At 43.5% G+C, this 144,179-nt stretch overlaps 4 protein-coding genes and 1 non-coding gene across 11 annotated transcripts; 1 reads left to right on the forward strand and 4 right to left on the reverse strand.

Moving 5' to 3' along the window:
* The first annotated feature begins 14,594 nt into the window (after positions 1-14,594).
* cep295 (centrosomal protein 295) lies at positions 14,595-36,939 on the forward strand. 2 transcript variants are annotated; one of them, XM_034239516.1, is made up of 26 exons: positions 14,595-15,164; positions 15,861-16,061; positions 16,299-16,423; positions 16,515-16,608; positions 16,799-16,915; positions 17,003-17,143; positions 17,488-17,671; positions 18,010-18,168; positions 18,332-18,547; positions 19,005-19,102; positions 20,027-20,227; positions 20,393-20,469; positions 20,728-22,492; positions 22,700-23,021; positions 23,127-23,327; positions 23,434-23,531; positions 26,000-26,096; positions 26,862-27,086; positions 27,182-27,330; positions 31,824-32,283; positions 33,924-34,103; positions 34,326-34,732; positions 35,302-35,451; positions 35,529-35,589; positions 35,783-36,107; positions 36,843-36,939. In XM_034239516.1, exons 1-25 carry the CDS (start codon positions 15,066-15,068, stop codon positions 35,911-35,913), a joined length of 5,958 nt encoding a protein of 1,985 aa, XP_034095407.1. In that variant the 5' UTR covers positions 14,595-15,065; the 3' UTR covers positions 35,914-36,107; positions 36,843-36,939. The 2 variants fall into 2 exon arrangements, with proteins under 2 accessions (XP_034095407.1, XP_034095416.1); XM_034239525.1 differs by having other exon boundaries at positions 16,802-16,915.
* Positions 36,940-38,879: 1,940 nt separating this feature from the next.
* On the reverse strand, positions 38,880-72,619 carry ech1 (enoyl CoA hydratase 1, peroxisomal). Its single transcript, XM_034239560.1, is given in 11 exon segments — positions 38,880-39,683; positions 39,801-39,951; positions 40,461-40,532; positions 60,457-60,527; positions 61,049-61,115; positions 61,607-61,632; positions 61,634-61,654; positions 61,760-61,884; positions 61,967-62,055; positions 70,074-70,236; positions 72,239-72,619. Coding segments are annotated over 11 exon segments (927 nt in total). The 5' UTR covers positions 72,276-72,619; the 3' UTR covers positions 38,880-39,578.
* Positions 71,442-71,627, reverse strand: LOC117562015. The gene has a single exon (XR_004571476.1). It is a non-coding gene; the product is annotated as a U2 spliceosomal RNA (small nuclear RNA).
* A 1,692-nt stretch (positions 72,620-74,311) lies between the features above and the next one.
* Positions 74,312-91,840, reverse strand: LOC117561893 (heterogeneous nuclear ribonucleoprotein L-like). 2 transcript variants are annotated; one of them, XM_034239546.1, is made up of 14 exons: positions 91,591-91,840; positions 90,178-90,293; positions 89,682-89,919; positions 89,154-89,239; positions 88,746-88,842; positions 87,842-87,914; positions 84,589-84,621; positions 82,761-82,832; positions 82,363-82,613; positions 81,092-81,213; positions 75,621-75,822; positions 75,354-75,411; positions 75,029-75,139; positions 74,312-74,857 (listed from the first exon to the last, which is right to left on the reverse strand). In XM_034239546.1, the coding sequence occupies exons 1-14, from the start codon at positions 91,666-91,668 to the stop codon at positions 74,802-74,804; spliced, it is 1,593 nt and encodes a 530-aa protein (XP_034095437.1). In that variant the 5' UTR covers positions 91,669-91,840; the 3' UTR covers positions 74,312-74,801. The 2 variants fall into 2 exon arrangements, with proteins under 2 accessions (XP_034095437.1, XP_034095430.1); XM_034239539.1 differs by having other exon boundaries at positions 74,312-74,860.
* A 1,319-nt stretch (positions 91,841-93,159) lies between these two features.
* srsf7a (serine and arginine rich splicing factor 7a) lies at positions 93,160-110,574 on the reverse strand. 5 transcript variants are annotated; one of them, XR_004571461.1, is made up of 9 exons: positions 110,322-110,563; positions 101,683-101,919; positions 101,310-101,486; positions 99,238-99,324; positions 98,639-98,680; positions 98,452-98,496; positions 98,022-98,222; positions 96,628-97,112; positions 93,160-93,977 (listed from the first exon to the last, which is right to left on the reverse strand). XR_004571461.1 is itself a non-coding variant. In XM_034239632.1 (8 exons), the coding sequence occupies exons 2-8, from the start codon at positions 101,904-101,906 to the stop codon at positions 93,926-93,928; spliced, it is 828 nt and encodes a 275-aa protein (XP_034095523.1). In that variant the 5' UTR covers positions 101,907-101,919; positions 110,322-110,559; the 3' UTR covers positions 93,160-93,925. The 5 variants fall into 5 exon arrangements, 4 of the variants coding, with proteins under 4 accessions (XP_034095523.1, XP_034095545.1, XP_034095534.1 ...); XM_034239632.1 differs by lacking the exon at positions 96,628-97,112 and having other exon boundaries at positions 110,322-110,559; XM_034239617.1 differs by lacking the exon at positions 93,160-93,977 and having other exon boundaries at positions 96,215-97,112.
* Between the last annotated feature and the right edge of the window lie 33,605 nt (positions 110,575-144,179).

Consider the following 144,179-nt stretch of genomic DNA (forward strand, 5'->3'; position numbering starts at 1 on the left):
GCGGCCCCCGGAAGGGGAGGGACCGGAACAACAGGTCTTAAATCCGTGACAGGGGACGAGGCCGGGGGGCGGCCCCGTCGCGGAGGTCGAGCCAGCACCACAGGCTGGTCCAAGTCCAGGTGAGCAGCCTTCACCCCGGTCCACCGAGACATGCTCGGCCTTGCCACCCAGGTCGACCACCAGGTGCTTGTCCCCGTGCTCCAAGACCCGGAAAGGCCCATCATAAGGGGGCTGCAGGGGGCCTCTGTGCGCATCGTGCCGGATGAACACGTGCTCCGCCGAGCGGAGCTCTGCGGGAACCTGGGACACCTGAGTACCGTGCTGAGTAGTAGGGATCGGAGCAAAGGCCTCAGCGGCGTCACGCAGGAAAGCCCGCTGGGCCGACGCCGACCAGGGAGCCGATGCATTTGGGAGGAAATCCCCCGGAACTCTCAGCGGCTGACCGTAGACCATCTCCGCTGTAGAACACTGCAGATCTTCCTTAGGTGCGGTCCTCAGGCCCAGCATCACCCAGGGCAGCTTGTCGACCCAGTTACCGTCCGTAAGGCCGGCCTTGAGGGCCGCCTTCATGGAGCGATGAAAGCGCTCGCAGAGGCCGTTAGCCTGAGGGTGGTAAGCGGTAGTCCTGTGCAGCTTAACCCCCCAAACCGCCTGCCACAGCGTTCCAGAGCTCGGACGTGAACTGAGAGCCCCTGTCTGAGGAAAGTCTGACGGGGTGCCAAAACGACACACCCACGTTGCAATGAAGGCCCGGGCAACGTATGCGGCTGATGTCGAAACGAGCGGAACCGCCTCCGGCCAACGGGTCGTTCTGTCCACCATGGTGAGGAGGTAGGAAAACCCCTGAGAGGAAGGCAACGGACCAACCAGGTCAATGTTGACGTGATCAAACCTCCTCTCAGGCACCAGGAAACGCTCCAACGGGGCCTTCGTGTGGCGGTGCACCTTAGCGCGTTGACAAGCCACGCACTCCCTGGCCCAAGTCCTCACGTCCCTTTTCAGTCCTTGCCAAACAAACTTCGCCGCTACCAAACGCACCGAAGGTTTAACGCCGGGGTGTGACAGGCCGTGCACAGCCTCGAACACAGGACGCCTCCAGCTGGCAGGGACGACAGGCCGCGCCAGGCCCGTAGAGACGTCACACAGGAGAGTAATGCCCGCGTCGCCGAACACCACGTCCTCCAAGCGCAGCCCCGCGCTCTCCACCTTCAGGGCCTGGACGCCGGGATCTGTGACCTGGTCTGCCGCCATGCGAGTATAGTCCAGGCCCAACTGGACGGCACCGATGACGACCCTGGAGAGGCAATCAGCAACCAGGTTCGACTTGCCAGCCACGTGCTTAATGTCCGTAGTGAACTCCGATATGTAGGACAGCTGCCGCTGCTGACGTGCCGACCAAGGCTCCGCCACTTTTGACATGGCGAAGGTGAGCGGCTTGTGGTCAACAAACGCCGTAAACTCACGGCCTTCCAGCATGAAACGGAAGTGCCGCACGGCCAAATAAAGTCAGAGGAGCTCCCGGTCAAAGGCGCTGTATTTGCGTTCTCTAGGCGTCAGCTGGCGGCTGAAAAAGGCGAGCGGCTGCCAAGCGCCCTCCACCCACTGCTCGTGCACTGCGCCGACCGCGTAGTCTGACGCGTCCGTGGTGTTGGAGATGGGAGCCGTAGATGATGGGTGTGCCAGCAAAGCCGCCTGAGCCAACGCGGTCTTGACCTCAGCAAAAGCGCCGTCCGCCTCTGCTGTCCAGTCGATCTCCTGGACGGGGGTCTTGCTTTTGAACGCTTCATACAGCGGCCGCATGATGTGTGCGGCCCGGGCGATGAAATGGTGGTAGAAAGTCACCATCCCCAGAAACTCACGGAGCGACCGGGCTGTGAGCGGGCGAGGAAACGTCGCAACAGCCTCCACCTTCGCTGGCAGAGGTGTCGCACCGCCCTTGGTGACGCGGTGCCCCAGGAAATCGATGTCCGACACCCCGAACTGGCACTTTGCAGGATTGATGATTAATCCGTGTTCGTTGAGCCGTGTGAAAAGGGCTCGGAGGTGGGACAGGTGCTCCTGCACTGAAGCGCTGGCGACGAGTATGTTGTCGAGGTAAACAAACACAAACGGCAGGTCCCGCAGCACCGAATCCATCAGGCGCTGGAACATCTGAGCGGCATTCTTGAGTCCAAAAGGCATCCGCAGGAACTCAAAAAGTCCAAAAGGCGTTATCACTGCTGTCTTGGGAATGTCCAGGGGGTGCATGGGCACCTGGTGGTATCCAGGTGGTATTAAGTGTAATTTGGCATGCTTTTATTTTGAAGGCGAGTTTACGCTGTTGACAGTTGTTGTTGCTATGGAAACAAGAAACGTTTCACAGCGTGCGGAACTTGTCATAAAGTCCGCGATAATAAAGCCCACCCATTTAGAGGGAAGATATGATTGGTCAATTGTACAGTCATTTGACATTACTCTCTCGTTCAATTACTATAGCGGGGCCCTCTATGAATTCATAGCTGGACGTCCAATCAGCTCCTGTCTTCACAGACTCGCAGAGAGGAGCTTCTTTCATTTAACCCTTCACATTCAAACAGAAACTGAATAGGCCAACACACTCTCACTCCCTAAGCGTCCAGGAGCGACGTTTGGTCAGTGTCCGTGGCGTCCAGTTGTGACGCTCCTAGGCTCCTTCAGCGTCATAAAGGGACGCAAATAGCTTTCAACTGATTGCAATGTATTCCCATCTGCGGCGGGATTTGACGCTCATGGAAGCACGCATTCGTTTGTGTCGGCTGCCCTTAAAGGCAATGTGAGCGTCCATTCCCATTGGATAACGGAGAATTGTACACCCGGAAGTAAGTATTCCTCTTACTGTCGATTGATTTTACAGTGATATCTGCACTACTCATCGACTAAAAAACAACAGATTATCCTTGTTAATTACACAACATTGATTGGTATAAATTGTGTGCAATGCTTTTGTATTTTTCCCCTTCGATTCGAAGAAACAAATATTTTTCGGAGTAAAGGATGGCAGAAGACACTACACTACCCAGAATCCCCAGCTATCGTTTGGACTACACCATGTGCTCTGTTTGACAAACCACGTTTTTTTTCACCATTCATTCCAATGGCTGGCGTCTATGTCACGTGATCTTCAAATTTCTCCCTGCAGAAAAGAAAACATGGCCGAACTTCGTTTTATTCTCGGTGTAAAATGCCTATTTTAAAGTTAGTTTGGCCATTAAAATGCGTTTTGATGTCATTTGATGCGAGAAATATGAGTTGTTATTTCAGATTATGTGTGCAGTGGATGTACATGATCTTTAGTTTTCTAGTTATTACGAAGATTACTTCAGGAAATCGCGACGTTTTCATTGTTACCAAGGTGGTTGCTAGGGACGCTGCTATCGATATTATTTCTGTTATGTTGTGTAACTGTTTAATGGTGTTATCTTTATTGCTACCCCCTTCCCCGTCAATGTATAGTGTTGGTCCACAGCGCAAACATATTAGTTTAACAAAATCCGCATCTAAAGATAGCCTACGTTATTTCCCCCTGTGCAATTGCAGTCTCACATCTCACAGCACATCGTCATTAACAAATACCGGAAACAGACCGAAAACATTTAAAAAAAATAAAATAATACTTTATTCCGAGTGTGCTTGCTTTTCTCTTTGAAAGTCATCACATAACAGCATTGTAATACACGGTTCGGCTGCATTAAATATTACATATCTGCCGTAGTTCTGTATTTATAGAGCCCTGATGAGAAGACTTCTAGACAAACATGAGGAACTGAAAACGTGACGTGGATCATAAATATATCAGCCATTAAACAACATCTTACATTTCTTTTCACACAATACGTCTCCTTGCAGTATCAACACTAATTCGGCTGACTTTTATATTTGATCCAATTGGTAGATAGGCTGTATTTACACCATAAAGGTGCACAGCTGATATAAAGGGACACCTAGTGGTTAAAACATGTTATTGAATTTCATTATTTTTATTATTAGATATTAATAGGATCCCTATAAAGTATATTCATTACTCGTTATTCTCTACTAATAGTTAATTAAAGACTGTATATAATGACTATTATGCACATCCCTTTTCAAGATTTCAACTATGGTGTAGTTCTGCATTGAATGAAAAACTTGGGTCGCAGGTTCCTCAATAGTGCATTACAAGACAACTATCAATATTTGTGCATACCTCCAGCAATGTTAACTATGTTGAAGCACTTATTTTAACTGATATTATACATATGTATTATACTCTTATAAGATGTATGTAGATATTTCATCTCCGACCTTGTCAGGTATTGAACAATCAATAAATAAAGAACACAGAATTGTTAAATATAAAACACAGAATTTGTGTGATTATACTAAATGATTTACAAATAAACACCACTGCATATTTACAACTGTTACACATGCTGATGTAACGCAAATGTTACAACTTGGGATCAATAAAGTATATCTTATCTTAAGCTGATCGATGGCTTCTGCCATATTTGCAAAATTTGCCTCTGAACCTTGACAAGTGCATGTTTCAGGCTTATCAATTAATGTAATATAATGTTATCAATTAACAACAGGGGTCACAAACATAAGACCAGCTGTTAAATAAAGCTCTTCTGACCTTAGCTGGCATGTGTGTATGCTGCCCATTATGGGCTCAAGCAATTTTCACCCATTTATTAATTATATGTTTTAAATTTGAGTGTTTCCTATCCCCTAAATGTACACAGTTTAATACGGGCAACTTCTTATTATGGGAAATACGAAAACGTCTTTTAAAACTACAACTCCCAGTAGAGACGTGCCATAGATAGAGAACATGTTGCGAAACAGAATAGCCAGCATGTGTAGTTCTGGGGACGGGGTGGGGGAGGGGGGGACGCGGTGGACCCGTTCAAATCCAGTTTTGGACAGTCTGCCTTGGTTCCATCCCATTTCAAGTGCTGTTCGAGAATCGGCGTAACCCTCGGAGCACACTCTCCAATCACAGAGCTTGAGGACTATCACGAGGTTTGTCAAACAGAGCACATGGTGTAGTCCAGGCATCCTCAAACTACGGACTCCGGTCCGGATCCGGACCGAACCACCACTGTCTCGGACTCTGAGCAAATTATACTTTTCATATGTATGATCTCTCTGTATTATATGTGAGACATCGCCACAACGCATTCGCAACGAGTCAAAATTCTCCGCTATGTCCACTGCAAACAGCGCTCTGCATGTCTGACTGTTCCACTGTGTTCCACCTGTGTGTGTCAACGCTTTGGTCCAATCACATTCAGCATCCAGTCAGCGTTTTTTCCCCCCAAACAATCTGCGAATCAGAGGCACAGTAGGGCGGGTCTTCGCGGACTGCGGGTGGGAAAAATGTGTGTGTCTCTTTCAACCTGTCTAAGTCAGAGCGAGAATTAAAACAAAAACAAAAAAAATTCAGAGCGAGAGTTAACAGCTCATCTAGTTCCATCTGTACTGTAGCTAGTAGCCTAGTTTCACCTACCGGGGTGGCAACTGACACCCTAAAAATAGGCCTTGCCACCCCAGCTGCCACCCCAGTTGGCAGCTTTGTTTTGAAAGAAAAGTTGTGGCTCATCGGACATTTATGAGAGAAAGTCTCTAATGTCCGAGTGCAAGTGAATGCAGCACAAGATGCACGTCATGTAACCCCTCCCCCGGTCCTGGCGCGAGCGTGGACATACGATTTGGCGGCGATTTCATTTTTAACTGGACGGCGCAAAACGAGAAGCATTCGGACCCAAGCACTGAAGGAATGAGGTATTTGCGGTCTACAATGACAGAGAAGAGACTGTCAGTTTGACTGTACTCAGCATTGAATCAAAACGCACTAAAGCTGTTGATCTTAATACGTTTGTGAGGCGTTTTGCTGAACAAGATGGTAATCGCCGCATTCAGCTGTAATAGACATGTCAACTTGATGCTCTGCTCACGGATGAGCATACACAACTATTAAGATGATGACCTTACGTGTGTAAATATATTGTTTTCTTTGAGGGGGTCTGCCCCCAAAAAACTGTTTTAAGTCCTGAGAAAGTCAAATAAGACGGTGTTTAAAACTACACTGCCCAGCCAAAAAAAAGTAACCACTTTGATTTAACTAGGCCAGTAGGTAAGGACTTTCCACTGGATAATAACTGCAGTATAAAAGAATGCATGACTGAAGTGATGCAGACCATGTTGAAGGCAAACAAAAAGAGGAAATAACAGGTCAAATCAAGCAAATCCCCTCTCAGATTGCACAGCAACCAGAAGAACATAAATACTGGCTGGTGATTTGATTCATCAGCTTTGTGATGGAATAAAAAATGCACAGTGCATTTCCTTAGCTGTGGGTGAGTCCACTGACACCACTGACAATGCTCAGTTGCTGGTGTTTGTGAGTTTTTATGATGAGGCAAAGGGGGAGTTTGTTGATGATGTGTTGGGCCTGACGAACCTCAGTGGACACACAAGGGGGAATACATTTATAAAGCAATAATGGGAATGCTGAATGAAAGAGGGTGCAGCTGCCTTTATTCCTAACTGTGCAGCTCTTACACTGCGACTCTGAGGGGTCAAGCACAGAAACAATAACAATGAAAACTGCTGCATACAGATTATTTTTGTTTTTGCAACCTCGTGTTAAGAATCTTGTTGCAATTGTTTAAAAGTTTGAATGACCGTAATAAACGGACCTTTGTCTTATTGAAACATTTATTTTGGACCTTTAAGATTTGTATTTGAGTACCCCTGGTGTAGTCCAAACGATAGCTGGGGATTCTGGGTAGTGTAGTGTCTTCTGCCATCCTTTACTCCGAAAATATATTTGTTTCTCCGAATCGAAGGGGAAAAATACAAAAGCATTGCACACAATTTAAACCAATCAATGTTGTGTAATTAACAAGGATACTCTGGTGTTTTTTAGTCGATGAGTAGTGCACACATCACTGTAAAATCAATCGACAGTAAGAGGAATACTTACTTCCGGGTGTACAATTCTCCGTTATCCAATGGGAATGGACGCTCACATTGCCTTTAAGGGCAGCCGACACAAACGAATGCCGTGCTTCCATGAGCGTCAAATCCCGCCGCAGATGGGAATACATTGCAATCAGTTGAAAGCTATTTGCGTCCCTTTATGACGCTGAAGGAGCCTAGGAGCGTCACAACTGGACGCCACGGACAATGACCAAACGTCGCTCATGGACGCTTAGGGAGTGAGAGTGTGTTGAATAGGCAGATTCAAAGGATTTATTTCTTTGGAAATGTTATTTTAAATACAATTTAATCAAGTTATTTTTGGTAAAACTATTGACAAATATTACTAAAAACATATTTAAAAAATATATATAAAGAAAAATATAATTTGTTTTAATGTTTTTAAATATTATTTTGTAGAATATCTTAGGCCCTCAGAGACAGGCTCGCCACTGGTAAAAATCTCTCATACACACATGTGAAAGGCTCTCACAGACACACACAACAGCGTTGCAGTCGGGAAGAAAAGCAATGTGGAGCGAGAGAGAGCGAGAGAGCAAGAGAGAGAGCACACCTTTATCTATTTAATAAAGTTGTAAAAAATAAAGTAAGAAATCATTCCAATGTGTACTATAGGACAGTAAAAAGTTTAAAAGGGGAGGGATTAGTCAAATATGCATAAATAAAAAGAAAGAATGCTAACTAGGTAACATAAGATAAGAATACACCAGTTTAAATTACTTGTTGTGATCATATTCTAAAGATGTTTGGATTATTGAAAAGTATACAGCTCCCTTTCATCTGAGTGTTGAGAGCTGTATCCATCAATTCATGTTGGGCTCAAAGTAGGGCTGCTCGATTATGGCAAAAATCATAATCTCGATTATTTGGGTCAATAATTGATATCACGATTATTAAAAACGATTAACCATTTACTTTGAAAAACATCAATTTATTGAAGAAAATAATTTGAAAAGTATGTTTTTAACAGTTGATTACCCTGAACTTTAAGTATAATTCAACTGAAAAACCTATTTAAAAAAAAATAAAATCGTTTTATTTCGATTATGTTGTTTTCATAATACGATTAATTGAGCAGCCCAAGCTCAAAGTGCACCAGATTGATGCATTTAACTTCAACATTTAAAAAAAATCTTCCTGGGGGTGCATGCCCCCGGACCCAGAGGATGTGACGTTCACCACCAAAGCAGGTTAAAATAATTAAAACACTGAAAACGGGTCCCACAGACCCAAACAGCACTCAAAGGTTAAAGGTAGCATATAATAATGTTAAAATGTGCTAAATATATACACTGCAAAAAAACAAAAAAGAGGAGTAAAAGTAGCTCACGACTTGTTTTATTTTTTGAAATAAAAAGGTTGGAGACCCCTGTTATATAACGATACATTTGACAATTTTAAGCTTGGCCTACCATTTTATTGGAGCGATGAGGAACAGGTGGGGCTTGAAAAGGCCCACCTGTTCAAAGTGGGGAATGACAGAAAAAGTTTGAGAACCACTGGCCTAGTCAATGCTTTAGGGATGATTTGTTCAAATCTGTGCTTCAGTTAAAATTAAGCTTATTCATTGCATTTCATTTGTTCTTCCAAAGTTACAGTAAAATAAAAAGGACCCTGACTCGGACAATACACAATCCAACATGTTCAACAGAAGAGAATCAGTTATATTGTTTGTACACATAGTACTTTACATATATATATATATCTGTTTGTTTAAGGTGTCCAGGTGATGCAGACAGGCTGGATCAGGGAGTGAGAGACAGAACTGGACTCCTCACAGCAGTGAACTTCAGCACAGGTACAAAGACTCTTTTTTTCATACTGTACAAAGAATCAAGAAAGATATTGGTTTAAATGAATGAAGTATTGACTTGAATACACTGATATACATTCCATTAAACAATACTAAATACTAGATCACCTACACATCAGTTAAGTTGAGGGTTTTTTCCATGCAAAAAGTTACATTTAGATGTTAACAAGCAATATGACTATGTCAGCTTTCTAATTTAATGTATTGAAGGCAAAGCTATTTAACACATAGTGAGAACTGCTACTATTTATCTCTCAATATTGTCTGTAAAAAACGTGGTAAAAGTTATTCTTTCAGTGAGACAACAGAGCAAGCTTCTACAGTTGCACTACGTTTTGATAACAGTTCAATATTATTTTGATAATAACATATATTTCAATGTTGATGAGCTTCATACTGTTCATTCATAATCTGATTGTCTTTGTAGCTCATTGTTGAAATAAAAAAAAAAACATTACAATTACAAAATAATTACATCTACAGCCCCTAAACACACAAACACACCGCTTTCATAAATAACACACTTGTTCTGCAATAATATGTTTTATGTTTCCTGTCATTTTTGTTAGGAAAGGACATGCCTGAAAGACACGACATGTTCTCCTTCTCTGAAGGTCAAGAAGAACATCCAAGAGGAACATTAAAAGCTGATGTTATGAGATTTGAAGACCAGTACAGGACATTCACTAAGAAACTACTTTTATTGTGAAAACACAGTCAGCTGATCGAATGCAGCTATTTCCACATCTACACTCCATCAGCTGATTATTTCTATTTGCCTCACTTTATGAGCTTCACATCACTTGTGCCTTGTACCGCAGAGTTTGCAACGTCACAAATAAATGGGGCCAATCTTCAGTCAGATGTGAATGTGTAATCTAACACTTTCAGTAAGAATAATGGACGAAAGGAGTGCAAATACAATTTATTGAAATGTGAACCAAAAGTTAATCAAACATGTTTTAAATAAAAAGCACATATGGACAGAAGGTGTAAACCTATTTAATGTATAAGTAAACACATTTAGTCAAATAAAGTGACAGACTAGGCCTGTGCAGTTGGTATCAGCTTTGCCCAGCATGGGCTCATCCATCAGGCCTGGTCCTCCTCGCAGAGGAAAGACCCTCAGTCCTCTCCAAACCAACAGACAGGACGTCCATCACACAGAGGTTTCTCCCTGAAGTCTCTGCAGCTCTCTGGACACCACGCTGTCTCAATCCGTCCGCACTGAATATGAGAGGGGGAAAATGAAAATAATAAATGCTTTAGACAATAAGAAACATAAAGTTGAGTTGCTCAGTTTTTTTAGATTGTCAATACTATTACTGTATAACTAATATCTCAGGTTAAGAGGCACATTCAAATAAAGATTGGTCTTTAAATACATTTTGTCTTTTGAATTGTTTGTCTAAAGTCAAGGATCTAGAACTGGTACTTAGTTTTAATGATGGTTATTATGCTGTTTGGAGGAGGCCTCACAGGTAAGAGCACTAACTAGCTACCATCACATGTACCTTAGCTTGACTTAAATGTATTAAACGTATAGTTAAGTGATATCAAAATATAAATAACTAATGTCATGCAAACATATTAATATTTGCTTGATTCCAGTGTTGAATTTAGCACAATTGCATACAAACGTTAAGGGGTTTTAAGATTCTGAAGTATTATGCTAAAAACTCAATAACTTAGATTATTATTTATAGTTTTGCTGAATAGTTTCATGTCCGCTTACCTTAGAAACGTAAAATGCGACGGCAGCGTGCAGACGGGGAGCATGTTAGCTTAGCTTGGTAGCTTCAGCTAGCTCTGGAACTTCCAACTCGATGGCAGCAGCTCCCGCCTCGGCTCCGCCTCTTTGCCCTTCTTTGGAGCAGGCGGGAGTTGAACTCTGACGTCACTGTCGAGCCGTTAGTGGCCGACTCCGCCTACTAAGGGCTTCTCGGCAACTCTGCAGAATTCTATGGGTGACGTCACGGACCCTACGTCCATTTATATATACAGTCTATGGTCTATTCTGTATAGGGATGTAATACTGTTATTGTACCACTGTGAGGCACTGTAGTATTACGTGCTACGTAATGACCAGTCTTGCGTCATGTAAATGAGGGTGTGCCTCTGATGCCTGACGCTCTGCCTCTGATGCCTGTCGCCCTGCCTCTGATGCCTGACGCTCTGCCTCTGATGCCTGTCGCCCTGCCTCTGATGCCTGTCGCCCTGCCTCTGATGCCTGACGCTCTGCCTCTGATGCCTGACGCTCTGCCTCTGATGCCTGACGCTCTGCCTCTGATGCCTGACGCTCTGCTTCTGTTGCCTGATGTTCTGCTGCCACTTGTGTTGCCTGATGGGTCACTCCCTGTGCTGCTTTCGACTGGACTGTGTTCTGCCTACTTAGCAGAAACATATACAGTGCTTATCATAAATGAGTACACCCCCTTTGAAAATAACACAAGAACAATTTGATCAACAATATCAACAATTATTATCTGATTAGTATCAAAGTCACAAGTATAGACAATATTGTACAGCCCATTATTCATTCTATTTGTAGCCTATGTATGTTTTCATGTTGTAAATAAATATATAGGCTTTGTGATATTTGATTTCGTACATATAGTCTAGTAGTCTATGTTGATACTGAATGAAATAGCTATAATATGCTTCAAAATGAATTGGTATAAATAAATATGTAACTCTGTCACAGTGACTTATTTGTTGCCATTTTTACACTGATAGGAAATTCCACCACCTACCTGTGCATCTTTCAGCTCCCGAAGTTTGTGTAGTATGTGTTGTGACCAAAATGTTTGCATCACATTAATGGCACCACTGATGAAGTCCTCATCTCTTTGTACTCTGAATATCAGGCAGGTCTGAGGAGTCCAAGTGATGAAGTCTGCATACATCCGTTTGGTAACAAACATCTGCATTTGGACCTGTCAAATGCAATGCAATCAAATGCAATGCAATCATCATAACACTAATATGTACATTATAGACAGTATGCCATCTGTGGATAATTATCTTGGATAATTGCACAAAATGCTGCAGACTTATTAGAGGTGTGCAGGTATATGCAGGTGAAATATTGAAATACCTGAGTGAAATATGCATGACTTCTCTTTAAGCTTGTCAGACTTTCCAGATGTCCTCTTTTGTCCTCAAGCCACTGTTGATACCCAGTAGAGGTGTCTTGCCCCCACCTGTAAGGACACTTAGCCTCTATAACACCCTCACCACAGCAGTCACAGGAAACATAGCCATCACATGAAACCCCCAGGTATAGCATAGTTTGGCAGATGCGGAAGCCAGCCTTTGCGGCTTCTCTGTCACCCTCCAGGATGGCTTGACATCACATCGGAACAGGTAGGTATCCGATGAAGGTAGTTTATGATGGAGCACAACTCCAACAAAGCCACTTGTAAAAAAGTTGTGTGCCTCCAGGGACCGATAGTTCTTTAGGCGTGTGTGTGTAAATCCCTGCGTGATAACGTACCGAGTCGTCAATAACCAATATGTATGCAGCTCATGATGGCTATTGTGCAATAACAACCATTGTGTGATGAACAAATTCACTAAAACGTGCTAATTTCCTTGTTAGACATATAAATTATGTGAGGTTTAATTCATCAGTTAACGTGATTTTGCCTCTTACCGGGTGATTCAAGCAGGTAGCAGAAGATATCAGGGAATGAAACTTCAGGCCATTCAGTGATTGATTGATTGATTGAAAAGTTTATTAACAGCTTGTATATTGGGTACAGTACAGTACAGCTCAAAACATACAATTGTTAAGGGGATGCAGACCAGAGAAAGACTTTCGTCTTGTTTACATCAGGGTCCCCCATTTCCAATTCATCATGTCATTTAAGACATATTTGACATACAGATGGCTTATTTACAATTTACATACAGGTGGTTTTTTACATACAGATTGCTTATTTACAATTTTCATTTTAGATTTCGTTTCTAATACATCCTAACCGGACATTTAAGACATACCAAGTCTACAGATATACAGTTAGTAACAGAGTCTAAATGCGAGTATATACATAGATGGGGGGGGGGGGGGGAGGGGGAAGCTGTCCATTGAACGACAGGTTGAGATTTGTACCATTACCGGGGCCAGTTTTGCAATGCTCTCCCCCGAAGGTGCTCTTTAAGAGAGGTTTTGAAGGTAAGTATAGTTTTACTTTCCTTTACAGTTGTGGAAAGAGCGTTCCACCTTGATGTGGCATAATTGCGAAACGTGTATTCCCCCCTTTTTTGTGCCAAATCTGGGTTTCACATGATTTGTGGAGCTCCCTCTGGTGTTATGATCATGGTATTCCTTGACCTTTGGGAAGAATTTTGACATGTACATGGGTACCATAGAGGTGCAGTCGGATCATTCGTCCACTCTTTAATAAGATATGGACAAGAATCCGATCCTATTAAATACAAAATGTTAAGGTATCTATCCCTGGAAATGGGCTGCAATTAATCAATGTATGACATGTTTGTTTAACATTTCAAATCCGCGCGCTTACAGTGCTCCGGGCGAGGGGGAAAGGATTGTTTCCCCCCTCGAAATGCCCCGCCCCCAACTGTGACGCGACGCCGACTGTATGTATGCACGTGTACACTGTCTATGTTTGTTCTCTTCTAAATTAGCTCGGCTGAGCGAAGGAATCACCTGTGAAGCAGAGGAATAAATCATGCTCAAGGGCTAAACAGTTCATCATCTCCGTCTCCAATATTTCTCTCCGAGTGCAGCGTAAGAAGAAGCTGCCATCCTAAACCTCAAAAGGGATATATCCAGTCTCTGATTGTGTTATTATGAGAGTGCTCTCATACTTGTTTGATTCTGAAATTGTATATATTTATATAAATATATGTGTGTGTGTGTGTGTCCGCATCTGTAGCCTGTTATTGTCTCATTATACCGCACTGTGAATGAATCAAAGTAAATATATAAGTGGTCATGAACACATCTGTCCATCAGACAGAGGGCTGCTGTGCCTCATGTCATCATTAATGGACGTCTCTTTAAAATGACCGCTCAGAGGAGAGGAGTTCTCATTGCTCTAACCGCCTGCTGCTTCCACTCCTCTCTCATCGGTTCCCCTCCTCAGTCCTCCGCTCGCATCTCCTGTGGGCGGGACTAAGTATCGAGAATAGGAGTCGAGGAGGGAACATTTAAGAATTGAGAAACCTCTATAGACTGGGCTTAGGAACCTTCCTAACGGAGTGAAATGACCCGTAAGTCCTTCAGTGGCAGCCATGATAAGTGCCGTTCGAATTCTCTAAATTTACGATATTTCCATAGTTCATACAATCATACGTATTGGGATCATTTGTATTAATGTGGACCGGAGGGAGAGGGTGACGAGCATAAGTTTCACTTTCCTTTTTTATTTCAATTCCAACTTTGGTCATGAAGAATATGTTTCTCTGTTGTCCACGTTCATAAAGCATAAAGCAACAGCATCAGAGCACGGTGCAGAGTCTCTAGATGAGTTTACAGTAGTCCCTCGTTCTTATTAAACATCCATGTTGTAGTCCGCTGTATAGAAAACTGTAGTTTCTATAGTTTCCCCACAGCAGCAGACGCACATTCATGACGTCCGCTGGAGCATCATAAACACGTCGGATAGTGAAAGTGCAGTCGATTCTCTAAAGTACCAAAGTCTCTTCTCCTAAGTCCTTTTGAATTCTCCTATCCACTATCCCTTAACCCCGTGACGTTTCACTCAGAGGTCAAGGAATAGGAGAAAGGGTTAGACATTAGGAGCTGATGTTTGGATTATCCGACCGCAACCGGAGCCTCGTTGAGCTGCGAGTGTGGCTACAGACGGAGTTCACTCCGTCACGGAGGGGTAGGGTCGAGGGAGTGGTTTGGGATCGGGCCTTAGTGTCAGGAACCTTGACGTATTTTGATCAGCACGGAACGGGTAAAGCGGGCAGTTTAAACTACCGGATGTGACGTTGTTTAGGACAATAACTCCCTTTTTAAGGTTGGCATGGCTTTCTGGTGATAAACAAAAAGTACGACATGGATTTGGTCTCCTGTCGGAGCTTCTTGGGTATTTTCATAAATAATTCAAATGTTTCAACCAGTCCTTAAACGCCTGTCTAATAAATCATGCTGTTAGTTGATGCCTTCAACAACATGCTAACTAGCCAATAACAACTCCCAGGGCTAACGGAGTTGCTAACAGTTTTTAGCTTTCTGGGAAATGTCTCTTAGTACATTTTGAAGAAGATGAAGAGGAAAGTGGCTAAACTGAGACTGAGCCCTAACGAAGAGGCTCGGATAATACGAGAGGAGCATGAGAGGAGGAGGAAGCTGCGGATTCAGCAGGTAAGGCGGTGATGTGGAAGGATTCTCAGACACCGATCAATGCACAAAGACATCTGAAAACACTGAGCATAGGTGGATAAAGATCAACTCAAGCTTTTAACTGCTTTGCACAGAAATAATTATTAAATTAAGAAAGTGTATATGCATTGTTGGTGAGTAACTAATTGCTTTACATGTAATTTAACTAGTAAAGTTTGAGCATATTTTCATTCATATATGCATCGTAAATCAGGAGGTTATTCACTTTTTTTTGTGCCTATAGCATGCAATTAACTACTAAAACTTCAGGCAAAAAAGTAACGAATGATTGTATTTAGATTACATTTTGAATTAACAAAAGACTGCAGTAACGAGTAGTCTGGAAATTCTATTCCATAAAGGAAGTCTGACCTGGTATATTAAGGGTTCAGCTCAGGATCAGTGTTACAGTCACTACTGTACTTGTTACTTTTTGGCATAGTTTGCAGTTTTTATTTTCAGTCCAATGGCAATCCACGGTAATCAACTCCAAATGTGTGTGAAAATTAACCCAATAATGGACTTTGATCCATGGCTTCATAGTAAATTCACCTTTTTAGTATTGTACTCTCCTAAATGTCAGTTACAAACATTCAAAAATCTGAGGGACAGGTGATAAATGAAATGGTTCTTTAACCTCAGAGTTGGTATGTATTTATATTTTGCATTGACCTCCAGGTGCGGGAGCAGCAGCGGTATATCTCGCTACAGATCTGCAGAGAGGTGGAGCGCAGGCGGCAGTGTGAGCTGGAGCAGCTGGAGAAGGACCTGAGGGAGGACTGGGAGCGGCAGCAGAGGGACAAACTTCACACCCTGCAGACATTATACCAGGAGAGCCTCCAGCTGCTCGGCCAGGGACACATGAGTGCAAAAGAAAATGTAAGATTACAAGAAGCTTTACCCGGCTGTCTTCATTAGCTAGAGTTTCTGTTCCATGAATTGAACACAATACACCCTTTGAAGCTGTCCCTGACCTCTGTTTACTTTGTTGACTCTGAACCTAAGATTAACTCCAAGACGAGGAACAGCTGAAACCAAAATGTGAACAAGACCATCACATAAAGATTAATACATTTTCCAAATCATTTAATATTTCTGTGGTCAATTTATTTGAAGGAACCCGACTTGGAAGCCATAGCTCAGAGGGAGGAGGAAAATAACGTCAAAGCAGAGGAGCGTTACCGGGAAGCCATGAAGGAGCTCAAAACACAGAGGCTTAAAGACCATGAGGGGCAAAGCCGGTGAGCAGCAGAAACAATTGCTCCAAAAACATTATCATGCATTTGATCAAAATGAACTTAACAACAAGTCTATGCATATGTTTGTCTGTAGATCGACCATGGCCAGGAAGAAGGCACTACAGACAGAAAAGGAAAGATCAGCAAAAGTGGCCAGTCTCCCTAAGCCCCCCCCACACCCAATTCAGGTGATTCTCCCCACCACTTATATGAGTTACACTGTTTTCCTGTTGGCCTGATAAGCCACCTGGATTTGCAAGCTGACCTTTATCATTTACAGAAGTGATCAGCCTTTCAACTTTTACAAAATAAAAGTCATACCTTTCAAGTTTCACAGGTTTGTAATGTAGTCATGGTAACATTGTCTTTTTGTTCAAGCAGAGCATTGATTTCAAGAAGCCACATGTAGTGAAGAAATCTGATGTGAGTGCTTTCGCAGCCACGCATTATCATATGCCTGACAGCACAGTGGACAGAGAGGCAGACACAGAGCAGGTAAGATCTCTGATTATTGTATTTACATAACCCCCGCTTTGGTTCTCTCCTCCTGTTGGGATGTCTAACCTGTACTTGTGTCATCAGCCCAGTGCCCATGAGGGAGCTGAGCTGGAGGTGAGGAGGCTGCAGGATTTAAAGAAGGAGGAAATGAGGAGGCGAGAGGAGCAGTTGGAGAAGGCTCGTCTTAGAGGGAAGCAGGCGCTGAGGAGGGAACATCTGGAGCAGGTTAACTCACATCTTACTTTGTTAGAAGATATACACACCAACATTGTTCACATGTATCTGACAGATGATATGCTCCAAAGCTACTTGCCATCACTGTGGTGAAAACACTGTTGACTGATAGCAGGACAACAGCATTAGCCATAGTAGACAGATTGACCTCTTATGTAAAGATTATATATCACTTTTTTTACCTGCTTTGCCACTTTTGCTTGTAACCCGGTACATGTCCCCACTGCAGGACTTATTAAGGTATTCTCATTCTGAATAATTTACAGATTTGTGTCATAGAAACACAAATGATTATGGCCTTTTATGTCTAATCTGTTTTTGGTGACAACCCTTAGGATCGAGAGCGCTTGCTTGTTGAACTGGAGCACATGCAGCAGACAGACCTGCTCAGGAGGAGGCAGCAGGTTTTCCAGATGCCTGCTCAGATCTTCCAGCCTCTCTATAAGAGACAGGAGACAGCAGAGGACTACCAGAGGGAGATGGAGTTTGCCTTTGAGGACATGTACACAGGAGAGAGGAGTAAGTAAAACTCACCAAAAGCTTTATTGATAGTCTTTCCACTGCTCAAATAATCCCACACTCTCGTATGAGAGCTTGAGAAGTTAGACAAAGAAGGTAACATATAAAAAAGAGGAAACCATGTAACATTTATACTGGTTAACAACACGGCTTTCCGTGACATGAAACACACCTAGAAAAGGAACAAATAAAAGGTAAATTGCATATTTCTCAAGGTTGTGGACCATTTGTGGCTCTGCTTGAATCCATGCACCCAATTTCTAAGTAGCCAGAACATGTGGCTTAACTATTAACATTTTATTGGAGCTCCCTTAAAGATTGACTGTGTCTGATGGCAGGGGTTAAAGGAGACCTGGTGGTGCAGCTGGTTCCAGAGCCTCTGCCGGCTCTGTCCACAGGGAGCCAGGACCAGGAGCTGGACGTCACGCAGGATGAAATCCCCCCACAAGGAGCAGGAACCACACAATATGACCCCGAGCAGGAAACATCCGTTCAAGGTAAAGAGAGGCAGCAGATACAACCTAAACTCACAGGTTTTAAGGGTTTCAGCAAGGTTTGTAAAGTTTTTGGGATATACACAGAATCAATACACACATCACGTGATGTCCTTGATACTCATCTTTACCAAGCCGAAACTTCACTCATGTTTTTTGGTTGCAGTGGAGCCCTCCAAGCCTGCTCCTAGACAGGCGTTAAGGAAGCTCTTGGATCGTATCAGGAACCAGAGGAACCATTGGACTGAGCAGAACTCTGTTCCTGCAGCCGAACCACCGACCTCCATCACAGATCAGATCCCAGAGCGGGACACCACCATCGACACAGGCTCTCTGAGCAGCGAGGAGACACACAGCCTGGAGCCTGCCCCCTCCCCACCAGGTAGCTCACACTCTTCACACTATAATACAATCATTGTGATAGAAGTTTGATATTTGAGAATATTGAGATTGTTTTTTCACCCTGTTTTTATATTATTCTTCTGTTTTTACACCAAATATCATATTATGCTTGTAGTCGGAATACCTAATCCAAATATACTTTGCACTCAAACTTTGCAACAAGAAAATACTTGTGATTTTAGCCCAGACTCCCCATATTATCAAAAGCTATGACACACCTTTGTGCATCAGGAACTACAACACTATCCGACCTTACAAAGTGAAGCCATTTTAATACCGTTTATTTATTCTTCAACATTTCAATTATCTATGTACAACTCTAATCTTGGTCATTTTGTTTTTCTTCTCAGTAAATGACCCCCCTTCTCTTCAACTGCCATATAAGGATAAACTTAGTAACAGTTCATTTCATGTTCTCCTCTATTTTATTCAACCAGAGTTGAAGACAACGGAGCCGCCAGCTGCAGCAGAAACTCAACTTCCAGATGGACTTGCCAACAGAATAAAACAGTTTGAAGAAGAACGAAAGAAAAGGGTATGTGTCTCTTCCCATTTATGTGATACTGAGCGGGAACTCTTTTCCTACACTATACATAAATAGGAGCAGATCAGCTGACAGCTTGAAATGCTTGTGCTCCAAATCCCATTGTGAAACGTATTATTGCAAACACTGGAAGGTCAGATTCTCAATGGAAACAAGCAGTTTGCTTTTAAGCTTACTAAAATGGTGAATCTCTGTGGTTTAGTCTGTCATTGTCTGTGGGTTTGTTTCATCACTTGAAATGACAACAAAGAAGTTCATTATAAGAAGCAGTAGGTTGATAAGTGAGAGGTTTCTTTATGTCACACTCTTTGTCAAAGGTCCTTCTGTATTCACTGTTCCACAGTTTTTTAAAGTCGGCTTCATTTGTTATCCCAGAGGCTTGATGCATTTTCCTGATAGGTCAGAATGCCTTTATCCAGGTGTTCCTTGTTACTCAATCAGCCCAGCTCCTAAAGCAGCAGTGTGGCAGGCACCATTCCTCGTGCATGACTTTTGGTTCTGCTTTGAACATGTTGTCTTTTTCAATAACTTCAGACCACGGCTTGGTTACCTGTTTTTAAGCTAGTACACTGAAGAAAAACAACAAAGTAATCCAAATAAAGTTGCACATAAATAGGACACAGACAGGAGCCTCAATCTGGGCTGCCTGGGAATTCCTGTGGAGAAGGATGATCTTCTTAATTCTACATTTCATACAAGGAAGTACCTGCTCGCCGTGGTGCAGGACGTACAGATTTTATTTTGTGGGCTCTCTCCTTTCAGTCAAACTGCCTGTCAAGTACCATATCTGTTTATTTAACCTCTACTTAACATTAGATATTCAGTCAGTAATTAGGGGCTCAGTTGAACATGTTGGTTTGTGATCTACCCTACATGTAACATGATTGCTGTTTTTAAACTTGTTTTTCTGTTCAGGATGAGGAGCTCGAGAGAGAGAAGCAGCAGCAGGTGGTTTTGCTCCAGGAGCTTGAAGAGCAGAAAGCCAAATTGGAGCAGATGCTGCTTGAGGCTCAGCAGGAGAGAGAAGAGCTGAAGGCTGCTGTGACCCAGGAGGCTCCTATCAACCAACCAGAAGTACCCGTCCATGAGCAGGAAGCCCCCTCTGTCCCTCCTGAGGTAGGCCTTTGAGCATTAAAGCTATCCCTGGTTAACCTGTTCTCATTTTTTCTCTGAACTACTAATATTCCTGTCAGATCTGTTTTATCCTTTAAGATATCTTATGTGAAGTACGGTCAGAAAAATAACTTCAGTGATGGCTGCTTCTTCACCACTCTTTGACAGCTGGTGCCTCCTGCAGGTGAAGATGAGCACGCCAGAAGGATCAGAGAGTACCAACAGCGACTGCTGCAGCAAAACAGGTGTGTTTTTAAATCCTGACTATAAACTACATTTATTCATTTAGCCAGTCACTTTTACCACTTTTCCTTGCGATTATGTTTAAAAGTAAATCTCATCAGCTGACAAAGAAATAAACCTTTTGAGTGCTACTTTTACCTATATTTATGAAGTTTTAGAGGATTTTATTTAGTTTGGAGGGTATTGTATGCTCTAATTTTAAAGCTCCTTGATGCACCGAGATTGGGCTCTATAAATAAAGCTGACGGTCTTTATTTCAGCCTTCACCAGAGGTCAGTGGAAGTGGCCCGTCAGCGCCTAGAGGAATACCAGCGAGCTCTACGGATTCGCTACAACATGATCCCCACATCTTTACTGCCTGCTGCAGTGCCTCCAGGCCTCTTTCCCCCCCCTCTGCACGGTGTTCAGTCTGTGCATCCTCCAGCTCCTCTGCAGCTCCCTACACCTCCGGCCTCGCAGGCATACATCCACGCCAAAGCACAAACACCTGTGGAAGTTCCCACAAGAGAGTCGGACATGTTAGCTTCACATTCACAACCTCCTAGCTCAAATATAAGCTCTGCCTCCAAGTTGATGCCAGATGAAGTTGAATATATTTCAAGCAATCCCAGGAACCAGAAGTTCACTGCCTGGCTGACAGACAACATCATGGAGAGAGTCACAGGGCATCTCACAGAGAGAGTGAGAGCAACACGTCACTCAGCCAGCATCACACTGCAGCCAACCTCTGATCCAATCCAAGGCAGTAGCTCCATCATCACCTCTGGTGCACCTCTGGCTCCAGTTCCAGAAACTGTTAGGCCTGTGACCCTGCCACATTGTTCCCTACGGACCGGGTCCCTCAGCTCCACAGAGGACGACAGGATGGAGAGGCAGAGACGAGAGCTGCAGGACGTCCAGAGACGAGAGCTGCAGGACGTCCAGAGACGAGAGCTGCAGGACGTCCAGAGACGGGAGCTGCAGGAGGTCCAGAGACGAGAGCTGCAGGAGGTCCAGAGACGAGAGCTGCAGGACGTCCAGAGACCAGAGCTGCAGGACGTCCAGAGACGAGAGCTGCAGGACGTCCAGAGACGAGAGCTGCAGGACGTCCAGAGACCAGAGCTGCAGGACGTCCAGAGACGAGAGCTGCAGGACGTCCAGAGACGAGAGCTGCAGGATGTCCAGAGACGAGAGCTGCAGGACGTCCAGAGACGGGAGCTGCAGGACGTCCAGAGACGAGAGCTGCAGGAGGTCCAGAGACGAGAGCTGCAGGAGGTCCAGAGACCAGAGCTGCAGGACGTCCAGAGACGAGAGCTGCAGGACGTCCAGAGAAGAGAGCTGCAGGACGTCCAGAGAAGAGAGCTGCAGGACGTCCAGAGACCAGAGCTGCAGGACGTCCAGAGACCAGAGCTGCAGGACGTCCAGAGACCAGAGCTGCAGGACGTCCAGAGACGAGAGCTGCAGGAGGTCCAGAGACGAGAGCTGCAGGACGTCCAGAGACGAGAGCTGCAGGAGCTCCAGAGACGAGAGCTGCAGGACGTCCAGAGACGGGAGCTGCAGGACGTCCAGAGACGGGAGCTGCAGGACGTCCAGAGACGAGAGCTGCAGGAGCTCCAGAGACGAGAGCTGCAGGAGGTCCAGAGACGAGAGCTGCAGGAGGTCCAGAGACGAGAGCTGCAGGAGCTCCAGAGACGAGAGCTGCAGGAGCTCCAGAGACGAGAGCTGCAGGAGCTCCAGAGACGAGAGCTGCAGGAGGTCCAGAGACCAGAGCTGCAGGAGGTTCAGAGACCAGAGCTGCAGGACGTCCAGAGACCAGAGCTGCAGGACGTCCAGAGACCAGAGCTGCAGGAGGTCCAGAGACGAGAGCTGCAGGACGTCCAGAGACGGGAGCTGCAGGACGTCCAGAGACGGCTGCTGGAGCAGAGGGAGGGGGTGGCCCTGCAGCAGAGGCAGCAGGAGGAGGAGAGGCGACAACAGGAAGTGGAGATGGAGCAGATGAGGCGGCAAAAGGAGACGTTGCAGGCTCTCATTCAAACTGAAGAACAAGTAAGTGGCGGGACTATCACTGCTGTTATGGTTTTGCAAAAGTACAGCAGACAAATCATTTAGTTTATACACAAATACAAATTACAACAGTGCTTGTTTCTGAGTGATGAGGTGAAATTAACTGACCTAAAGTGTATTTGATTTAAGCTCAATGAGTGTGTGCTTATTTGGGAGAGCAACTGTCCTGATGCCTTGTCTCGCCCACAGCCACTCCCAGAGGCTGCCAGAGGAGTTTTGGATTCAGAGAGCATCAGGCAGACCCGTCTCAAGTTACTTGCCTCCCTGCTGAGAGCTATAGAGGAGACTAACGGAGGAACTTTATCCCACCTTGAAGACCCTCTCATGGCTCAGAGTGATGCTCCTGCTGCCCCAGCATCTGCTCCCCCCCCAGGACTCCTCCCTCCTCCTCGAGCAGCAAAGCCCCCCGTGACCCGTGTCAGGCTGAGCATCATGGAGATGATGACTGAACAACATGAGCTTAGTGCTATTCAAGAAGTGGAGACGTCAGTCAACACCAGCCAATCAAAAGGTCAGCTCAACAGCAGGAAGTGACACCTGGTTCCTCACATGCCAACAACGTTTAACCACCTATGGAGAGTGATACCGATTGATTGGATTGTTGATGTTTCCCCAGGTCCTGAGAGTAGTGTACCAGCTCCTTCACACTCTCTGCGCTGGGATCTACAGGAGGACTATGAAGCGTCGGTGGTCTCTGACAGCAGTGGGCAGCAGACTGCCAGCAGCCCTGAAACAAACTCATCAACATCCAGCCATATCCTCTGGAGAGAGAGGCTGCTGGTGGGAGCAGGAACATCTCCAGAATCCTCAGAGTCTGGTATGTAGACGGTAAATAAATAGTGATGATACATAATGCCGATGAGAAGAACATAAAAGGGCCTAAATTAATATCTGTCCTCTTGGTTGCAACTCTCGTTTTCCAGATTCTATCCTGAGGATCATCTCCCCTCCTTCCTCTGACTCTGGGAGAGGAGCCGACTTCTCTGGTCCTGGAATCACAAGCTGCAGGTCCCCCACAGAGGTAACCAGGCACTGCACACAACTCAGTTCAGACTCTGTCCTCCTCTTAGAATAAGTCATCCCCCTAGTGGCAAACCTTGACAAAAGACTGAGGAAGTGACATTACATTACATTACATTACATTGCATTTAGCTGACGCTTTTATCCAAAGCGACTTACAATAAGTACATTCGACCAGGAAGACACAACCTTGAAGAAAACAGAATCATATAAGTGACGAAGGAAGAAAGCGTTTTTGCCAATATAGTGCTGGGGGGAAACGATTATTTTGAAAACGATTAATCGGGCGATTATTTGATCGATTAGTCGACTAATCTAACGATTATTTTTCTGTTATTCAATTCATAAAAAACGTAATGTAAAACATTTTTTTTTCACGATACTGTGTCTCAGGGGATCTTAATATTTAAGAACCTATTAATGTGTTATACCAGATTAACGGAAATAATCTCAGCTAATTGACGATACAAACCATGTTTACCAAAACAAAACACAAGTCTCATAAGAAGCATCTGAATGACCCCTGAGCGAAAAATGCTAACGGACATTGGCACAGAACTCAAGATAAAAGTACCCTTATTACTTATCGTAGCTGCACATACAATATATCCGATTAAAGCTGAGACTCCACAGATTATGTAGGTATATAGTATCATCACTGAGTGATCCGGACTCGCGACAGCGGAAGCAAATACAGTCATCACAACACGTACCTTCACAGAGCTTCTCGGGAGATCGTCTCACAACCAAAGCTGTCAATCTGATCAAAAGACGTGTTCAATGGCATTAAAATGAGAAAAAAACGCGGCTGAATCGGTTAATCCATAGGTTTTTAACGTCTATGTATAAAAAAATGATTGAATTTATAATCCATAATTCCATTTTCTGTAAAAATCGGAGAGCAAATGCTAGCTGCTAATGGTAGCCACCACAGCTAGCTGCTGCTTCTGCTAGGCTATGCAGCAGTCTCAGTGAGATATAAATATATAAATATCTTTGCGTTTTGGACTAACTTTAAAATATTCCCATGCTTTTGAAGACCTAGGGCGAGATGTTTTCGTTTGGGGGCTTCGTGCGCAATCCTGTGAGGAGGAGGTGGTAGCCGTTTCAGTCTCCATTGTGTTTGAAGTGCGATTGCGAACTGCTTGTTGCTTTGGGTGACCCACGTGTGTGTAGCGACGCGTCGACGCGGAAATATGTCGTCGACGATATTTTGAAGTCGTCGACGCGTCGCTACAGCACTACCAATATACACTGAAAGCGCAGCTGCCTCTTGTGCTTGTAAACACTTATTAGACACTTTTATAGACAGTATTAATAATAGTGTGTCTACTGACAATTTACAAATTCTAAAAACATATTAATTTAATTCCATAGTTATAGTGTTTTTTCTGCATTTGAAATACTCACACACGAGTTTCACACCTTGTGGATCAATGATGACATGTGGCCAAACCTGACTGCCTGGCTCTTCTTTTAGTGAATGTGTATGAAGATGGCAAGTCTCTCGGACACATGTGTGTGTCTGTATGTGTCCTTATTCTGAGCAATGATGTGAAATCTTTGCAACCTAAAGTGTATTTTTAAGAATACATTTAATGATGGTTTCTACACTTGAACTGAGCTCAGTGAGTCTGTGTGCATGTATGTGTCTTTCACTAAATATAGGTTAAAGTAACTTTGTTCATTACATTTTGTACAGTGCCGAACATTTGAATGCAAAAACCTTATATTAGAATCTGTTTCTAAACAAGTGGAATCATTGTTAATAACTTTAGTTTAGCTGCTTATGGAACAAAATGAATCAGGCCCTTTTGCATAATGAGGAGGCACATTTTACTGATCTGAATACTTCTAACACAGGCTAGAATATAAACATTGTGTGTGTGTGTGTGCGTGTGTGTGTTTTCTGAGTGATGATGTGAAATAACACAACCAGAATTGTATTTAATAAAAAATGCATCTATGATGGTTTCTACACTTGAACTGAGCTCAGTGTGTTTATATGTGTGTGTCTTCCACCAAATACAAATTCAATTAATTTCACGACGTACAGTGCTGAAAATTCAAACGCAAAAGCCCAACATATGTCTTCAAATAATTGGAAGATTTAAAGTAGGCCTACTAAAGTTTAGCTGCTTATTGAAAAAACCCACTAAACAGGATTGTCTTTGCATAATGAGTAGGTACAATTGATTTCAGTTAATAATCTGAATACTTTGAACACTCACTAGAATATATACAAATCGAGCAAAGAACTCTTCACTTATACGTGTGCATATATGAATGTGTTGTTCTGTTTCTGAGCGATGATGTAAAATGACCCAACCAGAGTTGTATTGAATGAAATGCGTTCATGAGGGTTTCTACACTTGAACTGAGCTCAGTGAGTCTGTGTGCTGTGTTTCATTCAATCCCTTGTTGATCACTTTAACATATTCATGTTGGGTGCCTTTATGATTGTGTCAGTCTGCAAATAGGCCTCCTGATTCTGACTGCCTCTCCTCCACCACAATCTCCACGGGCAGCTACATCTCCACCGATCCGGAGCAGAACATAAGTACTGGTGAGGGTCTTTTGTCATGTTTTAATGATTTTTTTTTTTACCTCTTTGCCAAATCTAATTGGAAAAGATGAAGAATTGAAATGGCCTTACCAGAAAGATCTGTTTCGCTCTTCATTATTCACCAGAGAATCTGATTGGGTCAGTCCAAATATGAAGCAATATAATAAGTGTATGAGCTGCAAAGCTCCAGATGATGAGTATGTACACACACCAGGTGGCTCACTGAATGCAATATCTTTCATGTATAAAGTAGGAAATATGCTAAACCACAGACCGTGTGACCTTATCCCAACTCTTTAACCCTTGCATGCAAACTAGGAATAGGGGTTTTATGAGAACCAAAAGCGCAATCTTAAATGTACAAGCTCTAGTGTGATTTGCAGAGAGACACAAATGTCTGTCTTTTTAAAAAGTGCTTCCAGCGAATGTCAGAGATGATTGAAGCTGAATGGCTGTGGACTTCGACAAGTTAGCTTCCCTCTGAAATGCGGTGTGGCATATGATTTTGGTTTGTAATGTTTCGGAATAATACGTGAACTATCTCAATTCCATATGTTTGAAATGATATATAATGTGTACAGCTGGAACCCTGTTCGCAAGCTTCCTAAGGCGTATTGGGGTGTTGCATTTCACATCTCTCCATTATGGCTCATGATTATACCTGTCATTCTAGTTTAACTTGTGAAATGAATGATGTTGTGTTTTATAACTTTTTATGAGGCGTAAATCTGTTCTCCTTCTTTTCCTCTCCCACTTCTTCATTAGATGAATGCCCGCTGCTCAGACGGTGTGTAGAACCGGAGCATGGAGCAGATTCGCTCCATGTGTTCTCTCCACCCGGTCAGAGCGTCTGCTTTAAGGACCGCTCCCCTGCAGACCGTCCTGCCCTTTCTGTAGGCTCTCTCTTTAATGACAGCAGCATCCAGCACATCATAGACAAATACACACAGGAGCTGAACATCTCCCTCAGCACTGCTGGCAGAACCACAGGTACTGTAAACGACACCCTTTTGAACAGTCCAAAAATGTCAAATCAGAAGACTGCAGCATGTTAATAGTCTTTTGTCGTCTTTGTTGGTCTTCAGACAGTGAAGGCTCATATGTGGAGGAATCTGGCTCTTCAGTCTCCCAGCTGTCTTTGCTTGGAGTCCCGGAGAGGAGAGGGGGGAGTGAGAGCTCCACCTCCCCTCAGTCTCTTCCCTCAGATTGGGCAGCAGCACAGAGGAGGGGCCTGGTCAGTGACTCACATTCTTACAGTAGACTAGAGAGGACAGACCAAACTCTGGCTCTAGAGGGCTTTTTGTGTTTGTTTTTTTGTGACCTAAAGGCCACCGTACTTCTCTGAGTTGCTTGGACAGTGAGGGGTGATCTGAGGGGGATTCCTTTTCATGATTTAGCCGCTCTACACAGTTACATCTTTTACTTTTTTTACATTCATTGTGTTTTTATCAAAATACTTTTGTATTTTTACTTAAAGGTCTCCTATTATACTGTTTTTCATTCATATATCACAGGTCTCAGATATATCCAAAACCTGTCTCTGATTGGCTGAAACACCAAACGGATCATTGCAGCATCCCATAATCCCCTCTGTTTCAGCCCTGTTTCCAAAGTGCTGATTCTCTGTCTGTTACTTTAGATGAAAATAAGGAGCCCCTCCCCACGCCCCTCTGAGAGACATTTGGTTACAAAGAACTCAATGGTGCTCTAGGAGGAGATCCAGGTGAAAAGGGGGGGGGGGTTACCTTGGTTGCTGATTGGCTAATGGTTACACAAGACAACACATCGTTATGACATCATCAAGTGGCCAAAATCTGATCAGCTCATTTTCAGACAGGTTTTTATAGAAATGGATCAAAAAGAGAGAGAATCTTTGTTCCTGAAACTTTCAGAGTCTCTTTCCACAGAGGGGACACATGTTGATGTAGAAGAGACATGAAGAAGAGGGGACACATGTTGATGTAGAAGAGACATGAAGAAGAGGGGACACATGTTGATGTAGAAGAGACATGAAGAAGAGGGGACACATGTTGATGTAGAAGAGACATGAAGAAGAGGGGACACATGTTGATGAAGAAGAGACATGAAGAAGAGGGACACATGTTGATGTAGAAGATACATGAAGAAGAGGGGACACATGTTGATGTAGAAGAGACATGAAGAAGAGGGGACACATGTTGATGAAGAAGAGACATGAAGAAGAGGGGACACATGTTGATGTAGAAGAGACATGAAGAAGAGGGGACACATGTTGATGTAGAAGAGACATGAAGAAGAGGGGACACATGTTGATGTAGAAGAGACATGAAGAAGAGGGGACACATGTTGATGTAGAAGAGACATGAAGAAGAGGGACACATGTTGATGTAGAAGATACATGAAGAAGAGGGGACACATGTTGATGTAGAAGAGACATGAAGAAGAGGGGACACATGTTGATGAAGAAGAGACATGAAGAAGAGGGGACACATGTTGATGTAGAAGAGACATGAAGAAGAGGGGACACATGTTGATGTAGAAGAGACATGAAGAAGAGGGGACACATGTTGATGTAGAAGAGACATGAAGAAGAGGGGACACATGTTGATGTAGAAGAGACATGAAGAAGAGGGGACACATGTTGATGAAGAAGAGACATGAAGAAGAGGGACACATGTTGATGTAGAAGATACATGAAGAAGAGGGGACACATGTTGATGTAGAAGAGACATGAAGAAGAGGGGACACATGTTGATGAAGAAGAGACATGAAGAAGAGGGGACACATGTTGATGTAGAAGAGACATGAAGAAGAGGGGACACATGTTGATGTAGAAGAGACATGAAGAAGAGGGGACACATGTTGATGTAGAAGAGACATGAAGAAGAGGGGACACATGTTGATGTAGAAGAGACATGAAGAAGAGGGGACACATGTTGATGTAGAAGAGACATGAAGAAGAGGGACACATGTTGATGTAGAAGATACATGAAGAAGAGGGGACACATGTTGATGTAGAAGAGACATGAAGAAGAGGGGACACATGTTGATGAAGAAGAGACATGAAGAAGAGGGGACACATGTTGATGTAGAAGAGACATGAAGAAGAGGGGACACATGTTGATGTAGAAGAGACATGAAGAAGAGGGGACACATGTTGATGTAGAAGAGACATGAAGAAGAGGGGACACATGTTGATGTAGAAGATACATGAAGAAGAGGGGACACATGTTGATGTAGAAGAGACATGAAGAAGAGGGGACACATGTTGATGTAGAAGAGACATGAAGAAGAGGGGACACATGTTGATGTAGAAGAGATATGAAGAAGAGGGGACACATGTTGATGTAGAAGAGACATGAAGAAGAGGGGACACATGTTGATGTAGAAGAGACATGAAGAAGAGGGGACACATGTTGATGTAGAAGAGACATGAAGAAGAGGGGACACATGTTGATGTAGAAGAGACATGAAGAAGAGGGGACACATGTTGATGTAGAAGAGACATGAAGAAGAGGGGACACATGTTGATGAAGAAGAGACATGAAGAAGAGGGGACACATGTTGATGTAGAAGAGACATGAAGAAGAGGGGACACATGTTGATGTAGAAGAGACATGAAGAAGAGGGGACACATGTTGATGTAGAAGAGACATGAAGAAGAGGGGACACATGTTGATGTAGAAGAGACATGAAGAAGAGGGGACACATGTTGATGTAGAAGAGACATGAAGAAGAGGGGACACATGTTGATGTAGAAGAGACATGAAGAAGAGGGGACACATGTTGATGTGGAAGAGACATGGAGAAGAGGGGACACATGTTGATGTAGAAGAGACATGAAGAAGAGGGGACACATGTTGATGTAGAAGAGACATGAAGAAGAGGGGACACATGTTGATGTAGAAGAGACATGAAGAAGAGGGGACACATGTTGATGTAGAAGAGACAGGAAGAAGAGGGGACACATGTTGATGTAGAAGAGACATGAAGAAGAGGGGACACATGTTGATGTAGAAGAGACATGAAGAAGAGGGGACACATGTTGATGTAGAAGAGACATGGAGAAGAGGGGACACATGTTGATGTAGAAGAGACATGAAGAAGAGGGGACACATGTTGATGTAGAAGAGACATGAAGAAGAGGGGACTCATGTCTCTTCTACATCAACATGTGTCCCCTCTTCTCCATGTCTCTTCTACATCAACATGTGTCCCCTCTTCTCCATGTCTCTTCTACATCAACATGTGTCCCCTCTTCTTCATGTCTCTTCTACATCAACATGTGTCCAATCTTCTCCATGTCTCTTCTACATCAACATGTGTCCCCTCTTCTCCATGTCTCTTCTACATCAACACGTGTCCCCTCTTCTTCATGTCTCTTCTACATCAACATGTGTCCCCTCTTCTCCATGTCTCTTCTACATCAACATGTGTCCCTTCTTCTTCATGTCTCTTCTACATCAACATGTGTCCCCTCTTCTCCATGTCTCTTCTACATCAACATGTGTCCCCTCTTCTTCATGTCTCTTCTACATCAACATGTGTCCCCTCTTCTTCATGTCTCTTCTACATCAACATGTGTCCCCTCTTCTTCATGTCTCTTCTTCATCAACATGTGTCCCCTCTTCTCCATGTCTCTTCTACATCAACATGTGTCCCCTCTTCTTCATGTCTCTTCTACATCAACATGTGTCCCCTCTTCTCCATGTCTCTTCTACATCAACATGTGTCCCCTCTTCTTCATGTCTCTTATACATCAACATGTGTCCCCTCTTCTTCATGTCTCTTCTACATCAACATGTGTCCCCTCTCCTTCATGTCTCTTCTACATCAACATGTGTCCCCTCTTCTTCATGTCTCTTCTACATCAACATGTGTCCCCTCTTCTTTATGTCTCTTCCACATCAACATGTGTCCCCTCTTCTTCATGTCTCTTCTACATCAACATGTGTCCCCTCTTCTTCATGTCTCTTCTACATCAACATGTGTCCCCTCTTCTTCATGTCTCTTCTACATCAACATGTGTCCCCTCTCCTTCATGTCTCTTCTACATCAACATGTGTCCCCTCTTCTTCATGTCTCTTCTACATCAACATGTGTCCCCTCTTCTTTATGTCTCTTCCACATCAACATGTGTCCCCTCTTCTTCATGTCTCTTCTACATCAACATGTGTCCCCTCTTCTTCATGTCTCTTCTACATCAACATGTGTCCCCTCTTCTTCATGTCTCTTCTACATCAACATGTGTCCCCTCTTCTTCATGTCTCTTCTACATCAACATGTGTCCCCTCTTCTTCATGTCTCTTCTACATCAACATGTGTCCCCTCTTCTTCATGTCTCTTCTACATCAACATGTGTCCCCTCTTCTTCATGTCTCTTCTACATCAACATGTGTCCCCTCTTCTTCATGTCTCTTCTACATCAACATGTGTCCCCTCTTCTTCATGTCTCTTCTACATCAACATGTGTCCCTTCTTCTTCATGTCTCTTCTACATCAACATGTGTCCCCTCTTCTCCATGTCTCTTCTACATCAACATGTGTCCCCTCTTCTTCATGTCTCTTCTACATCAACATGTGTCCCCTCTTCTTCATGTCTCTGATGACGTTAACACATTTTTTTCCCATAAGAACGTATCAGAATGTGTATAACCCTGAGTTGTTCTTACACCACGGCACATTATGAATGAAAGTCAGTTAAAAACTTTGATTTTCTTTTTTTCACATGATTTGTTTTTGCCCCAGGAATGCCACACTGCAGTCCCTCCAGTCCTGGAGCCGCTGTCAGGCGAGGAGCCGTCACCAGCTGAGGACCACGAGCAGGACTCCTTCAGACCTCTGATTGGCCAGCTGACGGACCAGTCATCCTGTCTTGCTGCTGACCACATGGACTCGGCCATGGAGCAGCTGGTAGGTCAACCATCGGCTCACTCTTCCATGATTGGTCAGCTACCTGGTCCGATCTCGACAAGCTTTGATCACGGCGGCTGGGACTCCACTCTGAGCCGGATGATTGGGCGACTGTCCCATCAGTCCAGCTCTCATTGGCTGAGTGGTGGGCAGAACTTTTATGCAGGTCAGCTGATGGGCCGTGTGCCTTTGGAGCAGTCGGCCGCGTGGTCGGAGGAGGGTCTGGAGGGGAGCGGAATGAGGCCGCTGGTCGGGGAACTGGACGAGTCAGCAGGCCGGCAGGGAGCCAGCTCAGGTAAAAGGAGGGACTTCATAATAAACAGACTCCAACCTTCCACTGGTTAACTTGAATAATTTCTTTACAACCATTTCTCATCTTTTGCAGTCAGTGGCGGCCGGCCAACCCAGTCTCATGGCATTTCGTGATTTTTAATCTATTGATTCGTGTTCCCCAACACGATTTGCCCCTTTTTTTCGTGTTGCACAGCACGATTTTAAAAGCAATGTATTTCTACTGCCTGCAGCACGTATTTTTCTCCGGTCGGGTCGAGGAAGACCTGAAGCTGTGTGGTTCATAAAAACATGTTCTTACTCAATATCAAGCCACAATTATTGCTTTTATTTTAAATCGTATAATTTCGGACTTTTGTTGCCGTCTGTGAGGAAAATAAATGGGGCTCAGAGCCTCAGAATACTGAAATCTGTATTTTTAAATCTTTTTTTCCTTCTAATTTGTTATTCTTTTCAAAATAACACACTGTTATTTACTCACCAATAACACACAATTATCCTTGCTTTTATTTATTGGTTTAATTCCATAATCTCGGGCTTTTTTGGCGTCCGTCAGGAACTGAATTTCTAAATAAAAATAACCGGAAACAGACGTAGGCATTTCGAGCGATTACCCAAGATCCCCCCGGACCCCCTTAGTATTGTTTGGTCACCATTTCCACAGCCCCACCTAAAATATTTTCCACCAGCCGCCACTGTTTGCAGTTATTGTAGAAGCACTGTTCCATGTTTAAACGTGTACTGATGGCAGTCTGTATGTTTGTTGGCACTCAAACATCTATTCACACAGCTCTTTAGGATGAAATGCAGTTGAGTCCAAAGCGAATTGCTCTATACCGGGTTATAGCAGCATGAAGTGATCACAATCAGAAAATACATTGATGTTCAAAAGTTTGGAATCTCTTTACACTTTTTCTTGTTTTATTCATTACATTTGAACAGAGATAACATCATTGATTTTCTTAAGAGGAGAATGAAATGATTACATCTTTGATCTTAGATGATTTCCCCACAGTGTGACATGAATTGTTAGTGACTAGCTATCAATATGAAATCTCTAAGTTTAGATTGGACTCTAAATATTGAGTTTCTCTTAGAGCCCTCTGCACTCAGTGTTGGCTTTAAACTGTGATCTGTCAGTCACATGTCCAGCTGATATTCACACAGTGCGTCCACTAACATTCTGTTTCTGTTGAAGTTTAAAGAACAGCTTTGCTAGAGCAGTTCAGTCCAGCTTGTTAGAGGTATTATTGTACACTTGACACTGGACCAGAAAGCTTTTTTTATTTAAATCAGCACACATGTTGATGCTAAGCTAACAGCTTCTCTCGCCAATGACTGCTGATTTCTTCTGTTCTTATTGAACTGTTGCTCAGAGGCTCTTAGTTACTCTGCCCGTTACACTGTCAGTCTGGATGTTCAGCATTCTGCTTTCATACAAATAACATGTGTCTTTAAAGAGGACTTTCTATAAGCTGCATGAACGGTCATTCAGAAGTATAGAGTCGTCCTCTCATCTGACTGAAGCTTTGGTGGCAGCAGGAGATTACAAAGTGTTTTAATGTACTGTTTGTCTGCTTATCCACTTTCTCAAAGTTGGAGAAGAGGTTTAGAGTGTTCGTCATCTCATCTGATGTTTTGCAGATGAACGAACCCACGCTGATCTTGGTGTCTCAACTGAGGCCAGTGTGCCGCCGTCTTACCCAGTGTTTCCTCCTGAAGCCTGGCCCCACAGCGCCTCTCCCCCAGGTGTGAGTCCACTGCAGCAGACCCTGCTCATACAGGCAGCATCACCACCAGACCGGGGTCCAGAGAGGACTGAAGGTGAGCTTTACACCATTCAAGTCATTACAGCCAATTCTAAAATGACCTTATGATGGTTATATCAAGGGGAGTATATTACAACCATGCACAATATGTAACTTCAGCCGAGTTAAAGTTTGATTTAGGAAACTAAATGTGTCAGCCTTCTTATATTTGCATGACTTGTCTTACCCAGTAAGAAACGATGTGCTTCATCTTCATGTTTATCCCCATCTGGTTCAGACTCATTCCACCCGCTACTGGCGGAGGTCCCCCACAACGAGACAGCAGACCCCTCCATGACCTTTCACCTACCTGACCACCATGTGCCTAGCTGTATTGATGGACGGCCACACAGCAGGGGGGAGGAGTCTGAAGCCAGCTCTGATCCTTCTGTTGAGTCTGAGCCGTCCCCTGAGCGCCTCCGAGCAGAGCAGCCGGCCAGCTGCAGGGCTGCCCCCCCCCTGCATGGATCCTTCTCTCAGCTCATCACTTCCCAGTGCCACCCCCATGAATCTGAGGAGGAGCTGACTGCATTAGCCATTTGTGATGATTCACTTACTGTGGGCGAAGCAGATAAAGGCAGAAACTCCATTTCTGTTAGGGGTGGAGATTCAGTCCCACTCAGTGACCTCTCTGAGGGGATATTGGTAAGATTGTGTTTTTCACCTTGATAAACTTTGAAAAAGCGTTGTCTTTTAGAAATGCACTGACTATTACCATGCCCTAAAAGGAAACACTATGTAACGTGTCAAAGTTCCCAGTGCAATTTGGGTTTTGATATGTACATCTTATCACCACTGGCAAAAGGCATTGCAGAAATCAGCTCAAGGCTCAAAACAAGCCTTTCAAGACAGAGCATCTGCATTTTATTTCCATACCTGATATATTATGATTCAATAAATACAAAACGAGATGAATTAATAATTGTTATGTTATCTTTCCCAATTGACTGTCTGTAAAGGGAAACATGGAAGCAGCTGAGCAAGATTGAAGTTGTTACTACGTGCACTTTTCTAGTAATACAACGTGTGTGTGTGTGTGTGTGTGTGTGTGTGTGTGTGTGTGTGTGTGTGTGTGTGTGTGTGTGTGTGTGTGTGTGTGTGTGTGTGTGTGTGTGTGTGTGTGTGTGTGTGTGTGTGTGTGTGTGTGTGTGTGTGTGTGTGTGTGTGTGTGTGTGTGTGTGTGTGTGTGTGTGTGTGTGTGTGTGTGTGTGTAGGAAGCTGCCAGAGAGAAGGGCATCCTGGACCAGTCAGAAATAACACTTGTGAGCCTGGCAGACACCACACTGCAGGACCACGACACCACTGAGGAGGACCCCCATCCAGGGGGAGGGACAGAGGGGGGGGAGGAAGGCCAGCCCACAGAGGTGACTGTCTGTACATGTTTTAGACTTCAGCGGAAGGCTTCCCTGTGATCTCTAAACACAAACCATGTCTTCTGCAGGGGCCGCGGTCCACGTTGTCACTGAATGACCCTCCAGAGGACAACAACCAAACACACCCAGGTAACCACAGCACTTACAGACTGAACATATCTGAGATAATAAACTGTTGGTAATGCTGCTTGTGGGGATTTTTGCTTTGGACTTAAATATGGATATGATCATGAATAAAAAAGTTATAGTAATTGACATACAACACAGATGTATTCCCTTTTTAGTCAGAACATTGTGAACTTGAGAACCCTTCCCTCCCTAGACTCTCAGTGTGGTCCTGGCAGGGGGGGTGACGGAGGTCCAGCAGCAGAGGCTCAGAGCCCTGCAGCAGAGATCCTCCCTCAGAGTGGAGGAGATCAAGGCCAGAAGGGCTCTAGCCAAGGTGAAACCTGAGATCCAAGGTCCATCTGAAGCCAGAGAGAAGTCTAAAGGAAAAGCATCTCCACCAGGCACCTGTGAGGCAAACAAGAAGTCCGAACCTCAACAAAAGCCTAATGCCAAGGTGAAGGGGGGGCAGGCTGAGCTGCATCCAACTACTGAGGAATGTGATATCATCACGCAGAAAAAGACCCTGCATCCCCCTCCAGGTATATTAACCTAATATAATATCATACTATTTGACACTTTGGGTCATATCACATTGATGTACGAGCACCGCCTAAAAGACAAAGTATACCTTGGTGGGGTATCTTAGCAATCACACATTTTGTGTCTCCTTTGTGACATAAAAACAGCTAGTCCAGAAGTCATTCATATTCCAAAATTCAAGGTGATGGTTTCTGATCTGGTGATCTAAATCAGTTGTAAGATATTAGTTAACAACTAATGGGTAAAACTGATACAAATACTTTGACCTCTAAATCAAGTTGTGTTCATAGAAATGGTATCACTCGAATGTGCACATCTGACCTTTTTGGAATGAAAGCAGCGATAGATAGGGTTTTGGTAAGGACTTTCTTTAAACAAATGAAAGCTAGAATAAAAACATCAGAAGTGTTCTGTAATATGTACAAAACACCCAGTCACTTCTGCTCTTTATTGAATGCATGAGAAAACGTTTACAATGAAAGAGATTGTACAAAGGCTCACGTGCACCTATTAGGTACAGCATAGAATAAGGTATTACTGTAGTTTCCCTGTTTTCTGATACCAGTTATACGTCTGTAGCCTAAATCCTTCATTAGGTTACTTTAAAATATATATCAGTATGTATTGGTCTTACGTTAACAGAACCGTGTTGAAATAGGAGTATGACTACCTTTCAAATGATTGTCAGCCATAAGTGGACATCAACATCCTGTGCCATGTTTTTGTCCCCTCAGTGGGGGGTCCCAGGCTGGACCTGGAGGACGAGGTGAAGGACGTCACACCAGAGCAAAGGAAACGGGAAGCTTCTGTAATGCACAGCAGAACTCAGAGGTACATGAAGGTTTAATAGTAATACTTCTATCTTCACTAAAACTTCTCACTGTTAACGCCCAACAACTGATGTTAGAACACTAGTTAAGTTGTATAGCCGTTGCAGAGCTCCACTATGAAAGTCAGGAATGGACCACGATAGACGTTTATCTTTGGGGGCTGTTTTCTTTTAGCATTATTCAGTAGAAGACGGACAGTAAAAGCAGCAAAGGGCCACTACTCATTGGCTCATGTCAGATGCAACATGCTGCCACTAGTTTGAGTTCCTCAGGCCGACATGGTGATTATTGTGCCGCAGCCAATGAAGCAGCTTTATGACAAGATCCTGATTTGCTCTTACAACTATGCTGTGAAGGGAATTCAGAGCAATTGATTAAAACACGATGATGATGATGTTGATGATGATGATGCATGCCACCGTCAGTTCTGCTGAACTCTGAATATTAACTGACTCTAAGGCTGGCCATAAACATGTCTGCCCTCCAGGAAGGCACCAGGCACTAGTTTAAGATTAACATGTACAGGTGCATCTCAATCAATTAGAATATCGTGGAAAAGTTCATTTATTTCATTAATTCAGTTCAAAAAGTGAAACTCATATATTATATGGATTCATTACACAAAGTGAAATATCTCAAGCCTTTATTTGATTTAATCTTGATGATTACAGCTTACAGCTAATGAAAACCCAACAATCGGTATCTAAAAAGAAAAAGACCAACAAAAAAAAAAAGATTTTTAATATGGAAATGTCGGCCTTCTGAAAAGTATGTTCATGTGTTTGCACTCAGTACTTGGTTGGGCCTCCTTTTGCATGAATGACTGCATGAATGCGGCGTGGCATGGAGGCGATCAGCCTGTGGCTCTGCTGAGGGGTGATGGAGGCCCAGGTTACTTCAGCGGCCTTCAGCTGGTCTGCATTGTTGGCTCTCGTGTCTCTCATCTTCCTCTTGACAATACCCCATAGATTCTCTATAGGGTTCAGGTCAGGCCAGTTTGCTGGCCAATCAAGCACAGTATCTCCATGGTCACTAAACCAGGTCTTAGTACTGTTGGCAGTGTGGGCAGGTGCTAAGTCCTGCTGGAGAATGAAATCAGCATCTCCATAAAGCTTGTCAGAAGCATGAAGTGCTCCAAGATGTCCTGGTAGACGGCTGCGTTAACTTTGGACTTGAGAGAACACAGTGGACCAACAGCAGCAGATGACATGGCTCCCCAAACATTCACTGACTGTGGAGACTTCACACTGGACTTCAAGCAACTTGGATTGTGTGCCTCTCCACTCCAGAAGCTTGATCTCCAAATGAAATGCAAAATGTACTTCCATCTGAAAAGAGGACTTTGGACCGCTGAGCAACAGACCACTTCTTTTTCTCCTTAGCCCAGGTAAGGAGCTGCTGACGCTGTCTCTGGTTCAGGAGTGGCTGGACACCAGAGACAACGTCAGCAGCTCCTTGATCCCTGATGCACTGACTCCAGCCTCAGTCCACTCCTTGTGAAGAGGAGTTTTCATTAGCTGTAAGCCGTAATCAAAGATTAAAACAAATAAAGCCTTGAACTATTTCACTTTGTGTGTAATGAATCAATATAATATGAGTTTCACTTTTTGAATTGAATTAATGAAATAAATTACATTTTCCACGATATTCTAATGTATTGAGATGCACCTGTACATGTTGGCTTTCTCTTGTGTAACTAATGGAGAAAACAGATGTGTGATCAGAAGGATATGAAATAAATGCTCAAACTGCTTATCATACTACCGAAGCCAATGTTTTCTCTAACAGCCCAATGTATTAACTTCATTAAAGCCAACCCATTGATGTGTGTGTGGTCCATGGTGTTGCAGGCTGTACGAGCAGCTGGAGGAGGTGAAGCATCAGAAAGCCCTCCGGAACAGGCAGGAGGCGTATGCAAAAAACAGACTGAAGGCCAAGGAGTTCCACGAGGTAAAGCACTTTAATTCTGAGTGTTTTCAAAAGACAATGTGATCCTCCAAAGTTTGTTTTGATTTGCCTGAATTCTGAGTAAAGTATTTTTCTACTATCTTTTCACAGAAAACCTTAGGGAAACTTCGTGCCAAGAAGACTCTGTGATGACTTTGAATGTATACTTAGTTCCATGGTGTAAATTTAAATTATTTTAAAAGTATTGTCAATAAAGCATTTAAAGTTATTTGAATCTCCTTATTGTGTTAAATATTTAAGGAAATACAAGGTGGATGTTAAATCTGTCAACACTTCCCTTCAGATGAGTTGAAAAAACATTCATGAAGTCAATTAGAGAATTACAAAACTGGCTGTTACTATTAAACAGCGAGGGACGATCTTACACATCACCTTTTACGTAACCGTTTAACATTTCACACATTATGACTTTCTAGTTGTTAAGTTTGAATAAAAAGAATAGTATCCCATTATGCAAATGCTGTTTCAAAGGTTTTTACAGAAACAATAATGCAGAACTTTGGAAACGAAGGCCTCAGACTGTGGGTTTAATCCTGTCTGAGGTCTCATTACACCGCCCTCTAATGGTCTGAGTGGGCTGCTGGGAACACTCGAGGGTCTCTGCCCACAGAAAGGCCACAGTGGAGGTGTGAAACGACAGCGTTCGGGTTATGAATAGTGTCTTCATGAGGTTTAGAGTTTAGAGAAAGCTATGGTCTTAGGACTCTTCTTCTCCATGGAGGCCTGAGCGGACTTCATCACATCTTCAGTCTGAAGCATGCTCATGTTCCAGTTGGCCTGGGAAAGAAAGAACAAGGTGTTTATTAAGATAAAGGCTGATCCATGGTCTGACTGGTGGGGTGATGTGAGAAAAATCCTCCAATAGTTTCTTATTTGTAAAGTCTGTGCTCTCACCATGTAGTCCAGCCCCTCGGCCACACTGTGGTCTCTGGAGTAGATGAGGTTGATCTTGGTGCCCTGCACAGCCACAGGGCTGCGGCCGGCGATCTCCCCCGCCATCTGCAGAGCTCCGGCCATCATCGCCTCCTTATCTGCAAACACTCGGCTGGAGGAAGCACGAGGGAAAGTGTTAAGACTGATTGCTTAACAAATAGGTAAAAGTTTCTCTTTGAAATGGAGGTGATCTTGTTATTTTTGGCTTAAAAGTGTATATTACCAATAAGGTGGCTAAAACATTGAGAGAACCAATTAGTTGTGCAGCTACTCTAGCCTATAGCCCCTATTGTTTTTTGCAGCAGGGGTCTGTAATATAAAGTAGGTCTAATTCGGAGGGGGGGGTTTTAATAAACAACAAGATTCAATAGATTAAAAAGTGGGACTTAGCCTGAACATTCCTGATTTTACACTGGTCAAACTAAAACGTCTCTGCATGTGATCCATAAAAAGTCTGTTAGCTACTCGTCTAAAACATTTGTAAGTTAAAGGTTGATGCAGCTGATCACTTTTTGACCAGGAGAAAAGGCCTACACACATCAACACTGACCAAATGAACTAAAACCAGCCTGACCTGATGGCACAGGTGTGAAAGTGTATGATCTGAAGAGAGTGCTTTACCTGACCAGACCGCTGCTCTTGGCTTCATCAGCGAACATCTTCCTGGCAGTCAGAGCCAGCTCGTTCACCAGGCTGCAGGAACACACAGATACATAGCATTTATATATAGAGAGCAGCATACATTATTTAAATCAGACTGGGAAACATTTTCAGCAGCAGTTAAAACAAGGCATTGCACATAATGTGAAAAATAAGAGTCGAACAACTATAAACATCTCAAAATATGAAATAAAACGGAACTAAAAAAGGTAAATATAATAATAACTTTATTTGTATAGCACCTTTCATACAGGGGATTGCAGTTCAGAGTGCTTTACATCAGTAAGAAATAAGACATAAAATCAGTGTAAAACAAGCAGCAAGAGCAAAGCATAAAGTGGGATAAAATAATTAAAAATAAAAACATGGGGAATAAAACATAGAGAAATAGTGCAATGTCAATCACAGAGAAATAGTGCAGTATAATAGTGTAAAGTCAGTCAAATGCTTTGGTAAAATGCCTAACGTATTGGCTTCCCTAATATTGTTGGGTAACGTGTTCCACAGTTTTGGGGCGTAGTTTACAAAGACTGCATCACCGATCTTCTTAGGACTCTTTCTGGTGACCTGGAATAGACCTGATGATCGCAGTGTTCTGGCAGGTGTGTAGTTCATTAGAGAGTCAGCAATGTAGCTGGGTCCTTGTCCATTTAGAGCTTTGTATGTAAGGAGAAGCACCTTCAAATCAATTCTGAAAGTTACAGGAAGCCAGTGTTGAGTAGCTAAGACAGGACTAATGTGTTCCCTCCTTTTGGTATTCGTCAGTAGTCTAGCTGCAGAGTTTTGAATGAGCTGGAGTCTTCCAATAGCTTTCTTGGGGAGACCAGTGAACAGTGCATTGCAGTAGTCTAGATATAAAAGCATGAATTAGCTTCTCTGCATCATTGTGATTTATGAATGGTCTTACCTTCGCTATGTTTCTGAGATGAAAGAAAGCTATTTTGGTCACTGTGGCAGCGGGGTGTGGTTAGGGCGCCGCTGCTGGTGTGAAGGGAGTGGCTCGGCCGGAGGCCAGACAGCTGATCGGAATCAGGTAATCAGTGCCGGAATAAAAGCATGTCGTAACCTGGTTCTGGTCTGTTTTGCAGTAGGCGGGATCCTGGAAGGTCGCCAAAGGACCTGTGAAGGTTCCCACACGGGCAACGTTGGAGACCCGTGTATACTTTGTTTGGAGCTAATAAACGCCTGTGATAAACCAACCTGCTCTTTCCGTCCCTATTTGAACCCTGTGTGAGCGGAGAGGCTCACAGTGGCACCTGAACAGGGACATCATGGCGGAAGGAGAAACCCCGCTGGGGCAGGCCCTCCAACGTCTCGCTCACATGCAGGAGACCACCACAGCATTGCAGCGACAGCAGAGCGAGGCTCTGCTCGGGATCGCCTCGAGCCAGCGCGAGGACCGGGCTCTCCTACGGGAGCTGCTGCAGCGTCCGACCGCTCGGGAGGCCGATCCCGCTACCAACCCGGCCCGACCGCCTTCAATTGCCCTCGAGTAATTGACGGCAGAGGATGATCCGGAGGCATACCTGGACATCTTTGAGGGCACAGCGGCGGCGTGCGGGTGGCCGGAGGAGGAGTGGGCAGCGCGGTTATTGCCTCTGCTATCTGGTGGTGCGCAGCTAGCCGCCCACAGCCTGCCAGCAGCCTCTCGGCATGTGTACCGGCATCTGAGGAAGGCCATACTGGACCGGCTTGGCAGCACGCCAGAGGGACATCGCCGCCGGTTCCGGGCCCTCCCCTTCGAGGACGCTGACCGGACCTTCTCCTACGCGCAGCGGCTCCTGGATGCAGCGAGCCGCTGGCTCCAGCCGGGGGTGCGCTCCGCTGAGGAAGTCGTCGGGCAGGTGGCGCTGGAGAAGTTAATCGCCGGCCTGCCATCTTCGATGGCGAATTGGGTCCAGTGCCATCACCCAGCCAACCTGGAAGCAGCCGTCGTCCTCGCGGAGGACCACCTCTCGCTTCCCCGGCGGAGCATGAAAGAGGAGCGCCGACCACCAGCCGTTTCAGCGGGCCGACCCGTCCCAGCCCCAGCCCCGAGGAGGAGGTTTCCGGGAGCAGCTGCCCTTCCCTCCCCACCACCACACGGCCCCAACCCTGCAGCCCCGACACTTTCCCCCCAAGCCCTACCTTACCTTCCTGTTTTTATCTCTCCCCAGGGTCCGGACTATGCTTCTGGTCGTCCGGCACCACGGGGGGCTCCTCAGACGTCAGGGCAGGATTGCTGGCGGTGCGGGCAGCCCGGCCACTTCCGACGGGAGTGCCCTCTCATGGAGCTGGTTCGGGTTGCGGGACCGCCAGCCTCCCCCGATTTGGAAGGGACGTACCGTATACCGGTATGTATACAGGGGGTTACACACCAGGCTCTGATGGACACGGGCTGTAATCAGACGATGATCCATCAGCGCTTGGTTTGGCCTGGGGCATTGATTGAAGCATCGTGGGTGAAGGTGAGGTGTGTGCATGGGGATATTCACCAGTACCCGGAGGTGACGCTGGAAATTTCTTATAAGGGGAAAAAGCATAGAGTCAGGGCTGGAGTTAGCACTCGCCTTACAGTACGTCCACACAGCAGCTTTTCAAAAATCTTGAAAATCTTGGAGCTGGGCGTGTCTGAAAGCTTGGGGATTTTTTGCGAGCAACGCGACCAACAACCAATCACATGAATCTCCCGCCCCCGACATACAAAGCGAAAAAAAAATGGGGATTTTATGCGAGCAATATATATATATATATATATAAACTCCCCAAACAGGCGAAAACCTACCAGTTTCACCCACTGTCTCTGCCACCTCCCTCCATGCCTGGTTCCTCCGGTTTGTATCCCGTTAATAGTTCTGGTCGTAAAGAACCGGGTGATTTGCTACCGTAATTTCTCGTTTGGAATATGAGGAAATGAACTGCGGTCTGGTTCTCCCTGCTTACACGCGGTTTGATTGGCTAGCGCTTCTACTGTCAGATTTGCATAAACGTGATTTGATTGGCTGACGCTTCCAGCTCAGCTTCAAAAGTTGAACATTGCTCAACTTTTGAATCCTGGAAGTAATTCGGCGAAAAGCGAGGCAAAGTGACGTCATCCCCATTCAAAGTCAATGGGCAGAGAAGCGTTGGAAGCGGTGGAAGATTCGTCTAAAGCTGCTCGGTACGTCCACACAGCAGCTTTTGGACGTACCGTTACGCACCCCCTCATTTTGGGAACGAATTGGCCGGGGTTTGCTAAGCAAGCGGGGGCTATGGGGGTGCGTTCACGGACGGCAGGGAAATGTGAGTTGTGTGCTGTGTTTAGTGGAGAGTCGGAGGCGGCTGACGACGTCGAGGGGGAAACGGACACGGAGGGGGCCGCGGAGGTCCCTCTGGACCCGCTGGTGTTTCCCGTGGAGGATTTCCCCCTTGAACCGTCGAGGGACGAGACCCTTCAGCACGCCTTCGGCCAGGTGGTGAGTATTGATGGCTCCCAGCTACACCCAAACGCAGCACTCACTCACCCACACTTTACGGTGGTTAGGGCTGTATCGTGTAAGCCGTGACACACAGACAGGAGAGATAAATACCCAGTTGTTGGTGCCAAAAAGCCGTCGGGAAATGGTTTTCCAGGCGGCTCATTATAACCCCATGTCAGGTCAACTAGGGTACGACAAATCACTAAACCGGATAATGGCCCGATTTTATTGGCTGGGCATTCGCGCAGATGTGAAGCGGTGGTATGCATCTTGCCGTGAATGTCAGCTGGTTAACCCGCCGGCTATCCCCAGAGCGCCTTTGCGCCCGTTACCATTTATTGAGGTGCCTTTTGAGAGAGTTGGTATGGACCTCATCGGGCCATTAGACCGGAGTGCACAGGGATATCGCTTTGTACTAGTCCTAGTGGATTATGCAATGCGACATCCCGAAGCAGTGCCGCTGCGTAATATCTCTGCAAAGAGCGTCGCGCAGGCACTGTTTCACATTATCTCCCGAGTCGGGATCCCGAAAGAGATCCTGACTAACCAGGGCACACAGTTTATGTCACGCACACTAGCTGTATGAACTACTGGTCAATACGGACTAGTGTTTACCATCCGCAGACCGACGGCCTGGTGGAACGGTTTAACAAAACACTAAAGAACATGGTTCGTAAGTTCGTTCACGAAGATAGTCGTAATTGGGATAAATGGCTAGATCCTCTGTTGTTTGCAGTGCGGGAGGTGCCCCAGTCCTCCACAGGATTTTCTCCCTTTGAGCTGTTATTTGGTAGGAAGCCCCGGGGTGTTTTGGACCTAGTTAAGGAAAACTGGGAGGAGGGTCCAAGCACCAGTAAAAACGAAATACAGTACGTTATGGACCTGCGAGCAAAACTCCACTCACTGGGGCAGATATCACGGGAGAATTTGCTCCAGGCTCAGGAACGTCAGCAGCGCCTGTACAACAGAGGGTCGAAACTGAGACAATTTTCACCGGGAGACAAAGTGCTTGTATTACTCCCATCCTCTAGCTCTAAATTACTCGCCAAGTGTCAAGGACCCTTCGTGGTCACACGACGAGTGGGGGACGTCGATTATGAGGTGGTGCATTCTGACAGGGGGGGAGCAACACAGATTTACCACCTTAACCTCCTGAAAGCTTAGAGGGAGGTGGCGTCTGTTTCTCTAGCCACCACGGTGATTGAGAGAGATGAGTTGGGACCAGAGGTCATTAAAAGCAACAAATTAGCCCCGGTCTGTTGTGGTGACAATCTCTCACCGGGCCAGAGAGCAGACGTTGCTTCGTTGCAAAGGCAGTTTGCCGACGTGTTCTCTCCGCTGCCAGGGCGCACCTCTCTCATACACCACCGCATAGAAACGCCCCCGGGCGTGGCCATTCGTTCACAGCCCTATCGGCTGCCTGAACATAAGAGGAAAATTGTTCAGGCGGAGCTTCAGGCTATGCTAGAAATGGGAGTGATAGAAGAGTCCACCAGTGACTGGTGTTGCCCCGTCGTGCTGGTACGTAAGTCCGACGGGTCAATCCGGTTCTGTGTGGACTACCGCAGGGTGAACGAGGTGTCCAAATTCGATGCTTATCCAATGCCCCGGGTCGACGAACACCTGGATCAGCTTTTTGGTTTATACCAATTCATCACACTTCCTTTCGGGTTGTTCGGAACTCCAGCCACCTTCCAGCGGCTCATGGACCGGGTGCTGCGTCCCCACTCTGCATATGCTGCTGCTTACTTGGAAGATGTCATCATTCACAGTGAGACATGGGAGCAGCAGATGGGGGCAGTGCTCGAGTCTCTGAGGCAGGCGGGGTTCACGGCCAACCCGAAGAAGTGTGCGGTTGGACGGAGGGAGGTACGGTATCTGGGGTACCACTTGGGCGGCGGGCAGGTGCGGCCACAGGTAGAGAAAACAAACGCCATTTCAGCCTGCCTGGCGCCCAAGACGAAAAAAGAGGTCAGGAGGTTCATGGGGCTGGCCGGCTACTACAGGCGGTTCATCCCGTCCTTTTCGGAGCTGACCAGTCCCCTGACCGACCTGACCCGAAAGGGTGCTTCAGATCCGGTCCAGTGGACGGAGCGGTGTCAGCTGGCGTTTGAGAGGGTTAAAAAAGCCCTCTGTGGTAAGCCGCTTCTGTATTCTCCTGACTTCTCTCTCCCTTTTGTGTTGCAGACCGACGCCTCGAACAGTGGGGTGGGGGCCGTTTTGTCCCAGCAAGTAGAGGGGGTCGACCGCCCCGTACTGTACATTAGCCGTAAGCTCGCCCAGAGGGAGGTGAACTACAGTACGGTGGAAAAGGAGTGCCTCGCCATACGGTGGGCGGTCGGCGCCCTGCGGTACTACCTCCTGGGGCGCCCTTTCACCCTCTGGTCGGACCATGCCCCGCTCCAGTGGCTCCACTGCATGAAGGATGCCAACGCTCGGATCACTCTGTGGTATCTGGCGTTACAGCCTTTCAACTTCACAGGCCGGGTAACCGGATGGTCGTGGCTGATTTCCTCTCTCGCTCAGCGGAGGGGGGGGGGGGGGGGGAGAGGGGAGAGAGAGTCAGCTTACGGCCAGTAGGATCCCGGTGGGGGGTATGTGGCAGCTGGGTGTGGTTAGGGCGCCGGCTGCTGGAGTGAAGGGAGTGGCTCGGCCGGAGGCCAGACAGCTGATCGGAATCAGGTAATCAGTGCCGGAATAAAAGCATGTCGTAACCTGGTTCTGGTCTGTTTTGCAGTAGGCGGGATCCTGGAAGGTCGCCAAAGGACCTGTGAAGGTTCCCACACGGGCAACGTTGGAGACCCGTGTATACTTTGTTTGGAGCTAATAAACGCCTGTGATAAACCAACCTGCTCTTTCCGTCCGTATTTGAACACTGTGAGCGGAGAGGCTCAGTCACTTTGTTTAAATGGGCGTTGAAGTTCAAATCTGAGTCCAGGATGACACCGAGACTTGTCACCTCCGGTTTAATCCAAGTGGTTAAGATTCCTAGATTATTTCTTAGCATCTCTCTTTTTGATTTGGGGCCAACAAGTAGGACTTCAGTTTTGTCCTCATTCAATTTAAGAAAATTATCGTTCATCCATTTGTTTATTGCTGTCAGGCAGTTGGTAATGGAGTTTATGGCTGTCACATCATTTGGTTCAGCGGATATGTACAATTGTGTATCATCCTGATGATGTCGCCGAGCGGTAACATATAGAGAGAAAAGAGTAATGGGCCTAAACAGCTCCCTTGTGCAACCCCGTAGCGGCTTTCAAGTTTCTCTGATGTATGGCCTCCTGGACTAATATAGAACATCCTTCCTCTGATATATGTTTTGATCCAGTTCAGCACGCAGCCAGAGAAACCAATAAGCTTTTCAAGTCGATTTATTAGGATGTTGTGATCAATAGTATCAAAAGCTGCACTGAGATCTAATAGGATAAGGATGGAGATGTTATTTGCATCAGAGTTGAGTCTGAGGTCACTAATTACCTGTGAGTGCAGTTTCCGTACTGTGGTATCTTCTGAAACCTGACTGAAACACTTCTAAGATGTTGTTTTCTTTAAGATAGGAATTGATTTGGACTTAGACAATTCTTTCCAATATTTGACTGATAAATGGTAGATTTGATATTGGTCTGTGGTTTGCTACTGTGTTGTTATCCAATGTAGGTTTCTTTAATAGAGGCTTTACAACAGCTGTTTTAAAGGCATCAGGGAAGACGCCAGTTTTAAGGGATGTGTTTATAATGTCCAGGACCGGAGATGCTATCAAACACTCGCTTAAAGAATGTTGTGGGGATAGGATCAATGTCTGAGGTTGTGGAGTTTGCTTCTGAGACAGTTTTACACAGTTCGCTTAGTGTGATGCATGTGAAGTTACTCATGGTTACATTACATACTCTACTGAGATCGGTTTCATCTCCACCTCCACTAGTATTGATACTAGCTCTGATTGAAGTTATTTTAAACAGAGCAAATTCTTCACATTTAGCTGTTGGGGAGGGGTGGGGGGGGCAGAGACAGTGTTTAGCAGCTGATCGATAGTGGAGAAAAGGACTAATATAGAAATAATCTTTCCTTGCTCGTCGGATGGTTCTGTTAAAGACAGTTAAAGCATCTTTGTAGATTTCACAGCAGATAGTGGTTTTTGTTTCCCTCCATTTTCTCTCTGCTGCACGACATTTCCTTTTTTCTTCTTTGACACCATTATAGTTCAACCAGGGGGAGGCTCTGGTTGTCGATTTCTTTTTAGTTTTTAGTGGGGCAACAGAATTTAATACAGCTGATAGTGCATCATTGAGATGTTCTACCATTTCATTCAGAGAGCTGTCATGACTGTGTGGTTCATAGAGTCTGATGAGATCGGTGAACTTTGATTCAGCCATGTCGTTAAGGAGCCTTTTTTTAACTATGACTTCTTTTTTTGTTTTAGTAAGGGTTATTTCAGCATCAAAGAATATACAGTGATGGTCGGAGAGAGGTAGCTCAGTTATTGAGATATTATTGATGTTCAGCCCAGTTGTTATCACTAAGTCTAATGTGTCACCATGTCGATGAGTTGCATTTATTATATGCTGTGTTAGATCAAAGCTATCTAGTAGATTTGCAAGCTCTATAGCTTTGGAGTCCGCTTTTTTATTTATATGACTATTCAGGTCTCTGTTTAGGATCACCTTATCGTAATTGGTAACACATAGTGAGATCAATTCAGAGAACTCTTGTATAAATAATGGTGAGTGTCTAGGTGGACGTTATATTGTGACAATTATGGTTGATTCAGTTTTTAGTTCGATGGCTAGATATTCCATCGACATGAACTCACCTAGTTCTGTTATTCTGAACAAAAATGTTGAGGAAAAAATGGCTGCGACCCCTCCTCCTCTTCGGTTCTTTCTGGGCAGTTGATAAAAGCTATAGTTTGGTGGACAGGTCTCTCTCATTATTGATGTAGCTGTGTCGTTATTAAGCCATGTCTCCACTAAGCAGATGCAATCTAAGTTATTTTCTTTAATCAGATCATTAACTAAAAAGGTTTTATTATTCAGAGTTCTGACATTTAGGAGGGCTAATTTTATTTGTTGGACTTCTATGTCATGAGAGGAGATCTGCTTTGGCTGGACTTTGATCACTTTGAGGTTAACGGCACGTGCAGGCCTATTAGATGGTGCATAGTTTTTACCATGCCATTGACTGGTTAAGATTACTGGTATGTTGGAGATGGCATGGCTTCTGTACTATCGTTGTTTTTCTTCGGGCAGTGAGTCCACTGAGATTGCACTGAGTTCAAGATGTTGTTTCGTGGAAGTCAGTGGGTTGCAACTTGCTTGTGTCCATGCAAGAGGTTGTGTCATTCGATTTAGATGGAGCAGAGATTGGGGCTTGATTCTGTCCACTTAAGGAGGTCAAGAGCAGGTGACTGATGTTTGCTGTTAGTAGTCGAGAACCTCTATAATTTGGGTGAAGTCCATCAGATGCAAAGCGGTCCCCACAATTCCAGAAAATATTGAAATTGTCAATGAATCTCAGTTTGTGTGAGTGACAGACAGATGCCAGCCAGGTGTTGAAAGACAGGAGTCGACTGAATGCCTCTTTTCCTCTACGATAGCAAGTAATTGGTCCACTGATGGATACATCCTGATGTTCGGTATATATAAACAAGTTGACTGTGAAAGACAAGAATCTGTAGACTGTCTGACGAATAAACACTATGAAGGCAGGGCCAAATCACAGCTAGCAAAATGTAAAGGTTGGATATTATTTACATATAGGCCCATTCCCAAACCGCCCCCCTACACCCTACCTTTCCGTTTGCGCGTTCACGCGGAGGGTCCGCCATATTAAGGGCTGTTCCAAAGCAACGAGTGTGGAGCGGTGTGGAGGGGGAGTGGGCTATCAAGCCCTCAAACAGCGAGTCTGCAGCGATGCTGACTTGAGACCGGTCTCTACCTGACCGGAGTCCCGCTGTGTGTGTCCGTCAGGAAACACGCTGTTTACAAGTAGTTCCAGCAAACATCCACTGATAAACTGCGATGTTAACAACCTCATGATGACCTCATATGTTTTAACTTAGGATCAAACCTGTGTTTAGTCTAGAAAAAGGTAAATGTGTGCATTTTATTATAAAGTTGTGTATATTTACAGACTGTTGCAAAAACTAAGAAGCTTATAAACATCAGGTTTAAAACTAAAAGAACAAGATGAAAGATGTTTGGAGTTTTATTTGAATTATTAATTTAAACTTTTTGTCTAAGACATGCTGATTTGAAACCGTTGTTACATACAGTTACGGCATTTCCTGTTTCTGCTGGAGAGAGGGGAGGCCGTCCCAAAGCTTGCTGCTGTATTTATACCCTTAACTCTTAATGGAGGGAACTTCATTCAGCTGCGAGTGTGGCTACAGACGGAGTTCACTCCGTCACCGAGGGGTGATTTGGGATTGGGCCTTAGTGTGCACGGAATAGCATTTTATACTGGAACATGCATTTCCTGCTGAAAATGCGTGCGAATGCTGTAAACTGTGTACATTTGTTGCTGAATTTAGCTGAAAAAGCTGAATATTGTATTAGTTGAATGGTCTCTGCTTTAGCTACAAAAACCAAGTCAGTGTGTTGCTGAACTTAGCGGAGAAATGCAGAAAAGTGAAATGATTTTAATCAAAATTGTTACAGCTCAAATGCATTGCAATGATTTTGTTGGAAACTTGAAAGTGAAATGTTAAACTGGAAAAGTAGGAAGAATAGTGAAGAAAACCTCAAACAGCGAGTCTGCACCCGGAGCCTGTTTTTCAGGTCTCAGGCTCGAAAATGACATGCCCAGAACAAATGACCATATCTTCACTTCTAAAAGGGGTCAATTAATAATCTTTTTTCTCAAAGCAATGATAAACCTGTGAGTTGGATGTAGAAAAGTGAGAATCAATATAGATGTTTTTATTTTAAAGTAAATTCAGATTGAACATAGTAAAACATTTTTAATTATAGTGTCCGTCCAAAAAGAAAACATTACTTACAGTGAAAACCACCCTTGAATGATGGGATAGTAGACAAAAAGTTAGGAATCCAAACTATAACATATAAGTACCCTGTATCAAGATTGATGCAAAACAAGTTAAATGAGACCTTTTTAGAGTGGTTTAGGAACAAATTGGGTGTATTTGCCATATCTCTGGAACCCATTGGTTGATTTTGGTGATTGACACCTCTTTTGAACCGTTAGAGCCAATAGAATCGAGGGGAAGTTCCTAAATCCAACTACACGTTACCATGGAGGAGTGTGAGTGATGCGCACGCAGTTTGCCCAAACCGAAAGCTACGTTACGCTCTGAAAACTGAAAACTAGGCTTAATGACATAAATATTATTATGGATTATCAGTAATCATTTCAAAGTGACACAGAGACATTGGATTAACCTTCAGCTGCGTTTTAATGCCTTTGAACACAACTTTTGATCAGAAAACAGTGATAATAGTGATGATAGTTATACCATTGGAATCTGTGGAATCTCATCTATCAGATTATATCTTGTTTGTGCAGATCCGATGAAGTATAAAATATCGCTAACGTGAGTTATGTGCTAAGTGTGTTAGCACTCTTTCGCTTAGTGCTAATTCAGAGGCTTGGCATTAGACTTGTGTTTCGTTTCGGTAAAACATTTTCATATCGTCAGTTAGCTGAGTTTCTTCCCGTTAAGTGGGTATGACACATTAATAGGTTGTTAAATGTTAAGAAGCCCTGAGACACAGTTTCGTGAATATTGTTGTGTACCGGGCTTAACAGGTTAATATTTAAAAGAAAAGGTTTAAAAAAGATATAAACAACAACATGTATAGCCACAATGTCCTGAAAGAGCTCAATAATTTGATAGTTGAATGGTTTATAGCTGAAAGTAGGCTGAAGGAGTTGGATATTAAATGTAAGTAGTGAATGAATGTGTATTAAGAAGAGAAAAGAAAGTAAAAACGCTTTGAAAAGCAGCAGAATATTTTAACTGCAAACTTTTGAACTAAAACCATACGTACACCAACTCAATATGTGGAACGTGTTGAAGTCAGTATGAAGTCTCCATCAAACAGAAAAGAATAGGCTGAGACAGTCTGTTAAACTCCAGTCTGTGTGTTTGAGGTGACGACGTTATCAAACACCTGTGTGTGAGCCCAGAGATCAAAGGTTACCATGGAGATGTGCAGTGAAAGGAGAGCCTTTCCATTGTTCTGAATGAGAGATAAACCTCTTACATTTCTAACTATAGTTTAAAAATGGTAGCAGCTATCGGTAAAATGTCAACGTGTGGTGCATGTCAGGACCCTGAGGAGCGTCTGAGTCTGCTTTTTTTGGTGTACTTTTGGGTCAATAATGTGGCATTTTTGGCAGATTTACTAAAGGTGTGCAGCTGGTGCTCTCAGGATAGATCAGGCTGAATTTACAATGGGCCTCAATGGAGACATGTTGAAAGTTTTTGTCACTTCATGCCCTCAAGAGGCATTTTTGTTTTGTTAATTGTTTTTGCTTAATTTTTTTTTTCTTCAACGTAGGAGTGGTTTTCCTACGTTTTTCATGAAAAATGATGTCCAAGCCTCTCTGAAGAACCAGCACCTTACCGTGGTAGAGAGGTTTGTGTGCCCTGATGAACCTGGGGGCTGTGTTGTCTGGAACCTTGTGTTCCTGGTAGGGTCTCCCATGGCAAATTGGTCTCAGGCAAGGGGCCAGACTAAGATTGGTTCAAAAGACCTCATGAAAGACGATACAAGAAGTGAGGATACCCGCCCGGAGGAAACCCGGGGTCCCCTTCTGGTATAACCATGACATTTGTTATTTTAGAATTAAAATGATCAACTAGCTCATTTACTGAGAAGTTAGCATGGGCAAGTGAGGGAGTAAAAATCTGGGCAAACATTTCTTGTGCATTTTCAGTTAAGTGACGTCTAGTGGTTACCTCTTTCTTAACAGTTGTATGGACGGTAATAGAGCTCTCAAAGAAAACACAGGAATGGTCGGAGAGCGCAACATCAGTCACCACAAGCTTAGAAATGTTCAGACCCTTTGATACAATTAAGTCCAGGGTGTGCCCCTTATTGTGCGTCGGACCCTTGACATGCTGAGTCAGTCCAAAATTGTCGATAACACAAAACAGTTCTTTAGCCCCTCTGTCCTCAAGGTTGTCAACATGGATATTAAAATCGCCAATAATGATTAAACGGTCAAAGTCAATACACACTATAGACAACAACTCGGTAAAATCATCAATAAAGCTTGCACAGTATTTGGGTGGTCTGTAGATGTTTAGGAAAAGAGATCGAAAGGAGCATTTCAACTGAAGGGCCACATATTCAAAATAAGCAACGTTTCCATACATAGTCTGCTTGCATTAAACAAAATAGCTACTCCACCCCCTTTCTTATGTAGTCTTGCCTGACTCATAGAAATAATCGGGCTGTATTGTTAGACCCCACATGGACGATTAGACGATTGACAGACGACGGGAGTGAGTGCAGCAGCCCCGGGAGTTTCTCCAGGATAACCGGGACGGTGGCTCCAGGGAGGGCAGCGTGCGGCCCGCGTTGAAAATCGGATGTTTCTGATTATGGAATCTGGAATTATTAATGTGGTTGGGGCGAACAGGGGACGAGGGGGTGCCGGTGATTGAGGATGTGGTGATCGAGCAGAAACAGCTGGGCTCGGAGAGGATTTTCTTGCCGGCTCAGGGCCCGAAAAACTTCCCGAGTGTCTCAGCACGGCCTCTTTGAGGAGTCTACGACGTGAAGAGGTGGTCGCCGGACGGGATGAGGGACGTCGAGTTGACTTCACAGTGGCCTGGGAAGCAGCACAAATGCTGTCGGCTGCCGGCGTAGAAGTTGCAGAGGCGGCAGGGTGCAGATCTGGACGGGTCAGGTGCCGCGGGAGCATCAGCTGGACGGGCCGGATCATCTGGACGGGCCAGCGCCGCGGGAGCATCATCTGGACGGGTCAGTGCCGCGGAGGCATCAACCAGATGGACCGGATTGTCGGACAGGGCCGCGAAGCGGTTCCGAAGGCCCAGGCGAGGCGGTGAAGTTACTCCATTCAAAAAGCTCCTGCGCACCACCTCAGACCACGACTGCTGGTGGCTAGGTGTCGAGCAGTCGGAAGGCCGCGGACAGGTGGAAGGATCCCACAGAACTGTGTCATGGATAGTTGCACTGAACGAGGCAAGCTGTTTAGACTGCACCGATGCTACCTCCATGAGACCGGACACGAGAGAGTCTTTTTCTTTCAGCTTGTCAGAAAGCCATCGGATATCCTCCTTAAGGTCTGTTATCTGTTTCTTTGCTCTTTGAAGTAGCGCATCATCCTCAGGGTGTTTTGATGGCATTCTTGAGTGTGAAAGGTTTAGGGCAATTACTGTCCCATGCAGTGCTGGAATTGGGCCGGTACTCACCGGTACGCAGTACCGGCACTTCTGGTTCTGACCCATGGAGTACCGGCACTTCTTGCTCAGTACCGGCATGCTGGCGGTACTCCGGTACTCATGCACCGTGCCAGTACTCAACACTCTCCCGCCGTTCTTATTATACATCCATATATATATATATACAGCCGCCCGGTACTCAGTAGATGCGTCATGAGGTGCCGACCGGACATTCTCATCGCTCTAACCGCTGGAGTTTCACAGCGGCTGTCAGCTGTTTACTCCTGTCATTCAAACAGAACGTGCTGGGAGAGGGGGCGGGGCTTATCTTCTCCATGTAAAAGCTGTGGTGGAAAACGACTATGTCAAAATTAACCTATTTGACCGTGATTTAATAGTAATACACGTTTCAAAATAATAATAATAATAATGCCGAAGTAACAACATACTGAAAACTGTTAGTAAAACCATGTTTTAATGCTTTACAATTTACATACCTAGATGCACGTGTGTTGTGTTTATGCAGTGCAACTCCCACCCAGTGGGTGGCTATGTAGAGTGATAGAACAGAGCAGGCACGCCCCCGAGAGAAGGAAAGCAAGTCACGTCACAAATTAGCATTTCTAAAATGTTAGCGTGGATTAATAAAAGTGCAAAAAGACAGCGGTTGTCGCCGGAAGAAACTTCAAATACAGAGAATGCTGTGCCTGTGTTGGAAATTGTGTCTGATGGGGAGCTTTCTTTGGTTGATCCTCCTGCTCCAAGTTCTAGTGCATTAGCATTAGCACTAGCTCCGCCGCCTCCTCCAGAGCCTCTAAAGTTAGCTGCTGCTGGCGCAAACTGCCACCACCAACACCGGGCAAAGCGATGCACCTGACTGCTGGACAACGGACCAGGTGCAATATTTTTGCAAGACCAATGCATGGCTCCTTCTTAAAGATAAGAAGCTAGGATGTCGGATATGCAGAGATGTCAAATCTTTGGGAATACACACTGGACAAGGACTGAAACTGTCAACTGAATGGGGTGAGTGTGCAGTGGTCTCATTTCGGTGTTGACAAGGGCAAACAACAAGCTAGCCTGAGAAAAAAAAATCAAAGAACATAAAGAATCACAAGCCCATGTAAAAGCTGCTGACATCCTTACATCTGCTTCACGTGAAACTATTCAACATCAAGTGCAGTCTATGCATAAATCTGAATTAGACACTACTATCAGAGTTTTTCGAACGGCATATACAATTGGCAAACATAGCCGGCCATTCACAGACATGCCAATTGATTTGAATGTACAGAAACTGAATGGGCTGAACGTGGGCAGGGTTTTGCACTCCAATAAAACCTGTGGCGAAATCATCGACCACATAGCTCATGAGCTGAAGAAAAAAATGGCAAAAGACATTACAGAAAACCAAAGAAAACTCTGTGTTTTGGTCGATGAATCTACCACTATTAGTGGTAAAACGGTGCTTGTTGTGTGTCTACGCTCAGCATTAGCTGAGGCTGAGCCCGAAACGTTTTTTTGGGAGCTGATCGAGTTGGATGGAACACGGCTGATGACATCACAAAGGCGTTAATGAGTGTCTTGGAAGAGATTTTAACGAGACTTTTTAGGTCAGTGTTTCGTTTCTTTTGCATGTGATGGGGCTTCAGTCATGCTAGGGAAGAGAACAGGCGTTGCTACCCAGTTGTGTAGTAAATTCCCAAGCCTGTTTGTGTGGCACTGCCTCCAATCATCGTCAAGAGCTGGCAGTTGGGGATGTGGTCAAGGAGGTCTCAGGGCTCAATCATTTCCAGATCTTTTTTGACAAACTCTATTCCTTGTTCCATGCCTCCCCCAAAAATCAGAGGCAGTTTAGCGCAGTGTGCGCAAGCAGTCGGACAGCGTCTCCTGGTGATAGGGCGTGTTTTGTCCATCCGCTGGGTGGCTTCAAGTGAAAGGAGCGTCAGAGCAGTCTGGGAAAACTACCGAGTGCTTCATGATCACTTCACAAATGCTGCAAACGACACGAGCAGGGATTCCAGAGACAGAGCAAAGTACAAGGGCCTGGATGATGTGCTCACATCTGCAACGTTTGTCAGCAATCTGGGACTGATGTACGATGCGCTCACAGAGCTCAGCGACCTCTCTCGGCAACTCCAAAAAAGAGAGATGACACTGCCTACAGCAGATAGGCTCTTAACTCGAGAAATACGAGTTTTTTGAATCCATGGTCACCATGCTTGGCCCACACATGACTACAGTTCATACAGCTCTAGCTGAGAAGTCCTTCAAGGGTGTTGCCCTGCGTGAGAATGGCAGGCTTGTACAGATTCATGCAGGTCAGTTTTTCCGCAGTATGGTAGAGAATCTGAGACACAGAATGACTTCCACAACCTCCTCTCATGTCAGCACAAGAGAAATCCCATTACATGGCCGGGAGGCCCGGGACAATCAGCTAATCCAGGACATGAAAGTTATCCATCCTGGAAGTTGGCCTGAAGAGGAGTTAGACGTACAGTATGGGGACGTAGAGGTGCTACGTTTGTGCGAAGTGCTGAAAGTGGACAGAAGAGAGACTGTTCAGGGCTTTCGCGAATACAAGGAAACCAGGGCATCCCGTACACCTGCTGCCATGGAGCCTCTACTGAAAGCAGTCCGAACCATCGCTGTCTCCACTAGTGAGTGTGAGCGGGCATTCAGCTGCATGAACGATATCCTTACTGCAAAAAGGAATGCTCTCTCTGTCAGCCGACTGTCCAGCCTGGTTTTCATTAAATGTAATGGACCATCACTAGGACAGTTCAATCCGGAACAGTATGTGAGGTCCTGGCTGGCAAAGGGAAGGAGAAGTGCTGATGAAAGAGCCTGTCCAGCTCCAGCCCCTGATACTGATGTCCCCAAGGCCTTCTGGAGCCTTTTCTAACAATGTGAAGTATATTGCAAAGCAGCTCACCCAGTGAGAAGACTTTTGGCATAATGTGCCGATTTGTACAGATCCTGGAGATAGAAGGACTTCAGACCAACTAGGGAGTTATCTGATCAGCTTGGTGTTCAATGTAACTCTTTACCATGGCTCATTTTAGATTGTGCAAATTTTGCATTTGTTTTACATGTTCTTTGTTCATGCTCTTTATCATTTTTCTGAGTTGGAAAGTTAGATTGCATCATAGTTTACTTTATACATATTTGTATTCTTCAGTGGTGAAGTATATTGCAAAGCAGCTCAGCCATGTGAGAAGACTTTTGGCACTTTTTTCGTTTTCTGAGTTGGAAAGTTAGATTGCATTCAAAATGTACAGAAATACTTAATTTTGTTAAAGCTTTTTATAAAAAATGCTTCTGACCAGAGCTTTGTTTCCTTGTCATTAATGTTGAACACCACCAGAGGGGCTCTCACCTGAAAGGTCTCTGCTTCATGTGTCTTCAGCAGAAGATCTAGACTTTGATTGCTATATTTTCAGTTAATATTGACCTTACTGAGCTTTAGCCATATCCGCTGCCTATCATAAAAATGTTAAGTACAGTGAACCTTTCTAAAATATACAGTAGTAAAGAGACAAACCCACCAGCATTATAGTAGCCAAATTCTTGTTTGTGGGCTGTATATATACAATTGACTTGAAAAAGTTGCTGATTTTAGAGTACTGGCACCTTTTTCATTCCAATTCAAGCACTGGTCCCATGCACCAATGCCAAACTGCGTCAAGATGTTGTATAAATAGGGATGGCTAAATGTTTGTAAGCAGGAGAGTTAGATGCTAACAGATGCCAGATGCTAACAGGTAGTGGGAGCCTGTAAAAATTGCGACTGCCTCTCAGAGTCCGATCATTTAAGTGATCGCTTTCTACGGAAGAGGATTCTGGGCATACAATCTAGTAATTCTTTATGTTAGTGGGCTAACTGTAGTGTGATTACTGATTTTTATAAAAGTAACGAAGTAACGCGTGTCGGGCAATGTTAGTAACGTAATGTGATTGAATGATGAGGAGGCTGTGGCTAAGTGGGTAGTGTGCTGGACTTGGAATCAGGGGGTAGCAAGTTCGAGTCCCACTGCAGTCAGCATGTCGTTGTGTCCCTGGGCAAGACACTTCACCCCAAATTGCTCGTGTGGGGATTGTCCACAGTACTGAATGTATGTAAGTCGCTTTGGATAAAAGCGTCTAACAAATGACATGTAATGTAATGATTACTGAATTATAAAAGTAACGCGTTACCGACAAAAGTAATATTATTATTACCCAACTCTGCCCTTAACGAGCTGCGCAATACACACTAATGTTAAAATCTGAAGAAGGCCTCTTTACCAAGCTCCAAACTATATATATTTCAAAAAGTCTAAAATATATAAAAAAATCTGAAGAACAAGTTTTATAGCTGAATGTCTTGTGATCATTTTAAAGTTGGGATGAAGTCTCTAGCTGAAAGTATGTGGAAGGAGAAGCATTTGGCGCAAGGTGTAGGTAAAAGAGGATTTGAATGTTCCTCCCATTGAGTTACATGTTAAAAAAAGAGTTTAAAACGCTGAATATTTCAAAAAGTATAAAATATTTTGAAAAAGTTGAAAGTTTCCCATCATGTGCTGAAAAGGCTGAATATTTTTGATATTTTAATGGTTTCTGTAGCTGAAAGTATGCTGAAGTTATATCGTTAAAACTTACGGAAGAACTGCAGGTGAAATAATATGAAGTTGAAGAATAAGGATTTGAAGAACAATAGTGCCAAGTGTCATGAAGTGACAAAAACGTTCAACATGTCTCCATTAAGGCCCATTGTAAATTCAGCCTGACCTGTCCTCAGAGCGCCAGCTGCACACCTTTAGTAAATCTGACAAAAATGCCACATTATTGACCCAAAAGTACACAAAAAGCACACTTCAGACGCTCAGGGTCCTTGACATGCTTCACGGCGTTGACAGCAGTTAGAAATGTAACACACAGGTGTTTGATAACATCGTCACCATGGTAACCTTTGATCTCTGGGCTTACACAGGTGTTTGGTAATGTTGTCAGCTCAAACACAAACACACAGACTGGAGTTTAAAGACTGTCCCAGCCTATTCTTTTCTGACTGATGGAGACTTCAACAGGTTCCACATATTTTATACATTATTGGTGACGTATGGTTTTAGTTCAAAAGTTTGCAGTTAAAATATTCTGCTGCTTTTCAAAGCGTTTTTACTTTATTTTCTCTTTCTTTCTCTTACAATTCACTACTACTTACATTTAATATCTAACTCCTTCAGCCTACTTTCAGCTACAGAAACCATTCAACTATATCTACATTATTCAACTATTTCAGGACATTGAGGCTATACATGTTGTTGTTTATACCTTTTTCAAACCTTTTCTTTTAAATATTAAGCTTCTTCACTATGTTTCCTACGCTTCCAGTTTAACATTTCACTTTTAAGTTTTCAACAAAGTCATTGCAATGCATTTGAGCTGTAACCATTTGATTCAAATCATTTCACTTTTCTGCATTTCTCCGCTAAGTTCATCAACACACTGACTTGGTTTCTGTAGCTAAAAGCAGCTACAGAGACCATTCAGCTAATAACATGTTCAGCTTTTTCTGCATTTTCAGCTAAATTCAGCAACAAATGTTCACAGTTTACAGCATGTGCACGCATTTTCAGCAGGACATTTTCACGCATTTTCTAGTTAAATATAAGTGTACATTTTACAGTGTGAAGTTCTAAGTCCAGTTAACAAAAGAGGAGCTGTGGAGCAGTGAGCTCTGCAGCCAGAGGGGAGGAGTTATTGCAGTCTGCAGGAAGGACATTATAATGTCTGGAGTTTTTTATCAGTTATTTTTTTGCTACATATACATTTGACTGTTTATATATCAATGATTGCTCATCTTGTGTGTTTCCCCAGGCCAGAGGTGTGCTGACCATCTACTGTAGGTCCCCATTTCCAAACCTCTGAACTAACCTTTAACACCATATCCTAACACTGATTTGTTGCACACACTGCGTCACTGATACTTTTTTAAAATGGAACCCCCATACCCTACTAGCCCAAACTTTAACCAAATCATTATAATCACGTTTGATTTTGTGTTATTCAAGGATTTACTTACCTTAAAAAGCTTTGCACATCCGTTGCACATGCATTTCTGCATATAGCTTGTGACTTTAACACATTTATTTAAATGTTGCTTTACCTGCGGCTGCCGATCACTTTAGGAAGTCTCTGGAGAGTTCCAACATCTGCAGCCAGGCCAATGTCCACCTCCTGTAGAGAGACTCTGTTAACATTGTGCATCGTATCAGTTGCTCTCAGAACATCGCCTGTCTCCTTCAGTACAACTAGGTCTCACTCTTTTAGTTTTTAGTATATAAATGAGCAGTTTATGCTTTAGGAATAGGAACTAAGTATACCCTGGTTTTTAGTTTTACAGTCTTAGAAACTTTGTTTTAATGTCTGAATGAGGAGGAACATGACTGACATTTGATATTTTATGACAAAAGCAGTAACATTTTACTAAAAACCTCAGTAACTAATATTGATGTTGTGAGCTATACATCTAAAATATAGTGAAACAAGAATATAAAGCCTTTTCTTTGACCTTTATCCAGGTGATTCAATTAGATAAACCATTTTACTCTTTATTTCTTTCACTAGCCTATTTTATTCATCAGCTCTGTTTCCCCATGTCTTTCTTTCGAATCATTTATCTGTTCTTTGTTTTCTCCCGGAAGAACAATTTCCATTTTGTTGCCACATTTGTGAGGATGATAATGAGAAGGACACACCTTGACCTGGAACCAGGCGTCCTGCGTGCACAGACGGATGTCACAGGCGGTGATCAGGTCCACACCTGCAGCAGAGCAGGAACACGCAGCAGCACACGCACCGTGAAGAGAAACGTTATATGAAGAAAGTACCATCAAATACCAGCTCAAGTAAAAATATAAAGCATAAACTATACAAGAACATTGGACAAAAGGTAAAGAGACAGGTGTGATTCATATCAGAAGAGTCATTGTGTATGTACAGTACAGCAGATTTATGGGATATTTATAATATAATGTTTATGAATGTTACTTGCTGTTTGTGTTAATACAGAGATGTTATATCAGTAAATATAGAATATTCGATTTAATATATAGAAGAAGGTGAAAGGTTGTAAAAATATAGCACAATATATAGTATAGTTAAACAATGTAACGTAAAATACTATCAAAATCATAAAGGTAGGCTTTGTGTGTTCATTTTATGGTAAAGTGGAGTTGCAATTGGTCTATGATCTGAATTTATAGCTGCACAATAATAATAGTGATGTAATGATGATGATGATGACGACCTACCTCCCCCCCACACACGCTCCGTGAATGGCCCACCACAACAGGCTTTGGACACTACAATGAGAAAAAAAGGAAAAAACAGACTGAAACATTTGAATGCTGCCCTTGACCTGTCAGCAGTATGGTTCTTAGTGTGAGGAACAGAACCTCTCTGCTGACCTTCTCTATGACGCTGAACGTCTCTTGGTACTTGGTGATTATTTTTTTCATGTTCCATGACCTTCTGGCCATGTCGTCCCCCTCTGGTTGAAGGACGTCTCCGGCCATGTCCATCAGGTCGATTCCTGGACAGTCACACAGCACAGAATAAATATGGCTTACTGTGAAGACAGTGTTCTAAAGAACATCTGTCCCCCTGACACCCACCAGCTGTGAAGATCTTCCCAGCCCCTGAGACGAGCACCACCCTGCAGTCCGGGTCCGCTGCGATCTCATTGAAGCAGTCCACCATCTCACTGGAGGAGAAAGCCAAAGGCTCCATCAGTTATTAGAAACACTGTTGTGTGCATGCTTCAAATAACGACTTCCAGTGGTCTATCTTTCAATATTAGAAAATATGAAATCACAAAGAGAATTAAAACTGCGGTCACAGACGTGCACGCAGTTGTGGGGGGGCCTTCGCGTCCGAGCGCCTGTCGGGGCGGGTCGTCCCGGCGTCAAGCAGACCTCAGAAATTAGCCGTTTGTAATTTCTCAAATGTTCGCGTCCCGGACTCCTCGGTCCTCCGGCAGCGACCCGGAAACGGATGTGGGCGCGCCGCCTCGAAGGAAAACAAATTTCTGTAAAGGCTCGTCGAGGATCGATTATCGCGGAGGCTGTCTGGAGGAGCAGTAACCGTGGCGTGTGGTGCAGTGGGTTGTGCAGACTTTCTGCCCTTTACCGTTTGTTTACTCAATAAACGCATCTCCTCTGGATATTAGGCCATGTATGTTTTTAATACTACTGCTTTAATTGTGAGCCGACATTTACAGTGAGAACAGCTGCTGAGGCCAGTGCAGAAAGCAGAACAGTGTGTATAATATATATCACTCAATAATATAAGTAACAGGCCTACATTATACACTTTATTTGTATGCTTTAGTAGATATCTACAAATAAACAGTTGATATTTTTCATGAAACCAAATGGTGCTTCACATCATAACACATGGGCTGTAGCCTGATATATATGATATGCTTTAAGAGCTGTATGTGTGTGTTATGGAGTGTATATGTGTCTGTTGTAATTGCATGTGCCGCCAGCAGAGGGAGCTGCTGGACTAACACTCAACATCATTGCCAGCAGTGTGTGAGTGTGTTTGAGTGTGTGTGTGTGTGTGTGTGTGTGTGTGTGTGTGTGTGTGTGTGTGTGTGTGTGTGTGTGTGTGTGTTTGAGTATGTGTGTGTCTGTGTGTGTGTATGTATGTGTGACAGGGTTTCCGCTAGGATTTTTTCTCGCCGGTCAAATGTCCGGACAGAATTTATTTTACCGGTCATGTTTCAATAATAATAATAAGAAAAAGAATTGTGTAGCAGAGTTTCCGTTAGCAGGTAATTACCGGACTATGACCGGATATGCTGATGTTTAAAACTCAGTTAAAGGTGGGGTAGGTAAGTTTGAGAAACCGGCTCGAGATACATTTTGTTATATTCCATGGAATGCTCTTAACATCCCGATAGCAATGAATATCTGAAGTGCTTTGACAAAAAATACATAAAAAATGTCATCTCTGGAAGCCGTAGTGCTGTAAAAAGCACGACCAATCATCTGAGCCGGCTAAAGTAACTGGATGGCCTACCTGCCTGTCAGCCTTCCATCTGTGCACAAACTTATCTCGTGCCCTCATTGGTCATGTGCGCGTTTGTGTGTGTTGGAGGAGGGGCTCTTTAAGGAAGTAGCAGATTTTTTCTGGCTGTGTATTTTCAAATTCTAGCTCACTCGAGCTGCTTTCTCCAAAATTACCAACCCCACCTTTAATGGGAGTCATTTTTATATTGCTTCAGTTTATAATAGTAACAGATCGAACAATTCAGATTCATTTTTCAATAAATGATTCCACAAACAACAACATCATTATTACATTCAAACAAACTACTTGTAGTAGATGAAGTACATTATTCAAGAGTTTACATTAACTTTGAATAATAACACGGGAGAAACGGATCCTCTCTTTTCCCCTCTCCCTCCCTCTCTCCTCTGATAGCCCGTCAGTTTCTCATGCAGCTCACTAAACCGTGGGCGGGGCTTCAGGTGAATATGCAGAGCTGCGTGTCTCCGTCAGACTCAGCAGTTCCAGGCCAGCTCTCCTGATCGGCCTTTATAGAGAGCACCGATCAAACTATTAAGAGTAAATATCGGCCGATAATGACCGGCGGCCAATCGATCGGAGCATCCCTAATTATTACCGGACATTTTGACCGGCAGGTTTTGAATTTACCGGTTTTTAATACATTTTACCAGCTAAAAACCGGTAATTGCCTGCTAATGGAAACCCTGGTGTGTGAGGGTGTGTGTGTGGCAGAGGTGTGGACTCGAGTCACATGACTTGGACTTGAGTCAGACCAATTTGATGAATTTGATGACTTTGGACTCGACAACATCACAAAACACTTGCGACTCGACTTGGACTTGAACACTAATGACTCGGGACTTGACTTGGACTTGAGCCTTCTGACTTGAGATTACTTGATAATTTAATTCACAGGTCTCCAACACGTCGATCGCGAGATGCCGCTAGAAGAGCAGACTCCCGTCGGGGAGAGCAGAATCTCCAGCCGCTGCAACTCTTGCTGTGAATCCTTGCAGGCAGGGGCGGGACTTTATTTTGCTGAGCCACCATGCGGCCAATCATATGCGAGGACACACTAGGATCATACCATTATGTGAAAGAAGGGTGGGGGGCAGACGCAGGTGTAGTGGTACAGGCCAGCTACACAGAGCGTCAGTTGCGGCTTTCACACCAGCGCTTTTCCCTTTCTAGCTCCGAGCGGGAGCTTTTCTGGTTCAGCTCCGGTTTCCCTTTTCTGCTCCCGCTCTGTTCACACCGCCCAGATCTGCCGCTGCTGCGTCATGACGTCACTGTTTACGTGCCTGCTTAATAAAATCCAAACCGCGCGGAAATCCCTCACATCGACAACAACAACAATGGCCGATTGTATTGAAGCGGTGTTCGTTTTGGTTATCCTCTTACGAAACAAACTGGAAGGCATCGGACGACTTTACAAGGGACGACTTTACTTGGAACTTTACAAACATCACATGCGAAATGCAAGACTTCTTTATGGTCTTCAGCATCTACTTCAACGACGAATCTGCCCCTGTTCCCGCCTCGACGTAAGAGAGACGTAAGCGACGCCGCCTCTTAGCTCCGAAGCTCTTGCCTCTAGACCGACCATTTTTTGGAGCTGGAAGTGAACCGGATTCCGGAGCTAAGAGGCGGCGCCTCTGCGGTGTGAACAGGAAAAACCGGTACTTTTCAGGCTCCAGCTCCGAGCCGGAGCTGAAAACGCGTTGGTGTGAAAGGGGCGAGACGGGGGAGCCGGATTTAAATGCAAGCGCGTCGGAAAGAGTCAAGAAATGTGCGAAAACCGAAAAAATAAGCAGCATCTGGCTGCTTTTCAATGATATTGGAGAAAGCAAAGCTGAGTGCTGGATTTGTAAAATGAAAATAACCTTCAGAGCAGGGTTTTTTTTTGGTAACCACTCAGGACTTATTGTCAGAGGTGGGAGAAGTTCAGATCTTGTACTTGAGTAAAAGTACCAGAGTGTAGGAATACTCGGTTACAAAAAAAAGTCCTTCATTCAAAATGTTACAAGTAAAAGTAGAAAAGTATTAGCATCAAAATATAGTTAAAGTACCACCTGCAGAGGGATCTAGATGCAGGTGTTCTTTTCCCCATAGAGCCCGCCTGGCTGCACATTATCCCTTGCATAAAGATAGATTGTGGGTCCCTTATAACATGTTGTACACAGTGGAAATAAACATTCTGGTTACCTCAACATCAGGGATCTTATACATTAAACTCCTTCTGAATCAAACCGTCACGGTAGCCTTACCTTACTGATCCCTCTTATAATAGAAGAAAACACGTTACTTTACCAGCAGAGAGAAAATTGATTATTCAATTATTAATGTGACTAATAAAGGGCAGTTTGATTATTAAGTATTATTCTGTTGATCAGGGCCGTACCTGGCCAACTTGGGGCCCCAAGCGACATTGTGAGATGAGGCCACCACCCCCCCAACAGACAGTGAAACATTTTTTTTTTGGAAACAAAGTACTTTGCAAATATAATTCCTGTTTATTATTATTATTATCAACACAGTTACTTTTTTAGACAGTGAGGTAAATGGTAAATGTGCATGTATGTCGTTCAGTATGCGTTTACAGGTGAATACGTCTGCATTTCCTGCCAAATACTAGCCTCAAAAAGATTAGAATATGATTAATGCAAATAAACTACTTCTAATAATAATAATAATCAATAATATAATATAAATACTGTATTATTTTTTATTATAATATAGTTGTAATATAGTCAAGATAAAACATGCTTATGACATGCTCAAAAACTGATATTTCTTAAATCTGTATTCAAATGTAATTCCCTCTGTCAGCAATGTATCAACAACTACACACACATTTCTATCAGTATTTCTCTGTGTTGTGGTTGACATGATGATAACTGTTAGGAGTTAAGGGGAGAGGCTGAGCTCCAAAAAATGCTCCATGTTTTTTAGGCTGTAAACTTTAACTGTTATGTAAGCCAACTACACAAACAGTGTATCACTCTTCCTCCTGTACATTAGCAGATAAAAGGAATAACATACTTGAATGAATGGTAAATAAAGAATGCTGGAAATAACTGCATCTCCATTAGCCTATATGCTATGCAGAGACTGCCTTCTTCATGTCATGAATTGCAGCTGATGTTTTTTGGCAATTGGCAAAAGTTTGACATTTGACTTATACAACATTCGCAAGTTGTACATATGACTCATACAATAACCCACCTTCGATTGATGCTCTAGTTTCTTCATGTTTTGTTTTTTTCCCCTCTTGCTTGCGCCGGACTGAAACTGTCTTTTCGCCGACATCTCTTCACCTGCACTAGTGGCCGTATCAAAGCCGTGATTGGTCAGATGTCGATTAATTGCAACGGTGTCAGGTTACAGACGTGCTCCCCTTGTCACCTCTCAGCGGGGGGGGACAACTGTGCACAAGCCGAGCTCATAAGCCGAGGACCCCTGCGCGAGGACCCCTGCGCAATGTGAGGCCCCATACAGCCTGCATGATCGGCCTGTAGGGAGGGACGGCCCTGCTGTTGATCGATGTCATTACATTTTTTGAAAAGCGCATAAGGACTTGTTTAAGACTCGTTTTGTCAAAATGTAGGACTTGGACTTGACTTGAACTTGCCCATCCTGACTTGAGACTTGACTCTGACTTGCAAAACAATGACTTGGTCCCACCTCTGGTGTGTGGTGTGGTATATGTGTGGTGTGTGTGTGTGTGTGTGTGTGTGTGTGTGTGTGTGTGTGTGTGTGTGTGTGTGTGTGTGGTGTGTGTGTGTGGTGTGTGTGTGTGTGTGAGAGAGAGAGAGAGACAGATGATGTGGAAGGCAGAGTTGCTTATCTGACATCTAAATGTTGGAAAATGGTACATTCTAGCCTGTGAGCTCCCCGTTCGAGCGACTGACTATTCCTTCGCAATGCATTGGATATGGGCTGAACTTGTACTGGAATGGAATTTTCCCAGCCATTTCCCTGGGAGGCCTTTGCAAAAATGTGCGGAAAAGGCATGAAAACTGCACATTTTTCAAAATGGCCGACTTTCTGAGTCCCGGGCCAAATGGAAGGCAATTTGAAAGATGTCCGCAATCATAAGAGCAATGTGTATACAACGTCTCGTGCATATTGGAACAACCATATGTGAGTAGTTTGGCGTAATTTGCGACATGTAAATCGTCAGAAATGGTATATTCTTTGCTTACGTCTGCCCCGATTTAGCTAGCAACTATTTTATTTGCAATTTAGCATGATATTGGATATGGGCTGAACTTGTCTTGGACTGGAATTTTTCCGATCTTTTCCCTAGGAGAAGTTCGCCAAAACGCGCTCAAAACGGACATTTTCCAAAATGGCCAACTTTATGGGGGGAGGGGCTAATGGAAGCCATTTTGAAATATGTCCGCAATTCCATGAGTAATGTCTGTGCTAATATTCGGGTAGCTCGGAGAAACTATATGTGACTACCGCACAATAGGGGGCGCTATTGAGCCGTATTTGCAAAAACATACGATTTTTTTGTACAGTCTGGAAAAGGTTGTGGGCTGTCACGTGTGTTCCAAGTGTAAAGGCCGTAACTAATTTCAACAAAAAGTTATGTGACTGCAAGTGTTTTTAACCCTTTGATTTTGAGAAAAATCTGAATAGGACAAGCCCACATTCATCATTGGTTGCGACACTTTAAATCTCAGTTTATACTCATCCTGCCAGTATATCTATTACAAAATATATATATTTCGTCCATCCGTTCTTGAGGTATACATTTGTTGTGTTTTTTGGCACCCCCTATTGTCCAAAATGAACATGCTTTTTTGTGCCTATTCCCCAAGACAGACTGAACCTATCCACCGAAATCTGTGATATTTGGATTATGAGTATTTATGTGTAAGCCACACCTTTTTGCTAATACGTTGCGATTGATGTCGGCCACATTTTTCCACACAACGTGCTCATTTCCTACGGTAATATGTCTGACCCTCCACTGATGCTGTACACTAAGTTGGGTGTTGAAAAACAAGAAATTGAAGTTAATAGTTCACTGTTTTTTTTCAAAGTAGGCGGAGCTTAGGGATACAAGAGGATAATATGTAGAGCGAAGTGTGCAAAATATCCGGTCCATCAGAATTACGCTGCGACTATGTACATTTTTCGAAAACTGAATTTTCACAGCGAGCATGTTTGAAATGTTTGAAATGTTTAACCCATCGACTCCAGAATCTAAAATGTTTCACCCGTCTTGCAACAAATGTCGCTACATGAATGGCGTCGTAACGCCCTCAAAAACAGGTTTAGTCCCCAGAACAAGAATCGGGAGAATAATAATTCTATGCATAACAATAGGTCTTCGCACACTTCGTGCTCAGACCCTAATTACAAACTGATTCTACACAGTTGCCTACCCGTTAAGTTATTTCAGACTTTTCAAGTCTTTTGTAGGCTAGTTGCTTTTTTAAATATGCAAAACAGCAAATTAGTATGGAAGCCTGTTTGCGCCACAGGAAAAAATAAATAAAAATCCTCTAAGTCATTATTATGACTTAGCTATCTCATTATTATGAATTAGCTATCTCATTATTAAGACTTAGCTATCTCGTTATAATGACTTAGCTATCTCGTTATAATGACTTAGCTCAAAGCAATACACTAGCTAGCTGTAAGCAATCCTGATTTTGGAGCACTCCTGAAGAGAATACATTGTTTCTGCTCTTGCCACACGCCAAAGATTGTTCTTTTGTAGTTTCCTCTGTAGTGTCCATATGCTTTGTAATATTCTGACTGAATATGTGGATAGCACTGGTTATCAATGCTTGTTTATGATTGGCCCACGTGACGTAGACTAGACACAGTATGCGTGTGCAGCCACACAGTTGAGTGAAATGTGGCCTTCCTACCAGACATGAATGTCTATGTCTCCGGTTTAACAATACATCTTTAATATAGCACGTCGTAGTCGGAGTATTGATTGTAAATACAGTACAAAAACAAAACAGGCTTAGTTTAATATTGTGTGATTCCTTCAAAACCACTAACATTTCCTTATTAGTGAATCCGCAGTCTTCAATTTTAGTATCCATTAGTTCAGCTAAGTGTGTCCCACACTTAAAATTGCTCTTATATGATAGTAAGTCATAATAATGAGATAGTTAAGTCATTATAATGAGATAGCTAAGTCATTATAATGAGATAGCTAAGTCATTATAATGAGATAGTAAGTCAGAATAATGAGATAGTAAGTCATAATAATGAGATAGTAAGTCATAATAATGAGATAGTAAGTCATAATAATGAGATAGTAAGTCATAATAATGAGATAGTAAGTCATAATAATGAGATAGTAAGTCATAATAATAACTTACATGATTTTATTTTTTATTTTCCTGTGGCGCAAACAGGCTTCCATAAATTAGCTTTTAAAGAATTGACTAATATGTATCTTATGATACAACTATGTCTGGTTTGTTCTGGCAAAATGTTTTCTTAATTCTTCAGTTCTACTTACGACCTTCTAAATTGAAATTAACGTTATCATCAGTGCTACTATACAAGCTCAAAAGCAACTTTTACTGTGTAACCTTGTTCAAAATTAATTTTGATTAAGGATATTTTTTCATTAAACATTTAATATGTCAAAATGTATAGTTCATATGTTTATTTTGTATGTTTTCTATGTCTTGGAAAAATGATTGCACACTAATTGAAGCATACCTCCAGAAGGCTCTGTTCATGGCGTTGCGTTTCTCCGGCCGGTGCAGCTCCACGTGTGTGACGGACTCCGCTGGGTGGCTGATGGCCAGGGCGGTGTATGGAGAGGGGGGGCCGCCTGAAGAGGACATGGCCCTGACCACAGCCGGACCGAGCCAGCTCGGGTCTGAGAGGGGGGGGGGGGGGGGAGCACAGAGAGGATTCAGAACCACCGAGCAGGAGCTCATATTAAGAGATGGTGGAAGCTAAATGGCTGCCATAGTAACTGCTCAGAAAAGTAAAACATCAGAAATAAATTAAATGCTATTTTTTTTTGTTCAGTAATTTTTTTCAACAAAAACTACTCATTACAGCTTTTTAAATACAAATGGCGATGAGGATGTAAGCCATACAAATCCAAAAACAAACCACTGCAGCGTTCCAGTTCTAGAACGCTCATACTGGCCGTTCTCATTATATAATGACACAATGTTTGCCTACTGAATTGATTCACTTATGGCGCATTTCCACTGCAGCGGGTAGCCCCGTTTAAGCGTCCTTAACCGTCCTCAAGCGGCCAGGCCACTTTTTGGTGGCCTTTCCATTTAGCCTAGTACCGGCTAGCGGGTATTTTTTCCCTCTTTTTCCGGCCCCATAAAATCGTGGTTCCCTCAGACCAGGGCCAGGGCTGAACTAGTGACGTCAACACTCTCGACTGCTGATTGGTCAGAGAGAATCGTCACAAGATCGCGCGCGAGTTCATCCCGTCGCATATATATTTAGAAGTAAGCTTGCAGCATTTTTATAAACAGCATTTTGTAAACGGATGAGCTACAAAAATGGCTACGTCTAATAAGAAAAGCACACCGTGGTCGACCGAGGAGGTGACGACGTTCCTACATCTCATTGGGGATGATCAAATCCAGCGGGAGCTCGACGGAACAACTCGAAATGTGAACAAAAACAAAGCCGATCGCCCCGCCTACACTGCGTTGCTACCCCAGGTCCTAAACTGTAATGGAAATGCGCCACGGCCTGGGCCGGCCAGCGAGGCAGCCCGAGGCCTGAGCGAGGACGCTTAGGGACGCTTAAACGGTGCTACCCCGTTGCAGTGGAAATGCGCCATTACATTGGATGCATTACGATCCTAATATATTTACTCACACAGACACCATATGTTTACCCAGAAATACCTTTTTCATTTTAAAGAGATTCCCAAAAGTCATAAGGTCAGAGAGCAGAATCTGCTTGTTTTACATTCATAACTTTCACATCAATTATTTGTAAAGTTTCAAGCTCATGGAGCCTAATTTCCATTGGTTTTGATACATTTAAATATGTCTTATCAATTTGTTATGGTAGATAATCTGCTATTTTGTCATTCACAATGAAAGGTGGTGCACCGTTCCTTCCTGGAGTTCTTCCTGCAATACCAGGTCGATGCGTGGAGTGGACGGAGCAAGCCCCTATTCCATCTCTCTATTCCAAAAATCTATTTAATATATGGTCCCCGGATAGGGGATTTATCAGATATTAAACTGATAAGAACAGGTTTTTTGTCTTTTGTGTAAAATGTATTGACACTTAATCCATGCACTTTTCATACATCATTTTTTTAATTCAAAACAAGTGTATTTTGAGATATCCTACAATAAATAAATGTACACTGTAAGATTTTATTAAGACATCAAACGCATTTTCATAAAAACATCGCCTTTCATTAACCCCGAGACCCGATCACGATGTTATAGGAACAAAGTACATGGGTACACCAAACACAGCAGGTGAGAAAAGGGCAAGAACAGCAGCAGAATGTGTTATTTTAAGTAATGTCACTGGTTCCGTTTCAGATCCTTATAGTTGTTATAGGCTCATGTTGTCTAGTCATTAGTTACAGAGTTAAAAATAAAGGATATATAGCCGAAGAGTTGAGCCATACAAACAACCTTGCCTATTCCATGGAAACTAATGCCGGTGACCTTTCACCTACAGAGCCTTACATAGCTCTTAAAGCTCTTAAAAGTTTTAAAGCGGGCAAATTATACTTATTTTAGACAATTAGTGCAGTCTAACTTACCTGTATAGATTTTAGCTGTCAGGTGCAATATGACCTTTGACCAACATTAAAGTAAATGCTCATTAATATCATAACAAACAGCAGGCGAGCAGAAGAAAGCCTTGTCACTTACATTTGGAGAGAGCTGACCTGACAATCCCTGAAAACATCGCCCTCTGAACGCTGCTCTGCTCAGTTATGGATAGAACTGCCCGGTGTGTGTGCCTTCACCTGCTCCACCTGAGTGTGTGTAGCTCAGAGTACTGCTAGAAATGTTAGCATGTAGCTATACTGATGCCTGCTACTGCTAACTACGCATTAACAGCTGTCTGTGTGCTGCTAAAGTTATCTGCAAGCCAGCAAGTGTATAAAGAAGCGTGAACACGTCACTGCTGTACACCGGAAGGGAATACAGCCCACACCAAGTGAGACTGAGGGGAACACCTCCTGTTAGCTTAGCTAGTTTAGCTTAGCCAGAGATACTTCGCTTTCTACAGACAGATACGGTGGCCGAAAACTCTCAATCTCTTCTTCTTCTTTGGGATTATTGGCAGATCGCAACTACCTACTTTCAAGACCGCTGACTGCTGTATGTAAACGTTAAGAATTAAGGCATAAGAAAGAAAGAAAGAAACCAACAACAACAAAGAAGCAGTCATGTGCTCAATAGTGCGTTTCAGCTTCTTCTTGTTACATTTACTGACAGCCTTAGCAGGAACTCCACTTGCATGTTTTTATATAGATCATTCTTAATCTTCAGGAATCCTTTTATGTCAATATGTGATGTAAAAATGGTATTATTGCATATATTTGAGTATGATCTTTAACACTATTACATGTTATTTGTTACTGACAGTTCTTATTTTCTTTTAGAAGCTGTAAGGGTGGATCTGGGAGAGTCGGCAGTGATTGCAGGAGGTTACATGCCACATGCAAGGAGTCAGTATGTTATTCCCAGAGACTCTCAGTAGACTAACACAGAAATAGATTTACAGCTAAAGACAAGGACAGCAAATATGAACAAAGGTTACACTTGTTTAATTACTGAAGAAGAAGGAGGAGGACCTTTATTGTACATGCTGGACAAGGTTAACATAATTGACTATAATGTAGAAAGGACCACTTTGACTTTGTAGCCTACAGATATAGATTTACTACTATCCACAGTTATGAATAGTTTATACCTTAACAGTTTTATGGTCTGTGGGATTAAACTGTCCCTGAGTCTGGTGGTTTTACATTACTTGACATCCATTGTGGAGGTGGTTGCAGACAGGAGTCCTCACTCTGGAGGTGGTGGCAGACAGGAGTCCTCACTGTGGAGGTGGTGGGAGACAGGAGTCTTCACTGTGGAGGTGGTGGGAGACAGGAGTCCTCACTGTGGAGGTGGTGGGAGACAGGAGTCCTCACTGTGGAGGTGGTGGGAGACAGGAGTCCTCACTGTGGAGGTGGTGGGAGACAGGAGTCCTCACTGTGGAGGTGGTGGGAGACAGGAGTCCTCACTGTGGAGGTGGTGGGAGACAGGAGTCCTCACTGTGGAGGTGGTGGTGGGAGACAGGAGAATGGCAGCCAAGCTGTCCTCCCTGCTGGACAATGTGTCCCACCCCCTCCAGGACACCCTGTCCTCACTGTGCAGCTCCTCCAGTGACAGGCTGCTGCACTCCTTCCTGCAGCAGTCAGGCTGTAGACCCACCACGGCCCCTGGTAGACTCTCACACAACAAGACTGCCTTACCTTACATGGTGTTGAGTTGCTGCTTAACACCCCTATTCTAATCATTTGTTTTGCCTTGTTTGTGTACTTACCAACTTGTCTTTTTTATATTCTATAACTCATGTGTGCTTTCCTTCTATATATTAGCTTATTCTGTATTATTGCATGCCACTTTTGCTGTAACAATGTTAATTTCCCCGCTGTGGGACTAAGGGATTCCTGATTCTGACGAAATGGCAATATATGGAATTGCAGTGGTTAAACCATCATATCTGGATTCAATCTCACACTTCATATACGAGTCTGGTTTGAATTATTCGTCACTATATGCATACACTGCATAGCTTTCATAATGACTATGTAGTATGCATTTAAGACTTATTTGGTCTTGATATATCTACATTTATTGCTATGGCCCGAGATAAACAGTCACTGCAGCTATGTAGACTTCATTTGACAGAAGACACACTTTCAAAAGGATGGCAGAATAAACGCAACTTAAATTGTTTTTTTATTTTCTTAGAACAAAACAATTATCCATCTGCATATCAGACAGACGCAGAACTGAATAGGTAAAATCAAAACAAAGCAAAAAAGTGAATAATAAAAGTTTCAAAAGACAATTCTAACAACTTTGTTATCTACTGCCACTGAACCAACTGAAAATAAAACCAAGTCTTTTCATGTTACTGTATAAGCATAATACAAAAAGTAAAAAGGACAACATATTATTGAAGACACGCAGGTACCAACACTCTACAACACATGTGGGGGATACATATCAAAACTTTTCAATGCATTTGTTAGATCTGTCTAATATACCAAATAGGAGTTTTACTTTAAGGATCAATTACAATGTGAACATTTTTCACAGCATTTGAAAATCAAATTTCTCTACGAGTGTTGCAAGCAGTCATGGTCTAAGTACATGTGAACATGGGAACATGGGAATGGTGGACCAATCTTCATTATACCAGCTGCTCCTAGTTGGCGTGCTGAACGGTGGAGAAGCAGAGTTTCAGGGTGTACGGGTAAGGACCAGCTGGAAAAAAAGAAACAAGAGACATTACACAAAAACATGACCTGAGAGAGGACTCGGTCTTCAGACTAACGCCCATCAGTGGTGTTTCCATGACCATATCAAGTTGCCCTCGTCCAAGTTACTGTCAGTCAAACTAAACCTCCTACATTCTCAGGGGCTTTTCCTTACCTGCATTTTTCATCTGGAAGTGGTTTATCAATGCCAGAGCCTCCATGGCATCATTGATGGACTCCCACTCTAGCAGCCCTGAAGCACTGCGGTCACTGGGAGCTGCTCCACCTGGGGGTCAGAGGTCACTTTAACTACAGGAACATTTCTATGTGCAGAGAACAGTGCATCTCAACATTCAATGTTTGTCTACATCCAGCCTGGCTGGAAAAATGTTTCAGTTTTTCCCCCATGTCTATTGAGGGCTTCCAGAGTTTTCTATACATAGTCAGCGAGTTCAAAAGTAAAACAAAAATAAAGCATGAGCAGTATCAAAGCAGCTTACTCTTTCCTGTGAACATTTTGACGTTGACGGGATTCTTGACACCAAGCTCCTCACAAATCTGCAAAGAATAAACTCTTATTAGGGAATTACATGCTTGTATTCTAACAGTCTCAGCTTGAAACCATTATTTATAGTACATGAAAAAATACTTTTAAAATTCCAGTTCAACCAAATACAAATCAGCAGTGATGAAGAATGTTGCCTGTTCTTTCATCAAGAGTCAATGTACATTTAAAAACTGGTATGAACCAGGCCTCTTCTACAGACCTGAGTGAAGATCTCTGGCGTGACGTCTGGCTGAGCGTTGAAGAAGTGCAGCACGTTGCTCGGGTGCTGGATGCGGTTTTTGGCCGCCTGCTCCGGTGAGGTGAAGCGGTTGTTCCTGGAGCCATGGAAGTCTTTGAAGCTGCTCGAGCTGTCCTCCAGCTCATAGCACTGACCGGGGACGATGGCCTGCTGCTTGGACACACTACAGGGAAGGAAAAGTCACATTTTAAATACAAGAGACACCAGGAGAAGCTGCATTTCTTCTTCGAGTCATCACTACACTATATCTTCCTCAAGCCGTTTGTCTGGCCTAACACCTACATTAGCACTTGATGGCATGAAGCTTCAGAGGTTAACCTGTTAAACCCAGAGCCTGTTTTTCAGGTTTCAGGCTCGAAAATGACATTCCCAGAACAAATGACCATATCTTCCCTTCTAAAAGGGTTAAATTAATAATCTTTTTTCTCAAATTAATGATAAACCTGTGAGTTGGATGTAGAAAAGTCAGAATGAAAATAGATGTTTTTTATTTTAAAGAAAATTCAGATTGAACATAGTAAAAAAACTAAATTATAGTGTTCGTCCAAAATATATTTTGTACTTATAGTGAAAACTAACCTTGGATGATGGGTTAGTAGACTAAAAGCTTTAGGAATCCAAAGTACAACATATAATAAGTACCCTGTATCAAGACTGATGCAAAACAAGTGATATGACCTTTTTAGACAGATTTAGCACAAAAAAACCCTCTTTTGGGGCCATTTTCCATATCTCTGGCCCCCCCTTGCTGGATTTTGACATGTGACATCTCTTTCTGACCGTCAGAGCCAATGGAATCGAGGGAAACTCCCACCTAGTCCTTATTTGGTAATGTTTGTGTGTGAGACTACCGCATATCCAAGACCGGAAGCAGCAGCCACTCTGGTGGCTACCATTAGCAGCTAACTTTTGCTCTGCGATTTTTACATAAAAATGGAATTATGGATTATAAATGAAATAATTTTGTATACAGAGACGTTAAAAACCTATGGATTTCTCTCATTTTAATGCCATTGAACACGTCTTTTGATCAGATTGACAGCTACGGTGATACATCTCCCCTAGAAGCTCCGTAAAGGTACGTGTTGTGATGTCTGTGTTTGCTTCCCCTGTCGCGAGTTCGGATCACTCAGTGATGATACTATATACCTAAATAATCTGTGGAACCTCAGCTTTAAATCGGATATCTTGTATGTACAGGGCTGCCTTAATGCACGGGCTGAAGCACAGGGGCCTACGGAGATTGGGAGCCTATCATGAGCAAATAATAAAAAAAAAAAATCAATTATGTTTTCTTTATTTTTTTTATAAACAAAGTCTTGGCTTTCAGAATATGACACTTTTATTTCCAAAATCCCACGATAAATACATTTTTGAAGCTTGTAAAGGGAAGAAGACAGCTCTCCCTCGCCACTCTGCTGTTCCCCTCCCTCCGGCTGAAATTATGAATGTAAGGCGTATAGTAATCATAGATAACACGGCAGGGTCCGTTAGTTTGTTTTCATCTGGTTTCAAATAAACAAAGTCTTGGCTTTCAGAATATTAAACTTGTTTTGGCAAATTCAGATGATAAATACAACTTTGAAGCGTGTATCGACATAATTACCAGAGTAACTTGACGTCACTGCAGGCATAACAACAGCCGGTGTTTCTCGTGAGGGTTTTCCCCGGGAAACAAACACAATACACACAAACGCAAAAATGCACAAACACACGCGTATATACACACACTCGCTTCCCCCAGACCAGTAATCCAAACGCTATAAATGACTTTGATTTGTTGTTTAAATAGGGGGCCTACAAAACGCCATAACCTGCCATCAGCCCCAGGGCCTGATGGCAGGTTAAGGCGGGCTTAACGATAGGTAATAAGGGTTCTTTTTAGGGATGCACGATAATTATCGGCCCGATAATTATCGGTCCGATATTAGGAATTATGACGTCATCCCGATAAACCCGATACCAGTATTAATAGCCCCGATAATATACAATATATTTGTGTGGGTGGATTGGGATGAGGGGCGCTTGTTTTTCACTCGGCTCCTCCCGTTTTGCCAGTACTGTGGTATTAGTGGTTTAGGAAGAGGGGAGTTTTTCACAAATCCAGCGCTCCCTAACTCATGCCTGGCTGTGACGTAAATGGTGTGCGGCCGTGAAGGGAGGACAGTAAACAAACATGTCGTCGGTGGTATGGGCGTTGGAGCTATGTGCAACTCAAGGCATATGCTCGAACCGGAGCTGCAATCATGTTGCGCACTATCCGTGCTGAGTGTGCTGACTTTTCGTACAATGTCCCACTGTCTGGCTTCCTGCATAAAGTCAAGTGCTCTGCGCAGTTGTGGCGAAATGTCGCTCCTCTGTTTTCATTTAAACATCTCCTTATATCCGTTAGCGCAGCTAGCTAGCACCAGATGCTAACAACAACAATGCACGTAAGGTCTCTCGCTCGGGCCACACATACACACACCCTCCCGGTCCTCCAGATGGCCAGTCGGTGCCTTTATATATAGTCTATGGTCGGTGCCTGCCGGTGAGCGTGGAAGTGTGGTCTGCTACAAGCGGGCGGCAGGAACGGGGCTGTCAGCATCAGCTTGTAGATGGTATTTTAAAGAGCCTGTGACAGCATCCCAACAACTGTTGAAATGCAATGAAATATTGGGCTACGACTCATCTCGAACCGTCAGTTTAAAAAAGAAGGTGCGATACCGTTCCGATAAATATCAATAATTTCGAACATCGCGGGGAAATTCCTTCGACTCATTTTGAAGTTTTGGGGGAAGCCGGAAGTGACGTCAATGCGGGAACGCTTCACTGTGCGGCGAGAGAGCCAAACACGGACAAAGTGTGTTGTCATGCGTATAAATGGTGAATTACTGAGTTTTGGCACGTTAATAACGTTTTAATGAAGTTGACTACAGTACATTCATATTTGTCAGTGCTTTCATGTCAATTCGGCGAACATAAACATAAATGATCGTGGTGAAGATGATGATTACATTAGGATTAAAAATCGGTAGTGAGAGCTGCTGAATTTCCTCCCGTCGGATGTGATATAAAAACAAATCGATTATTTTTGTAGTTGTAAACTCAAGTGGATTAAACTACATTTATTAGTGCTTTCATGTCAATTCGGCGAACATATGATACATTAAATGATCGTGATGATTAAAAATCGTTTGTTTGAGCCGGTCTGCATTTCCTGATGAGAAAACAAACCGATGCTTGTTGTAGTTGTAGTACACCAACATGGATTAAACATGTGTTTTTTTTTTTACCACAATATTGGGGAAATTAATGGATAAAATGCACAGATTATTATTATTATTATTCCCACTCCGATCGGCACACTAGGTCCACCGTTTCCCCGCAGCGAGGCTCCCCCCGTTGACAGTTTACGTGGGCTGGGTGCAGTGGCGGACTGGCCATCGGGACGAATCCCGATGGGCCGGTACCGAAGTGGGCCGGTCGGATAAGTCACTAGCACATCCCCCATAGGCGGCGCGTGAGGCTCAGGTTTGGGAAGGCTAAATAACTTTTTTTACCTGACGCTGCCCGCCATCTATAGAAAAGAGATCAACTCAGTGTGCGGAGTTTAAATCTCTCAAATCATATTACAGGATAAAGGAAATACAGTTTAAACTGCCGTATGCAGAGAAGACGTGTCGCACTTATCATTCATATTACATCATCAATCAGATCATCGATCATATAATATCATAATATATCACATATTTCCTTATCTGAGTCAGCTTCTCCAGCCGTATCTGGCCGTGCAACACTTACAGTGTCACATACTGTATGCAGAAGTATTATTTTAAGCAACACATTATGTTGACGAAACACTCGAGTCAAATGTAATTAAAGTCAGATCCACTCGTGTCTTAGATGGGGCAGTATCATAAAACTATACGCTTTCAAACACTCGGTAGGCCTAGTTATTTTTTAACCAGTTGTTCTGTATTCACCTTGCAGGTGCAACTCTGTGGCTTGTATCCTGGATTATATGTTTAAGTCATGGATGTTTAAAGCTCATATTTGTCTAATATTAGTTTACTTTTCATTAATGAAGTATGATGTTGCGCTGTCAGTACACTTGTCCCTGTTTGTGATTGGTCAAATGTAGCTAACCCCGCCCCCGTGAACGTGCTCTCAGCTGGAGAGAGAAACCCTGGCTTGATTTACAGAGTTGATAACCAGCGTCGTAGGACCGCTTAGCGAGATCTCGTTTGTTAGTTTGTTGTTGTTAGTTTGTTTGTTACTCAAACATATCCAGGGTCTGTTGAACTGGCTTCGTAGTACAGGGCACAGGTGGCTAGCAGCGCTAATGTCAAAGACACAGACATTATACATTATATTTGTATTTTACCAGGATGCAGTGATACAAATATTTGGGAAGGCTTAGCCTTCCCTAGCCTACAGCACCCGCCGCCCCTGACATCACCCAATCCCCCCCTTGACAATTTACTAGCGGTACCGAAGTGGGCCGGTCGAGAGTCCCGGGATGATTTTTAGTCCCAGTCCACCACTGGCTACATGACCGTATGATCGCCCATATTGACGCACCTAATTCCTAAACTTCTAACAGATACAACATAAAGCGATCCTTCAGCCTCATATGAGCTCTCAGACACGTTCAAAATTAAACTGTCATCGTTGTCTGAGCTTGCTGCTGTGTGCACCATCGTGCGTTTACATGCAGATGCTGGGATCCGGAACGGTGCAGCTGGAGCGCTGTGCCCGCAATGACGTCACACATCATTTGGCGGGACTTGAAGAATCCCCGAGAAGATCCAGAAAATGGTCAACATTGAAGGGCAGATTAATGGTTATCAAAGTACAAATATCCAAAATCAGTTCAGTAACGGTTTTCAAGGGGACAATATTTACTCAAATTGATGGGTTTGGATGATGGGGGAAACCTGTGTCACAGGCTCTTTAAACTCGATGCGCTCTGAAACTACGGGGCGGCCAAGGAAAAAAAATACACATGCGTTAAATCGCGTTAAAATAATTAGTGGCGTAATTGTTTTTTTATTATCGGTCTTGAGAAGCAGGAAGTTATCGGTATCGGTTTCAAAAAACCAATATCGTGCATCTCTAGTTCTTTTATCTCGAGTTCTGTGCCAATGTCCGTTAGCATTTTTCGCTAAGGGGTCATTTAGATGCTTCTTATGAGACTTGTGTTTTGTTTTGGTAAAAATGGTTTGTATCGTCAGTTAGCTGAGATTATTTCCGTTAATCTGGTATAACACATTAATAGGTTCTTAAATATTAAGATCCCCTGAGACAGTGTTGTGAAAAAAAACCAAGGTCGGGGCCCGGCAGGGACCTTGGGTTTTAACAGGTTAAAATATTCTTGAGGCAGGGCTCTCTTCTTCTGGACTACAAATATGTATCCAGAATATAGGTTAGAACTGACAGGATGAACTCACCACACATTGAGCCTCTGTCCAAACAGGAAGTTGTTGTTGAGGTGAGTGATGGAGCGGTCCACTGCATAGCAGTCTCCCATCTCCACCATGGCAGCGCCAGGCTTACTCTTCATGAACTTCACCTGCAGAGATAAACAGAGAAAAGATGAACGAGTGCACTTCACCTCTGGGTCATTTTTGGATTTGAAATGTATCAACCTGTAAAAAAAAAAATGTAAGCCAAAATACGGACACATGAGGACAAAATTGTCTCCATGAAAAAAAACTAAGAAAGAAAAAATGTTGATCATACAGCCTTTACAGCATAAAATCATGCATTTTATTATACCTCGCTCACAATCTAAAGCCCTGGCTGGCTTGTTTTGACTTTTTTTCCACTAGAATCAGCCATACTCTCATATTTGCCCTTTAGACAAAAAGCAGGCCACATTCCTGTGCATTGCTGCTCTGTCCTAAAAAAGGGACAAGTTATGTTTTTCAAATGGTCATCAAATTATACATTAAAACATTAGTTTTATTCTCCTATCGTCTTGCTGACAGACAGCCGAGTCAGCAGGGCGTGATCTGTTTCGCACTAAACTAACTCAGTGAAGCATCTCTTGTTCCGACAAGAGACATTATCACTGCTTACAACGTACTGCTACCACCAAACAATGGTGGCATAGTTCAAAGTGAATATCCAATCATATTTATGATTGAGATGCCAATGTTTAAAAAAACTGGAATAATGTTAAACCACATGCACATCAGAGCAACTCCTTATAGTGCCACTCAGGGGTTAACTAGGATAAGCAGGGTTTGAAAGGCTGTCTTAAGGCAAGGGTGTGTGAGGTTATGGAAGTTAAATATTCCAGTTATGCAACATAGCCATGTGACGTGAAAAAAAGTTGACGTTTGTCTTAAAATTAGATACTTCCAGTAGGTAATCTCTTGTTTTAGTCTAAATATCTTTACCGATGTGTGTCCCACTGCTGACTTCAGCCTAAGTTTTAATGCGTGGCATTTAGTGAAAAAATAAAACCATTACTATGTGTATAGTAGCAATTCATGGAAGCAAGACAAAAATGTGTCTTTCACTAAAACCCATTCTTATAAAAAAAAGAAAGAAAAGGAACTTGTCCCAGGACCTGGAATACAAATAAAATTGATTTGCTTCTCTGGGACAAGTTGTCTTTCTGTACATACTGTAATATACGGTTGTTATTTTGTACCAGATGTTGAACTAATCAAAAACATTGGAGCTTCCACATTCACAAAAAACAGACACTGACCCGCTCTACGTTGCCATAGAGACAGAAGATGTTGAAGACCCGGTCGGCGTTCATCTTGACGGGCTCCAGTCCGTAAAGCATTACGACCGGGGACTCAGCGTGGCCCCCGTACTCCCCAGGAGGAGGGGGAGGGGGTCCGTAGTTGGGCCCGTAGTTGGGCCTCCCTCCACGCCCTCTCATTGGTGGACCCATGCGGCGACCCTCATAGGGCGGGGATCCGTAGCTCTCGTCGTAGCCATGGTAACCACCTCCTGAATAATGATGCAAGCGAATGAGAGAACAGAAAACCTACAAATCAAACAAGGCGAGTTTGACTCTAGAGAACCGTTTTACTAGACAGAAGAGACACTAAGAGCCCCACTGATTTATTTCAAACATGTGTAACCTGAGAGCCTTACCGTACTCTGGAGGATGGTCGCCCAGCAACGCAGGCTGTCTCTGCCGCTTGTTGGGGTTTGCATTAACGTCATCTACGAGGAGAAAGAGAGAGTAAGAAATAAAAAAGGCACATTGATACCAGACAAGCCAACTAGATGCTTAAACTTGCACTCATGCACCCCCCTCAAATAAGTACTTAAGACGAATGCATGCATTGCTGATTCATCTTGCAACCAGCAAAAGTATAAACCCCAGCTGAAAAAGCAGCTGACAGTATTTTAGTGATTGATCTTTGTCCGTATTAAAGGGGACCTATCATGCAAAATGCACTTTTGTACGTCTTTCATACATGAATGTGTCCCCGGTGTGTCAGGGAACTCACCAAGTGTCAGAAAACACAACCCTCTCTCTTTTCCTCCTTACCCAAATCTCTAAAAAAGGGGCTGCAACGGATCTGATACAGACTGATCCGGATTTGAACACTGTCCTGACGTCAGCGCTACGGCTATTGGGCCAACTCTCCACCTATCAGGGGAATGTGGGGTTGGGCCACGGCCGGCCATTGCCGCTCGAAAGCGCTGGAGACGCTGTAGTACATATTCCAGGCCTGTAAGTGGCGCTGTAGTCTGCCACAAAAGCAGCGAAGAAGACTTCCCGCGCATGGTTGCCTTTCTGTTTATTCTCCGCTGTGGCTCTTTTTCTCCCTCCCCGAGGCAAGCGTTTGCTTCTGCTGCTGTTATTCAATTCAATCCCTCCCCGTCGAGGCAAGCACTGTAATTCTCTCCAGTTAGTCCACCGGCGGATGACAAACACCCACCTCTTCCAAGGAACGAGAAGACCGTGCGCATACTTGCCAACCTTGAGACCTCAGAAATCGGGAGAGGGGGGCTGCTAGTGGATCGCCGGAGCTGTATTAGATCAACATTAACATGCATTGTAGTTGTAAGTGCACTGCCTATCTGCCTGTTGGACCATGGATGGAGCATACGTGTGGGCTGGACCTGTATTTTACAGGAAAGGAGTGAGCAGAGAGGGTAAAGTTGTCGATTCTTGTTCAGTTTTCTGTGACTATCTCCCTCACCCTCTCAGCCTTTCAGTTGCGCGCTACTCAAGAGACCATGGAAACCAAACAATGGTGTAGCTGTATTAAAGTCAGAGTGGAAACAGTCCTGAGTAAATCTGATTTTGTCAGAAATACGGGAGAAATATGGCCCCAGGAGGAAACCGGGAGAGGGCTATGAAATCGGGAGTGTCCCGCGAAAATCGGGAGGGTTGGCAAGTATGACCGTGAGGCAGAATTTCAGTTTTCTTTCGCCGGTCAAGATGTCCGTTAAAGTTTAAATCTTCCGGACAAAATTAGAAAAGTGACTGTCAGAGGTCTTCTTTGTTATTTATTGAGCTTTAAAACAAATGAATAACGACTCTATATAATCATATAATAAAACACGCAGGACGGAGATCTATTTTTCCTCCCCCTCTTCTGACTTGATCAGAGCACGCTCCCCTCTCCTGCAGGGGGGCGTTGTCAGCTGCAGCTCACAGAATCAGCCCCCTGCAAAAACAGGGCTGGAGAACAGCAAATAGAGCGTAATGAGGCATGGCTCAAATGCATGATCTGTTTGGTATTTTGAAAACAGAAACGTATATAGGTATGGCCCTACAATATATCATTTAAATATAGCATGAAAGCTGTCCTTTAAATGGAAAGGGAGGCGTAGGGATGTACGAGATGTCACTGGTGTTGACACCTTATCCACAATGGAGCATACCAAGGGGAGATTGCAAACAATTGTTTCACAAATGATTACATTTAAAGAACATATTTTGTACGCGTACACAAACACACACCTGCATTACTCCCATTGCCATCTGCATCACCATCTGTTCGGGTACACAATAATCATAGTCAGAATGGAAGCTGGGTTAATCAAAAAAGGTAACTTTTTGTGGGTAAATGTGAATTCACCCCAGTTAAAATGTAAGGAGGGCACAGTAAAACCACCATTTCAGGATATAAAATACCGATAGTTTGGAAGAGCCCGGTTGATTACCTGCGGATGTACCAGATTCTAAAAGCAATTTGGCAATTAAAATGTAAAAAAGCATGCAGATTTTGGACACCAGCAGCCACTGTGGCTGGTGGATGGAAAGCTATTCCTGCTTTTTGATAAACAGCGCATCCTGCATGAATTAATATTCAGCTCACACCCTCTGTCCTGATTAAACACATGATTTAATTCCCAAAGAAAGTCCAAGGAAGCCGGTATAGATGAGACAAGACTTTTAAACGGACAGTAGTGACAATAGTTTGAGGCTCCGACAGAACCCCGACCTACACCCTCTTCCACAAAGAGAAAGGTTAAGCCTGCGTGAGGGAGAAAGATGGAGTCATGTCAGTCTTGTGTGGCAATGTTGGGTGCTGGGCTTTGGGGTCATGTGGTGCTGTGCAGTGATGTTCCCTGAGGAGGGCCTTGATTTACTTACTGCATGCTTACAAACAGTAGGGAGGAAGATATTTGCTGCAGTAGCTCCACCACTCTCCACTCAATTCATTTCATCCAACACTCATCCATTTCCTTTCTTGGGGAACAACTCTCCACCTCAGGATCGAGTCCTGGTTCTATCAAGTTGAAAGGCCCATTGGTGGGTTGGTTGGCCGTTTCCATCCTTTTTGTCCTTTTTTGGTATAGTCCGCTTAGCGCCCACTGGGAGGCCTTGAGGCTGCCATAGAGCACATTTCAGTTGGGTAGCTGGCTCCTCTTAGCCGCAAATTGCCAAACCTGCATCACATGGAAGGTGTTACACAGCTTCTAAAGACTTTAAAATATCAATGAAAAAATTGCACTCAAAAAGGGGATAGCTTAACAGGGATGCATGTAGTAAGAAAATCAGAGGAAAAGATGAAGAGATGAGGAAAAGAGCTGAATTCCATGTGGGAGGAAACACATAAAACCAAAAGTAGGCCTGAGTGTGCTTGGTGGTGTTGTCAGCAGTGTCTTCATCAGTTGTCTTGTGTTGACTCCAATGGAGCTGTGAGCCATCTATTGGATCAGTTGGTTCGGCGTCAGCGAGTGTGTAGCTGGAGTGTTTTGTTTTCATGTCAACAAGCTTGACGGGTAACGCGGCCCAAAACAGTACAGGAAGGGGCTTGAGGCTTTTACAAATGTGATCTTGGTGGACTGGTGAGTATCAGTCTACATCAGTTGTTGTACTGAGATGTCTGTCTGTGTCTTCTCTGGTATCAGTCTCCGTTTGGTGTCGACAGTGGGGTGCTGGAGTTGTAGATGCGAGCTCTGGCCTGCTTCTATGTGTCTTTGTATCAAAATGGGTACAAAGTAAGAAGGGGAAAAGGAACCGAGTGTAGCTCAGTGCCAAAAGCCCCGCTCTGTGTGCGCTGTCTTCACGGCTCTTGTGCTGGAATACGGAGATGAGGCATGAGTGGTAAATCAGTCCTACATCGGCATGTTGAATGGGTGGTGTCTTGTAGTTTGTCCCCTTGTATCTCGGGGGACATTTGGCCCTCTGTGTGATAGTGGCTGTGTCCTCACTGAAGAAGTGGATACTTGGTGGTGTTGGAAGAGTGGTGATGTTGTCAGCATGTATCTGCCTCTCTCTCCTGTGCATGTTTTTTGGACTTGCTGAGATCACAGGTTTATCAGGAGGTAAGTGTTACATGACGTCACAGATAGCCTGGTTACGGAAGTTGGACTGTTCTCCCTTATCACACATACCACACCACAAAATGAGGCCACCTCAAACGCTATTTGGTCAGAGTCACTTTGATTTACATCAAACCTACGTTGGCTGCCTGAGGGGAGCTCTGACTATACATGTTAGACTTCAGTATGGTGTTTGTAAAAGTATAAAACACTGAAGGAAATGTAAGGGTTAGATGAGTGGAAAGGCTCGCAAACATTTTGGTTGGCGAATACATTTGTTTCTGGAAAATACATGTTGCCTGAACTGCGGAATAATTATAATGTTTTAGTTATAACTTTCATTATAAGTTAATGCAACATGTTTAGGTGTGGTTAGGAGGCCAGGAACAAATGCTGGCTAAAGAAGGCTTTGCAGACAAGAGGGACGTGTCATGACTCAAATATGTAAACAAGAAGAGGTCATAAACAGCAGTCCACACAACCTTACAAAAGGCTTCTTAGTCATTGTGTAAACTACAGAAAACTCACAAATCCTAGTTTAATCGCATTTAGCCTTTATATTGGCACGTCAACCAGTTTTACTCAAATACAAAATTAAAAAAGACACCTAAGAAGTTAAGTTAACCCATGTATGTTTTTGGCTGTGCTTTTGATATGTCTAGCTAGATTTGTTTATCCATCGCAGTTAACACTGATGCTGTGTTATTACCGGCAGTGGTTTCTATGAAGGTGGCTAAAAATGTTTTTATGACCTGGTCGAAATACTTATAGCTCAGGCGTTTCAACTTACAGTCACCTCAGCTGTCATGACATATTTATTATATTCAAATTCCAAGTAAATGAGAAATAGACTTGCTGAGGGCTAAAGCCAGCATATGTAAACCAGAACGACTACATGCCATGCGAACAAGAATGCTAGCCTGAAGCTATACAGAGCAGCATACCATTTCCAGACATGAGACTTAAATAAAGATGTAATATTTTTCTTTGTCAGCTAATTTGTTCCTGTTGATCCTGCCACACAATAGAGCTCAGACATTTTTTTAAATCAACTTGAATTTATGGGTTTTCATCTCACATGTCTCTTCTGGTGCTAAAAAGATTTATGCTCACTGTTTTGACAGGATTTTCAACATTAATGTGTCTGGATTGTTATATAACTTATTATATTAGGACCCTTCTTCAAAATGTCTCACTGCATGAACCCTGAGCAGTGTCTTTTGAAAAGCGTTAAGAGTAAGACCCAAGTCAACACTTCAGTCATAATGCCAGCAGGTTCTTTACAAACAAAATAGTATATTGGACACAATTGATATCTTTGTAGTAGCATTATGAATGAAGGGTGTTGCTGAAACTCCCAACAGTGGCAGCATTAGGCTTCAGATACAAAGCATGTGGCTCAGCAGATGTTTGGTGGTGTGTTCAAGTGCTTTAGGTTTTACCTGGGCCTCCCAGGTTGGGGTTAGTGTAGTCCCAGGTGTCTTGGTCATTCTTGAACACATTCAGTCGAGTGGGCTGAGGATACAAGCATAATCATAGATGAACTATAGTAATCCACACAGTATGATCATCCTCTTCTACAAGTCAGGCTGCATAGAAAGGAGAAACTGCTGCGGTCCATCCAACACCCAGAACCATTTTGTAGTCAAGAAATAAACCATTTTATATGATAAGGCAGTGATTGGAAACTATGAGCTGAATTGTAAAATGAAGTTATAGTCGTCATTACAAAAAAGTAATGGGGTTATTGTTGGTCTGCATTACTGTGCAGAGTTATGTAAAAAAAAAAACAGTCTGGCTTTCTTTGCTTTAGCTGGCTCAACAGAACCTGAAAGCCTCAGATATAAAACAGCTACAGCTAAGATGGTCATCAAATGACTGCTGTTTAGCTGGGTTCTCTGTCTCAAGCTCTCATAAAAGGGGATGTTTCTTGCTTCATTTGACTCTTATACTGGACGGAATCCATTGATCACCGCCAACTTTCACTTTATACGAACATTTGTAAGAACATTAAGGCAGGAGACAACCTGTGGCTGCAAATAAGAGGAATGAAGGCAGAAATGTACTAAGTGTGCGTTAATTAACCTGTTAAGCCCCGAGCCTGGTCTCGGGCTCGAAAATGACATTCCCAGAACAAATGACTATAACTTCACTTCTATAAAGGGGTAAATGAATAATCCTTTTTCTCAAAACAATGATAAACCTGTGAGTTGGATGTAGAAAAGTCAGAATCAATAGATCTTTTTTATTTTAAAGTAAATTCAGATGTAAAAAAATAAAATGTAAATTGTGTTATTACGTTGTTTGTCAATGAACAGTGGCAATGCTTTGTGTTCTGCAGCATACCTTGGCATACTCGATCTTCAGTGTGCAGCAGCCCGAGTAAATATCAGCTCCGTTGAGTGAAGCTTTGGCCCGCTGTGCACTTTGCACTGAGTCGAATGTAATGAAAGAGTTAAGGACAAGACAAGCAAGTACCAGCTTTGATGAAAATTATAATACAGATTACTAAAAGCCACAACATCTAAGAATAAAATAACTACTAAGATTGTCAACACTATAGAAGTTTAAAATATATGTCACCAGTAGAAATGGTGGTATTCGTTGGACAAGTTCCTGTTATAAAGCCATATATTCTGTTCATTTGTGTTAGAACTAGCAGGAAACCAGCTTATTTCTTCTGTACATTTTTGGCAAACTGGTGGTCAAAAATCTGTTTGTGCCCCTGTCAGAAAGCACCAATCAAAAGGATATTCAACCATGGCCTGGACACCGTTCTTCCTGAAGATGACGATTCTCTGCACAGGCCCACAGTTGTTGCAGATGGTGTAGAGGACATCCTGTTAACAAGTAAAAGGTTACAAACTGATCCACAAACAAATGTGTTCTCTGTTCAACAGCCAAACTTAACAGAGGCATAAAGAAAAAGTCTACACCGACTTTGCCTTTAATATAGACTTTTATTACAATAGTTGATCCACGTTACCTGACAAGAACAGTACAGGGCTGCTGCGGTTAACCAGGACTAACAACACTTTATATACAAATTAAATTCACCACCAGCTGCAGTGTATAAGCAAAAACAAACAGAGTCTCCCTTTAACCCATTAGAGGGCGTGAGCAGCCATGAGCGTGGACACATGTGCTTAAGAGTGCTGACATTTTAACAACAATAACCCCTGGCATGGCTTTTCTCCCCAAATGTAAAACATGTCACAAACTTGATGAAGCTCAGCAATTCAAGCAAACCAGACAAGCAGAAGTCCAAATATTTGCATTTACCGAGGTGATGGGGTAGATGGGGTTCATGATGGTGAGCAGAAGAACATTGTTAACACTTCTAGAGTCATCGGCGTCTCCCGGCCTGGATATCTTCTGGCTGGTGGAGTAGTTGATGAAGGCTGGGTGGCCAGCGATGTAAACCTGGTTGTCTGCAGCATAGGTTACAGATGTGGATGCTCCATTCATGTCTTCGTACTCGACCAGTGCCTGCCGCTTCTTGGGCATCACAACAACATAGCTAAAATCAAAATAAATAAAAAAGTTGTTTCAATGCAATGCGGAATGTGTGATCTACTGGGTCACATGTGCAGCCATTTGCACAAGACCACTTGAAAGTTAATATCTTGCAGGTGAAATGTTACATGTTTCCACCTAACTAAACCAACGGTGAGCCTGACTTTCAGCTTTGTAAAAAAATCCAGGTAACGACCTAAAAGGGAAGTATGCATTTCTTTGCACATTTATTCCACACACGAAGAATGTTCTCCCCCTCTACCTGATTGCTCCAAATTCTTGCAAGGCCTCCACAAGGTCGGCCTCTGTAACACCGTCGACAAGCCCCCGGACATGCACCACCACAGACGGAAGGGTCTTGTGTGGATCTTCGTATCCCTTAGGAAGAAATCAGAAAATTAGCATACGTCTTATCAAGTGTTGGGCATGTGCCTTATGTAACAATGTTGTATTGAACTGTATTCTACCTTCAAATTTAAATTGAAGGCCTATTTGCAGTTTTTATTTATTATAATCACAGCATAACTGTGAAGCAGTGGTTGGCAATTAAATTCTTACTCGCAAATATAGAATGAAATCATCTTTAGAAATGTTGCTGAGCATTGGCCATATAAAAGTAATTACATTTTTTAAAGGATTTATATGTTAACCTTATTTTTACCTTTCTCTTCAGTGAGAACAATGCGTCTCAAAATTGTCTGATTTATAATGTAAATGTTTTCTGATAAATTCAAGGTTAAAAAGGGATTTTCTGAGCAGTACAAGTTAAAACAAGCACAACCTAAACATCAGTAAATGCGACATACAAATGAATGCAGCATTACTATTGCAAAACATTATTTATAATAGTGTACACTGACATCGATCATTTAAAGGCAAAATGACTAATTTGACTTATGATACTTTACTTTGCTACATTTTGATAATTATAAAATTATGGTTTGAATGCTGCAATTTCAGTTGGTTGGGGGGGGGGGGAGGGGGAGCATTTTCTACAGTAGGGTATTATAATCTTTAGTTAAGACGCAAGTAATTTTAAGGATCCAAATACTTCCACTTCTGTAAAGGGGCACGCTGTTACTGGATGCTACAGCTTAATCGTTGCATTTACCTTAAAACTACAAGCTACCTTAGGTTGTAGTTGGGGGAGGAGGCAGTTGACTTAATCTGCGTATATTGTTTAATTTTTACGCCTTACTACAATGGAAAGACAAAGTGGGTGGGTATAAAACATGCAGGCTTTTTTTTCGAATAACACTACAATGTTACCCGACTGACCTAGCTGCTACACCAATGCTGCATAGTAAGATTACAATGTGTTGCTAGCTCACAGCTAGCACATGGCTAATCGTTACCGGTACTAGAACAAAGCCGTTCCCAGGCAAGGCCCTTCGAACCACCCCACTCAGAAAACACAGCAAAGCTTTAAGCACGACTTGTGTTTCTGGATGTTTCTTTCTGAGCCACAAGCGTATACTATACATAATAAAGATTATACAACGGTGAATGCACGATATCCCTTCACAAAGACATATATTTAAATTGACCTGCGACGTATCGTGATATTTTTTTTCCCAAACGCGCAAATCAAATTCAACCACGAACACTGGGCAGCGTGTGTTCGATAAGCAAGGGAAAATAATTTCCACTACAGCTCACACACAACACAACTCACCGTGGCCATTCCGTCAGTTTTCTGTCGTTTTGTTGCCCTGCCGTCTTCGCTGTAGTAACGGCTCGCTGCAGTAGCCATGTTGTCCCGGTTAAAAAGGATGGTGGTAGTGACGATGAAATGAAATGGACGGAAAAGTCAAGAAAAGCAAGGCTCGTTTATCCACGCCCAGTACAGCGGAAACGCGAGCTGTGATTGGCCCGGGAAGCTGTCAATATATATGTTACTTCAGTGAGAGCCAATAGAGTGGCGAAGTCCCTCCCCTTCCGGTGGACCTCCATAGGACCTTATTTCGGAAAAATTATGTATTGAAGTCAATGGAGAGAGAAAGATTATCTTTCAATCCCGTTTGAATTGTGCCACGAATTACACGTATGATGTTTGTCAATTTAAAAGATAATTTTGCCAGTCAAAAAAAAAAAAGTGTCGTAAAACTGTGAAGTAACACATTTGTTTGTGTGAAACGCTCAATGAACTACATCTCTGGTCTCCCACAACAACACACGTCACCACGATGGCCGTCACTACTGTCTTGCTAAACAAGGGATTGACTACCCTCACTATCACCACAATGAAACACGTCCAGAAGAATGTCATGCAAAGCTGCCTGCCTTTGATTCTCTCTGAACTGCCTGGTCTTTTTAATGTTAATGTCAACCATTTGTGCAGATATCATGAAGTAGAAAAAGATCGCCGATGCTAATGTAGCGTTAGCATTTCTCCCCCGGGCTTAAATGGTGTATTATAGAATTATCACACCGGTGTGACAGTACTCTACTACTCTTATATGATAACAACCTGGTACTAAGCACACAGGTATCTTGTTAAAGTTATCTTAGCTATCTCTTATATTTAGTGGAGGAAAACAATTGTGACATCACTTACGCGAGTGGGATTTGTAATCTTTCTATTTGCGTATTTTTCATAGTCTTATATTTCAACAGTTTTACGACAAACTGACTTTTTTGACATGGAAATGATTTTTTAAGATTGACAAACATCATATGTGTAATTCGTGGCACAATTCAAACGGGATCGAAAGATAAGTTTTCTCTCTCCATTGACTATAAGGTCCCATGGAGGTCCCCCGGAAGGGGAGGGACTTCGCCACTCTATTGGTCATGTGCGCGTTCGTGTGTGTTGGAGGAGGGGCTCTGTAAGGAAGGGGCAGATTTTTTTTCGGATGCGTACTTTCAAATTCTAGCAACCACTCGAGCTGGTTTCTCCATTCTTACCTACCCTACCTTTAACTGTAAGCCTATTTCGGTGTATGTACATTTGAGCAACAAAAAAGTGCTGTTTGAACTTTGTAAAAGTCCCAGTAGTAGAGCTGTATTTCATCACAAGGGCACCAAAGAAAATGTAAAATTGTAGTGTTTTGGTGCCTGTAGTTGAAAATCTCTGGCATATTAATATTTTTATAAAATAAAGATACCTGTAAATAATACCTGCTGATATCTTAACATATTTCAATTATCTACATACACACATATATATTTGTTTCAGTTACACAAAACAAAACTTTAATCAGCAAATCAAATGTACCAAAAGGTGAAATAAAGACCACTAAGGTATGTTTAAGAGGTTTATTCTCAAATAAAACTGCCACTGTCCTATCATATAAGCAAGGAACAGCTCAAAGCTGTTAAAGCAGTCCTACATAAATCAAATTCAGCACTGTGTATACTGTAAAATGTAAAGTGACTGGAACACATCTGAGATCAACACATGGGGAACATCAATTCAGCACACAGTGAAACTGATTAGGTTGATAAAAGGGAGAGTGCAGGACAGAAACAAACAGTACAAATGTGACTTCATTTTAAAAAGGCATGGCGGATATGGCCGTATGCCATCATGAGAGGAAGCATTTAACAGCATCAGATTTCAGAAATCAAAATGGAGGCATTACAATATTATAATATTCAGCCAATTCTCAATGGAGAAAAATAGTTTGAGATTCGACACATTTTAGGGAAAAAAACAGTTTTCACTGCAATGTCTCTAACCTCAAGAACTCAATCTTAAAGTTTACTTTTAAACTGCTCAAAACCTTGCTTAAAGTCAATGGCGACATTTAGTATTACCTTAACAGGAGTGTAGCTTCTGCTACCCCACTTTAAATAAGGAAGATAAGATATGCAGCAGAAGCAACAATTAAAACAATCAAATAGAAACTAATTTCTCTTTTTACTATACTGACTAACAACCAAAAGCTGCACACAGAATACAATCATGGGGAAGAAAATGTAACTTAAAAAAGATTCGGAATAGTCAGCTAGTGAGAGCAGACAGGTGCAGGGGTTGAGTCTGATAGGGAATAATAAGTCTTCTTCTCTCAGTCGGCTGAAGGCGTAGGGCTGCGGTGAGGGCTTGCTGAACGGGAACGACTGAAACAAAAATAAACAGGGATTAGCTTGCCACAGGGGAGGATGGAAGAATGATCAGACAGAAATTCCAGTCCTCAACATCTGACAGTTTTAACCTTTTGAGAAAGTTCATGGCCGGATACACACTGATACTTGTAAACAGTCTGAATACCTCTTTAACCTGTCAGAACAAGTTTTAATGTGAAGAGTCAAAAAGTATTTTCGTACACCTGTAATAGTTTATATATATTTGTCTAAGGCGACAATACGTTGCTTTTCAAATAAATAATTGTCCAGGGTGAAGAGTGAAATACACAAACACACCTGGGGAGAAAACAGTCTTTTAAAAAACTGACAGGTCATTGACAGTCTCCCCACCTGCAACTACAGCAGATTGTTAACATAGTATACTCTAAAGAGACATTTAGCAGTGTTTAATGTCATGACCGGAGAAGGAACTGCACAATTAAAAGCCACCATATTTATATTGGTTATTATAAAGTTCTAAGGAGTACTAAAATACGTTTTTAAAAATTGTTTATTATAAAGTTCTTAGGAATACTAAAATAAATACTTTTTTGGTGAAGTAGCCTAAAATGGTCATGTATGGCAGAAGCAGGGCTTGAACTCAAATGTGTGCATTCATCCCAGGGATGCAAACAAATTATTGGGGATGATAACAATTACATTTTGGGACATATTCAGGACAAGAAAGTAGATATAATCTAAGAAAAAGTAAACTACAAATAAACACTGATTTTATTCTCTGACAATGTTTTCGCTATAACATATGTGTATTTAACAAATAATTTTAAAAATACATTTAGCTGTTTGTATGGTGTTATATTTATGCCAGTCATTACTTTTAACTAAGGATATAGAATTTGGACGGCCACCAAATACTTCGGGGATTGTTTAATTATATTTGTTGCGGTTTGACACAGTGGTAAAAAGGTTTAGTGAGACCTGGGCACAAGAAGAAAAAAAACATTTGACTATAGGCGCTTTCACACCGGAGTACTTTTCCCAGGAATAGTTCCGATAGTTCCTGGGATTTTGCGTTCACACCAAAAAGATCTGGAACTAGAACTTTTTTTTGCGAACCTTTTCACCCCTTTTTAGTCCCTGCTAGAGAGCAGGGACTAAAAAGGGGTGAAAAGGTTCCAATTTCTGATTGGCTGGGCGAATTGCAAACCACGCCCCGTAAAACTCGTAAAAGTTTTTTGAAGCCACCATTGTATTTGCTGGAATTAGCATTATTAGCATTAGCCCAACGCACCAACGCAGAGAGAATAAGTTATGGCAACACAAAAAAAAACATGGGAGCGGTGGAGATGAGGAGGTGTCGGCGTTCTGGCGATTTACTCGGAAGGCTTCAGTAGAAGCTGCTGGGAGTCCCAGCAGCTTCTACTGAAGCCAGTCCCCAACTCCGGGGACTTCGGGTGGCAGTATACGCCGTGAAGTTGTTTGCGGCCTGCCAGTAAACCCAAAGCAAAAGAAGAAGAAGTGACGTCAGCGGCTTCATTTGCCTAATCCTCCCTCAGGTACTTATTCCGGTGTGAACGCGATCTGCTCGGAACTCTTTAGTTCCGGCAACTAAAGAGTTCCGATGAACTTATGCTGCGTTCACACCGGATGCGATGCGATGTCTGGGGGCGGCGCGATTACTTGTAAAGTCAATGCAGAGACACGCAAATTCGCTCCGACGGCGAGCATGAAGTGGTGGACGCGGTGCGAATCACGCGATTGAACAGTGCCGCGTCAAACGCGAGAGTTACATTTTTGCAACTCGAGCGTCAAATTCACGTGACGCGTTCTCGCGGAAGCCAATCAGCGGTGAGGATCTCAGCCTACCGTCACTGAAGTTCAACCATGCGTTCAACCAGAACACATCAGCCGTTAGCTGTTAGCAGTTAGCACACAGAGCTCACAGCTCCTCATATCTGTTCAGAAACTGGACAAAAGTTAAACAAGTACAAACCACAGACTGTCTGTGTCATGGCGAATACAGTCGCTGGTTTATTTATGTCTGTAGGCCGTTGTTATGAGTGTGGAGTGATCATATACAACGTTAGCTTAGCCTGGTCGACCCAATCTCCATTCAGAAAACAAGCATTTTAAAAGGTTTTTCGCCTGCCGTCTTGTCTGCAGACTTGTCAAGCATTAATTCATGGTTTTTACTAACCGGTATCAGTATGTTGTTACTTCTGCATAATTTAGAAACGTGTATTACAATTTAATCACGGTAAAATATGTTCATTTTGTTGTAGTTGTAGCTCCCGAGCGCGTCTTGTTTGAATGATGCGAGTAAACACAGCTGGCAGCCGCGGTGAAACTCGAGCGTTTAGAGCGATGGGAGCGAAGCGAATATTCGCATCGCGTCCGGTGTGAACGCACCATAAGTACTGGGAACTAAGTACAGCAAAGTACTTGGTGTGAAAGCGCCTTATGCCCCCCTCAGAAATATAATCTATTGAATCTCATCTTGTCTCTCTCTCTTGCACTCACTCAATCATCCAGGCACTCACGCATACAAACACATTTGTACTCTGAGCATGCTTGTTAAAGGCTCAACTATAGCTCTCTAATCACCAGTTTTGAAGACTACACCAAGCTTGTGCATTTCTTTCACCATGAACATGAGCTTTTCAGGGGGTTTGTTTTTTGTTACCTTTGGAGACAGTGGCAGAAACAACAAGTACAGAGAAGCGAAGGATGACTACAACTCGGAGAGACTGCGGTGGGAGGCTCTTGAAGTCTGATCTCTCGTCAGCTCTCTCTCCCTTTCAGAAGCTAAGACAGAGGCCGAAGAACTCTGGTAGGTAGGGGGGTCTGGTAGGTAGGTAATGGATTTAAATGATCTGTGTGGGTCAGCCCTCTGGTACTTCTGAAGACTCTAGTAGAACAACTGAATGTGTGCACGGGCTGATCTCGTCTGAGCGTGTGCGTCGGTCGAACAGACGGTCACCCATTCACTGTGCGGGGGTAGGTCGGAAGGTCGACCTCTTTCTCGCTGTCTAACACCAGATGCAGGAGAAGGCTGATCTCAGGTCAGCGTTTAGTCACCCTCCCGCAGGACGTACACACCGCCAGCTGGCAGACCATGGGCCTGGGATCAGCTGTGGTGTCAGTGCAGTGCTCAGCTCCCACCACACGCTTTAAAGAAAATGTGAAAAATAAACAAAACTGTGCTGCAGAGATGCTTAACTTAAGTCACACCAAGGGTGTCGTCAGCTAATATTCTTTCTAGAGAATTCCTTTGATCTAGCCAGATTCATGATAGGGAATTTAAGAAGAAATTAAAACATTGAAAATACTTCCTGAGACCATCTTTACTTAACACTTATCAATCCCATAATTACAGTTTTCTCTCTTGCAATGTCTGCACTTAAATTCATTTCTATAAAATACAACTACATAGTTTGTGTCTTTAAAGGAAAGTAAGAGTACAGAGGACATGTCCCTGGTTTTAGCTGCTAAGAGTCTCAACAGTTTACTGGCTCTGTAGAAACAATCTTTCATGTGCTCTCTTTTCAGGCTTTAGCTGAGGTTAAATAGAGCTATCAAGAGCTGGAAAAGAGAGCACAGGAGAGACGGGGACATCTAATCTTTCATTTACTCATACTTCCCTACACCAGACAGAGGGCCCAAGTCACTGTCGCTACCCATCCCCCACTCCACAGCTGGCCCCCAGCAGAGCAGAAGACATGGCGAAGATGCAGATCTCTCTGCGTCGAGGAGTCTCGCTCGTCCATCTCACTTCTGGCGGATGTTTGGTGGCAGAGTGACGCTCCCGGGTGGATGTGGGGGTTATTTAATAGTAATTCCCTGGCTAGGATGGAGCGCCTAAGTTCTGGCTAATGTGAAGAACATAACTAAGCCTCTCTTAGAACGCAGGATAGTTGTGGTCTTAACTATCTTAATTCTATACTGGTTAGTCTAGACCTTACTTCTTCCTTATAAGTGTTTACACAAGTTTAAAATGTCTGGTTAAAACACTGACAACTGGCTGACTAAGCAACTAAAATCTTGTTTTAATGAGTGAGAGACATTAAGACGGTTTACCTGTTCCTTTTGTGGTCGGCTGAATGAGATCGTGAGTGAGAACGTGAGACGGAGCGCCCTCTGGGGGGGGAGCGACCTCTGGGTGGGGAACGACCTCTGGGTGGGGAACGACCTCTGGGTGGGGAACGACCTCTGGGTGGGGAACGACCTCTGGGCGAAGAGCGCCCTCTGGGTGCAGAGGTGGACCGAGACTTGGAACGACTGGAGAGAGAAACAACATGATCCACTTTTGAATAATTAAGAATGAATTATTTTCTTCACAGATGAACATGTAGTGCTGACCTGACAGTCAGACTCCCGTCACTCACTGCATTCATGTCTCACCCAACAATCATGTCACAAGGGTGGAATGTTTGCTATACAACAGCAGTGCCTAAAAGATACAAGCTGTGTAATTGTGTCATGAAAAACTGTCGCACACACAACCTACCTTCTCACCGACGTCCTGGACTTGGAACGGGCTGGAGAGCCAGACCTAATGTTACAGAAAATAAATATACACAACACGGAAAAGGAATGGCCACATCTGTCACATACTGTATATCGCCATTATAAAACCTAGAAAATTGATGTATTAACATAACAGTTATTTATAGTAAACCAAGCTTTATTCTTACCGGCTCCTGCGTCTGGAATAGGATGGAGATCGGCGGCGGCTCCTGCAAAAGTACGTCAAAAGTGAGTTAACAAAAGGTTCGCGTGATGGCCGGGCTACCATATAAAACAACGGGGATGACATTCTTATTCTGAAATGTCTAATGCTGCACAGCTTTGCATGTCTATTCATTCTGTTTAGGGCAAGTATTTCTGCACTGTTGCAGATAAAGATTGGGCTAAACTAAAGTTATACTTCTACGACTTGTATGATAAAAATATTTCCAATAGATCCAGGGAAATGTAAATTAGTTGCAATTATTAACCTGCAGAGACTTGAATCGACAGCAACTTACTACCGAAGATTTATTCAGAAAAACTTCAAGAGAGACCTTGAATCTAACAAAATAGGGCATTATTACAGTTTTCAAAACTAAATGATCAACTTAGTTTAGCTGTGTTAATTCATGTAACCTTAACTTCAGAAATGCAATTCATCTGATCTAATCGGTGTGATTTGCAGCACTCAAACCAGTACATTTAGACTTAAAAGCAATAGGTTTCATGCAATAACTACCAAAAATCAGAAGCCAAAAACCACTGAGGTTCTGTGCCTACATACCGGCTGGGGCTACGGCTGCGGGAGCGAGAGAGATACCGGCGCCCACGGGACCTGGACCTTGAGTGAGATCTAGAACGAGAATGGGACCTGAAACGAAAACAAACTCATTTATTTCCGACCGTCGTTGAGGCAGGGGCGGACTGGGAGGAAAAAGTGGCCCGGGGATTAATTGACAGAGAGGCCCACTTAATGCGCGTCATGTATCGGCCGGCCGGCGACGAAAGTATGTTACTTAACAAAAAACCCTATGCATTTTATGTTATTTTGGACCATTATTCATATAGTAATCACATTACCTGAACCCTTGAGCAAAATAGTTACAGCATATATTTATTGATTTTAATGTTAACAGATCATTGATGCAATAACATCTGGACCCAATTTGCCTGACTTGACGCATGGAATAAAACATGGGCGTAGGAAGCATCCTCAATGTGGGTGAGACAATTTAACAGGGGGTGTGGGCAGGTGGTGGACCTCACCTCCTCTAGGGGGGTCCGGGGGCATGGTCCCCCGGAAAGATTTGTTTTTTAAATGTTGAAGTTAAATGCATCAATCTGGTGCACTTTGAGAGCAACATTAGGGACTAAATCTATGGATACATCTCTCAACACCCATATGAACAGATTTACTTTTTCTTTCAACATTTATTTGAACAGCAAGTGGAGGCAAAAGTGACTGCACCCAAAACAATAAACCTGCTAGCTAACTAGCCTAAACTCAGCAACACGTTCTTCTCCACAGCCGTGCGACCTCTGAGTCAGACGTCACTTGCCCCTTTTCTATCCTACGGGTATAGCCACTCCCCCTGAACCCCGTTTCCCTGCCAACCCCCCCCCCTCCCCTATGCAAGCCCCTCCCTCTGCACCCAGGGCTCGCTACAATACTGTATACTGTATACACAAACTATACAAAAACGCCTTTACGGTTTGGAGCTGGTTTATCCATCTGTAACGGTACGTCCACACAGCAGCTTTTCAAAAATCTTGAAAATCTTGGAGCTGGGCGTGTCTGAAAGCTTGGGGATCTTTTGCGAGCAACGCGACCAACAACCCATCACATGAATCTCCCGCCCCCGACATACAAAGCAAAAAACCCCGGGGATTTTATGCGAGCAATATATATATATATATATATAAACTCCCCAAACAGGCGAAAACCTACCAGTTTCACCCACTGTCTCTGCCACCTCCCTCCATGCCTGGTTCCTCCGGTTTGTATCCCGTTAATAGTTCTGGTCGTAAAGAACCGGGTGATTTGCTACCGTAATTTCTCGTTTGGAATATGAGGAAATGAATTGCGGTCTGGCTCTCCCTGCTTACACGCAGTTTGATTGGCTAGCGCTTCTACTGTCAGATTTGCATAAACGGGATTTGATTGGCTGACGCTTCCAGCTCAGCTTCAAAAGTAGAACATTGCTCAACTTTTGAATCCTGAAAATCCTGGAAATCCTGGAAATCTTCGCTTTGCTCCCCCACAATGCAGTTCGGCGAAAAGCGAGGCAAAGTGACGTCATCCCCATTCAAAGTCAATGGGCAGAGAAGCGTTGGAAGATTTGTTTAAAGCTGCTGTGTGGACGTACCGTAAGCAACTGCCAGCTAGGTCTCTCAGTCACTCACTCCTGATCGTTTACTGCAGTGACATCTGCCAAGGGCCTGATGTGTGAAAGTGAAACTATCTGATAGACAGAACATAGGTAGCCTATCAAAACGGCCCAGCCCAGTGGGGTGTGGGCCACACCCCTCCAGGGAGTGGCCGGAACACTTACAAATGTAACAGGGGGTGTGGGCAGGTGGTGGAACTCACCACCTGACCTCACCCCCTGTACTAGCCGGTAGGATTTAGGTAAGCAAAAAAAATAAAAAAGGGAGTGGCCGGAACACTGACAAATGTGGGCTGGTAGGAATTGGCCCTCCGGCCCACGCACAGCACCGGCCCACCGGAAAAACTCTCGGTATTCCCAATGGCCAGTCCGTCCCTGCTTTGAGGTAGAGGACGGCCAGAGCTGTTCTCATCAGAGCAAGTGTCAAGTGTTTCAGCCACAACCTCGTCAACAGACAGTAATCCTTCACCTGCTGCGACGGCCTCCTCTCTTGCTAAAGCGGTAGCAGTCATAGGCGTAGTGGCCTCGGTCCCCGCACTGGTAACACCGATCCTTGGGGTCAAACTGGCGTCGGCTGGGGCGTCCACGACCCTTCCTGGAGAGGCCTGTCGAGAGCTCCACACGAACACGGGAACCACAAAGAATCCTGAGGAGAAGAAAGGTCAGGGCAGAGACAGGTGGAGTTCCTGGTCCACATGCCAGATGTAAGGAATAAAACCCTTATCGAGTCCCCTTACATTTAACTTTTGCATTTCTTAAGTCTGTTACAAGGCAACACACCCATCATTTAACACTTTGGAGATGGAATTTGTTCATTTCATAAGGAAAATATTATTACTTACTTTCCATCCATGCCCTTCACAGCATCTTCTGCATCCCTTGGATCCTCAAACTCCACAAAGGCAAACCCAGGTGGGTTCCTGGCCACCCAGACGGTCCTCAGTGGGCCATAATAACTGAATGCTCGCTCCAGCTCCCCCTTGGCAGCACCATTGCCCAAGTCACCAACGTACACTTTACAGTCGGTAGACCGAGACGAGCTGCGGGAGGATGAATAGTGAGACATCTCTTATTGCCTCCTGGGAAAAGAGGAAAATAAGCATTAATTAGTGGTTTTGTTCATTAAACAATAATGTAATTGACAGATATTTGTTTATTTTTATATTACTAACACATGTGTCTGACAGCTTTAGGGATTATTAGATTTCAATTTGTCATTGATTTTCTGTTCAGTGAAAAACATGTTCATGACCAACTGTGTTGATTTCAAATGTTTGTGATAAAACAAAATGTATCTTTATGCATTGTGAGAATCATCCCACTTCTTAAGCTGAACAACTATTTTAAAAGCCTCTTGGAACTGCTGGACAATGCATCGCCACCAAAGCTGAACAAAAGGATGTTTTTCTGAGCTCAATCCTATACTTTTTAGAGATACGTGGTTCTCTCAGGAGAGTGATACTACAAACGTTGATATAGAATATATCCCCCCTATAGGCCCCTAGTAACCCCCCCCCCACACACACAACAACTAGGGATGCTCCGATCGATCGGTCACCGATCGATATCGGCCGATACTCACTCTCTACCGATCGATCGGTGCTCTCTAAACATGCCGATCGCGAGAGCCGATCGCATGACGTAAAATACATGACACTTTTCTCTGTGTGCGGCAAAACAAGCTCGCCAAAATGGCTTCACCGGTCTGGCATTATTTTAAGGTGTCCGAAAAAGACAGTAAAATAGCGGTATGCAACGTGTGTGAAGCAGAAATCCTGCAGCTCCGCCCGCCGGACAGGTAAGCGCAGCGAAACACACACACAGGGAGAACCAGACCGCAGTTCATTTCCTCATATTCCAAACGAGAAATTACGGTAGTAAATCACCCGGTTCTTTACGACCAGAACTATTAACGGGATACAAACCGGAGGAGCCAGGCATGGAGGGAGGTGGCAGAGACAGTGGGTGAAACTGGTAGGTTTTCGCCTGTTTGGGGAGTTTATATATATATATATATATATTGCTCGCATAAAATCCCCGGGGTTTTTTGCTTTGTATGTCGGGGGCGGGAGATTCATGTGATTGGTTGTTGGTCGCGTTGCTCGCAAAAAATCCCCAAGCTTTCAGACACGCCCAGCTCCAAGATTTTCAAGATTTTTGAAAAGCTGCTGTGTGGACATACCGTAAGAGTTAGACCTAACACACTTAGCTATTTTATCTACCTCTGGAACAAGCTAAACTAGTTATTATAAATATATTTATTCTTCATTGTCGCGTCACTCATTACTGGATCAGTGAGCTGCATGAGATACTGACAGGCTGTCAGGAGAGGGAGAGAGGGCGAGAGGAAAAGAGAGCACTTCCGCTAATTTCTCCCGTGTTATTATCCAAAGTGAATGTAAACTTGAATAATGTACATCATTTTAAATGGAAGATTTAAAGTGATGTTTAAATCTTCCATTTAGGCCCCGCCCACTCGATCGGATCGACGATCGGTATCGGCCGATACTGATTCCGGCGATCGGCCCCGAAATTGGCGATCGGAGCATCCCTAACAACAACATAGACTATAACACCTCTTGTTGTTAAATACCAACTATGTGCAATATGTGCGTCGTTAAAAACTGTGCAATATATACCTGGTTGCTAAATCCTCAGAAGTGTTACAGGGTGTGTATTTTTGTAAAATGTGTAGCTTCTTTACCATAATTTCTTTTTTTATCTTTAGTACTTTTTTGATGTATGCTTAGGTAACATTAAGCTGTATTTGGGTCTTTTGTAAATGTCCCCTCTGTGGGACTAATCCAGGTATTCTGATTCTAACTCCTTGCTCCTCAGGGGCACCACAGCAGGGCCCAGGAGGTGAACTGGGACCTCTCAAGTAGCAGTCCACACTCCATACGTACGGTCTGGTCGGGGACTAGAACCGTTGACCCTACGGCTCACAGTCCAAGCCCCTACTGACTGAGCCAATGCCAGACATAAAGTGGTACCTAACCCACTGAATCGCTCAGACTTATTGCTGACAACAATTGCACCACATGGGAAATAATTGTCTGGAGAGTTCAGTAAGACATTTTTTTCATTTCATAAGCGCAGGAGAATCCCAAAGCAAGTGCCTCAGAGCTGGCATAAGCCAAATTGGACTGACCGTTTCATCCCACACGGTAAGACGCTGTTTAGCCTTTGCCAAGGCCCATATTGATAAAGGTGAAGACTTTTTGGAATCAATACTCTGGTCAATCTTTTCAGATCTGGTGACATCAGAAATGTAGGGCGTCGCAAAACTGAAGAGTACTCTGAGAAGTGCATGGTCCCTACAATGAAGTACGGTGGTGGTAAAGTTATTATATGGGCATGTATGAGTGCTGCAGGTGAGGGGAAATTGTACTTCATCAATGGCAACATGAATTCACAGAAGTACTACACAATCTTGAAAGATAAGATACTACCCTGTCTCCACATCCGTGGCACTTTTTCAATGTGACAACGACCCTAAACAGTCTTCCCGCTGCATTTTTAAGGAAGAACAAGGTGAAAGTACTGCAGTGGCTAAGTATGTCACCCAACTTCAATCCTATTGACCACATGTGGGGAGTGGAACACAGGACACTATGTCGTGAACTTGTACAGTCGATGCCAAGAAGGGTCAGTGCAGTACTTGAAAGTAACGGAGGACATATGAAGTATTAGAATATGACATTTGTTTAATTTAATCTAGGGCAGTGGTTCTCAATTGGTCAGGCCACGGGACCCACTTTTTCCTTATTCAATAGATCGCGACTCAACATTTTGAACCACTCAAATCTATTCAACAAAAAATTGTGCAGTGGAATATGCTTTTCATCATACAATATAAATTAAATTGAAGTATAGTGCATATATCCCTTCACAGAACTAAAGAATGCTTTTAAAATAGGTTTAATGAGATGATGGAATCAAAGATGAACTGTATAACATGAAAAGGCACACATGCTGAAAACCCAATCCCAGAAGGGGGGTCTGGGGGGATTCTCCCCCAGGAGATTTTTAGAAATACTAACATATAAACTACGCATTCTGGTACACTCTGAGAAGAAAATAAATAAATGTATTACTACCCGACATATTAATAATATTTATGCCATTGTTTGTTTTTCACTTTGTTCTGAAGCTGAACTTGCTGCTCCTCACAGAGATAAGAGCATCTAGGGTGTACTTCTTTTTGCAACCCTTGATTCAAACAAAGTTGACTAATTCACTTATTTTACAGATATTGATGACATATACATACATATCTTTCTATGGTGTTTTTATAAATGTTTAATACTTTTCTAATGTTGTATCTTTCCATGAATTGTAATGGTGATCATTGAATAACATTAACATATACGGGGCATTCTACCGAATTAGTACAAAGTGCGGTCCCACAACAAGGAAAACTATTTAACAAAACAATTAAGTATTCAGACATAGACATTTACTAAGAACATGTTATGGTCTATTCAAACACAAGGCATTACATTAGATAGTGATAAGCTTAATATATACACAGGGTATATGCAGGAATCCTGAAGTCAAATTGAATACCTTTTAAGACCCTTTCCATACATTTTAAGACCTCATCGCAACTTCGAGTTCGAACCGGTTACATTGGCAACACACTTTACCTCACATTTACTATTGATTGTAAGATAGCACAACTAAACGGTTTGTGATAAGTAAACTCCTTATCATAATTCAGATAGAACAAAGCACAAGAGAATGAATTGTGTGACCAACCCAATGCAAGGTTTATTAGAAAAATAAACCATTAGAATTTAACCATTTGATTTAGGCATTGTTCCCAAGAGTGCAGACAGACAACTGAAGCCTCCTCTCCACATGAACTTCAACCTCTCTTGCCCCTTTCACACCAGCGCTTTTTCAGCTCCGGCTCGGAGCTGGAGCCTGAAAAGCGCCGGTTTTTCCTGTTCACACCGCAGCGGCGCCGGCTCTTAGCTCCGGAATCCGGTTCACTTCCAGCTCCAAAAGATTGTCGGTCTAGAGGCAAGAGCTTCGGAGCTAAGAGGTGGCGTCGCTCACGTCTCCATTACGTCGAGGCGTGCAGGAAACTAAACCCACCTCCCCTGAACATGGGTCGACTGTCATGCCTGCCTACAAGCCTACCTAGTGCTTATAAACACACTTTATAAAGTCAGGCAACACTAACCAGGCTTCGTGTGATTCTGTTTATTTGTACCTTACTTTGACCATCCGTTCACTGTTATTGATCATTGTGGAGAGAGGCAGACGTTTTGTTTTGTATTATAGCAGCTATCGGATGGAATCAATACATGGGCACAGGTTGTCGTGTCCGACTATCACAAGTAGAATCATAATAAAAATACGCCGGTAAAATGTGCCTGTAGAAAACGGTTTATGCCACAATAGGATAGCAATAGCAAGTAGTCAGTTTAGCTTCGGTTGCTATGCTAACATCACCCATTTTATACCAGAGAAACTTTCATAACAGCGTTGTGATACCAAACAGCGTCAATTCAGACGGACACACATTCACTTAGGCTAAGGGGAACTGGGGATATGTATCAGCTGCTTGTGTGAGTCGGATAGTGAATACTTTAGAGCGGCCGCTGCAGTGTGAGCTAACCGGGAGCTAACGGAGGAGAATAAACTCCCGTGGAAGAGCAGCCAGCACTGCAGCGGTCGGTAAATGCTGCAGAAACACATTAATAAACAATGAACCACGGCACTCTGGAGCAAAGTATAAGGTTGAAGAATTCGTTATTCAATTTATTCTGGCTTCGTGTGATTAAAAGCAACACGATCATCGACCCGACGCAGTTCCCCGTTGTTGTGAGCGCCGTAATGCCGTTGGGGAGCAAATCAGCGATGTAAACGGTGACGTCATGACGCAGCAGCGGCAGCACCAGTCGGGTGCTGGGCGGTGTGAACAGAGCGGGAGCAGAAAAGGGAAACCGGAGCTGAACCAGAAAAGCTCTAGCTCAGAGCTAGAAAGGGAAAAGCGCTGGTGTGAAAGCCGCAAGTGTGAAGGTCAGGTTTAATGCAGTATGCTGCTTTTTTGCTTCTGTAGACACACGCTGTGCTCTTTCATTCCAGTAGAACTCCTCAGAAACCAGTATTTGACCAATAAACAAAATAATTGACAACACTTTGAACTATGAAATATATTAAACTTTGGTGAGCTTCAGCGGGGTAATGCCATATAGGAGCTCCCTCACAAATACCCAGGGGTTAAATTGGGCACATAGGACGATGCTCTGACGTCATCACCCTCACACATTTGTCATATGTTTACAAAAAACAATATATATGTTAAGACTTTTCTCGTTCTTAATATAGACTATATTTAGGGTCGATATGCGTTGACTTTACTTTAAAATAGCAGATCTCTGTGACCGGATATAGTTTGGCTTAGTGAACGTGTGTATCTTCCTTGGAGGAGCAGCATCGCCCGGACTCCGCTGCTCCTCCGTGCAGAGTCTGCACTGCCGCGGTGTGTGTCAGCGACGTGCAGTCAGGGGAGGCACGGATTGGCCATCGGGAGAGTCGGGACTTAAACACCGCAGCTTTCTTGCTAGCACTTAGCATGTGGGACCGGACAGCTTTAATCCCCATAGACAGTGGCGATTCTAGAGTCTGTGGGGGGCTCTCGAACCAGCTTTCATCACCATCAGTGGCGCCCACACAGAGCGGTGCAAGGCAACAGAAACTTAAAATAAGAAGCAGCATTTTACGGCGCGCTATGCATGGGGCCGCCTTGAGGGGGTTTCCCGACATGTCGTTGCAGTAAATTAAAGGGTGTTTAATGTTGTCGTTGCTGTGGACCTTCTTAATACCTTGGAAAATGCCGTTTAATACTTTTTAATAGCCTTAATTTTCGTTAAATATGATTTATCAACTTTTAATACTTTTTAAGAAAAATATCATTTATAGGGTACTTTCTATTGGGAAGTAGCTGTTCTCAACCCTGACATCTAAATTTCAATGTGTAAATAACACTTTAGTTCAATGGTGTATTTAGAAGATCTTTATGATTACATTCAAAGAGAAGTTGGAATATTTAGATTTATTGTGGGTATCATTTTTTAATAAAAAAAACTATACTAAAAAAAACATGTCCCCAGTTTTCATGTCACTAACGAAACACAAGGGGTTTTAGTCCAATGACTGAGCCTGGTTTTTAGCCACACCCCTACATTTTTAACTAGACAGTGACACTGCAATCCTGTCCCTCATGGCTCAATGGCAAGTAGTTATATCCCATACTTTTTATATAAATCTGTTCCAAAATCTGAAAATCGGAGTGTAACCTTAAGAATTGTCACTACCGAACACATATTATCTTCAATTAAAGGTGGGGTAGGTAAGTTTGAGAAACCGGCTCGAGATACATTTTGTAATATTCCATGGAATAACATCCCGATAGCAATAAATATCTGAAGTGCTTTGACAAAAAATCCATTAAAAAAAAAATCATCTGTGGAAGCTGTAGCGCTGTAAAAAGCACGACCAATCATCTGAGCCGGCCCGGCTAAAGTAACTGGATGGCCTACCTGCCTGTCAGCCTTCCATCTGTGCACAAACTTATCTCGTGCCCTCATTGGTCATGTGCGCGTTCGTGTGTGTTGGGGTTTTATGCAAAGTATTAGGTTTTTATGTGTGTAAACTGTAAACCTCTTCAAAGAAGTGTATGCTAGCCACGTACTTGCTAGCATTCTTTAGTTATGCTCAATTTAAGCTTGAGTCGTCACTACCGAAACAGTCACTACCGAAACATATGGTTACGTTTCGGTAATTGACATGATCGTTTCGGTAGTCACAAAATGGAATGGTAAGCAGGTAAATGCCACCATTTTCAAATAAATGTGTTTTAAAGTCTGAAAATCAGTGTGTTACTTTAAAGGTCTCTTATTATACTATTGTTAGGCATATATTATAGGTCTCAGATATATAAAAAACATGTCTATGAAGTATTTTGCTCAAAATACCAAATAGATCATGCATTCTATTTCTAGCTCATCCCCCTCTATTTCAGCCTGTTACTAAAGTGCTGATTCTGGGTTAGTAGCTTCAAACATTCACACTTCAACATAAGGCATGTTATGAGTTAAGATTAAGCAATAAGGTTGAGGGAATATGATACAACCTTGAGAACAAAATACTGTGGCCACTACAGAAACACTGGATGTTTTGTAAAAAATAAAGTATATTGAGTTATCAACTAAAATGATATGATACTGATTGGTTTAATGTATGTTCAATTTCAACAATCATCAACTCTGGACTCAATATGATCAGTATTATGCATTTTACAAAGAAAATTTGCATTATGATTTTTATGAATTGTATAAATTGAACTTTGAAATTTGATTACAAATTCACTTATATTAATTTAATTGTGAAAACCCTCAAGAAATATTTGTTAAAATACTATTTAGAGAAGGGAAGGTAAAACAATCTTAACAGGTTAATATAATACTTTTTTACTACATTGTATGTACTATGTTTTGGTAGTGACCATTTTTGGTAGAGGAAGAACATTCCAATACAGTCTGAAAATACGATATAAAAATGTACGGTTCTTTTACTAGATATGTGTCATTTAGATATGGTACAAAATATATATGGACAAAGTTTTGGGAAAAAAACATACAACATTTCAAAACATTTCCAACCTGACTTTGGTCTAATTCGGTAGAATGGCCCATTACATGTTCAGAGGGGATGTACTCATTTATGCTTGTACTTTAATAGAAACAAACTGATAGGGATCTTTTAACTGTACAAAGAATAATTGTTAAACCTTTATCTAAATGTTGTATTTTTAAGGAGTTATGAGTTACTTGTAGTAGAGTATTTTCACGGTAAAAGGTCTAGTTCCTTTACTTGAGTTAAGATCAGAATACTCCTTCCACCTCTCCACCTTTAGCAGAGGGAACTCAAGCACCTTGTTGGTAGATCAGCAGGTGCAACAGGGCTGATGCTGCTGTCTGAGCGCCAAACACAGCCTCCTGAAATCTCTTTAATTAAACATCTCTCACGTCCTATCCGTGTTTAAACTGTTTGCACAAGCATGAACGATGTATTTGTATTTGAATAACCGTCGTAGTTTACTGCTAAATGTATGGCCGCCGCGTTATTAACCAGGCTCGTTACATAAACCCAACAGTCTATACAATCTCATATGATTATTCAGGGTAAAGTTTTCTGATTGCAGTTTTTTACTTGAATTAGAGGATATGAGCGGATCAGTTTATATAACATGAGCTTTTCTGCATTCAAGTGGAACATGGAGCCCTATGTAGCTGACTAACCCTTCATTAAACAATTTATTATATCATTTTTACAGATAATTATTCAAATTAAATACACAATACATGTGCTGTGTGTATATTTAAGTGGGTTTACCCAGGAATTAGCCTACGGCCTAGCTCTCTGCCTTCGCATAAACAATGGCGATTGCTCGCGCTAACGTTACCTTCTTCCGCTGTTCCGCTGACGAACCTACACAGTCTCTAACGGGGTTTTAACCGAATCAAGATTCGTGTTGCAAAGTGAACTAGCTAACAAGCCACTCTTATTGATATTAAAGACACAGCCACATATCTGGTCCACAGTGGACCGGGTTAACCATAACCATCAGCCGAAGTCCCTCCCTTTCCGGTGGACCTCCATGGGACCATTTCGAGTAGCATGAAGCTGCAATGTCGGAAGCTGCATCTCAGGTCGGTTATTTTCATTTCCTCGCTCCTCGGTCCTTGGTATCACCGGAAGTTCTTCTTCTTCTTCTTATTTTCTTTAATGGCGAATCGCTTCCACTTGGAGCATATATCGCCACCTACTGTTGATTTATTAAATGTTCATATTAAATCCTTGTCCTCAGACCACAGTCTATGCCTCAGACCAGTGCTTTTGAGGAATTTGAAGATCAGCTTGTTTGCTTCATTTCTTCATTTACTTTCGTATATTGACTTGAAATCCATGTCCTTGACGTTGAGTTGTTCCAGTGCAGTTTTCAGAATGAGTCTTTGTCTGTTATAATCCGGGCAGCTAAAAAATACATGATGTATTGTCTCTGGTTTTTGGCAACCATCACAATTGCCATTTGGATGTTTTCCAATCAGATACAGTGATGAGTTTAACCCAGAGTGACCCAATGTTATCCTGCCGTTAATGCTCTGTTCTCTTCTACTACTCCCCCAAGTGCTTCCCGTTCCTACTTCCCTTTGTATCTGGTATAAATGTCTTCCTTTAGTGCGACTGACCAATAGTTTTTGCCATTGTTGCTTGATAATAACTTTTGTAACAGATTTGACTTCTGCTCTACTGATGGGTACCATAATATCAATCTGGTTTGCTTTCAAACCACATTTTGCCAGTTGATCCACTACTTCATTCCCTCTAATACCCACATGCGCTGAAATTGAACAACAATTCCCAGATGAACTAACCTAAACATGATGTGTAACATTTCATGTAAAATATCCTGACGAGAAGTTGTTTATACTCTCCAGAGCTGCACTGGAGTCAGAGCAAATGATCACTCGCATTGGCTGTATTTCCTCTACCCACTGAAGTGCTAGAGAGATAGCCATCATCTCTACTGTATATACTGCGATGTGATCACTCGTTCGCTTTCCCACTTTGACTTTTAATTCAGGAACATAAAATGCACAACTAGTTTGACCATTTTCTGGATTTTTGGATCCATCAGTAAATATGTTTATAAACTGCCCATATTGTTCATGTAGAACAGTATTCACATAAGCCTGCACATTGCTTTTACTTTTCATTGAATGTAACCGTTTCAATAGTGATAAATCTACTATAGGTTGAGGTAGCAACCATGGTGGAACAGCTGATAACAACACCGTCGGACTAATATTCCATTCTTTAACTTTGAATTCCTTACATATTTCCGAAACACAAACACAAAAACTTTCTTTTTTAATTTTGTTACTTTCCCAACTTGTTTGTACAGTTTGTTTAGTAGGGTGAGTATCTTTCTGGCCCTGTAGATTTGCCCAGTAATGAACAATTAACTGTTTTCTCCTCAGAGAAATTGGTATTTCTCCGACCTCTACCTGAAGTGCAGACACTGGTGTAGATCTGACTGCCCCACAGCATATCCTTAGTGCTTGTGACTGGACTGGATCTCATTTTTGAAGAGAAGAATATGCAGCTGAACCATACACTATTAGTCCGTATTCTATGGCTGATCTTATTAAGGCTGTGTATACGTTCCTCAAAGCAGCTTTATCAGCCCCCCACTTAGTGCCTGCCAAGCACCTCATAACATTTAAAACCTTTTTACATTTATCTACTACTTTATCAATGTGAGTACTCCATGTGACTCTCTTGTCCAACCATATTCCCAGACATTTAAATGTCTTCACTTTCTTTAGTTCTTGTCCATAAAGTTTTAACCTAACCTCCTCACCTATCCTTTTCCTCGTAAAAAATAAAGTTTCAGTTTTTTCCACCGACAATCTAAACCCCCATGTCAGAGACCAGGGTTGCGTTCCAATAGTCCATTTAGCTTAGGAACCTTCCTAACCAAGTGAAATGACCCGGAAGTCCCTCAGTGGCAGCCATGATAAGTGCCGTTCCAATTCTCCAAATGAAAGGAAAGGAGGTTTCAAACTTCCTTTATAACCTCCTTTAGCTTAGGAACCACTGGACCTCCCTAACCGAAAGGAGAGGAGAAAATGCTGCCCCACAATGCATTGCAGCCGCAGCATTTGCCGTCACACAACAGTCGGCCGTTCACGGAAACAAACGATTATGACCGTGAAATTATATCATGAAAGTTACGGTGCTTATTAAGCATTTTAAAACGTATGTGGTAAGTTGCCAAAGTGCTTTGTTTTGAACGTTCATCAGTATTATAATCAAAAAGAGAAATATGAACGTCAGTTTTTACTGAAATGATCAAATAAAGTCAACATCTCACAGTCTTTACTGAGCTGTGTGGGGTTTGTTCAACTTTTAAAAGATGTTTGAATGGTGATATACACAGTGATAGATGTTAAGGACTAACGTTTATAATAAATACATTTGTATTGATTTTAAGATCTTTTCATACAATCATACGTATTGGGATCATTTGTATTAATGTGGACCGGAGGGAGAGGGTGACGAGCATAAGTTTCACTTTCCTTTTTTATTTCAATTCCAACTTTGGTCATGAAGAATATGTTTCTCTGTTGTCCACGTTCATAAAGCATAAAGCAACAGCATCAGAGCACGGTGCAGAGTCTCTAGATGAGTTTACAGTAGTCCCTCGTTCTTATTGAACATCCATGTTGTAGTCCGCTGTATAGAAAACTGTAGTTTCCATAGTTTCCCCACAGCAGCAGACGCACATTCATGACGTCCGCTGGCGCATCATAAACACGTGGATAGTGAAAGTGCAGTCGATTCTCTAAAGCACCACAGTCTCTTCTCCTAAGTCCTTTTGAATTCTCCTATCCACTATCCCTTAACTTCGTGACGTTTCCCTCAGAGGTCAAGGAATAGGAGATAGGGTTAGAATTTAGGAGCTGATTTTTGGATTATCGGAACGCAACCCCTGGTTGCGTTCCAATAGTCCATTTAGCTTAGGAACCTTCCTAACCAAGTGAAATGACCCGGAAGTCCCTCAGTGGCAGCCATGATAAGTGCCGTTCCAATTCTCTAAATGAAAGGAAAGGAGGTTTCAAACTTCCTTTATAACCTCCTTTAGCTTAGGAACCACTGGACCTCCCTTACCGAAAGGAGAGGAGAAAATGCTGCCCCACAATGCATTGCAGCCGCAGCATTTGCCGTCAACAGTCGGCCGTTCACGAAAACAACCGATTATGACCGATAAATGATATCATGAAAGTTACGGTGCTTATTAAGCATTTTAAAACGTATGTGGTAAGTTGCCAAAGTGCTTTGTTTTGAACGTTCATCAGTATTATAATCAAAAAGAGAAATATGAACGTTAGTTTTTACTGAAATGATCAAATAAAGTCAACATCTCACAGTCTTCACTGAGCTGTGTGGGGTTTGTTCAACTTTTAAAAGATGTTTGAATGGTGATATACACAGTGATAGATGTTAAGGACTAACGTTTATAATAAATACATTTGTATTGATTTTAAGATCTTTTCATACAATCATACGTATTGGGATCGTTTGTATTAATGTGGACCGGAGGGAGAGGGTGACGAGCATAAGTTTCACTTTCCTTTTTTATTTCAATTCCAACTTTGGTCATGAAGAATATGTTTCTCTGTTGTCCACGTTCATAAAGCATAAAGCAACAGCGTCAGAGCACGGTGCAGAGTCTCTAGATGAGTTTACAGTAGTCCCTCGTTCTTATTAAACATCCATGTTGTAGTCCGCTGTATAGAAAACTGTAGTTTCCATGGTTTCCCCACAGCAGCAGACGCACATTCATGACGTCCGCTGGCGCATCATAAACACGTCGGATAGTGAAAGTGCAGTCGGATTCTCTAAAGCAGTGGTTCCCAAACGGTGTGCCGTGAGGCAAGTCCGGGTGTGCCGTGGGATTTTGTGACAACCATACGTTATTATTGCAATATACAACTACACAAAAATAATTATTTTTAATTTACTATATCAGTACTTTGTAGGCTTATATGTACGTAATCTTTCATGAGTAATATAGTTGTCTTTGTCACATTTTATTTGGCATTAGTAAATAATTATGCACATTTACAGATATTTTACATGATATGAGTGATAACACGTGTTATAAGGGCTATTTTACACAATAGGTGTGCCTTGAGATTTTTACTTGTCCTTTGGTGTGCCTTGGGCACAACAAGTTTGGGAACCACTGCTCTAAAGTACCGCAGTCTCTTCTCCTAAGTCCTTTTGAATTATCCTATCCACTATCCCTTAACGTTTCACTCAGAGGTCAAGGAATAGGAGATAGGGTTAGAATTTTGGAGCTGATTTTTGGATTATCGGAACGCAACCCTGCCTTCAATTTCCGTAATGGCTTCCTGAATCTTACCTACAATATAATTTACATTTCTGCCCCTTTTCCAAATAGCTCCATCATCTGCAAAACGTGACTTACCAATATCAGATCCTACTTGAGTATTACATTACATTACATTGCATTTAGCTGACGCTTTTATCCAAAGCGACGTACAATAAGTGCGTTCGACCAACAAAATACAAACTTGAAGAAAACAGAATCATATAAGTACATCAGGTTTCATAGAGCAAAAACATTTCAAGTGCTACTCAACTGGCTTTAGATAAGCCAGTCCTTTATTAGTATATAAGTGCTTTGTTAATAGTTCTATTGCTCGAAGTGGAGTCGAAAGAGATGAGTTTTCAGTCTGCGCCGGAAGGTGTGTAAGCTATCTGCTGTCCTGATGTCAATGGGGAGCTCATTCCACCATTTTGGAGCCAGGATAGCAAACCCACGTGTTTTTGCTGATGGGAACTTGGGTCCCCTTCGCAGCGAGGGTGCAGCGAGCCGTTTGGTTGATGCAGAGCGGAGTGCACGTGCCGGGGTGTACGGTTTAACCATGTCCTGGATGTAGGAAGGGCCAGATCCATTCGCAGCATGGTACGCAAGTACCATTGTCTTGAAGTGGATTCTAGCAGTTACCGGAAGCCAGTGGAGGCAGCGGAGGAGCGGCGTGGTGTGGGAGAATTTAGGAAGGTTGAAGACCAGACGAGCCGCTGCATTCTGGGTGAGCTGCAGAGGTCGGATGGCACATGCAGGTAGACCAGCCAGGAGGGAGTTGCAGTAGTCTAGGCGTGAGATGACGAGAGCCTGGACCAGAACCTGCGTGGCTTTCTGGGTCAGCTGGGGACGTATCCTCCTGATGTTGTAAAGCGTGTATCTGCAGCAGCGGGTTGTAGCAGCGATGTTTGCAGTGAAGGACAGGTTGTTATCTAGGATCACACCCAGATTCCTTGCAGTCTGAGTCGGGGAAACAACAGAGGTGCCGATGTTGATTGTTAGGTCAAGAGTGGGACAATCTTTTCCCGGAAGGAAAAGCAGTTCAGTCTTGTCAAGGTTGAGCTTGAGGTGATGAGCAGACATCCACTGAGAGATGCCAGCTAGACAAGCAGAGATGTGTGCGACGACCTGGGTCTCTCTGAGCGGGGAAAGGACAGAATTAATTGGGTGTCGTCAGCGTAGCAGTGGTATGAAAAACCATGCGGGCTAATGACAGATCCGAGCGAGTTTGTGTACAAGGAGAAGAGGAGGGGACCAAGAACAGAGCCCTGAGGGACCCCTGTAGTTAATTGACAAGGGTCGGACTCAGACCCTCTCCAAGTTACCCTGTAGGTGCGGTCTTTGAGGTATGAGGTGATGAGGGAAAGTGCAGAGCCTGAAACTCCAAGTTCTTGGAGAGTGCGAGGGAGAATCTGATGATTCACCATGTCGAATGCAGCAGACAGGTCCAAAAGGATGATGACAGAGGAGAGGGAGGCTGCTTTAGCAGTGTGCAGTTCCTCAGTGACAGCAAGGAGGGCAGTTTCTGTGGAGTGACCTGCCTTTAAACCAGACTGGTGCGGATCCAGAAGGTTGTTCTGATGGAGATAACAGGAGAGTTGTTTAAAGACAGCGCGTTCAAGTGTTTTAGACAGGAACGGGAGGAGAGAGACAGGCCTGTAGTTTATAACATCAGACGGGTTGAGAGTGGGTTTCTTTAGGAGAGGATTTACTCTTGCCTCCTTGAGACTGTTTGGAAAGTGACCAGAAGTTATAGAAGTGTTGATGAAATGGGTGAGAAACGGTAGAATATCAGGAGCGATAGTCTGAAGGAGGTTTGAAGGGATAGGTTCCAGAGGACAGGTGGTAGGGCGGGCAGAGGTAATGAGGGTAAGAACCTCACTTGGAGAGAGAGGGGAAAAGGAGATCAGTGTGTGTGCCTGCTCCAGCCTGCTTCAAATAGAGTGGCGAAGTCCCTCCCCTTCCGGTGGACCTCCATGGGACCTTATTTCGGAAAAATTATATATTGAAGTCAATGGAGAGAGAAAGATTATCTTTCGATCCCGTTTGAATTGTGCCACGAATTATGATGTTTGTCAATTTAAAAGATAATTTTGCCTGTCAAAAAAAAAAAAATGTGTCGTAAAACTGTGAACACATTTTGTTTTGTGAAACCGCTCAATGAATTACATCTCACCAAGATGGCCGTCACTACTCTCTTGCTAACACAAGGGATTAACTGTCCTCACTATCACCACAATGAAAGTCGTCCAGAAGAATGTCATGCAAAGCTGCCTGCCTGCCTTCCTTTGATTCTCTCTGAACTGCCTGGTCTTTTTAATGTTTAATGTCAACCATTCATGTAGCATGAAGTACAAAAGATCGCCGATGCTAATGTAGCGTTAGCATTTCTCCCCCGGGCTTAAATGGTGTATTATAGAATGATCACATCGGTGTGACAGGTTCAAAGGGTTCACGAAATATGACTACTACTCTTACTGTTTAACATTTTGGGTTACTTAATGTTACTTCATGTTAAGGCTAATACAAAATCACAAGGCTATGGCTGTAATGCTAACTAACGTGCTTGCTACTAGCTAGGTAGCTAACTTGATCCAGCAACTCCTGGTCCTTTTGTAACGATCAACTATCTAAAATAGTTGTGTTAATTAAACGCACAAGGGGTTCTTGAATGAAATAATATTATAAAGGTAAACAGAAATAATAAACGGATAATCTGCTCCTTAAACAAAATAAACAGAGACAGATTTCATGCATGGATCCATTATATTGACAGTTTTCCAGCCAACCACAAACAACATTAAACAGTCCGCTCTGCGATACACAACAAGTGTCTTTACTGCCTAATCCAGGCTATTGTTCATTGACAAAAAAAAGCTGTTGCTCCTGCGCCCGTCAGCGGCAAAAACAGAAATGTTTGTAGGCCTTTTCAGGCTATATTCCACAAAAAAAGGAAACACGAGGTCCAGCGTGGCACAAAGGAGCGATCTCACCCTGTGTCGGAGAGAATCTCTCTATATCTGTGCGCGTCCTCTCCAAGGAGACGTGCTTCCAGGTCGGTCGATGCAATATCCACATACGGTTACTTTCAGTTACTTCCCCATTGCATTTGAACATATATACATGCTGAGAAAACGTAACTATCCCGCTGAATACCTGCATTCACCACACACAGGCGTCCTCCTCCCGTGAGAACCACCTCTGGCATCCTGTTGACGCGCCCACTAAAAAGCCTCTGGGTGCGCCGCGACAGGTGAATATGCAAATGAGGCTTGCAGAACCACACCCTCAAACCTTACATAAAAGTGGACATTTAACGACTGTAGTTGCGAGGATAATACACATGCATCATAGATTTCATTTGAATCTAAACTACATGCCTTAACCTTTTCCCCTGCCCCTACAGTTTATAAGAAACACTGAGATCAATCTGCGACTGTCACACTTTCATCAGACGGGAAGCGAAAGAACGAGCAAGACATTACATTTACATTACATTTACATTACATTGCATTTAGCTGACGCTTTTATCCAAAGCGACTTACAATAAGTACATTCGACCAGGAAGACACAACCTTGAAGAAAACAGAATCATATAAGTACATCAGGTTTCATAGAGCCAAACATTTCAAGTGCTACTCAACTGGCTTTAGGTAAGCCAGTCCTTTATTAGTATAAAAGTGCTTCGTTAATAGTTCTAACGCTCGAAGTGGAGTCGAAAGAGATGAGTTTTCAGTTTGCGCCGGAAGATGTGCAAGCTATCTGCCGTCCTGATGTCAATGGGGAGCTCATTCCACCATCTTGGAGCCAGGACAGCAAACCCACGTGTTTTCGCCGATGGGAACTTGGGTCCCCCTCGCAGCGAGGGCGCAACGAGTCGTTTGGCTGATGCAGAGCGTAGTGCACGCGCTGGGGTGTACGGTTTAACCATGTCCTGGATGTAGGAAGGGCCAGATCCATTCGCAGCATGGTAAGCAAGTACCAGTGTCTTGAAGTGGATTCTAGCAGTTACCGGAAGCCAGTGAAGGGAGCGGAGGAGCGGAGTGGTGTGGGAGAATTTAGGAAGGTTGAAGACCAGACGAGCCGCTGCATTCTGGATGAGCTGCAGAAGACCCATTGCTGGTATGATAACAACCTGGTACCAGGGTGGAACTACGTGGGGGGGGCAGCTTCCCCCCCCCACTGTAGAGCCTTGCCCCCCCCAGCTGCCCCCCTAACTTTTGTTTCCCTAAAACTGTACTAAAACAAACCTACACTTTCCACAAGCTTCTCAAGCAACGAAACAAGCATTACATTAGTTAAAAGTGAATCATTTTAAATATCATTTTAGGCCCGTTAAAAACGCAGACGGCCCTGCATTAAACTGCGGAGTGGCGTTCACACAGACCGCGGCTCACAGAGCTGCAGAGAGGGAGCGAGCTGCTACTTATTAGCTAGGCTACATGGCCCTAACGTGTAAAGTTATACAAGCATTTGTACCAGTGCTTTTCACAAGTAGACTCTTGCAGGCCAGAGTATAGGAGTGATTCAACAACAACAAAAAGACATATCTGAGAAGTGATCAGGACGAACAGAAAGAGGAAAAGAAAAAGAGAGTTCACTGAAGAGACCAGGAGGGTCAGAGCAGGAGGAAGAGGAGGAGATGAAGAGACCAGGAGGGTCAGAGCAGGAGGAAGAGGAGGAGATGAAGACATTAGTGAAGAAGAAGAAGAAATGTATGTGAGGAATAAAGATGAAGTATCAGAAAGAGGCAGGGATCAGGAGGCAGAGGAAACTCTAGCTGGACCACATGGGATGTTCTTATTCTCCTTACATGTTCCATTACAGCAGCACAATCTAGCAGCTCTTAGTATTGACAATTATTGATTGAAATGTGTTGCTGCACAGGTCACCTTTAGCTCTCTGAAGAGATGGGTGCATCGGCGGCGCGTGAGGCTCAGGTTTGGGAAGGCTAAATAACTTGTTTTACCTGACGCTGCCCGCCTCCGGCTTCTATAGAAAAGAGATCAACTCAGTGTGCGGAGTTTAAATCTCTCAAGTCATATTACAGGATAAAGGAAATAGTTTAAACTGCCGTATGCAGAGAAGACGCCGACGTGTCGCACTTATCATTCATATTACATCATCAATCAGATCATCGATCATAATATATCATAATATATCATATATTTCCTTATCTGAGTCAGCTTCTCCAGTCGTATCTGGCCGTGCAACACTTACAGTGTCACATAGGTTTACTGTATGCAGAAGTATTATTTTAAGCAACACATTATGTTGACGAAACACTCGAGTCAAATGTAATTAAAGTCAGATCCACTCGTGTCTTAGATGGGGCAGTATCATAAAACTATACGCTTTCAAACACTCGGTAGGCCTAGTTATTTTTTAACCAGTTGTTCTGTATTCACCTTGCAGGTGCAACTCTGTGGCTTGTATCCTGGATTATATGTTTAAGTCATGGATGTTTAAAGTTCATATTTGTCTAATATTAGTTTACTTTTCATTAATGAAGTATGACGCTGCGCTGTCAGTACACTTGTCCCTGTTTGTGATTGGTCAAATGTAGCTAACCCCGCCCCCGTGAACGTGCTCTCAGCTGGAGAGAGAAACCCTGGCTTGATTTACAGAGTTGATAACCAGCGTCGTAGGACCGCTTAGCGAGATCTCGTTTGTTAGTTTGTTGTTGTTAGTTTGTTTGTTACTCAAACATATCCAGGGTCTGTTGAACTGGCTTCGTAGTACAGCGCACAGGTGGCTAGCAGCGCTAATGTCAAAGACACAGACATTATACATTATATTTGTATTTTACCAGGATGCAGTGACACAAATATTTGGGAAGGTTTAGCCTTCCCTAGCCTACAGCACCCGCCGCCCCTGGATGGGTGATGCCATTTGTGTACTTAATTATAACTAGTATTCTCTGAATCGGGTGCCTTTTGGGTCTTTATATCTTTGAAAAATGAAACCAAACCAAAATGTTTGGTCATAACATCTGGTAGTGGACTACTTACATTTTCCCACCTCAGGCGCAAAATATAAATAATTACTAGGAATTTCCTTGAAAAAATTTAACAGGGTTGAAGTTTTTGACAAAAGTAGCCATGAGACCTTGTTTAGCTAAGATATGGCACCACATGGAAATCAAGGACATTACAAAATTGTAATATTTTGCAAAACTATTGATTATTTTGTAATAAACAATTATTTACTATTATTAATTCATATAACAGAGTTGAAATGTTGAGTTTGTCAATCTTAATCTGAAAATACAAAAACTGAAATATAGGTAAGAGAAGAAACTGACACTTTTGTGATGTAATTCCCTCAATGCAGATCACACATGGACTGATCCATTATTTTAATAGGAGGGTAAATGGTATGGCGTGAAAAAAGTATTTTTTCAGAATTTATTTTTGATCAGTTAAAGTTGACAAGCATATGATTATATTAGCAGCAACATTTTGGAATAATTGGCCATTTTGATTTGTTTAATATTAAATTAATATGTAATAATGCTTAGTGAGGACATGCACATATGTCTGTCTAATACTAAGACAACCAATTTTTTTAAAACAAAATGTTACATTGTAATGCAAAACAACCTGTTCCATTAATTAATTGCTTTAAAATAAATTTTGTAGTTTCCTTTCATTTAAAATTATTGAAGTAAGCTTGGGGGACTCAAAGGGCACCCGATTGTTTGTCTGAACACCTTGTTTCTCTTGTGCATTAAGAACACTGTTAGGGCATGAATTAACAATAAATAGGTTATACAGTGTAAAATACCACGTACTGTCCGCCCTCCCATGCCACCCTGGCATGACCTCTTGCCCCCCTTTTGCCACCCCATGTAAAATGTTGTAGAACCGCCACTGCCTGGTACTAAACACAGGCATCTTGTTAAAGTTATCTTATCTTAGCTATCTCTTATATTTAGCAGAGGAAAACAATTGTGACATCAGTTATGACATCTCTTACGTGACTCTGGGATTTGTAGTCTTTCTAGTTGCGTATTTTTCATAGTCTTATATTTCAACAGTTTTACGACAAACTGTGACTTTTTTGACATGGAAATGATTTTTTAAGATTGACAAACATCATATGTGTAATTCATGGCACAATTCAAACGGGATCGAAAGATAAGTTCTCTCTCCATTGACTTCAATACATAATTTTTCCGAAATAAGGTCCCATGGACCGGAAGTAGATGGGTGTGACTTCGCCACTCTATAAGGGCAAAGAGGCGGAGCCGAGGCGGGACCTCCTGCCACCGAGCTGGAAGTTCCAGAGCTAGCTGAAGCTACCAAGCTAAGCTAACATGCTCCCCATCTGCACACTGCTGTCGCATTTTACCTTTCTAAGGTAAGCGGACATGAAACTATTCAGCAAAACTATAAATAATAATCTAAGTTATTGAGTTTTTAGCATAATACTTCAGAATCTTAAAATCCCTTAACATTTGTATGCAGAGGTGCGGGAAGGTATTTTGAGTGGGGGTGCTGAGGTGCTGGACTCCAGTGAACACTATTATGGGCACTATAGAGCAGGGGTTCCCAAAGTGGGGTGAGATGTTTTCAGAATCCTCTTGATGTGACCCTTGATGTGTTTAAAAAAAAATATATATATATATATATTTTTTAATTATTATTATTTGTATTATTATTAATAATAATCACGTGTGCATAGACATTTTGTATTATGTATGTCTGTTTAATAGGTAAGCGGGACAAATTTAGAATTTTTTATATTTTTTGGGGAATTTTGATTCTGACAGATTTACGACGTCATTTGCAGCTCAAAGGTCACTTTACAGCACCACAGTAAATATCAGAGACGTAAAAGACACATCAACTATACTAGTATATTTCTTCTGAACAGATCTTTAATACATTTTTGAAAAGTTGGTTAATACCAACTAGTGAGAAGGCAGACAGGCCAGCAGAAAAGGCAGCGGAGGAGAGCGGAGTGCGTCCTCCGACATGGAGGACGCACTGACTGAACTGTCAAGTGACCGCACATTAAAGACAGCTTTTAATGCGAAGACGCTTGCTGAGTTCTGGATTTCAGTTGAGAGGGAATACCCACAGCTTTCCAAGGCCGCGATGGACGTGCTGACGCCGTTTGGCTCCACATACCTGTGCGAAAAGACTTTCTCGGCACTGACATACATAAAAAACAAATACAGATCTCGTCTAAACGTGGAGGATGATCTCCGAGTGGCCGTCTCCAAAATTAAGCCCAGGATGGATTTGCTGTGCTCCATGCATATTGCCCACTCGTCTCATTAGGTGAGATTAACGCTGAAACATAGCGTATTCCCCAAATGTTGTGGTGGTTGTATTCTCCAGTCACCTCCCTTGTGTGTGTTTTCCCTTCCCCTGTCTGTGTGGGCGTGGTGGCTGTCACTCCTGGCTCCCGGCTCAACCTCCACCTGCTGCAATCAGTTGGGCACCCTCCTCTGCTACACACCTGATTTCCATCAGCCATTTACTAATGGCATATCAGCGGAGGCTCCACAACTTGTCAGCGCCAGATCGTTGTTTAAACCCCAGTGGTAAAACTCTCAGCCTTCTCAGCCTTCTTAGCATTAGTTAGCTATTTCCTCTACACCTGAATGTTCTTCTTACCTGTTCTTCTTGTCCTCCAGGATCACTCTCCAGCCGGATTACTCTCCACGCTCCTCCACCTCAACAGCCGCTATCAGCCGGATTACTCTCCACGCTCCTCCACCTCAACAGCCGCTATCAGCCGGATTACTCTCCACGCTCCTCCACCTCAACAGCCGCCACCAGCCGGATTACTCTCCACGCTCCTCCACCTGAACAGCCGCCACCAGCCGGATTATTCTCCACGCTCCTTCACCTCAAAATAAACCTTTTTAACACTCTGCCGTGTCCTGCGTTTGGGTCCTCTCAGATAACTGTAACAAATGTAAATATGCACCGCAACAATGTTCATATGTTTATTAGTTATTATTACCTTTTATGTCTTTAAAGTTTGCACAGCAACAATGTTCATATGTTTATTACCTTTATGTATTTTTACAGTTTGCACCGGAACAATGTTCATATGTTTACTACAGTTTATGTCTTTAAAGTTTACACAGCAACAATGTTCATATGTTTATTACCTTTATGTATTTTTACAGTTTGCACCGCAACAATGTTCATATGTTTACTACAGTTTATGTCTTTTAAAGTTTGCACCGCAACAATGTTCTCCTAATTCACATGGAGATTACTTTGACTCACGAGTTCTGCTGTTATCTTATATTAAATTGCTGTAAAATCATATCATGATTGTCAGGCTGTTCTGTTCTTGTGTGTTGTCGTTATGCGCCTGTTTGGATACGCCTATTAGTGCGTGCATCCTGTGCACACGTTTTTCTTTTTCTTCCAGTCACCACGTGATAGTGGGGAGTCGCCAGTTTCTGGCACTGTTATTTTGGGGGCCGCGGGCTGAAAAGTTTGGGAACCCTTGCTATAGAGCACGCACAAAAGCGCGAGCACCAGGGAGGAGGCCATTCTTGTGAGTACTGAAGTATTAAAATAACGTGTTATAGCAGAAGGTTTAATTTAGCGTATTTCTGGTATATTAATTTTAATGTCACCTGATATATAGGATGTGTGTTAAACTTGAAGGGGACAAATTGATGTTTTCCTCTTAAGCATACTGAGGTTTTTAAATGAGGTCTCCTTTTAAGTAGAAGTAAATTAGCGCAAATGGTCTTTTCTTCCACTTTTGTTAATAATCAGAAGGTGTTTTTTTGGCTATCTGTGAGTGGGTAAGGTACAGTACAGCCTGTGATTTCTGCCTTGAGTAGAATGATTACCCGTTGATAAAGTATTTTTCAGAAAGTTATTTTGGGCTTTCAAGGGCAGAACTCTGTAGGTTGTCTGTAAGAGTTTTCTGTGTGATCTAGAAAGCTTAAATTAATAGAAGGAGGAAATATTATGTCAATTCGTGGACCGTCTTAATATAAACTATACTTTAATTACAGTTTTCAGATATTTGAGGAAGCCATGAGATGATGTGAGTCACACAGTTAGAGAGACAATGGTCCTTCTGAGTTATCAATAGATGCATTCATTCTAAGTGGGCTGACTTTGAGGTGGAAGGAAGTTCAAAGAAGGCCTGAGGGTATGGGAACAGTTAACCTTTGTTAGTTAACTGATCCTATGGATGTCATAAGACAAGGACGTTTAAACCTATAACAAGCATAGCTTTCAGAGAGGAAAGCAGGTGACATTTGTGTGTTAAGCTGCATGACGGGTGGCGCAGTGGTCTGTGCGTTTGAGCATCAGATCAAGGGGGCGTTGGGGAACTCCAGTTCGAAACCTGCTCCCGCCCCACTGCGTCGGGCCGTTGTGTCTTTGGGCAAGACACTTCACCCGAATTTGCTCCTATGGGTATTGTCCACAGTAGATGACCATTACATGTATGTATGATCTGTATTTGTAAAGCGCTTTGAGAGTCATTGATAAAGCGCTATAATAAATATAAGGATTATTATTATTATGATCAAATATGTATGTGTTCATTTCAGTGGCTATATGCTGTGTAATTACTGCTCAACTATACCTGTGTTTGTGTTTTTATTGATTTCTATCTGTTTTATTCTTTCATGTTATGGGTACTAAATTGCCACCACATTTTGGAGTAGTTGGTTTAAACAGATGTGTGTGTTGAAGATGTTTAGGGGGAATGTGTTTGCGTTAAAAGGGAATGAGTGTGCGTTCTGTCATGACTCCAGAGCATTGTTGTGGGACTGCCTGAGGGCTAGTGCTGTAGCGACGCGTCGACGTCGTCAACTTCAAAATATCGTCGACGACATATTTCCGCGTCGACGCGTCGCTACACACACGTGGGTCACCCAAAGCAACAAGCAGTTCGCAATCGCACTTCAAACACAATGGAGACTGAAACGGCTACCACCTCCTCCTCACAGGATTGCGCACGAAGCCCCCAAACGAAAACATCTCGCCCTAGGTCTTCAAAAGCATGGGAATATTTTAAAGTTAGTCCAAAACGCAAAGATATTTATATATTGATATCTCACTGAGACTGCTGCATAGCCTAGCAGAAGCAGCAGCTAGCTGTGGTGGCTACCATTAGCAGCTAGCATTTGCTCTCCGATTTTTTACATAAAATGGAATTATGGATTATAAATTCAATCATTTTTTTATACATAGACGTTAAAAACCTATGGATTAACCGATTCAGCCGCGTTTTTTCTCATTTTATTGCCATTGAACATGTCTTTTGGTCAGATTGACAGCTACGGTGGTAAGACGATCTCCCTAGAAGCTCTGTGAAGGTACGTGTTGTGATGACTGTATTTGCTTCCCCTGTCGCGAGTCCGGATCACTCAGTGATGATACTATGTACCTACATAATCTGTGGAGTCTCAGCTTTAATCGGATATATTGTATGTGCAGCTACGATAAGTAATAAGGGTACTTTTATCTTGAGTTCTGTGCCAATGTCCGTTAGCATTTTTCGCTCAGGGGTCATTTAGATGCTTCTTATGAGACTTGTGTTTTGTTTTGGTAAACATGGTTTGTATCGTCAATTAGCTGAGATTATTTCCGTTAATCTGGTATAACACATTAATAGGTTCTTAAATATTAAGATCCCCTGAGACACAGTATCGTGAAAAAAAAAACGTTTTACATTACGTTTTTTATGAATTGAACAACAGAAAAATAATCGTTAGATTAGTCGACTAATCGATCAAATAATCGCCCGATTAATCGTTTTCAAAATAATCGTTTCCCCCCAGCACTACTGAGGGCAGAGGGACACACACACACACACACACACACACCACACCCACACACCCACACACACACACACACACACACACACACACACACACACACACACACACACACACACACACACACACACACACACACACACACACACACACACACACACACACACACACACACGAGATGGAGAAACAGATGGAATCAACAACTGCTGACTCATTGCCTAGGGTCTCGCCCAGAAGTGAAACTGGCCAATGGAGAACTACCAGCTCACTGTCTTGGTCCCGGCCAGAAGTGAAACTGGCCAATGGAGAACTGCCAACTCACTGGCTAGCTTGCCCAGAAGTGAAATCGCCAATAACAAATAGCTAAGGAGGAGCAATCAACACAATTCCTCCCACAGAATGTGTTTAAATACTGTAACATTCTTACAGTCTGCGCTCTTTTCCTGACTGGCTGTCGTGGTACGTATATCACACGGTGGTAGGAATTGAGCCCGGAGCGCTCTGTATTTGGTACTATTGCAGAGTGCTCTGTATTGTGTGTTGTTATTTTCTACCATTAAAACAGATTATTGTTTAACTTTTATCCTGGTGCTTTGAGTTCCTTTTTTTGTAAATTTGACTAGCTCATCAGTCATCAAGGGACGCGCGGAGGAGTGGTGAACCTTCCACCACCGCCATTGGGTGGTGCTCCAACAGTACGCCCACAGAATCAACACGATGCATTGATGAAGACACACTCTCCCATTGCACACGGTGACCCATGGCCTTCAGGATTCCTTTCATCATTCGATATCCTACATGTGGTGTCCTGGCCTTAACTGACCGAACCAAATTGTCTAGTTCATCATCAGTTAGGGTACTGTAGGACTGTTTTATGGAAAGGCCATTTTCATGCATGCGCCTTTTGACTGTCTTCTCAGATAGAACCAGAACCTGGACATGAGGGCACAGCGGCGGCGTGCGGGTGGCCGGAGGAGGAGTGGGCAGCGCGGCTATTGCCTCTGCTATCTGGGGGTGCGCAGCTAGCCGCCCACAGCCTACCAGCAGCCTCTCGGCATGTGTACCGGCATCTGAAGAAGGCCATACTGGACCGGCTTGGCAGCACGCCAGAGGGACATCGCCGCCGGTTCCGGGCCCTCCCCTTCAAGGACGCTGACCGGACCATCTCCTACGCGCAGCGGCTCCTGGATGCAGCGAGCCGTTGGCTCCAGCCGGGGGTGCGCTCCGCTGAGGAAGTCGTCGGGCAGGTGGCGCTGGAGCAGTTAATCGCCGGCCTGCCATCATCGACGGCGAATTGGGTCCAGTGCCATCGCCCCGCCAACCTGGAAGCAGCTGTCGTCCTCGCAGAGGACCACCTCTCGCTTCCCCGGCGGAGCATGAAAGAGGAGCCCCGACCACCAGCCGTCTCAGCGGGCAGACCCGTCCCAGCCCCGAGGAGGAGGTTTCCTGGAGCAGCTGCCCTTCCCTCCCCACCACCACACGGCCCCAACCCTGCAGCCCCGACACTTTCCCCCCAAGCCCTACCTTACCTTCCTGTTTTTATCTCTCCCCAGGGTCCGGCCTACGCTTCTGGTCGTCCGGCACCACGGGGGGCTCCTCAGACGTCAGGGCAGGATTGCTGGCGGTGCGGGCAGCCCGGCCACTTCCGACGGGAGTGTCCTCTCATGGAGGTCGGACAGCTGGTTCGGGTTGCGGGACTGCCAGTTGCCTCCCCTGATTTGGAAGGGACGTATCATATACCGGTATGTATATAGGGGGGTACACACCAGGCTCTGATGGACACGGGCTGTAATCAGACGATGATCCATCAGCGCTTGGTTCGGCCTGGGGCATTGATTGAAGCATCGTGGGTGAAGGTGAGGTGTGTGGGGATATTCACCAGTACCCGGTAGGGCTGTGCATCTTCACTGGTCTCACGATTCGATTCGATTACGATTATCCTGTCAACGATTCGATTCAATTCGATATCCCGATGCATCCCGATGCATCACGATTCAAACCAATGCGTTGCATCCTCAATTTTCTATATCACTGCACATGGCTTATTTTTCATCAATGCATACATGCAGTAAATACATATGAACTCTCTTTTTATTATTTAGAAAGTGCTTCAGAAATCAATAACATAAATGTCTTGACATTAATTTATAAACCAAAATAAATGAATTGTATAGGTCTAGCCTCCCTATATCTGTGTGTGAAGTTGTTCCATCCTCAAAAACAAAAAAATAATGCTTCTGCAGTCTAGCTGCAGCTTCTAGCAACGGTCTTCTGTTAAAAAAAGGACACTGAACAGTGCATGACATTAAGGATTTTGGGAGATGGCCCTGTGGGCCATCTAAGCTAATTTACAGATGGCCCTGAGCCCAATAGAGATTGCCCTGAAAAATGCGCGCGGACGAAATGGCACGAAGGGTTTGGGGGGCCTCCGTCCCCCTAGAAAATTTAGATTTTTGCAGGTCTTAGATGCTGTCTGGTTCTCTAGACTGAATTATAAGATGAACCACCACAATATTGTATTGTACAATTTCAATTTTATTCTTCATTTCACTTGTTTGTTTGTTCTTGTTTGTGTTTGCTCGCTTGCATGCCCTGCATAGCTATAAGAAACACTTAAGTTGTTGGTCAAGACACTTTCCATCTGATGAAGGCAAATGGCTTCCCAGATGTAAAAAAGTAGAAAACATTACATTCAGTTATTAATGCCAAAACAAACATTATTTACACTATTATGGCCCCTGTTAAAAATGTTTGTAATGTTATCTACTGTAAGTTGGTCGAACGAATGCCTCCTCATCCGGAAGCTGACCGAGCAGACCCGAGCAGCAGTCGAGAGGAGCCGAGCGCATCCGCCAAGCACACAAAATGGCGACGTCATAGTTCCCATTAGCCGGCAAATCTAAATGTCCGGTCAAAATAATTTCCCTTTAGCGCAATACCGCTTCAGTTGCGCCACTTATGTGACAGACAAGAAGAGTATGTGACAGACGAGAATAGTCAATTCTAATGTCTAACACGTAATGTGGAGAAAGAGATGTCCTGTGTGGGTTGATTGTGCGTTGATCTGTTGGTAATGCCTCGGGGTTCCGGTGGGCATGTAAACAAATACATAATGCTGCGCTATACTTTGTGGCCTCACCCAGTTGCATAGCGACACTTATTGTGTAGGTGTCTTTTAATAAACAGGTAGTCATATCATTAGCTAGAACTAGCTGGATCTGATCGATATGGACATAAACGCGAGTGAAGTCTAATCTGACGGGAGAGAGAGATCAGCTGAGCAGGCTGACGAGTCGACACGCAGCTCTGCATGATCACATGCAGCGGTGAGCGGACAAAACACACACTTCAGGTTAGAATATCACACGTAGCTATTTTAATGACCTCTCAAACTACCTAAACTAGTTATATATATGTTTAGTTTTACTGTCGGGTCACTCATTACTGGATCCGCGAGCTGCATGATACTGGCACAATAGATTGCCCGATCGGGCAACCAGCAGGTGAGGCTTCATTGCCCGAGCTAAATACTAGATGGCCCCGGGCTGAAAATTGCTAGAGGACATTCATACTTTGCAATCCAAGACTTAATTAAATCCACCAAAAACCTGACATGATTGTAACGCGATTATTTTTGAAAAACATAAATCCCTGTGCCGCAGCGACACGGAGTGATTCAGAGCGGGTCCTTCTGCTGTTGGTTCTGGACTGGTGGTGTTGTGTTGGTGGATAAAGCAGACTGCTCCGTGTTTGGTGTTGCTGTGCCGCTGTCACGTCTGTTCCCTGATCTCTGCGTCACCGACCGATTTGATATTAAAGTGACAGAAAAAAAAAACTTTTCAGTAAAGCCGCGGCCGGAAAATCAGGAAGCAACGTTACTACGCTATAACCGATTATCTTCCGTCACTGCATCGATACCGAATCGTCCACGTCCGCATCGCAATGCATCGTAGAAACGATTATTTTTAACACCCCTAGTACCCGGAGGTGACGCTGGACATTTCTTATAAGGGGAAAAAGCATAGAGGCAGGGCTGGAGTTAGCACTCACCTTACTCTGATTTTGGGAACGAATTGGCCGGGGTTTGCTAAGCTAGCGGGGGCTATGGGGGTGCGTTCACGGACGGTTGTGTGCTGTGTTTAGTGGAGAGTCGGATGCGGCTGACGACGTCGAGGGGGAAACGGACACGGAGGGGGCCGCGGAGGTCCCTCTGGCCCCGCTGGCCCCGCTGGTGTTTCCCGTGGAGGATTTCCCCCTCGAACAGTCGAGGGACGAGACCCTTCAGCACGCCTTCGGCCAGGTGGTGAGTATTGATGGCTCCCAGCTACACCCAAACGCAACACTCACTCACCCACACTTTACGGTGGTTAGGGACAGGCTGTATCGTGTAAGCCGTGACACACAGACAGGAGAGATAAATACCCAGTTGTTGGTGCCAAAAAGCCGTCGGGAAATGGTTTCCCAGGCGGCTCATTATAACCCCATGTCAGGTCACCTAGGGTACGACAAATCACTACACTGGATAATGGCCCGATTTTATTGGCCAGGCATTCGCGCAGATGTGAAGCGGTGGTGTGCATCTTACCGTGAATGTCAGCTGGTTAACCCGCCGGCCATCCCCAGAGCGCCTTTGCGCCCATTACCATTGATTGAGGTGCCTTTTGAGAGAGTTGGTATGGACCTCATCGGGCCATTAGACCCCGGAGTGCACAGGGATATCGCTTTGTACTAGTCCTAGTGGATTATGCAACGCGATATCCTGAGGCAGTGCCGCTGCGTAATATCTCTGCAAAGAGCGTTGCGCAGGCACTGTTTCACATTATCTCCCGAGTCGGGATCCCGAAAGAGATCCTGACTGACCAGGGCACACAGTTTATGTCACGCACACTACGCGAGCTGTATGAACTATTGGGCGTCCATTCGGTTCATCCCGTCCTTTTCGGAGCTGACCAGTCCCCTGACCGACCTGACCCGAAAGGGTGCTTCAGATCCGGTCCAGTGGACGGAACAGTGTCAGCTGGCGTTTGAGAGGGTTAAAAAAGCCCTCTGTGGTAAGCCGCTTCTGTATTCTCCTGACTTCTTTTTTTTTTTTTTACCCTTTTGTGTTGCAGACCGACGCCTCAAACAGTGGGGTGGGGGCCGTTTTGTCCCAGCAAGTAGAGGGGTTCGACCGCCCCGTACTGTACATTAGCCGTAAGCTCGCCCAGAGGTAGGTGAACTACAGTACGGTGGAAAAGGAGTGCCTCGCCATACGGTGGGCGGTCGGCGCTCTGCGGTATTAACTCCTGGTGCGCCCTTTCACCCTCTGGTCGGACCATGCCCCGCTCCAGTGGCTCCACCGCATGAAGGATGCCAACGCTCGCGTCACTCGGTGATATTTGGCGTTACAGCCTTTCAACTTCAAGGTGATCCACAGGCCGGGTAACCGGATGGTCGTGGCTGATTTCCTCTCTCACTCGGCGGGGGGGGGGGGAGAGTCAGCTTGCGGCCGGCGGGATCCCGGTCTGAGTCGGCGGTGGGGGTATGTGGCAGCTGGGTGTGGTTAGGGCGCCGGCTGCTGGTGTGAAGGGAGTGGCTCGGCCGGAGGCCAGACAGCTGATCGGAATCAGGTAATCAGTGACGCAATAAAAGCATGTCGTAACCTGGTTCTGGTCTGTTTTGCAGTAGGCGGGATCCTGGAAGGTCGCCAAAGGACCTGTGAAGATTCCCACACGGGCAACGTTTGAGACCTGTGTATACTTTGTTTTGGAGTTAATAAACGCCTGTGATCAACCAACCTGCTCTTTCCGTCCCTATTTGAACCCTGTGTGAGCGGAGAGGCTCACAGTAAGTTATCATTTTTAAATAATCATTTAAAGTAAGTTATCATTTTTAAATAATCATTTAAAGAGAGGTGCTGTGTGAGCACGGTTATTAAAGTGTGTACTGCTGCAGCCACAGATGAATTATGGTCGCCACTCTGGCAAAGATAGATTGAGAAACACGTGAGCTGGACTCTATCAACATAAGGGAAATTCACTTGCACTGACTATAGCTAATAGCATACACGAGCTAGCCTCAATGCCATGGTTAGTTTCCCGTGTTGCCACATTCATTCCCCACCTCAAAAGGCCTGCCTTCCTTTTATGTATGTCTCTATAATATTATTATCATGCTCTTAGTTAACTTCTAAGACCATGAATGGAAAAAAGTTAATATTTCTTACCTGTGCGCTGGTGCCAGCCATGGAGCCAGCAGGTGGACCTGACGCTATCGCAAAAGCCAAGCCAATACTATGCTGCGTTCACGGAGCTACGTGGAAGTGGGGAAGGACAACGCTTCATTGCGGATACGTAATTTCACATTCTAGCACAGTTTATTGCTCTTATACCGCAATTTTTGCCAACTACGATGCTCAACAGCTCGCTTAACGGAACTTTGACGCTGGTATCAGTTTTGTTTATCACCAATCACGGGAGTATTGTGTATAGAAAGTGTGTAGTTGTATTTCTTGCGCTACCTAACATCCATGAAGGCATCATGACAGAGGGAGGCCTGTCACTCAGGGTGCCAAACTACTCTTTGGTAAGCCCCGCCCCCCGAAGCAATATCAGAGCCAAAAATCTGAAAGCGAAAAAAAAGATCTGAAAGTGAAAAACGTTCTGAAGGCGAAAAAATTATTGAAACCTGAAAAAAAAGTTTGGAATCTGAAAATATAAAATCTGAAACTGAAAAAAACAAGTATTCAAATACCAAAATATGTATAGAAGTGAAATATGAAAATAAATATTTTATTGAAAAAATTGCTGAACTGAATCAAAATAATATTCAACCTGAAAAATTATTTCAAATTTTTGTTTTGAATACAACATTGTATTTTTCAAAGTTCAGGATGAAAACTTGGACTTTCAAATAAAATGTATTTTTTTTAATGATCAAAACTTATGACCCTGAAATAGCTCCATACCTCTAAGCCCCTTAACAGTTTCTGTATGTCTGTGTCATAAATGCCAGTCTCAGTTGGATTGTAATGACTCAAGTGGTTGGTTAGCGTTAACAGTAGCAGATAACATCAGAGGTGACACAGTATCAATTTCACCCTCTTTGGAACACACCCTGTTTAGCTCTGATGAGTCAAGTCCTTCCACTGCATCGAGGTGTGTGGCAACTTCATATGCTTCATCTGCTGTTAGCTGATGAAGTCTTTTCTCGATGGACCAGCTTAGTCTCTTCCTCTCGTTGTGAGCCATCCTGTGTGTTGTGGGCAACTGTGGCAAATAACTTTATATAAGTTTACTTTAAACCACACTTAAAATATTAATATAATTATACATATGTAGGCCTACATGTCTACAGTATAGCCAGGGCCGTATCCAGGATTTCCTAAATACCGAGGTCCAAACATGCTAGGGGGGTTCGGGGGATACCCCCTGAGATTTTTGGGATTTTCATGATCTAGTTAGGTGCTTTTTAAGTCCTGTGGGGGGTCACAAATTGGATAATATATTGATTTCAACCCATGTCAGTGGGCTGACAATGTCAGCATCAATTATTTTTTAAAGTGTAATACATAAGAATCAGTTGTTACTATTAATGATCTGGACATGCAGAAGAGGCTAAAATGATCACAACACATTGTCAACATTCATTTTCCATGTCTCTCTCCTTTCCATAACCTGCAGTGCACCCTCTCTTCCATCGTCTTTAGTCTCTCTGTCTTCTTCCTGTTCATTACTCTCTCTGTCCTCTACTCTTTCTTTTTGTTCAATCTCTCCCTCGTTGTTCACTTTTTGCTCCTCCTCACTTGTCGCTCCTGCCAGTGAATTAAAAGCAATTCAGCTATTTAGTTCATTTCACTTGTTTGTTGGCATTCTTTTTTTTATTTAAATTTGTTTGATTCTCAAAAGAGAACAAAGATGTAAGCAAATTGTGTTTTATACAATTGTATGTTATTATGACATGATAACTGTAATATCTATTACAGTTATGTATGTTTTAAAATTATGCCTATTGTAAATGAAGACTATTGTTATAGATACATAGATAGATAAATACAGTGGCGACTGGTCCACAGCCCCACCTAGTGTCAGCATTAAAATAATGATTACAACAAAATGCAAAAAAAAATAAATATATATATAAAATATATTTTAAGATCATGTTTAATCATCTGATTCGTCTGTACATTGCTGTTTTAGTATGTGTTCTTCTAATTAGTGTGTGCCTATTGAGCTGTTTAGAGCCATGTGGGACAAAACCCGATCCTGCCCCTCCCTCTCACTGTCTAAGTGAACGGTGACTGTAAAAACTACACTGCGCATGCTCAGAGTATTTTCCTATTTAATGTGTGTGGCCAAAAATAATGACCATAGAGCTGCCATCCCCACCATACGTCATCTCACATAATTCAGAGCTGATTGGCTGTAAGTACGCGTGCCGCGAAAAGTGTGGTGTGTGAAGAGGAGGAGAGAGACGCGTCCTAAAACCAGGAAGTAAGCTGCGCATGGCTTCCCTCCACAAAAAAGCAATGAGATTTCTCCATAGGATTTTAGAAAATAGCTCAAAATAAGATCTGTGGGAAACAAACCTGTTAGATAAATGCACGTTTTGTTCAGCCGGATAATATCCACATGTCTACCCAACTTTTATCATTTTCGAATCATAAATCCATCATTTAGAGTTATGATAGACTTTTGAAACTACAAGAAGATAAGGAGGACTTTTACAAAAAAGTAATAGAGATTTTTGTCCACAAGGATAGGCAAATGGACTTAATCTTCAAGTCAAGGTAAGACCACCATTTTATTGAAAATGGGATCTTACTAAGAGAGAACAATTCAATATTGAAATGATAAAATTACATTTTTTGGGTATCCTTCTGTTGAACTGTCTGTTTAAAATTAATTGAAGCATCAGACTAAAAAAGCTTTTGAAAATAATATTATATTTTGATTTAGGTCAAAATATAATATTTGTAAACCTGAAGAGTCAGTGCCAGTGCCTCACCAGCCATGAACCTCACTTATATATAGACATCTGAGTTTTTTGTGCCCCACCACTTTTATACATATAGAAACGCCACTGGATAAATAGATAGATAAATAGATGGGTTATTAAGCCTACATTATGTTGTGTGACTCCAGTTCCTCCCTGACTTCCATCACTTTCTCTTTCTCTCTGCCTGTCCTGTCTCTTCCTTACCAAAGCTGAGCTTCGACTGACGTAGTCTTTTCATTATATCTGAGTCAGTGTAAAAAGAAAACAATACAATGTTTGTTATATCTTCAATGTTTTACTCAAATTGAAATGAAAGAAAAGCATTACAATGTTTGTTAAAAGGTAATCCTTCTGACATTGGATGAACGTAATTAACTTTAGCTCTCTAGCTAGTTTATTCACGCAATGTAAACCAAAGTATAGCCTATAGCTGCAATATAAGTTAGTGTGCATGTTGTCGGACGTCCACTGACTAACGTAGAGCGTTCACACAGGATCTGCTGCTCATATGATGTCCTGATGAACAGAAACACAAGCAGCCTCAGATCTCTAGATACTTCATCACTCCTTCGCTGCTCCGATACAAGTCCGACTCCGGGCTGCGGTGGTTTGTTGATACATGTTGTCTTCTTCTGTTTGCTTTAACAGAGGCTACGTAGTTATGCAGCGCCCCCATGGTCAGTAAATGGAAGTACTACAAAGAACCCCATTTAGTGCAATTATTTCACAAGTTTTGTTATACACAGCTCGGAAAATATTACCGAGGTCCGGACCTCGGTGACCTCAATGGTAGATACGGCCATGCCTATGACCTTGATGACTCGGATTTTATTTATTTGGAAAATTCAAGCCACCTGACTGATACAAATATATACTATGACTATTATATGCTACTGTATACAGCTACTTTTATTTTAAGTAAAATCATAACTGTTTTATGTAGTTTAATCATTTTTATTTAGGTGGTCACTCAGTTTTTCAAATGTAGACCACTCGCCAACAGGGGGTGCTGCAGCACCCCCAGCACCCCTACTTCCCGCGGCTATGCTGGACTCTCTCTCTCTGCCTGTCAGACGGCTAAGACCCCGATCCGTTGAGCAAACAAAGGCCTATCCCAACCAGGAGACTGCTCCTTCTCAATAGACCAGACAGATAACCAGAGCTGAACCAATAACAACAATAAGAACTGCATCCAGAACTATCTCCACCTGTGGCATCCAGAACCAAACAGCTTGCTGACAGGCAGAGATCTACTCTCATCAGTCCCTCAGGCAGGGCTGAGCCACGAGATTTGGCACAAGAGCAAAGTGTGGGACATGAGAGCAGAATCCGCCCTCCATAAAGCAGCAAAGACACTGTAAAGGAGGAGATGAAATGCAAAGCAGTACAAAAACCGCGGCATGATGGGGGCTGCAGATGTAGCTGGGCAGATGGCTGCCTCAAAGAGTTACAGCTGATGGACAAAGGGGGAGGAGTCAGAATCAGAGGAGTTGGTCGAGCAGAATGTGAGGTGGCTGGGGTCGCGGCTTTAGATGAACCAGAGGAGAGGGGAAGGGAATCAACGGGAATGAGTGAGTTTACACATAAACACACTTATTATAAGCGCACATTTAAAGAACTTAAATTGACTTGATAAATAACTGAAGAAAAAAGTTGTATTAACCATGAATTAATCAATTGGTAAATTAAAAATAGCAGTAAAGAGGAAACTATTAAAGTAAAATGAGAACCATCCTAAAACACACTGAGGGATAAAGGGGGAGACAAGACAGAGTAGAACCGTATGCTTCAATCTTTTCATCATGTTAACAAATTATTATTCAAGAGATTTTTATTCACCTGTGAATAAAGTACTGATCTCATTTTTTACAATATTGATCACCATTAAAAGGGTAATTTTAGGAACCACTCTAGAAGACAAATCTTTATTTGTATGGATAAGGCTAAAGGGAGAGCTGGTGCCAAGCCAAATATAGTATTCCAATCTATAAAGTATTGATTTCACTATTGTGCCATAGTTATTACCATAGGATAAAGTAGGGAGTAATTGTTGCATGTTCGGACACCCGGGGTTCCACACACTGCTAAATAATTTAACATTCTTTTTAGATAGACCAGAATTGAAGATAAATGCATATAATGACCAATGAAAAGCTACACAGGTCCTAGTAATGGTTTGACTCAAGATAATAATTATATGCACAAGTTTCTGAAATAGATCTATTAGACATGTTAATATAGATTAGGTGTTAATAAACTGCAGTAGTAGTACAATAAGGAAGTGATATTTTTTGGCTAACACTTTTCAGGGAATGTGGGAAACAGCTGTTCCAATTAAAAGTTAGAGATATCTTGAACATTATAGTTGTAATTTTGAATTAATAAATGATGGCGCTCCATATATACAGATTTTTGTAGACAAAGGATACTGGCCTATGCTGAAATATCAAAGTCTCTGCAGAGCACGACACATGGCCAAAAATACTGAGACCAACTGACCTTTGACCCTGACCGACAGTGTAACTTGAGAAGGCACTGTCAATGACTGACTCTGGGGTGAACCTGACCAAACTTGACTTTACAACCTGACAGTGTGACTGTGAATGTGAGTGTATGTCTGCATGTGATCAGTGCAACGATGCATGATTTAAAACAATGACTAATCAAGCATGCTTTTGGACTAACACATTATTCTGGGGCTCTGTGGGCAACGAGAGGTTTCCTACAATTCCACAAAAATTGGAAAACCGTACAGGTGACCCGTTTCTAATCTACTTGATGATATTACACTCCCACAGGAGGTGGCAGTTTGCAGAATGTGAAACTAAAACATGAAGATTCTGTTTCTTTTAGGACTGAAAGATGGAGAGAAACACTTCATGTCACTGAAGTGTTTACTGTGGAAATGATGGATGTACTATTGGGAAAAATGTTTGGTATTTTCTTATAATCCATTATTACCTGAAGGTTTTCTTCCCATACAGGATTTTGGTTACACATGAGTTCATGTGTAAAAAGGGGGAGTGTAAACTTCACAATGTACATCTGACCATTGATTGACAGTTTTAGAATTTACCTGCTCCATATCTGGGGATAAGATACTTTTGATGGATGTTGACATGTTTCTAATATTGATTGAGTTATAACAGGTAACACAGATGCAGAATCAGTGGCCAAGGGGCTACTGTGAGAGATGTAATTCCAGAATGGAATACTGAAGAAGTTGACCTGTGATGATGAAACAATTTTGTAATATTTCAACAGGTATTAAAGTAACTGAGGTTTGAAATGTAGAAAGAACATATTACAGTTAAAGCTACAACATAGTAATGTAATGAGACATAATTTAATTTAGACAACATCATGTAATTAGCCTGGTAAATGTCATGTCTAGGAAACTAATAGTGAAAGTGTATTCTTTATGTTAGTTTTGTCATGTCCCTTTGCCCTGTGCTTTATGTTTATTCCCTTAATTAATCATCCCTCTCATTTCAGGCCTCCACGCTCCCAGCCCCCTTCTGTCTCCTGCGTCCTTGATTGTTTTCCCCGCCCTGATTGTTTCCACCTGTGTCCCCTTTACCTGTGTATATATTGTGGTAGCTTCCTCCTGTTCATTGTCAGTTCGTTGTCTTACTATGACCCACGTTCCTGATTACCTCACGGACTTCCCACGGATCTACCTCATTGATCACTTGCTAGTTTTCCTCGAAAGAGTATATTTGTTTTCCTTGTTTTGATTACTGTGCTAAATTCCAGTAAAGTCTTTATTTTTTGAGAACACTATCTGAGTCGTGCAATTGAGTTCATGCCTCAGAGTCTCTCCTTGACAGTACGAACTGACTATTAAAATGAACTCAGCCGACTCAGACCAGCTAAAGAACGCCATCCGCTTTCAGGGCCAACGTCTTGGGCAACAAGAAGAGCAGATGGTCGCCATACAGCACGGAGTGCAGCACCTATCCAACAGCCACGGGGAACTACAATCATCGGTGACAACCCAGGTGAATCTGCTGGCAGCTGAGGTCCAGCGTGTGCTCACTCACCTGCAGGCTGCTTCTCCTCCCACGACTCCCCCGGTTCCGGCGGCGACCGGTTCCGATCCCAACCGGTCTACTGAGCCGCACAGTACTTCCATGCGTCTGGCTCCACCCGAAAAATACTCCGGAGACTCGGAGGGCTGCCGGACGTTCATTGTGCAGTGTGAGTTACACTATCACCACCAACCGGCTGCTTTTCCCACGGGCAATTCCAAAGTGGCTTTCATGATCTTCCATCTCTCCGGCCGAGCAGCAGCGTGGGCTACGGCAGCGTGGGCTACGGCAGAGTGGTCCCGAGGCTCCCCCATCTGCGGGTCTCTGGAAAACTTCATAGACACTATGAGAAAGATCTTCAATCAAACCACGCCGGGCAGGGAAGCAGCTCGGGCTCTGATTAAGCTGAAACAACATCAGCGGAGTGTGGCTGACTACGCCATCGAGTTCCGGACTATGGCAGCCGATAGCGGCTGGAACTCCGCTGCATTGTTTGACGCTTTCGTCAGCGGTCTCTCGGATTCCCTACAAGACCAGCTGGCGCCTCTCGATCTGCCCGCTGACTTGGACTCTGTCAAATCCATGGCAATACGGATAGACAATCGTTTGACGGAGAGGAGAAGGAATAAATCCAAGGATGCGGTTGATCCGCCTCCCCAGAGGAGACGCTCGCCGCTGGATACTACTTCTTCTTGGAGGCCCCGTCACCCCTCACCGGCGTTCCGGACAACAGCGCCCCCTGGCTCCGTGGAGGAGCCAATGCAGTTGGGCCGCGCCAAGCTTTCGATGGCAGAACGTCAGCGTCGATTAAAGGAGGGTCTGTGCTTCTCCTGCGGGCAGCGCGGACATCCACAAGCGGCTTGTCCGGTAAAAGAGGAGGCTCACCAATAAAGAGGAGTACGTTGGTGAGCCGGATCTCTTCTTCTGACTTTCCTCCTCGCACCCTGACCCGCATCCAAGTAAAAATCAGAGACAATGTGGTTACTCATGGTGCACTCATTGACTCAGGGGCAGACGAAAGTCTGATGGATTGGGGTTTAGTTAAAAAATTGGACATAAAAACTAAACCTCTACCCCAGCCTCTTGAAGCGAGTGCTCTCGATGGGCGGCTGTTGTTTAAAGTGACTCACCAAACAGAGCCTTTAGAAATAAGATGTGATGATAACCATCACGAGACAATGTCATTTCACTTGTTTAATTCAGCCCAACATCCACTCATTTTGGGGTTTCCCTGGTTGAAACTTCATAACCCTCACATTGATTGGCAATCTGGGAGGGTGGAGGGGTGGGGAAAGAATTGCAGAGATCACTGTGTTAAGCAGGTAGCGGAGATTGACAGAAGAGGTAACACTGGGAGGGTTAGGCAGGGAACTATCCCAGAAATATATTTTCCTGATGTTCTTTCAGTCCCTTCCTGCTACCACGATTTAAGTGAAGTATTCAGTAAATCCAAGGCTCTGACTCTTCCGCCTCACCGCCCCTATGACTGTGCTATCGACCTGATTGCTGGGTCTAAAATTCCTAAGGGTCGACTATATGCTATTTCAGGACCTGAGAAAGAGGCCATGAAGGACTATATTGATGCCTCCCTCAAAACAGGCCTTATTCGCCCTTCCTCATCACCAGCAGGAGCGGGGGTTTTTTTTGTTGGGAAAAAGGATGGGTCTCTTAGGCCCTGTATTGACTACTCGCATCTCAATGACATTACGGTTAAGAACCGGTACCCCCCTTCCTCTCATCTCGTCAGCCTTCGAGCAGCTTCAGGGAGCCAAGGTTTTCACCAAGTTAGACCTGCGTAATGCTTATCATTTAGTCAGGATCAGGGAGGGTGATGAATGGAAGACGGGTTTCAACACCCCTTCAGGCCACTATGAATACCGTGTAATGCCATTTGGATTATCAAACGCTCCTGCTGTGTTCCAGGCTCAGATCAACGACGTGTTGAGGGAGTTTCTGAACCGTTTCGTTTTTGTATATCTGGACGACATTCTGATCTACTCCCCTGACCTTGACACCCATAAACAACATGTCCGCCAGGTTCTACAAGAGCTGCTCAAGAATGGGTTGTTTGTCAAAGCAGAAAAATGCGAATTCCATGCAGAGACAGTCACTTTCTTGGGCTTCATCATTTCGCCAGGTCAGGTTAGGATGGACCCAGAGAAGGTTAGCGCAGTAGCTTGTTGGCCTACCCCTGACTCTCGTAAGAAAGTGCAGCAGTTTTTAGGCTTTGCAAATTTTTACAGACGTTTTGTGCGGAGGTTCAGTGCTATTGCAGCCCCTCTTCATGTCCTCACGTCCCCTCAAGTGCCTTTTTTGTGGTCTCCTCAGGCTGAGGAGGCTTTTTCTCGGCTTAAAGGAATGTTCACCTCTGCTCCCATACTCACCTTGCCGGACACCACTCGTCAGTTTGTGGTAGAAGTGGATGCCTCCAACGAAGGGGTGGGAGCGGTCCTCTCCCAGCGACTACAGAAGGACAACAAACTTCACCCCTGCGCTTTCCTGTCCAGGAAGCTCTCCCCAGCAGAGAGAAATTACGACGTGGGAAACCGTGAGTTGCTGGCCGTGAAGCTGGCACTGGAAGAGTGGAGGCATTGGTTGGAGGGAGCCGAGCATCCTTTCGTGGTTTGGACCGATCACAAAAACTTGGAATATATAAGAAAGGCCAAAAGACTGAACTCCCGCCAGGCTAGGTGGACCTTGTTTTTTAACCGTTTTGACTTTGTTCTTTCCTTCAGGCCGGGGTCTCAGAATGTCAAGCCTGACGCTCTGTCCCGTCTGTTTGACCCTGTGCCTGCAGTCAAGGAGCCGGAACCCATCATCCCATTAAACCGGGTGGTAGGAGCGCTGACTTGGTCAGTAGAGAAGGAGGTAATACGAGCCAATGCTGGAGCTCCTGCACCAAGGGGTTGCCCGCCTAACCGGCTTTTCGTTCAGGAGGCCGAGCGACCACAGGTGATCCACTGGGCTCACACTTCGCTGCTCACCTGTCACCCTGGAGTCAAGAGAACTATGTTCATCATAAAACAACGTTTCTGGTGGACATCCATGGAGAAGGAGGTGAAGGAGTATGTGGAGGCGTGCCCTGTCTGCGCTCGAAACAAGACCTCTTCCAGGGCGCGAATAGGACTATTACAACCACTCCCTATTCCCAACAGACCCTGGTCAGAGATCTCCATGGACTTCGTCACTGGCCTGCCCCTCTCTAGAGGTAAAACCACAGTTCTTACGGTAGTGGACCGTTTTTCTAAAATGACACATTTCATTGCTTTGCCCAAGATGCCCTCAGCGAAGGAAACGGCTGAGGTCATGATGCATAATGTGTTTCGGCTTCATGGTTCCCAAAGGATATTGTCTCCGACCGGGGCCCCCAGTTTGTGTCACGCTTCTGGAAGGAGTTCTGCCGCCTCATCGGTGCCACAGTCAGTCTCTCGTCAGGATACCATCCGGAGTCTAACGGCCAGACAGAGCGCCTAAATCAAGAACTGGAGACCTGTTTGCGCTGCTTGGTGTCCCAGAATCCATCCTCCTGGAGCGAGCACCTCACCTGGGTTGAGTATGCGCACAACATCCTCCCTACTTCTGCCACGGGCCTGTCCCCATTTCACTGTGTTTATGGCTACCAGCCGCCACTGTTCCCAGCCACGGAGAGGGAGGTCACGGTCCCGTCTGCCCACGCGCTGGTCAGGCGTTGTCGGCGCGTGTGGGCTGCGGCTAGGAAGATCCTCTTCAGGAATTCACAACTGGTAAAAAGAGCAGCAGACCGAAAACGCCGACCAGCTCCTGTATACCAGCCAGGCCAAAAAGTCTGGCTTTCTACACGAGACCTTCCCCTCCACGTACTCTCCCGTAAATTGGCTCCCCGGTTTGTGGGTCCTTTCCCGTCACCAAGGTCATCAACCCGGTTTCAGTGAGACTACGGCTTCCCAGGTCCATGAAAGTACATCCCACCTTCCATGTAGGGAAACTAAAACCCTTGAAGGAAAGCGCTATGGTTCCCACCGCCAAACCCCCCCCCCCCCCCCCGGATGATTGATGGAGGTCCGGTTTACACCGTCAAGAAGATATTGGCTAGTCGGAAAAAGGGTAGAGGGCGACAGCTACTGGTTGACTGGAAGGGTTATGGTCCTGAGGAGCGGATATGGATTCCTTCCCGCTTCGTCATAGATAAAAGCCTCATTGAGGATTTTGACCGCCTCAACTCAGAGGAGCCTGGGCCGTCAGGAGCCGTCCCTAGAAGGGGGGGGGGTACTGTCATGTCTAGGAAACTAATAGTGAAAGTGTATTCTTTATGTTAGTTTTGTCATGTCCCTTTGCCCTGTGCTTTATGTTTATTCCCTTAATTAATCATCCCTCTCATTTCAGGCCTCCACGCTCCCCGCCCCCTTCTGTCTCCTGCGTCCTTGATTGTTTTCCCCGCCCTGATTGTTTTCACCTGTGTCCCCTTTACCTGTGTATATATTGTGGTAGCTTCCTCCTGTTCATTGTCAGTTCGTTGTCTTACTATGACCCACGTTCCTGATTACCTCACGGACTTCCCACGGATCTACCTCATTGATCACTTGCTAGTTTTCCTCG

This window comes from Gymnodraco acuticeps, unplaced genomic scaffold, assembly GCF_902827175.1.
Source record: "Gymnodraco acuticeps unplaced genomic scaffold, fGymAcu1.1, whole genome shotgun sequence".
NCBI classification, from domain to species: Eukaryota; Metazoa; Chordata; class Actinopteri; order Perciformes; family Bathydraconidae; genus Gymnodraco; species Gymnodraco acuticeps.

Excerpts from the sequence above, each read along its gene's own strand:
- cep295 (XM_034239516.1), top strand. The coding sequence starts at position 15,066 with ATGAAGAGGAAAGTGGCTAAACTGAGACTGAGCCCTAACGAAGAGGCT. Across the intron at positions 18,169-18,331 it reads GCAGGAAACATCCGTTCAAG|TGGAGCCCTCCAAGCCTGCT; the intron begins GTAAAGAGAGGC and ends TTTTGGTTGCAG. Across the intron at positions 35,590-35,782 it reads CAACAACCAAACACACCCAG|ACTCTCAGTGTGGTCCTGGC; the intron begins GTAACCACAGCA and ends TTCCCTCCCTAG.
- LOC117561893 (XM_034239539.1), bottom strand. The coding sequence starts at position 91,668 with ATGGCTACTGCAGCGAGCCGTTACTACAGCGAAGACGGCAGGGCAACA. Across the intron at positions 89,920-90,177 it reads CAAGAATTTGGAGCAATCAG|CTATGTTGTTGTGATGCCCA; the intron begins GTAGAGGGGGAG and ends TTTTGATTTTAG. Across the intron at positions 84,622-87,841 it reads CCCCAACCTGGGAGGCCCAG|ATGGTGATGCAGATGGCAAT; the intron begins GTAAAACCTAAA and ends GTACCCGAACAG.
- srsf7a (XM_034239617.1), bottom strand. The coding sequence starts at position 101,906 with ATGTCTCACTATTCATCCTCCCGCAGCTCGTCTCGGTCTACCGACTGT. Across the intron at positions 99,325-101,309 it reads AGAGGAGGCCGTCGCAGCAG|GTCCCATTCTCGTTCTAGAT; the intron begins GTGAAGGATTAC and ends TTTTCGTTTCAG. Across the intron at positions 98,223-98,451 it reads TCCAGGACGTCGGTGAGAAG|TCGTTCCAAGTCTCGGTCCA; the intron begins GTAGGTTGTGTG and ends TTCTCTCTCCAG.